General features: G+C 34.4%; 14 protein-coding genes, 1 long non-coding RNA gene and 1 pseudogene across 28 annotated transcripts; 5 read left to right on the top strand and 11 right to left on the bottom strand.

The window, feature by feature from the left end:
• Positions 1-122: 122 nt before the first annotated feature.
• LOC140981364 (uncharacterized) lies at positions 123-2275 on the bottom strand. The gene is made up of 2 exons (XM_073447748.1): positions 1067-2275; positions 123-752 (listed from the first exon to the last, which is right to left on the bottom strand). Exons 1-2 carry the CDS (start codon positions 1545-1547, stop codon positions 718-720), a joined length of 516 nt encoding a protein of 171 aa, XP_073303849.1. The 5' UTR covers positions 1548-2275; the 3' UTR covers positions 123-717.
• Positions 1670-2149, bottom strand: LOC140980813 (uncharacterized). Its single transcript, XM_073446868.1, has one exon. The coding sequence runs from the start codon at positions 2147-2149 to the stop codon at positions 1670-1672; it is 480 nt and encodes a 159-aa protein (XP_073302969.1).
• Positions 2276-2660: 385 nt separating the features above from the next.
• On the bottom strand, positions 2661-3502 carry LOC140981343 (thaumatin-like protein). Its single transcript, XM_073447715.1, has one exon. It carries the CDS (start codon positions 3469-3471, stop codon positions 2779-2781), a length of 693 nt encoding a protein of 230 aa, XP_073303816.1. The 5' UTR covers positions 3472-3502; the 3' UTR covers positions 2661-2778.
• An 8296-nt stretch (positions 3503-11798) lies between these two features.
• On the top strand, positions 11799-18554 carry LOC140981755 (uncharacterized). 4 transcript variants are annotated; one of them, XM_073448182.1, is made up of 10 exons: positions 11799-11986; positions 12792-12944; positions 13921-14062; positions 14460-14517; positions 14962-15056; positions 15176-15279; positions 15913-16041; positions 16704-17888; positions 18175-18231; positions 18319-18554. In XM_073448182.1, the coding sequence occupies exons 2-9, from the start codon at positions 12820-12822 to the stop codon at positions 18182-18184; spliced, it is 1848 nt and encodes a 615-aa protein (XP_073304283.1). In that variant the 5' UTR covers positions 11799-11986; positions 12792-12819; the 3' UTR covers positions 18185-18231; positions 18319-18554. The 4 variants fall into 4 exon arrangements, with proteins under 4 accessions (XP_073304283.1, XP_073304282.1, XP_073304285.1 ...); XM_073448181.1 differs by having other exon boundaries at positions 17987-18231; XM_073448184.1 differs by having other exon boundaries at positions 11800-11986; positions 13999-14062; positions 17987-18231.
• An 18949-nt stretch (positions 18555-37503) lies between these two features.
• LOC140980308 (uncharacterized) lies at positions 37504-38416 on the top strand. Its single transcript, XR_012175921.1, has 2 exons — positions 37504-37637; positions 38195-38416. It is a non-coding gene; the product is annotated as an uncharacterized lncRNA (long non-coding RNA).
• Positions 37599-45403, bottom strand: LOC140980307 (DEAD-box ATP-dependent RNA helicase 47A-like; annotated as a pseudogene).
• Positions 45404-47509: 2106 nt separating this feature from the next.
• LOC140980939 (pentatricopeptide repeat-containing protein At5g46580, chloroplastic-like) lies at positions 47510-49861 on the bottom strand. Its single transcript, XM_073447062.1, is given in 1 exon segment — positions 47510-49861. A coding segment is annotated over 1 exon segment (2118 nt). The 5' UTR covers positions 49767-49861; the 3' UTR covers positions 47510-47648.
• A 13969-nt stretch (positions 49862-63830) lies between these two features.
• Positions 63831-66083, top strand: LOC140980812 (uncharacterized). The gene has a single exon (XM_073446867.1). It carries the CDS (start codon positions 63831-63833, stop codon positions 66081-66083), a length of 2253 nt encoding a protein of 750 aa, XP_073302968.1.
• Positions 66084-67429: 1346 nt separating this feature from the next.
• LOC140981405 (uncharacterized) lies at positions 67430-70392 on the bottom strand. The gene is made up of 8 exons (XM_073447796.1): positions 70081-70392; positions 69831-70001; positions 69062-69749; positions 68880-68978; positions 68477-68533; positions 68243-68409; positions 67709-68163; positions 67430-67608 (listed from the first exon to the last, which is right to left on the bottom strand). Exons 1-8 carry the CDS (start codon positions 70339-70341, stop codon positions 67455-67457), a joined length of 2052 nt encoding a protein of 683 aa, XP_073303897.1. The 5' UTR covers positions 70342-70392; the 3' UTR covers positions 67430-67454.
• A 6277-nt stretch (positions 70393-76669) lies between these two features.
• LOC140980163 (heat stress transcription factor B-2b-like) lies at positions 76670-78893 on the top strand. 6 transcript variants are annotated; one of them, XM_073445864.1, is made up of 3 exons: positions 76670-76849; positions 77213-77502; positions 77876-78893. In XM_073445864.1, the coding sequence occupies exons 2-3, from the start codon at positions 77260-77262 to the stop codon at positions 78548-78550; spliced, it is 918 nt and encodes a 305-aa protein (XP_073301965.1). In that variant the 5' UTR covers positions 76670-76849; positions 77213-77259; the 3' UTR covers positions 78551-78893. The 6 variants fall into 6 exon arrangements, with proteins under 6 accessions (XP_073301965.1, XP_073301966.1, XP_073301967.1 ...); XM_073445865.1 differs by having other exon boundaries at positions 76674-76849; positions 77180-77502; XM_073445866.1 differs by having other exon boundaries at positions 76676-76873; positions 77239-77502.
• A 5358-nt stretch (positions 78894-84251) lies between these two features.
• LOC140980811 (uncharacterized) lies at positions 84252-85511 on the bottom strand. Its single transcript, XM_073446865.1, has 3 exons — positions 85454-85511; positions 85023-85307; positions 84252-84889 (listed from the first exon to the last, which is right to left on the bottom strand). The coding sequence occupies exons 1-3, from the start codon at positions 85509-85511 to the stop codon at positions 84252-84254; spliced, it is 981 nt and encodes a 326-aa protein (XP_073302966.1).
• Positions 85512-93659: 8148 nt separating this feature from the next.
• On the bottom strand, positions 93660-103024 carry LOC140980941 (phytyl ester synthase 1, chloroplastic-like). Of its 3 annotated transcripts, none has more exons than XM_073447071.1 (14): positions 102470-103024; positions 102087-102138; positions 101679-101734; positions 101381-101539; positions 101194-101298; positions 100387-100472; positions 99975-100096; positions 99673-99781; positions 98600-98730; positions 98066-98435; positions 97852-97965; positions 97261-97352; positions 96859-97191; positions 93660-93909 (listed from the first exon to the last, which is right to left on the bottom strand). In XM_073447071.1, exons 1-13 carry the CDS (start codon positions 102888-102890, stop codon positions 96891-96893), a joined length of 2118 nt encoding a protein of 705 aa, XP_073303172.1. In that variant the 5' UTR covers positions 102891-103024; the 3' UTR covers positions 93660-93909; positions 96859-96890. The 3 variants fall into 3 exon arrangements, with proteins under 3 accessions (XP_073303172.1, XP_073303171.1, XP_073303173.1); XM_073447070.1 differs by having other exon boundaries at positions 93662-93909; positions 100366-100472; positions 102470-103022; XM_073447072.1 differs by lacking the exon at positions 93660-93909 and having other exon boundaries at positions 96939-97191; positions 97266-97352; positions 100366-100472.
• Positions 103025-107372: 4348 nt separating this feature from the next.
• Positions 107373-110675, top strand: LOC140981753 (scarecrow-like protein 28). The gene has a single exon (XM_073448178.1). The coding sequence runs from the start codon at positions 108281-108283 to the stop codon at positions 110324-110326; it is 2046 nt and encodes a 681-aa protein (XP_073304279.1). The 5' UTR covers positions 107373-108280; the 3' UTR covers positions 110327-110675.
• A 1191-nt stretch (positions 110676-111866) lies between these two features.
• Positions 111867-117040, bottom strand: LOC140980294 (probable transcriptional regulator SLK3). 4 transcript variants are annotated; one of them, XM_073446037.1, is made up of 10 exons: positions 116754-117005; positions 115113-116137; positions 114794-114925; positions 114630-114678; positions 114228-114445; positions 114033-114101; positions 113466-113566; positions 113155-113248; positions 112996-113065; positions 111867-112728 (listed from the first exon to the last, which is right to left on the bottom strand). In XM_073446037.1, the coding sequence occupies exons 2-10, from the start codon at positions 115812-115814 to the stop codon at positions 112073-112075; spliced, it is 2091 nt and encodes a 696-aa protein (XP_073302138.1). In that variant the 5' UTR covers positions 115815-116137; positions 116754-117005; the 3' UTR covers positions 111867-112072. The 4 variants fall into 4 exon arrangements, with proteins under 4 accessions (XP_073302138.1, XP_073302137.1, XP_073302140.1 ...); XM_073446039.1 differs by having other exon boundaries at positions 111868-112728; positions 115113-115582; positions 116952-117040; XM_073446038.1 differs by having other exon boundaries at positions 111868-112728; positions 115113-115585; positions 116952-117030.
• An 11147-nt stretch (positions 117041-128187) lies between these two features.
• LOC140980809 (uncharacterized) lies at positions 128188-129790 on the bottom strand. Its single transcript, XM_073446860.1, has 2 exons — positions 129432-129790; positions 128188-128815 (listed from the first exon to the last, which is right to left on the bottom strand). Exons 1-2 carry the CDS (start codon positions 129788-129790, stop codon positions 128188-128190), a joined length of 987 nt encoding a protein of 328 aa, XP_073302961.1.
• A 196-nt stretch (positions 129791-129986) lies between these two features.
• LOC140981520 (uncharacterized) lies at positions 129987-133779 on the bottom strand. Its single transcript, XM_073447941.1, has 9 exons — positions 133629-133779; positions 133177-133307; positions 133019-133085; positions 131990-132042; positions 131424-131478; positions 131263-131337; positions 131021-131138; positions 130360-130406; positions 129987-130280 (listed from the first exon to the last, which is right to left on the bottom strand). Exons 1-9 carry the CDS (start codon positions 133683-133685, stop codon positions 130173-130175), a joined length of 711 nt encoding a protein of 236 aa, XP_073304042.1. The 5' UTR covers positions 133686-133779; the 3' UTR covers positions 129987-130172.
• Between the last annotated feature and the right edge of the window lie 10400 nt (positions 133780-144179).

Genomic DNA, 144179 nt, shown 5'->3' with positions numbered 1-144179 from the left:
CATAAATTGGCTTAAAACCTGTACAGAATAACATATATCCGGGCGTGTAATTGTGAGGTATAGAAGTGGAAATGAATGATCCACTTCTTGATGATCCGAGTGTGTACCATATATGGGCAAGAACTTTGGTGAATTATCCCAAAAGAGGCAAGGAAATCAGCACATTCTTTTTGGAAAAATTCTGTACCATTGTCACTACGGATCACTTTGATGACAGTAGAAAATTGGTTATGGATTAAGTGAATATAATTTTGGAGTGTATAAGGGACATCAAGCTAGGAGTGCAACAAATACACCCAAGTGGCTCTAGTATAGTCATCAACTATGGTCAAAAAATACCTTTCACCATTATATGTTGGGGTATTGAAGGGTCCCCAAACATCCACATGGACCAACTGGAAAGCAAAACTGGAAGAAGAAGAACGCTTAGAAGGAAATGACAGACGTGTTTGCTTAGATTGAGGACAAACATGACAATGCTGTAAATTAGAAGCATTTTGTAAAAAAGGAATCATTTGCATTCGCACTTGAGAAATATGGCCAAGACGTTGATGCCAAAGACTACCACAATCAGTACTGTTATTCTTATGATTGAAAGCAGAAAACAAAGCCTTACAAGAATGGGAAATAACAAAACTAGAAAACTGACTTTCCTTATTGTTTCGGTGCTCGAGTTTGAAGCTGGAGAGATCTAATCGATACAGCCCATTTTTTTCTCTACCAATCCCCAATATTGTCCCATCCAACAGGTCCTGAAATACACAGAAATGAGGATAAAATGTGACACAAGAGTGATGGTCTGGTGCGAATTTCGAAATGGACAACAAATTGAAATTGAAGTCCGGGACGAACAATACATTGTGCAGAGTTATGGAATTTGTGAGTGGTACCGAACCAATGTTCGTGAATTTGGTTGTCTTACCATTTGGCAATTGAACTGATCCAGTCAAGGAAGCAATAGAATTAGACTTAAACTGCATTACAGACTTACCAACCATATGATCATTCGCTCCGGAATCAAGTATCCATTCAACTTGTGATAAATTCGAAGAAAGTGAATGAGTACCTGCCATATTAGCTACTGGTACACTAGATTCTTGATTTATGTGATCCTTTTTAAGCATCCTCAGAATGGCAGCATACTGTTCAGGAGAAAAAAATTGTGCATCAGAGGAATGTTTCTTCTCAATTTCATCAACCTCAGCCTCATGATGCGCTGCCACATTGTTGGCTTTGCTCAATGTCCTGCCTCTATCACCCTTGTTGTCATTCCAATCCCTCTGATTCCTCTGATTTTTGGTATTTGAGCCTTTGAACAAACGATGGTGAGGAGGATATCCAACTAATTTATAGCAGTATGCCTTAATGTGTCCAGGCATATTGCAGTGATCACATTTAATATTTGTCTTCTTGCGATCTTGAGTGGAAAAAAATGCAGACGAGGAGATCTCAGGTGGAGCAAAACCTGTACTTAAAACATTCCGAGTGGACTCCTCTTGAGAAATAATAGCAAAAGCCTGGCCAACACTAGGTAAAGGACTTGTCATTAAAAGCTGACTACGAATAGCAGCATAGTTATCGTTTAACCCCAATAAGAACTGAAGTAATTTTTGCTGTTGATCAATTTCAGCATACTTCTTCGCCGAATCACATGAACATATCTGTAAAATCACCAAGACGCAAACTCATCCCACAACTGTTTGAGCTTCGAGTAATACACAGAAATTGGACTACTTCCTTGAACAAGTTTTCCGATTTCACGATGCAATGCAAATATTCTAGATCCATTCACCCTGTCAAATCTCTCCCTCAGATCTTCCCAAACCGTATAAGCATCAGTGGAATAAACAATACCTGCAAAGATCTCTTTGGAAACCGCATTCATGATCCACGAGAGAACAATCGCGTTGCATCTCTCCCATTGCATCAACTGACCAGATTCATTCTCAGGTCTTTTGCAACTTCCATCGACAAATACCAGCTTGTTTTTAGCTCGCAATGCTATGATCATTGCTCGACTCCATATTCCGTAGTTCTCTGTTCCAATTAGCTGCTCCGTAATCAGATGAACTCCCGTAGTATCGGAAGGGGAAATGTAGAGTGGATCAAACATATCAATTGTGGTTGTCGAAGAATTTACAGACGTCATTGCAGAGAAATCGAATCAAAATTGTGACCAATCGAGAAAAAAAACTCAATTAACAACACTTGAAACCTTGCTCTGATACCATGTTGAAATTTGAGAAAACAATGGAAAAGAAACAGAGCATGCGAGAATGAAATCTCATTTTCTGGAAAATAGTTCTCATTAGTAAGTTTACACAAGTGGGTTCCTATTTATATGTACCCAAGTCTAACAACTAACTAATAAGCTAAAACACGCTTTTATGGTTTCAATATGGGTCATGCATGAAAAAGTATTACTTTTTATGCTAACAATATTACTTTTTATTGTAAATATCGGTAGGGTTGACTCCTCTCACAGATAAAGATTCGTGAGACCGTCTCACAAGATACCTATTCTATCAAGTATAAGACAACCTTAGGAATGATTTGATTCGAAACATGCATGAATACAAGGAAAGAAATTTTAAAGTATGTCGGTTACTCTTGATTAAATTTTCTTTTATCGCCAAATCTATACCTTCAAACACAAGGAAAGACAATATATATCTTCGTTTCGTAAATAGGCAGCCTTTATTGATTACAAATTCTCAAGATTCCTCGAGTCCCCAAACTTATTACAAGACAAGGCAGGCTTAAAATGAAGGATCAAATTCACGAAGGGCAAAACACGACCCTATAGTTGGTTCCTCCAGGGCAAGTAAGCGTACTGGTTCCACCATCCCTCGGGTAACTATAGGCATCGGGACACTTATCACTAAATAACCTCAAGAAGCCAGTGGGAATGCATGGACCCGAATAGCAACAATATTGGTTCGTCCCGAACACCGTGCAAGGATGGTTACACCCTCCTGGCACACGCAACTCATTCGGGCACTCTCCATTGATGTCCCAGGTGCATCTAACACCTCGAGTACCACTGCAAGTTTCTGAGTTCGGAATAAGTCCCATCGGTACGTTGAAACCATCGATTAAAGATAAGTCGAAAAGGTCCATGTTATTGAATTGGTTAAGGGAGAACTCGGCTAAGGTGTTGGGAGGTGTTCCATACCCTTGGCATTGCAGGAGCCCTGTGCAGTCACCAGTCTGGCATTTACCTCGACCGGCTCCATCAAAAGAGCAACCGGTTCTGGCCCATATACGGTACACTCCTGTAGTTCCATTTCCGTCATCTAGGGTCCATGTTTGGCCACGGTCGAGCTGCCTGCCACCACCCGGCACGGCTGCAGCCCAGACCGTGTAGGAACAATTGTTTATAATGTCGAATATGGCTGCATTTGTGTAGTCCACGAAAACAGTGATGATTAAATAAATGAACAAGGAAAAGCGTTTCAAGGGTCCCATCATTTCTCTGCTGTTTACGTGTTAAATTTCTTGAAGAAATGGCAAAGTATTTATAAATTATAGACTGAAATTAGTGGCAAGATTGCAATAATGACGAAGTTAGGTTGATTTGATAGAAACAAACGGTTGGAGTTTTGGTCAATAGTTCGTGCCATTACGTGTCTAAATACGTAAACATTTCAAGTTTTGCTAGAAGTAAATTGTCTAAACTCATCGTGTGTGGAAAACTTGTTCTCTTACACAGGGTCAAGATCAGGCAATCCGCCATACTAAGAAATGTTTCGGGTAGATCAATCAGACCGGTGGATAATTTAAGAAAGTGAAGTCTAAATTTTTTGGTAATAAATATATTCTACATATTATTTTTTTTTCTTTTACCACTATTTCATATATCCATTGATTGCAAACCTGAGATGGATAAAAATCAAGGCAAAAACTTGTGTCAGACGGTCTCAAGGGTCGTATTTTTTGAGACGGATCTTTTATTTGGGTCATCCATGAAAAAGTATTACTTTTTATGCTAAGAGTATAACTTTTTATTGTGAATATTGATAGGGTTGACCCGTCTCATAGATAAAGATTCGTGAAACCGTCTCACAAGAGATTTACTCAAAAATCAAATGCTTGAGAAATTTATGATAAGCTAATTATATATGAACCACACATATAGTTGGATTAGTCCAAGTAACGAATTGTTGTTTAAAAGAATTACTTGAAAACAATCAAATAATTTTAGCTATATAATTTTTACTCCGACGACTTGTTGATTTCAATTATTATTTAATATTTGTACATTTTTAGTTTATTCATGAAACGTACCTATAATTGGATTTATACAAACTGTTGTTTTAAAAAATATAGAATCAATCTGGGCCTGATATTATTAATGAAAAAGATTTATTTTAGTAAGCCTGCCCAATATATTTAATAAAAAAATTCATTTCAATTAGCCTTATAAATTGACTGAGCTAAATATATATAACTATTAAACTCATAACCATATTATATTATACATATAAATATGTTAAGCCCAATGAACTTAAAATCCATAACTATTTATATATACATTAAGTCCGGAAACTAGAAACTCTCTCTAAGATACGCCTCTCGTGCCACATTCCATGCACCCACGTTGTAAATCTTCGATCAAAACCAAATATTTTCGAGTAAGTCTTTTGTAAGACGGTATCATAGATATTTATTCGTAAAATGAGTTAATCATGTCCATATTTACAATAAAAAATTATCAAACTCGATTTTTTTTAAAAAATAAATAAATGTAAATACCACATGTGAGCATCATTTAAAGACTACCAAATTTCATGTATATATGGAAAGAATGATTTTTTTTTAATATCAAAATTAATTTTCCGTAAATTAATATGGTAAAAACTATAGAAGACAAATGGGTAAGCTCGAATGACAAGCGTTGGTTGCTTTAGGTCGGGTATGGGAACGGGCGGTCCCTCGACAATTCGGCAATGTACGTATGTTCCCTTTGTCTTTACTCTGCACTTTAATTTCCTGTGTATCTTTGGACGACTTTTACATTACTATTTACAGTATTTAAATATGTCGGTATAAGGTTATATATTTTCAATTCAAAATCCTATATTTTTCATTATTTATTTTTCAAAATAGAGATTAATAATCTTTATTTTCAAAAATATTATCTAATTCATATCCTCTAAATATTACTAACTCCTCCATTTTTCTATTTATTCATTCTCAACCATCATATAAATATATATATATATATAATTATATGATGTATTATTAACTAAAAGTTAATTCGACGAGTGTTTGTAATAAATTGTATATAAAATGTATTAAATAATCACGTTATTTATTATTAAACTGAATGTTTAATTCATATGAAGTTAAATCAAGTCGATAATTGTCTATTTTTCTAATCCCAAGGATCTGACATGTTTAATTCACGTCGAGTTATATTAAGACGATAATAAGTGTTTGTAATAGATAGTGTAATGAATTTTTTTATGACTTTGTTCATTATTTTCATGTGGTTTTTCTTACAAATAATAAAACTACAATAAATTAATGGAAGAAAACACTTGCAAAAAATTAAAAAGGAACCAAAAAATTAGCACTAAAATTAACTAAAGGGGTTAAATATAAAAGAATAAAATGAACCAAAACATGAATTTAAAAATAAAATAGGACCATCATGCAATTTTTGAGGATGACATTTTCGTAATTTACATCATATCCAAACTCATACTTAATTGATACAATGATTCTCGAAATATGATCACTGTAGCAATATCCAAAATGGAGACCGAATAAGAAGATGAATTGGAACAAAATTTATCTTTTATTTTGAAGAAATCCTCCATAATAGAGGACGGCTGGAAATGCTTTTAGTTTCAGCTTTATAATATTTAAATATTTACATAAAATTATTTGACAATTCTTTTAGGATGAAATAAATTTAAAACTTTTAACATATTCAAATCAAATCAANTCTTTCTTTTCATAAATAATAATATAATGATATAAAAATACTCAAATATTTATCATAAAATTATTCGTCTTATATTATGTATTTTATGACATGATATTATGGAAGTCCGTGAGATTGTATTACGGATATCTGTAAGACAGATCGATTCGGTCTATATTTACATTAAAAAGTCATATTTTTAGCATAAATATAATATTTTTTATAGATCATATAAAAACATCGTCTTTCTAAAAATTAGGACGGATGGCTGCCTAATGTTAAGTGGTCCTAGATGGTGTCTTTTGAACAGTTTGAACATTGTTCTAAAGAATATATAAATCCAACCAAATAGTTCTAAATATATTATTGGGGTTGGGGAGAAAAGCATGTTGTAACACTCCGTGATAACATGCAGTAGAATAATATAATACACAAATAAATAATTTAATTAAAAATAACTCAGAGATAATTATACACAAGTGAACACACTCGTGCTATTTCTCAGAGCAAAATAATCATTAGAAAAAAAATCGAGTTTTCAAAACAAAATGCTAGTGAAGAAGCAAAAAACTATATTCTTTAAAAAGTCAAGGAAGTAAATTGTATTCTAAAATATCAATGACAAAATAACCAAAACACAATAAACCAAATAAGTGTGGCCGAAATTCGGAGCAACGAAATAATTTTTCAATCAACACATTGTACGAGTGTAGTCTTCTAATGTCTCCAACATGTTATGTCAACACATTGAAACAACTATGTTTCGTCTTTGTGAGATCTTTTGAAAATTCTTTATTTGTTCTCTCGCTTTTTTTATTTTTGAAGCAACAATTATTATTTAATATATATAGACTTGTGCCGATCTTTATAAGATTTTTTGAATAGATTTATACAGACTTTAAAAAAGTCAGTGATTACAATTCAGCGATGTATAGAATAATCTCGCAGTTAAAATTTTGTGGACATGAGGTTACAGAATCGGAAATGCTTGAAAAAACATTTTCCACGTTTCACGCATCAAATATAACACTACAGCAACAATATAGAGTGCGTGGATTTGCGAGATATTCTGAACTCATCGCCTGTCTTCTTGTGGCGGAAAAGAACAACGAGCTATTAATGAGAAATCATCAGTCCCGACCCACTGGATCAACAGCATTTCCAGAAGTAAATGCTGTAAGCAAAAATGAATTTAAACCTGGAAACCAAAATCAAAGTTACAGACAAGATTTTGGTCGAGGACAAAATCGAGGTCGTGGTCGTGGTCGTGGACGTGGACGTGGACGTGGAAGTGGTCGTGGTCGTGGACGCGGCCGTGGTTTTGAAAATAATCGAGATAGTTATTTCTATAACTCATCTCAAAAGAACGTCCCAAACCACCCACCGAAAAGGCATCAAGAGAATATGAGTGTTAATGAGAATCACTCAAAAAGATTTGAAAGTTCTTGTTTCAGATGTGGTACTCCAGGACATTGGTCCCGTATTTGTCGAGCCCCTGAGCACCTTTGTAAACTTTATAAAGAATCAATAAAGGGGAAAGAAAAGGAGACCAACTTTACTGAACACAGTGAACCTTTGAGTGGTTCAACTCATTTTGATGCTGGAGATTTTCTGATTGATTTCTCAGATAATGATCAATTTGATGGTGGAATAAATATGTAAAATATTTTATTTTTTATGTATTCGTATGATAATGTTTTATAGTGTGTTATATTGTATTGTATTTTATTGTCAATAATTTTATTTCATTGCATATTTTTTTGAAGTTCAAATATGGAAAATGCTACGAACCAAGCTGAAGTTTGCATACCTGATAGTGGTACAACGCACACTATCCTCCGAGATAAAAGATATTTCTTGGAACTAAAACCAACAAAAACAACGGTGAATACAATATCAGGTCCTGTAGACTTGATTAAAGGATGTGGTAAAGCACAATTTTTGTTACCTAATGGTACAAAATTTTTGATCAATGATGCTTTATATTCACCACAATCGAAAAGAAATTTGTTGAGTTTTAATGATATATATTCCCATGGGTATGATACTCAAACAATGAATGAAGGGAATGAGAAATATATGTGTCTTACCACATATAAATCAGGAAAGAAATATGTGATTGAAAAACTACCAATGCTCCCTACTGGATTGCATTATACACATATACGTCCCATTGAATCAAACATGGTAATTGATAATTCTTCAATATTAACCAATTGGCATGATCGATTAGGACATCCTGGTTCAACAATGATGCGAAGAATTATAGAAAATACACATGGTCATCCATTGAAAGACCAGAAGATCTTTCAGAATAATAAGTTTCAATGTAAAGCATGTTCTCTTGGAAAACTTATTATAAGACCATCACCAGCCAAAATCCAAACTGAATCACCAATGTTTCTTGAACGTATTCAGGGTGATATTTGTGGACCAATCCATCCACCATGTGGACCATTCAGATACTTTATGGTATTGATTGATGCCTCCAGCAGATGGTCACATGTATGTTTATTGTCAACTCGAAATGTTGCATTTGCAAGATTACTTGCTCAAATAATAAAATTGAGGAATCAATTTCCCGATTATACAATCAAGAAAATTAGACTTGATAATGCTGGTGAATTTACTTCCCAGACTTTCAATGATTATTGTATGTCTATGGGAATCATTGTTGAGCATCCTGTTGCTCATGTACATACTCAAAATGGATTGGCTGAATCATTGATTAAACGTCTGCAAATGATTGCTAGACCAATGATTATGAAAACAAAGCTCCCTATTTCTATATGGGGACATGCAATTTTACATGCTGCTTCATTAATTCGCATCAGACCAAGTGCATATCATAAATACTCCCCATTGCAGCTTGCATTTGGTAAAGAACCAGACATTTCTCATCTGAGAATTTTTGGATGTATGGTGTATGTGCCTATTGCACCACCTCAACGAAAGAAAATGGGACCTCAAAGAAAGATTGGAATTTATATTGGTTATGATAGTCCATCGATCATTCGATATCTTGAACCACAGACAGGCGACGTGTTCACAGCACGTTTTGCTGATTGTCATTTTAATGAGGAAATCTTCCCAATGTTAGGGGGAGAACAGAAACATACCGAAAAAGAAATTACATGGTATGTATCATCATTGTTACATCTGGATCCAAGAACAAAACAATGTGAAAAAGATGTACAGCAAATTGTGCACTTGCAAAGAATAGCAAATCAAATACCAGATGCATTTGCAGACACAAAAGGGGTAACTAAATCATATATACATGCTGCAAATGCCCCTGCTCGAATTGAAATTCCGAAGAAACAAATTGAAGATAGTCATGATGTCATTAAACGCCTGAAGCGTGGAAGGCCAGTTGGTTCCAAGGATAAAAATCCTCGAAAAAGAAAATTCATAGAGAAACACAATGATCACAAAATAGAGAATGATGTTCCTGAAGAAACACATAATGATCACAAAATAGAGAATGATGTTCCTGAAGAAACACATGATGATGAAAATGTTTTGTCAGAACCACAAACTGACGAGAATCATGAAATCTCTATCAATTATATTAATACTGGAAAAATATGGAACCGAAAAGATATAGAAGAAATTGATGATATATTTTCTTATAATGTGGCAATCGACATCATAAATGATAATGAAGATCATGAACCAAAATCTTTTGGTGAATGTAAAAATCGGCAGGATTGGATAAAATGGAAAGATGCCATCCAGGTTGAATTGGATTCGCTAAATAAACGTAATGTTTTTGGACCTATAGTCCTTACACCTGAAGGTGTAAAACCTGTTGGATACAAATGGGTTTTTATTCGAAAGCGAAATGAGAAAAATGAAATAGTAAGATATAAAGCTCGACTTGTTGCACAAGGTTTTTCTCAAAGGCCTGGAATTGATTATGAAGAAACGTATTCTCCTGTGATGGATGCAATTACGTTTCGGTATTTGATTAGCTTGGCAGTATCTGAAAATTTAGAAATGCGTCTTATGGATGTTGTTACAGCCTACTTATATGGATCACTTGATAGTAATATATATATGAAAATCCCTGAAGGATTTAAGATGCCTGAAGCACAAAGTTCAAAACCCAGAGAATGTTATTCTGTGAAATTACTAAGATCATTATATGGGTTGAAGCAATCCGGCAGAATGTGGTATAATAGGCTAAGTGATCACTTGATGAAAAAGGGATATGTAAATAATTCAATATGCCCTTGTGTTTTCATTAAGAAAACAACATCCGGATGCGTAATTATTGCTGTATATGTTGATGATTTAAACATCATTGGAACAAATAAGGAAATTCAAGAAGTTGTGTCATACTTGAAAGAAGAATTTGAAATGAAGGATCTTGGAAAAACCAAGTATTGTCTGGGTTTACAAATTGAACAAAAAGAATGTGGAATATTTGTTCACCAGACAAATTATACAGAAAAGATCCTTAAACGTTTTAATATGGACAAATCAAATCCTTTAAGTACTCCAATGGTTGTTAGATCATTAAACATAGAAAAGGATCCATTCCGTCCATGTGAAGATGATGAAGATATTCTTGGTCCAGAAGTACCATATCTAAGTGCTATCGGTGCCCTTATGTATCTTACAAATTGTACAAGGCCTGATATATCTTTTGCCGTAAATTTATTGGCAAGATTTAGCACATATCCAACAAAGAGACATTGGAACGGAATTAAACATATATTCCGTTATCTACGAGGAACGACAGACTTGGGACTTTTGTATTCAAAAGATGCTAATCCAAGTATAATTGGTTATGCCGATGCTGGATACTTATCTGATCCACACAAAGCACGTTCTCAAACTGGATATGTATTTACTCGTGGAGGCACTGCAATTTCTTGGCGTTCACAGAAACAAACACTTGTAACAACTTCATCAAATCATGCCGAGATTATTGCACTACATGAAGCAAGCCGTGAATGTGTGTGGTTAAAATCAATGACTCAACATATCCAAATCTCATGCGGATTATCATTCGACGAGAAGCCTGTGATACTATATGAAGATAATGCTGCATGTGTTGCTCAAATGAAAGAAGGATACATAAAAAGCGACAGAACTAAACATATTCCTCCTAAGTTCTTCGCATTCACCAAGGAGCTTGAGAAGAATAAATGTATTGATGTTCGTCACATTCAATCAAGTGAAAACTCATCAGATCTCTTCACAAAGGCACTTCCTACGACAATATTCAGAAAGCACATATATAATATTGGGATGCGCAATCTACGAAATTTGTGAAGAATTGTTCGTGTCAACATGAGGGGGAGTTTACGTGACTGCACTCTTTTTCCCTTACTATGGTTTTTATCCCAATGGGTTTTTCCTAGTAAGGTTTTTAACGAGGCAGTATAAAAACACGTAATGTATACAATCATTATGATCATCATCACAAGGGGGAGTGTTGAAAAATTATTTAAAAATGTGTTAAATATTTGTGTTGAAAATGTGAATGTTGAATGTTGAAAATTAGGTAAAATTAGGTGTTGAATATTGAAAATTAGTGTGTGATGATGTAGGTAATGATGTATTTTATTTTTGGATTATTTGTAAAAATTTTCTATAAATAGATCTCTCATTTGTGAAGAAAAACACAATTGAGTTGAGAGAAAAATATTATAAAGTGTGTAGTGTGATAATTTTGAGAGTTTGAGATTTTTACTTTTTTACCGTAAATTTTTACTTTTTCACAACAAAAATTATATTATTTCCTAATAATATTCACACGTGTTGCAATGTTTCGGGCTAAATATATTCACAATTTATGCGACGTTACATTAAATTATTGCTTTTAAAATCCGAAATAAATGAAAATCAGCACACGCCCGTTGCAGTATCCCACTTTATTCTTCTCTCTCTTAGCTGTCTGTTCAATCTTCGTTTCCCGCTGCTCCGTGTCACTCACTCTTTTAATTCTTCCTTTTTCGCTCTCCCTCTCCCTCTCCCTCTCCTCCGCCTGTGTGTGTATCTACTACGACGCTTCTCCTTTCGTTAAACCCTAACTCCCCGCAGGTTGGCTGTTTTCTCTCGCTCTCTCGATCTGTATGTGTGTGTTGTGTGGATTTGGAGTGGCGTTTTCCCTTTTTTTTTGTTTTGTTTTGTTTTAATTTCGGTGAACCGATGCTTTTGTTGTTATTTAATTTAATTATAATTGGCGGTTACGGATTGGAGTAAATGAATTAAAGTGGAGTGATAGCAGCAGCTCGGATTATTTATTACCAATGTGTTTGCTTCTATTGATTTATGGAATGAAAAGCTTGATTGTTTCGTTTGCTTTTGTGAATTGCGTCAACTGGCTTGTGTGAATTCGGGTGATCTGATTACGGTTGATGGATTATATTTCGGAAACTTGAATGAGACTGTCGTGGATTTTTATAAAGATTTGGCCTTTCTTTGGTTTTTGCTTGAAATGAATTGAAGAACTCGAATTTATGTTGGTTTTCTCCATTTATACTCTGATCTATCTTGTAAAATACATCTAGTTGCGGCTGATTAGGATATCTTTTGAACTTTTTTTTTCCTGGCATTCGAGAGTGATTGTTTACGTCGGCTTGTATGATAAAATGATAATATATAGGATCGAGTTGTTATTTAGGCCAAATAATATTTTCTAATGACTGAAAATTTACTCTCTGGATAACTTCATACATTTTATTATGTGATCCTTCATCAGGTAAAATATGCTTCGGTCGGTTTTATTGTTCGAAATTACTCTGATTACTTGAATGGGATCATCGAAAATAACCCATTGTTCATTACTGAACTTGGGGGATACAATTCATTTGTAGATTAATATCCTAGCATTAATTTATTGTAGATTGGTAAGCGCAATAGGATAGGAAACCATGATTCAGGTCAAGGAGGAATCATGTGTCCTGGATTCCACTAAAGAAGTCCGAATAGCCTCGTTTTCTTTGATCTCTGAGAGCAGTTGTGATACTGTTACTCCAAGATCTTCCTCTGACTCTAGGTAGGTGATTTTTAGTTATTTAAAATTTATGCGCTATTGTTCTCTCTGATGCTACAGCTATGGTAGATTAATCAAATTAATGATATGATTAGTTTTTACTCATTCACTGTTCTTATGTTGCCTTACAGGTTTGCATATAGTTTAAACTTTTTTTGGCTCGATTTTTCTTTGTAGAAATGTCTATAGCTGTTGAGCCATTGAGGTTGTTATTTATAAGGAGATGACTGAGACAGTGCAGTAATAACCTTTACAGCTATTTGTCCTTATCGAGTGTGAGTCAGTGTTGCCTGGCCAATAATTTAAATACTCAAGTCCTTGATTGTAATATGTTCAGATCACTAAACCATTTTTCAGTACCAGTGTTTTAAATAGTGGTCGAGGGCCGTCTGCCCCACTTTTGTCTAAAACGGTTTCTATAGGCGGTCCGAGGCTATCCGGCGGGCGAGTAGGAGGTAGAGGCGGCCGAGCAGGCATTCAAGGCTGTCAATCAATTGTCAAAGTCAAATAATTTTAAAAATCAGTCAAAGTCAATCAATTTAAAAAAACTTTAGGTATAATAAAAACATCTTTCACTCTCTTTTGTATGTACTTTTGGTTTCAAGTGTCCTCTATCATCAGGTCACCACCTACCTCAAACCACCTTCAACCGTCGCCGTCATCAACCCACCTTAAATATCTATTATATATTTATTTGTTCTCTGTTTAGATTGTATTAAATTCTATGAAATTTTTTTTATGCATAACATTATTTAATTACATATATTACATAAAAAATATGATTATTTGTAATTTCAGTGCATGATTATATATAATTACTTACTAAAAAAATTCAACTGCCTAGGCGGTGGGCGGTTAGGGGTAGGCGGTTGAGGCGGTAAGCGGTCCTTGACCCCCCGCCACCACCACCGCCATTTACAACATTGTGCAGTCCTCTGTAATTCTATTGATCTGGTACATGGAGAAATTGGTTGAATAGGTCAATTGCCATCAAAGTGCTGCACACCTATTGGTTGATCTTTTTGCCCCATTCTTTTTTCTTTTTCACATGGTCCAGTGGTCGAAGGAGTTCTGGTTTGACAAGACGACGTTTCTCACCTGCAGGCTGGACAACTGATGAGGTTTGCAACTAGACTCTCGAGTATCGACATTTAAATAATTTTTCCATAAGTGCCCAAATCTTTGAGTTTTAAATAGTTCTGGCTAAGGATTATTGGTTGTGGTTGTACAAAGTAAAAGTACCTGGAAGCCACTTATCATGGATCCTTGGCTAGAAGAATTGGGAAATGAACATGAACTATCTGTTTCTTCTAACCACTGTGATAAAAGTATGTGATTTTTCATTTTGTGCTGCTCTTTAAGATTGTTGATGCCACTATACAGTCTGACCCGTGAGTTTGCAGTTAAACAAGAGGAAACATCCAGAAAAAGGGATATATGCGCACAAAATAAAAAATTTGGTGCAGGTACCTAAGAATTATGCTTGCAAGCAGCTGACATGACTTCATATTTTGACAGGATAAGCTACTAGCTGAAGTGGTAAAAAAGTACAATGGAAGAAATTGGAAAAGAATCGGTGGGTGTTCATCTTTTTTTTTTTTTACTTTTTTTTCCTGCATGTATTGTGGCACTAATAAGGCCTTACACCTGGCTTTGTAATCAGGTTTGAATTTTTTGGAAGAATTATTGTCTTTTCTGCCTTTTTAATGGGGATTGGGTTTTTTTCTTAATGCTCGAAAGAAATGTATGGTTAATAATTTACTTTGTCATGATACAAGTTACTACATAATTGGCTTTTAGGGATTAAAAAATGCTATTTTCTGGGGAAATTCAGCAGCAAGTGGCTGCTCTGCTTGGACGATACCCATTTCTTGGGTATTTAATGGCACCGATTGCTATCTATTTGCCAGTAGCTAAGCCCTAATAGTATATTCATATGGTGAAGATATATCTATATGCATTCTATTCAGTTGTTGCTCCCAACATTCCTAGCTGACTGATTGGACTTTCTATTTTGCAGCTGAATGCATTTCCGGAAGGACAGATGTTCAGTGTTTGCATCGCTGGCAGAAGGTTCTTAATCCCGATCTTGTCAAAGGCACATGGACGAAGGAGGTTAAACAATTCTCTTGACTGGCTGATTATGAGTGAACTCATGAACCCTAAACCCTATGCTCATTTCAAACCTGGAATAATTTATATTTTATCATTATGTGCATTATCTGAAACTTCAGGAGGATGATCTCATTATTGAGTTAGTTGGGAAGTATGGCATTAAGAAATGGTCAGCTATTGCAAACTGTTTACCAGGTCGTATTGGAAAGCAGTGCCGGGAAAGGTGAGTGACACTCATGATTTAAAACCATTCAAAATAACTAATTAAATAGATCAATGAACAGTTAAGATCTTGTTATTTTTTGATTAATGGGAAAGCCGACGATGTCTATTATTAGCATCCTGGTGTCTTTTAAATACATCTTACGGCGTACGAGGTTTAATTTGCAAACACTTCCCAGGGCAGGTGGGTGTGCATGCTTTGAAATGTGGTGATCCAGCTTTGAGATCTTCTATTAGGCCCTCATCTAACCAAAAAATATAGCGGTTTCTTTTAAAAATCATTGACTTCCACATTGTACTAAAGATCATCGATTTTTCTGTATAGTGAATAATTGCTTGTGAATAAATGCTTGTTATTCTCGTTTTTATGCATCAGAAGTCAAAGAAACGCTTATTATTTTGGTAAAAAAGTGTGTGTTGGATTTGGAAATGGTAAATCAGTAAGCTAGCCTATGTGCACATTGTTCCGAATTTTAAACAGGTAACTGTTTGTACCTAGCGGTGCTATGATTCTTCAGGAACTAAGTTTAAGGGCCCAATTGCCATAAATAACATCTTTTTTTATTTCCTTCCATTTCTTGTCCTCTTGTTCTGCTGGCGAATGTGAAACTCATTCACTCAACTTCATTGTAAGGTGGCACAATCATCTGGACCCGGCAATAAGAAAGGATCCATGGACTGAAGAGGAGGAAGCAATTCTTGTTTGTTGCCACCGAGTGTATGGTAATAAATGGGCAGAAATTTCAAGGTTTCTACCGGGAAGGTATCTATATTTCCGTAGAACTTATTATGGAATATTTGCAACTTGCTCAGCAGATTTTGCTTCCGACATGTATACCTTGCGAAGAGAAACAATTGGGTTGAAGTATTCAATACACAATCCATAAATCTATTGAATTCTCAATAAATCACACACATAATAATAATAAGAATTGCGGAAACTTACCAGAATTCATAGTTTGTTGTCAATTTTGGGCAATGATCTTCAATTTCCGGGTTTCCTTATTAAACTAGAGAGTTTTGTTGATGGGGTACGAAACAAAAACAACCTCATGCAAACTGGTGTTTTATAACTGTATAAAATTGATTATTTCTAATTTGGCCCCTAACAAGTTAGAAAACAAATTAGAAATTGTTTACCTGATATCCACACAATAATATCATAGCAATTAAGCCCTTAAATAAATTCTTTATTTATTAATTATGTCGCATCAATTTATGACTTAATTAATTATGACAATTAAACATATATAATTACAGTTATTGCCTCAAAAATTCTAACACCTTGTGGCGCTAATCTTTCTCACATCGTGTCTTGTTCGTCATCTTAACTATATTAAGGATGTCTGCTGGTTTTTTAATTTGCTTATAGCTTTTCATTTCTTTATTCTCAATTGTTTGTTTATCAAATGTTTATCTTTGCAGGACCGATAATGCTATTAAAAATCACTGGAACTGCTCTGTCAAAAAAAGACAGGATTTAAATTTTCGTAGTTTCTCTGCCCTGGAATTTCTTGAGATTTCATCTCCTAACAACGGTAATCACGAAGAAATACCAGGATCCAAAAGTTATTCTAGAGCAGCCCAAACTCATGGTAAACATAGAAACTTTGTCCAGGGGACAGGCGCTGGATATCCTAATTTTTGCAAGGGTACATCAGATACTAGTCCCACTCTCCAGGGACATTGCAAATCTTCAGAGTGGTTTAGAAATGTAACACCCCTAAATTGTGTTGAATTTAGTTTGTTAACAAATGTTAAAAGTGACAAATCTGGTAAACCATGCGCTGAAAGTGTCAGTTCTGCGTGGCTATCGAGAGATTCTCTGTCAACCAACTCGTTGAACAGTATTGTGGATTCATGCCATCGAAGTGAAAAATGTCATGCTATTCTTGAGGTTGATCATGCAAACAAATCTGAAAGGATGTTTGGACCTCCTAAAAGACCCAGGTGTAGCCCATGTGTTACGGATGTGAGGTCTGAAGACTCTCCACTTGATACCATTTTAAGTCTGTCTATTGGTGCATTCGAAGAAGTCAATCGAAGGGCTGGAAAAAGAAACAAAGCCTGTGAAAGATCTCAATTAGCTGATCATGCAGTGAATAACCTGGGTTGTGAGCCATCGGAAGTGAATGATTTAGTTGTTTCAAATTCACCTGGCAAGAGCATCGGTGTAGAAAACAGCGTCCAGCATGGTCATTCCTGCCTTGCGAACCTGTCATTAAGTATCTCTAGTGGCACTAGTTGTCCAGAGTGTATGCTAATGAAGTCAGCAATTACTTATGAAGGCACTCCTTCAATCATAAGAAAGAGAATTTTTAAGGAAATTCAGTATGCAAATTGCCTCAGCACTCCAGTTCATATCATTTCAAGCGCTTCCTTCAGTAATGATGCCAATGGCACCAACTCGATTACTGAGAAGGATTTTGTGAAATCCAAGGTATCTGTATCTGGAAAATCAGTTCCCGAACAAGCTTTGGAAAGACGTCTAGAATATGCATTTGATTTGGAGTGGGATTCAACCACTGTTGGACAACGTGTCCCTGAATCTACAACTCCATCCTCGAACCAAAAATCTGGCGAGGATATTGCATTGCCTCCAGGAAATAAGTGAGTTCAAATGCTCATTTTATGTTTATCTTTCCAAAAGGAATATTACTCCATCCAACCACGATCTGTTTTGCTTACTGATTCAATTTATCCTACAGGGACAAACAAACAAACTCGGGTTCCAAATAGTTTTTAAGGGAGTACTATTATCTATGTATTCTGATGCATGGATATGTAGATTGAGCCTGTATTCTTGTTTCTTCAGTTATTGCCTCTTGTTTTTGAAGTTTCTTGTATCATTCACTTGCCCGCCACAGACCTGACCTCTGTAATTATCCTTTATCAGCAGGATATGAAAGCTTATTCATAAATGAGACGCGATTCAGCTACAGATCTACCTTCGGTAACTTCACTGAGGAATTATCTTATCTGCCTTGATTTAGTTCATTACTGCTCCGTTTTAATTCTTCTATTATATAATATTTTTCAGCCTCATAATGGAAACAATGATACAAAGCCAGAGACTTCACCTGTTCGTTGCCAGTATTTTCAACAGCTGAACTTATAGGGTCAAGTACTAGAATTTTCGTGTCTGCCTATATTTCATTAAGATCCTTGTGGGAAGCATGTTGATATTTGGAGTCTGTGTAAATAACAAATAATTTCTGGCTCGAGATGGTGTGCTAATGATCAATAGAAGGTGAGATCAAAAGATTTTGGAGGAAAGTTGTTTGAAGATATAAACAGATTTGTTTGAAGAAAGTTGATAAAATTTTACCCGACGCTGATTGCTAAATCAAATATATCGTACAACGCTGCTCGAGGAAAAGTTTTTGTTTTATGTATTTGCGCCTACAGAGAAATTAACTTTTGAATAAAGAAAAGCCAATGATTTGTAGCATAGTAAAGAAAAATCAATTATTTATAGTTCATTTGGCGCTCGTGTATCAAATTTGGATGAGATTTTTTGGTTCAATAATCAATTATGACAATTTCAACTATAACATAAATTCCTATCCAGCTCAAAAAAATAAAAAATCACTTAGTTTGGATTCCAATTTATAAATATAAATTTTAGTTTAATTTTCATCTTTCCTTATTAAAATTCTAATTCATTCTCTTTTTACTCAGATTTGAATATTAGTCAAGCTAAGGTGAACTTGAGATGTATGATTTCATAAAAATTAGATGATTGAATTTGTTGGAAAAATCGAATTATTAAGAGCATAAGTACCGTTTGAGTGATGCACATGTTTCTATCAGAGTTGTTGTTGTTTTTTTTTTAATATATAAAGAATATTTTAAAGGAAAAAAATATTATAGATAAATTCTCTTTGAAATATATTCCAAATTATAGATTTATATGTTTATGGGCATCGTTTATTTTAATGACTTGATTACGTGTCTCGCCGACCACTTTAGACTTATCGACAGTTCATTTGATTTGGAGGATCCCATTATTTCTTCGATTAAAGTATACTTTGAAATGAAAAAGATTAAGATACTAATATAATAAAATTTAGTATTTTTATGCCATTACAAGATGAAGACATATTTAAGAAAATAAAAAATATAAATTAAATAGATAAAAAAGTTAGAAAAATCGATCAATCAATACATCATGTGAAGAAAATATATTTTACCAAGCTTAACTTTTTACCGGAGAGCGCAAGTAATCTATAGGAAACTGGCGTTGATATTTTGTAGTAACTTGGCCACGGTTTTATAAAAACCGCATGCAAATTACTACGGTTATTTATTTAGTCGCTAAAAAAAAAACATCATTAAATTATATTTAAAAATTGTGGGCAAATTAGCGACAGTTTATTTTGAAACTATCACTAATTTAGCGACGAGATTATAAAAAATGTCGCTACAATTTGCGACGGATCTAACATTCCGTAGCAACATTAGCGACAAAATATCAAACCCGGCACATTATTTATATAACGACGGTTTTGCCAATAATTCTGTCGTTAATTACAACGAAATTATTTAATCTATATTCCGTCACAATTTTGAAATTTGAAAATCATATTCAAATTAGCGACGGTAATCGTCTATATATACCCCTCATTTTCACTTCAGTGTTTTCAGCGGTTTTCGCATATTCTCTCTAGTATGAACGATTTTTTTTTACTTTTTCCCCTCAAATATCTTGATTTTTAATTACTATAACTTGTTTTTTTGTTTAATTTTGCAAATCTGGTTCTTGGCTTCAACTTTCTAAGTCATGAGTCAAACATGTTTTCTTTCATATATATATATGTTCGTAAATATATAGATGCATATGCTTTGGAAATATATAGATAGATATATGTATTTATTAGATGTATATATGTAGTATAAAAATTTTATAATTGTGTGAGATGTGCACACACCGTATAAATCTTTCATGTCTAATATATATATATATATATATATATATTAACAGTATAAATCTTTCATGTCATATATATATATTTTATTGTTAAGATGCAAGTGAAATTCTATCACTTTATATTAGATTATTTAATTTATGTAGTATTTAATTGTAATTAGATTTAACTAGTCTATATAGATAGATACATGTATTATAGTGTATTTATTTACGTATGTATTTAATTAAATTAATAATAATAATAATTAATAATGTACTTAATATATATTATTTGTAACAATTTTCAACAAAAAAATTTTAATAACAGTCAAAAAATAATTTTTATATATTTTGATCAAACTATTAAATGGCAAAGTGTGTTGCTCGTTCAACAGCAAAAATTGTCAAAACAAAACTTATTTACATGACAATACAGTTAAAGTATACTCAAGACGATATGTTCGTTGATGAGGGATCACGACGTGTGAATTTAAGTTTCATTTTCAAAATTTATTGAAGTAATTTTATGTAATAATTCTTAAAATAATTATATTTCAAATAAGTAATATAAAGTATATTCTTCCTCACAGTAAGTTATGTAGACATATATAGCTGAGTCGTTGATGTCGTACGAAGATGAGACGATTCTGGAGGCTCCTAGTATACATGATGTCAACACAATGTTCAAGTTGGTGACCGGTGGGCCAAAAAAGGACTGATGTATGATTGTGGATCCATGACTTCCACGATTTATACTGAAGATATGACTCCACGTCAACGTTGTGGTTTTAATAGCGCTGAGAGTTTAATGGCAGCTATGAGTGAGGAGACCCATAAATTGAGAGAGGATTTAGCAGCAACAAATGCACGATATGATGTTCTAGAGATGGAGTTTCATGAGTCCAAGAAAGAGAACGAGTTGTTGAGGGCTCGAATGTCCTCTTTAGAAGAGTAAGTACGTCTACTGGTCGATGGTATGTCTCAAGAAGCACCTATGCAGCCACCCTTGCAGTCATACGATAGTGCCTTCCACCCACGCAGCTCCTCCTACAGTGGACGCTTCACAGTAGGAGGATCACACAGCAGCTGCTTCGTCACTAGACCATCTCACAAACGTAGATCCTTACATGGACACGGTTATTCACAACAGTATATCGTGTCATTACATGGCTTGGGCCATGACGATGACGTTGATGATGGACATGAGGATGGCGATGGTGACGACCACGATGATTATTATGACGACGGGGCCGAGGCAACGTATGATTTTATTATATTTGTTAATGATATTTATTGCACATTTTAGTTTAAATATCAGTCGAATTTGAATTTTTTTATGTACAATATCAGTCGGATTCAGTTTGATATATATTAGTTTAATATTCTTTTTTAGATTAATTTTAATTTAATTTATTATGTATGAAAATATTCACATACAGTATAAAAAAGTTTCAAATAAAAAATCATATTGATATATAAAATTCTATATATGAAAAAAGTATTATTTATACAAAATTTAAATATTATAATTTCATTAAAAAAATAAAAAGTTTAGCGACGTTTGTTAAAAAATTGTCACTACTTTTATTAATTATAAAAAATTGAAATAATATTATTTCATTAAAAAAAACTTAAAATAAATACTTTAGTGTCCAAAACCGTCGCTAAAAATGGTGATGGTTTTTCAAAAACCGTCGCTAACTGTAGCGACGATCAATGAATCTGTCGCTAATTTTACCGATGCAACGGTTTTTAAAAAAACCATCACCACTTTTAGCAACAATTTGTGACAATTCGTCGTTAACTTTACGACGGTTTTTTTAAAAAGTTAGCAACGATTTTTAGAAATTCGTCACTAAAATTAATGATAGAATTATTAACTATTGTTATAACTACGATTTTGCAAAAACCATCGTTAATGGTCCGTAGCTATCTTTTTTTTTAGTGTGTGGATTATTGGAGGGTGCAACTGGGGCAATAGTTAACGTTTTCTGGATCGCAATTGCTCGAATTTTCAACAGCCACACCTAATATTCTTAGCATTTTTATTGTGGGGCCCTTAGCTCCTAATCGTTATTACAATGCAATTTGATTAGCGTTAATTAATCACAGCGGAAAACGGGTTTAAAATTTCTTTACAATGAGCCCAAAATATATTATTTGAATACTAAAAATAGTATTTCATCTCACAACATAAAACATGCCCACACATAATCAAAACAACTCATACAACAACAAATCGTATCCTCGTGACATACCTCGGTATATAGATACATATACATATATACTGGGAAACAACCACTAAACCTCAAATCAGACTATGACTCCTCCAGAAGCACCCTCTCCGGTCTCCTGATATCCTGGAGTACCTGTCATTGTCAACATACAAAGACAACAACAGCCCCATCTGGGATGAGCAAAGCTCAGTCTGAAACAACCACAATATATACCACAGATATCTAAACAATGATATACGATATGCAATGCATGTATGTCGTGGAGGTATCAGGTCAAATGCCCATCCACTGAGCACATGTCAGAATCAAACGAATCGCTATCAAATCAATGCTCGAGCTGGCACACCGGTCTCAATTAGGGATAATCGTATGATAGCGTCGACAAAGCGCCATCAAATCCCAAATCTCAATCAAATCAGCGGGGCCACTAATGTCTATGCTTTAAGGGCCACATAATGCCAAACATAGCATCGTGTTCACAAACCTCAGAATCAAATCAAATCATATCAGGGTATCCAAAGATCATAGCTCAACGTGCATGTCATGTATGCCAAATCAACTAACACACAAGGCATATAGACATGTAATCTCAATCCAATCAATCAAACATGTATCATATAATACAGATACCTGTCGTATGTTACCCGATCGCAACATGCCTCAATTCTTCGTTTCCAATTGATGTAGCTTGAAGATTTCGGTATAATAATCTATCTACATCAATAACATATTCATTTCAATCAATAACATCATTCAAAATCAACAATATAAGTGTCAAATATCTTTTGAAACTTTGAAATTTCATATCAAATTGAAATCATAACATAATTCACTTCCGACTTCGAATACGAGTTTCTTGTCGGTTATTCTATCGCATATACTGAAATCGCCTTCAAATACATGCTATTCCAGCACTTTAATATTTAGAGCTGATGAAACCAAAAGAATCTTACCTCAAAAGGAAGCTCTCGACGCGAGGATTCCGAATATATAATTTGTTTCGTGTTTGGATAACGTTTCGAGGTGCTTTCGTACGATAGAAATCGAATTCCCAACTTTTTCTCTCAAACCGTCGAAGGAAGAAGAAGATATATACTGAAAATCTGATCTTTATCATTGCTTAAATAATATTCCAGAGAAACTCGTGCATATGCGCGCTGTGTGCTGCCCGTGCGCGCAGGTCTGCGCAGATGCGCATCTTGTTCTGTCCAAAACGCTATTATAGGTTCCGAATTTGCAAAAGCGGTCAACATAAAAGTTGTAGCTCTATGTCTTGGCTTTCATTTGCCACCAACCTCACTCAATTTGGATATTGTATGCGAGAGTTATGCTCATTCCCCCAAAATGTGTCATTGGAGGAACTGCAACGCACATGATACACTTCGGGGTGATTTTGCCCAAAATTTTCAAATGGATTTAGACAAAACTCAAAACATGAAAGTTTTAGTACTATGTCTTAGCTTTCTAATGAAATTGGCCCCATGTCATTTGGACCAATACTCAGGTAATTATGCTAAAAACCGTAACATGTGTCATTTTTCTGTTGCGGTTCAGCACACGTTTCAAACACAAATCAATTTCTAATACAATCTTTCATCCTCACCATCTATTTTCTCACTCTCATTGTCATGATATACATCATATACATAATCACATGACAATTTCATGCATTATCGATAATCAACATAAGATTTACGATAATACGATACACGGTCCTTACATTTCTCTCCCACTTAAAAGATTTCGTCCTCGAAATCTCAAATGTCCATATATACAAAACATTGGTAAACATATCATACGTCACCAGTTATAGTACATATCAAAACTAAAATCAGTAAATGGATCATTATACATTGAATACAATGGAACAGGAGGAATAGAATCAAACAAGTGCGGATATGATTCTCGCATCTTGCTTTCCAATTCCCACGTTGACTCCTCCACACCATGTCGTGTCCATTGCACTCGAACCAACAGAATCGATTTGTTGTGCAATATCTTCTCCTTTCGATCCATAATGCAAACAGATTGTTCAACATAGGAAAGAGAAGGATCAAGTTCAATCTCATCAGGTGCAAGTACATGCGATGGATCTGGTTCATACTTTCTCAACATAGAAACATGAAACACATCATGAATGACAGATAAAGCTGGTGGCAATGCCAACCGATAAGCAAGATACCCAACTCGATCAAGGATCTCGTATGGACCAACATATCGAGGAGATAACTTCCCTCGCATGCCAAATCGAACGGTGCCTCGGAAGGGAGATATTTTCAGAAACACTTTATCACCTTTCTGGAATTCCAAGGGTCGTCTTCGTTTATTCGCATAACTCGTTTGACGATCCTGAGCGGCTTTCATCCGCTGTTGAATCAACTGAACCTTATCATTCATTTCTTTTATCATTTCAGGTCCAGTCAATTGTCTTTCACCTATTTCATCCCAGAATAACGGTGACCTACATCGTCTCCCGTGTAAGGCTTCAAACGGTGCCATACCAATACTCGTTTGAAAGCTATTATTATAAGAAAATTCCACCAATGGTAAAGCATCTTGCCATCCCATTCTGAAATCCATCACAATCGCACGCAACATATCCTCTAACGTTTGAATTGTACGCTCAGTCTGGCCATCAGTTTGAGGATGATAAGCAGTACTCATAGCCAAACGCGTACCCATCGCTTCCTGAAAACTACCCCAGAATTTAGAAGCAAACCTGGGATCACGATCAGATACAATTGAGACTGGCACACCGTGCAGTCTCACAACATTCTCAATGTATGAACGGGCCATTCTCTTATAAGGATAAGTCTGTTCATACGGAATAAAGTGTGTAGATTTCGAAAGCCGATCAATAATGACCCAAATAGCATCACAGCCCTTGGGCGAACGAGGTAAATAAGTCACAAAGTCCATAGCAATATGTTCTCAATTCCATTTCGGGATTTCAAGACTATGGAGTAACCCTCCAGATTTCATTCTCTCGGCTTTTACTTGCTGGCAGACAAGACATTTTGAAATAAATTCAGCGATGTCCTTCTTCATACGTCTCCACCAGAATTGGGGTCTCAATGTCAAATACATCTTTCGACCTCCAGGGTGAATACTGTATTTACTACAATGTGCTTCACGAAGAAGGGCAGATTTCAACTCAGACTCATTAGGGACTACCAGCCGACCATTAAGTCGTAAAGAACCATCAGAAGAAATCTGAAATCCAGACTGATGTCCTGCAGATACAAGTTCTTTCGACTTTTGGATCTGAGCATACCTTCGTTGGGCCTTTCGTATTTTCGATATCAAGTTTGGCTCAATTTGCAATGCTGAGACAGTGACAGAATTCCAATTCGAGTGAAAAGTCCAACCAGAAGTACATATATCCTCATGTACCTTGGCGACACTGACAGAAGCTAGCACAGAATCATGCACCTTACGACTAAGGGCATCCGCAGTAACATTCACTGATCCAGGGTGATATTGAATCTCACAATCAAAATCTTTCAGGAGATCCATCCACCTGCGTTGCCTCATGTTCAAATCCGATTGAGAAAAGAGATATTTCAGACTCTTGTGATCTGAATAAATAACAAACTTTTCTCCATACAAATAATGACGCCAAATCTTCAGAGCAAATACAATGGCGGCCAATTCAAGATCATGAACAGGATAACGTGTTTCATGAGATTTCAATTGACGAGACGCATAAGCAATCACTTTGCCATGTTGCATCAGAACACAGCCCAAACCTTTACCAGACTCATCTGTACACACTACAAATCCTCCGGTACCTGAGAGAATAGTAAGCACAGGTGCTGTGGTCAATCTCGTCTTCAATTCAAGAAAACTAGCTTCAAATTCATCTGACCAAATGAATCGCTGATTCTTCTGTGTCAGTTGAGTAATAGGTTTAGCTATTTTCGAAAATCCTTCAATAAAACGACGATAATATCCAGCTAAACCCATGAAGCTACGTATCTCAGGAACATTCGTAGGTCTCGGCCAATTCAATACAGCTTCAACCTTAACAGGATCAACGGATATGCCATGTCTCGAAATGACGTGGCCTAAAAATACTACTCTATCCATCCAGAATTCTCATTTGGACAATTTAGCATATAAATGGCCATTGCGAAGAGTTTGAAATACCAATCTCAGATGTTCAGCATGCTCCATTTTCGATTTCGAATAGACAAGTATATCATCGATAAATACAATAACGAATCGGTCAAGATAATCACGAATGACACGATTCATTAAATCCATAAAGATAGCAGGAGCATTCGTGAGACCGAAAGGCATAACCAAGAACTCATAGTGGCCATACCTGGTATGAAAAGCAGTCTTAGGCACATCTTCTTCTCGAACTCGTACTTGATGATAACCAGATCGAAGATCAATCTTAGAGTATACTGAAGTACCCTGAAGCTGATCCAATAAATCATCGATACGAGGAAGTTGATACTTGTTTTTCACAGTAGCCCGATTCAATTGCCTATAATCGATACACATTCGCATAGTACCATCTTTATTTCGAACAAATAAGACTGGAGCTCCCCAAGATGATACACTCGGTCGAATATATCCCTTGTCGAGAAGATCCTGTAATTGTTCCTTTAATTCTTTCAATTCCAGAGGTGCCATGCGATAAGGAGCTTTAGATATAGGCGCAGTTCCTGGCACAAGATCAATATTAAACTCAACTTCTCGATGAGGAGGAAAATCAGGAATCTCATCGGGAAATACATCCGGGAATTCTTTCGCAACAGGAATATCAGATAAAGATGGATCCTTCTTCGAGACATCAACAGCGTAGATAAGATAACCTTCATCTCCGCTAGTCAACAATCGGGACATTTCCAAGGAAGATACCAAAAGAATTTTGGCTTGAGAACCCTTGCCATAAAAATTTCATTTGGGTCCATCAACAGGTCGAAATCGAACCACTCCATGAAAATAATCGACAGTAGCTCGATTTGTTGTCAAGACATCCATGCCAACAATACAATCAAAGTCGTGCATTGGGAGGACAATCAAGTTCAGGAATATCACATTATCATCGTATATCAATACACAGTTATGCACAACTTGCTCAGATAGAATAATCTTTCCTGCTGGCGTGGCTATCGACAATGTATCATACAACGGAGTACACATAATAGCATGCGATGCAACAAATGCATGAGATATGAATGAGTGAGATGCTCCTGTATCAAATAAAACACGTGCAGGATAATCGCAAAGCATGCAAATACCTGCAATCACACCACCAAGAGCTTCTCTCGCCTGATCCTCAGTCATAGCATACACTCGAACTGGAGGAGGGACTTGAGCAGTCTGACCACCCGGTCCTCGATATCGCGGAACATTCGACTGCGGGAAAGAGGGAACAGGAACAACATGTCTCATCACACTGGGGCCACCTCTAAATCCAGGCTGGGGTTGGGAAGAAGTCGTACCCCTGTTCGGACATACTCGAGAGAAATGACCTTCCTGTCCACAATGATAACAAGTACCAAACATACCTCGACACTGCTCGATAGTATGTTTGCCTCCACAGTAACTACAGTAAGGATCAATCACGGGACTCCCTCTCTGGGATCCACTCGAACTCGAAGAAGACGAAGAAACAGAACCAGTCTTCTTGAACTTCTTACCCCTTGGACGCAATGCAGGCTGCTGAGCTGACACTGGTGGTGGAAGAGTATACTGTGGACCTCCTCGCCTGAGTCTAGCCTCAGCTGCCTTAGCTCGTTCAACTGCCTCTGCGTAGCTCGTAGGCAATCCAGAAACAACATAAGTATATATAGCAGGGTGTAAGCCATTCACAAACCTGTTATATTTTGCCTTTGCATTCGCAGCTACGTGAGGTGCATACTTCAACAAAGTCGAAAACTTCGAAGCATATTCTGCAACAGTCATCGTTCCCTGCTGCAGACTATTGAATTCATTCTCCTGAGCAGTATAATAAGGAGGAGAATACTGCTCCAAAAACTGGGCCTTGAAGACATCCCATGTGACTTCAATCCCGGCCTCTTTCAATCCAATCTCAGCGGCTTCCCACCAAGATTTAGCTCGGTCTTTCAACTGATACAAAGCAAGTTTCAGTCTCCGAGCATTGGAATATTCAACAATATTAAACAAGTGCTCGATATCTTTCAACCAGGCCTCTGCTCTTTCTGCACTCTCAGTGCCAAAGAACCTCGGTGGTTTTAAATCCTGAAATCGAGCCATTACCACATCCATGGACAACCCTTCAAATTGTCCAACTATTCTCTCAGTACTGCTACTCGCAGTTTCATTTGTGGGATCCATCTACAAATCAAATGATGAATATCACATTTCATATCAATTTCACATCATCACCATATCATATCATCAATCTCATCAGATACTTACTCAAATCAAATCAAGTAAGAGCAAGTAATACAAATAAATCAAACACATACGCACAATTCATTTGTGCCTATAAGTGTACACAAGACTCAATCGAGCATTCCCAGCTATGCTCTGATACCACTCCGTGTGGAGCCCTTAGCTCCTAATCGTTATTACAATGCAATTTGATTAGGGTTAATTAATCACAGCGGAAAACGGGTTTAAAATTTCTTTACAATGAGCCCAAAATATATTATTTGAATACTAAAAATAGTATTTCATCTCACAACATAAAACATGCCCACACATAATCAAAACAACTCATACAACAACAAATCATATCCTCGGGACATACCTCGGTATATAGATACATATACATATATACTGGGAAACAACCACTAAACCTCAAATCAGACTATGACTCCCTCCAGAAGCACCCTCTCAGGTCTCCTGATATCCTGGAGTACCTGTTATTGTCAACATACAAAGACAACAACAGCCCCATCTGGGGTGAGCAAAGCTCAGTCTGAAGCAACCACAGTATATACCACAGATATTTAAACAATGATATATGATATGCAATGCATGTATGTCGTGGAGGTATCAGGTCAAATGCCCATCCACTGAGCACATGTCAGAATCAAATGAATCGCTATCAAATCAATGCTCGAGCTGGCACACCGGTCTCAATCAGGGATAATCGTATGATAGCGTCGACAAATCGCCATCAAATCCCAAATCTCAATCAAATCAGCGGGGTCACTAATGTCTATGCTTTAAGGGCCACATAATGCCAAACATAGCATCGTGTTCACAAACCCCAGAATCAAATCAAATCATATCAGGGTATCAAAGGATCATAGCTCAACGTTCATGTCATGTATGCCAAATCAACTAACACACAAGGCATATAGACATGTAATCTCAATCCAATCAATCAAACATATATCATATAATACAGATACATGTCGTATGTTACCCGGTCGCAACATACCTCAATTCTTCGTTTCCAATTGATGTAGCTTAAGATTTCGGTATAATAATCTATCTACATCAATAACATGTTCATTTCAATCAATAACATCATTCAAAATCAACAATATAAGTTTCAAATATCTTTTGAAACTTTGAAATTTCATATCAAATTGAAATCATAACATAATTCAATTCCGACTTCGAATACGAGTTTCTTGTCAGTTATTCTATCGCATATATTGAAATCGCCTTCAAATACATGCTATTCCAGCACTTTAATATTTAGAGCTGCTGAAACCAAAAGAATCTTACCTCAAAAGGAAGCTCTCGACGCGAGGATTCCGAATATATAATTTGTTTCGTGTTTAGATAACGTTTCGAGGTGCTTTCGTACGATAGAAATCGAATTCCCAACTTTTTTTCTCAAACCGTCGAAGGAAGAAGAAGATATATACTGAAAATCTGATCTTTATCATTACTTAAATAATATTCCAGAGAAACTCGCGCATATGCGCACCGGAACTCGCGCATATGCGCGTCGTGTGCTGCCCGTGCTCGCAGGTCTGCGCAGATGCGCGTCTTGTTCTGTCCAAAACGCTATTTTAGGTTCCGAATTTGCGAAGGTGGTCAACATGAAAGTTGTAGCTCTATGTCTTGGCTTTCCTTTGCCATCAACCTCACTCAATTTGGATATCGTACGCGAGAGTTATGCTCATTCACCCAAAATGTGTCATTGGAGGAACTGCAACGCACATGATACACTTCGGGGTGATTTTGCCCATATTTTCAAATGGATTTAGACAAAACTCAAAACATAAAAGTTTTAGTACTATGTCTTAGATTTTCAATGAAATTGGCCCCATGTCATTTGGACCAATACTCAGGTAATTATAATAAAAACCGTAACATGTGTCATTTTTCTGTTGCGGTTCAGCACACGTTTCAAACACAAATCAATTTCTAATACAATCTTTCATCCTCACCATCTATTTTCTCACTCTCATTGTCATGATATACATCATATACATAATCACATGACAATTTCATGCATTATCGATAATCAACATAAGATTTACGATAATACGATACATGGTCCTTACATTTACAGTGTTAGCAAACCATACACAACAAATCAATAATAATATTTAAAGAAATTAAAAAATTAAATGTTTCAACATCGTTGACTGCAATCATGGAGGAAAAAAAAACATTGTTTGGCCAACCTATCCTTAAAAGATAGAGTTAATTGAACATGAAAAATTGAGAAAATTGCCTACGACCCTTCGTTGCAAGAAAAAGGTTATGTATGCTACCGAAATGAAAAAATTGGACAAAAGACACTCAGCAGTTGCAGAGAGGTAGCCAACTTACTGTGGTCTGTGGAAGAGTTATGTCTAATGCTACAGTTTCGGCCTATACATCGACATCGCCACAGCCACAGCTGCCAACACCGTCACCTTACTCATTCTCAATCGCTTCGAACAGATGGAGCTCCAGGCCTCCTATTCTGGTCATCAATCTGGTTCTTCGGTTCCTGGCACTCGTTTTGGCCTTCGGCTTCTGCGCTCTCACTAGCAGCATTATCAACGAGAAATTCCGAGCTCAAAAATCAATCCTCCAGATTCTGCAATTATCCTGAATTACGGTAAGCATCAGCAACCACTGCAAAAGCCATTAACCAGTCCACACATCACACATACAAACACAACTTGCACAAACATGCGCAAGATTCTTTTCATTATGTCAGCATTCACTACATAGATGAACATAAAATAACGTTGATATCATGATAATACTTAATTATGATCCTATTGCAAAATAGATATAATATATATAATATAGTATGTGGAGAAACCGAGTGAGACTTCAAAAAAACAAGAAACATAAAATGGATTTAGACCCAAAACGTGAACCACTCAAATAAATAAAATAGGAAGATCATAGGAAAAAACACACAATCATCAAATAGATTAATCAAAACCAAATACGACGATGAAAAGAAACATAAAAATTAGATATTATGATATGATTGCTGAATTTAATCGAAGAAAGAAGCAGGAAAAATAAAATAAAAATATGAAAAAGATATTGAAAAATTCGAAAATCATGCAAGAAAAAGATTGAAAAAACTAAACCATGGTTGTTTAAAATGATAAATAAACTGTGAAATAATATTTGTTATTGAATAATTTGTGAAAAATTATGTTTCTACTTTCATTTGTAAATATAGAATCAATATTCATAATACACTTAAGTTTGTTATCTACGTTCAATGCACGTGCTTAACTACTGGTGTATATAAATATACTAGAAATAATGCACGTGCGTTGCACGTGAGAAACATATGTTGAAGTAATTAGAATTTGAAATAAAATTAGTTAACTCAACAAAAACAATGATAATAGTATTGTAAATTTTGACGATTCGTGTTAATTAGCATATGTAACTAATTTGGAAAAAACATATTTTTTAATTTTAAAAAAAGATTTGGACTACTAAAATTTTTCTCATATCTTTTTTATCATATTGTTTTCTTTTATTATTTGTCATATTCTCTCACTAATGCATATATTTTATTATAATATTCAATTATTACAATCTTTTTTGACAATCGATGATATGCAATTTTTTATTTACAATGTTGTTTGATTTTTATTCTCTTTCATGTAAATTGACAACAATTTCTACTGGATGCTTTTACTTTCCTAGTTACCTTTAATTTATTAGACACTTATACTTGATAACATACAAACTACACATTATTATTAGAGGTTAGCAAAATTTCGGTTAAAGCGAATTAACCGACCGAACCGAGTCAATTCGGAAATTCGGTTCGGTTATTTCAGAAATTCGATTTTAAAATTAAAAAAAAAATTCGGTTATATCGGTTAATTCGATCGGTTCGGTTACGGTTTTCAAAATTTTGAAATCGGCTAACCGAATTAAATGATATAATAAATATTATTATTTAATAAATTCTTATTATTTATCAATTTTAATATATATTTTTATTTTTAATTTTAAAATCAGCCCTAATTCTAAAGAAAAATTTGTGATGTATGTGATTTTATGTTTTTATGTATTTGTGTAGATTGTAGTGTTCAAAAAAATTACATATATAATTAAAGTTAAATCACAATTTTTTTAAAAACTAATCGGTTAATTCGGTCACCAACCGAATTGACCGATTTTAATTCGGTTCGATTTTTATCGGTTATGAAAATTAATTCGGTCGGGTCGGTTATTGCTAAATATTTCGGTTCGGTTCGGTCCGGTTATGACTAATTCGGTTCGGTTCGGTCGGTAACAAAACCGATCGAATGCTCACCCTTAATTATTATAACAATCTATCATCACATAAAAAGTACTGATAGATTGATTTAAATAAATATTGATTAAATGTTATCATTTATTTGCAATTTATAATAATAATATATTTGACAATAAATCATCTTTTTACTGACTCTTATAACACTTATTTTAATATTTCATATTAACTCATAAGTATAATTAGCACAATCAAATTATTAATGTCATATCGGTATTACCTCAAGAAAAATAATATATTTAGTTTTTCTAATTGTTTAAATATCTTAACGAGAACATTTGTGTACCCTTATCTTGAGAAAAATTCATTACATTTATAAGTTTTGAACGGTAAATATAACTTTATAGTATACATTTAATTTGGAAACTGAATTCATTGTATGACAAACAATTCTTCCATTTCTATTTTTTGTGTAACCCAAAAGAATTAATAGTTTTTCTCTTTTATCTTCTCTAACTCATTGTAAAAAGTTATAAAAAATATTTATATCTAGAAAAATATTTTTATTTATTGTTTTTCTTGTCTATATATTTTGTTATATGTGAGCATATATTCTACTTCATTGTCTTAATTGTCATATATCTTTACTATATAATTTGTGTACATTGAAGATGAATAAGTTCATTTTGTAGTTTTTTATTACTTGGACTTAAGTTGATATATTAATATGTGATATACATAGATATAAGAATTTTCAAATTCAATTTATTCACAATGATTTTTCATAATTAAGGCCAACTCAAAATAATAAAAATTAGGATTCATAATTATTTTAAATATGATATAAAAATAATATGTGGTAATTTTTTTTTGACATTTTAGTTACAAAATACAGTGATAAATGAATGTTAGTGCATTATTTCATTGTGGCAATTATAACTTTATTTAAATATCTTATTTCTCACTCAAGGATCAAAATTTGTTTATTTCTTATTTTGTTATCGACAAATTCAATATTTCTTTTAAATGTTTTTGTTAATAATATTTACATGAGTTTTATTGTATATTTATCCAATTTGAAAGGGATAAATTATAATTCAATATATAATAATATTTTAAAATTGTAGAATGCTTCTAAATTTAAAAATCGAGTAACATGTAAGAGATCAATTCAAAACTAAAAGTTGATGCAACATGTTTCTTTTAGCTTTACAATCGAATAATATAGGATCGAGCTTTGCCAAAAGCAATAACTGATGGTAACTATGCAAGTCAAATCTTTAAATCATACAACAACTTAAGCGCCTACCCATAGTGGACAATTATTGTACCAAACAATCTATCTCCTAATAATTGCACCAATTGCAATCAATGAAAATCAAAGTCGCGATCTTAGCTCTGATACCAATTGTAAGCTCAAGTGTTTACTATTTTATCAAAACCTATAGATTATGGCAACAGCACAAATCAAATATTTTAAATAGTACAACAACTCAAGCACTACATTTCAATTACTCTACCAACATGATCAATTATTGTACCCAAAAATAAGTTTATGCAAATAACATTTTACTATATCATATAAATTTATAAGACATTTGAGTAGAGAAAAAAATTTATTTTTCATTTATTTGAAAATTTATATTTTAAAATAAAAGAAAAATCAGAAAAGTTGATAAAATCCCGAAACCTAAATTGAAAGTTGAATTAATACATTCATATTCATCATTAAATTTTACTATTTAATTTTAATAGATTTAACATGTTTATCCACTAAAAATATTGAAAGAATTGTTTATACAATTTAATAAAAAAGTCAAAGTACATCATTTTCTGATTCCGAATAACGATCACATTATTATTACGTTACAATGATAAATAAATTATTATTTTTAGTTTATCATCATATATAGTCTTTACCTCAATAAACACATTTTCGAATGTAGGATGCTAAATTTAATATTGACATTAGATAATTATAGTATTAATTATAACATTCTTTTTATTCTTCTCAATACATTAATTTACTATCTTCAAATATATTAATCTATTTATTATTGTATACAAAGTATAATAATTATTTGGTTAATTGATCACATTTAAGATTAGATGTTTGGAAAAAATTCTAATATATCTTTAAAGACCAATAGATGATGAAAAATTAAGAAAATGTAGAACACTACAGTGCATAAACTTTCGCTTTATACAGTGACAAAAGATAAGGTGAGACCAAGTGAGATACTTATATATATGAGTCTCATTCAACTTAGTCCATTATAATATTTTTATTAACCGACTTTATCCTTCGTTTTTACTTCACTAACTTTGCAGTGTGACTCATTCAAGCATTAACGTTTTATTTTTTTAGTACATAGTGGCCTCCACTCTCACCGACTTCAATTTTTAGAAGTCGATATTAGTAGTTTATATGTAATAGACAATTATTTTATTTTTATTTTCTGTCTTTTGATTAATTGTGTAATTTTTTATGTTCTACCTCATTCATTTTTAGAATTTTTATAATCATGATTAGAAGTATTGCACACATACAATATAAAATTAATATATTTTAAAATGTTAATATTGAAGTATCGAATAAATGTATTGAATCATTATTTAAGAACTTTTAGAAAAAAAAATATACATCATAATTCAGATTTAAAGATTAACATACAAATAAAGAATTGCGATGAATATCTTATAAAATAAATTGTGTTAGCTCAAAAAGATTAAATATGATTATTGTAAATGAATTTTTCTTAATTAATTAGAAAATTTTCAGCAAATGCGCTGAAATAATTAGAATGTTTTTAATATAGTATGTCAATAAATGTTTTTCATATGAGTTAGTGATTGAGTCATTATGAACATTTAAAAAAAATGTGTCTTTAGTTATAGTAACGGTGTCTTATAATTTAAAATATTAAATGAAACAAATTATTAAGATAAAAAATTAATTAGGAAATTCAAGAATATGTGACTACTCAATTAGTTTAATTGACACGCTATTTAGTTTGCTGATTTAATAGATGTTAAATCCACAATCTCTGAGTTTGACAAGAATTCTTGTAGAATAAAATACAATTATAATAAATTACTTGATTGTATATGTAATAAAATTTTTTATATCTCATATATGTTTGATTTATTTCATTTATAATGTTGAAATTTTATATATTATGATATAAGATTTGTTATACATCTTAACATTGATAAATTCACTAAAAATTTATATATTAATTTCCGCTACCATATAATTCTGGTTTCGCTTTGTATATTCATTTGTTTGAATTTATTATTCCTCATTTGTTATACATCTTAACATCATAATATGTCAAACATGAAAGTGAATATTAATTTAAAGAGATGATAATATTTATATATTGTAATAAATATATTTATCCCTCACAATACTGATAAAACTAACTTAAAAATAATATGTTGACGAACATTTTGCCAGGAATCCAAAAATACAACTCAAATGTCAACTTTGACACTCAATTTTGAGGGACTGCCAAAATGTCTCAACAACCCACAATTTTTGGACAAGATAGTAACATCACAATTTTGAAATCAAACTGATATTTTCCATTTTATATCAAAAATTCACGATTGAAAATTGATAATATTATGCATATAGATATTTAATATAAACTCGTGCGAGCTCATTTAGGCTCATCTTTAAATGAGTCGACAAAATTTCAACCAAACTCACATAAACTGTTTCGCGGTGTAGGCCAAACCGACAGACCCAACCCAAATTGACTGCTCAAATTACAACGATCTTTTACCGTGTTTTATTTAAATAATTTATAAATATAAACAGCAAAAAAATTTCGGTTGCAAAAAATTTTAATTTAAACACATAAATTCTAGCAAACTGTCACATGAGGACATGAAAAAAAAACAATAAGACTCCAAAGAAAATTCACAATTCGATAATGAGTTATTTCTAAACTTTAATTAATTTAATTTATATAATAAAAAGATAAATAAAAAATCTAAATCATTTGATTAAAATAACATATTATAATGTGGGTAGGCATAAAAAATCCAAATACTAATTTACATAATGAAAAGATATCATTGGATAAAAATAACATATTATAATGTAGATAAAAAAAATTAAATATTAATAATCACACATATTTAAAATATGGATAAGGAGAATGAAAAGACACATTTAAAATAAACAATTAATGTAAAGCAAACAATTAATAAGGAGACAAATGTAAATTCATATATAAAGTCACATATTTATATATATAATAGATAATAGATATTGACGTCGATATCAAAACTATGGGCTAAAATCTTTATTCATGTATTAAATGCAAGCCATTTGAATGACAGTAAAAGTAAAATAATAAAACACTAAACATACGAATATCGATAGCTTAAAATCCTACGAATCTATGATAAATAAGTTTTAACAGTTCTTTGGTTTAACTAGGTACTACTGCTTCAGTGTGAACATCTTTTCATTCCTTTACGCAGTTTATCAGCTCTTCAAATGCATTTGTGATATTGCCCATAGAGGCATTTTCATCTCAGATATGGTATCTGACTACATCAGCTTCATTTTTGATCAAGTAAGTGTACTCTCAATGAAGACCATAACTTCATTTATACAAATTCATTAGTCTCCACCTCTGCCTCTTTAATTGTACGCCTGCACGAAGAAAAGAACACATTAAATTCAAGTTTTATGTTGGGACATTTCAAACCAAAGAAATATATCAGTTGGCAACAGATATTTTCAAAATCAAAAGACTCATTTTCAGGACTAACGTAACCTAAAAATAAATACAGATAAGTACCCTCATGCTGTCCGTATTTGCCAACTTGTATGTGTCTTTTCAGAAGTTGGACTGCATGTCCTGAGTTCAATTCAACATCTTATGTTTAATCCAACTTCACATTACTAAAAGCTCAGAAGGAAAAACAATCACAGTCCATTAATCAAATCCTCTATTCACAAGAACATCTTCCACCCCAAAAAACCAATAAAATAAACATAAAAACCCACCCAATGCAAAAAATAGTTAGAAAACGAAGGCTTTATGAGAATAGAAACCACCCAAACTTGATGTTCTCTCTCTTTTTACGTGGAGTGTTCAAAATAATCATCTTATCGCCCATGTAATAGTTGGCAGGGTATCTCCTTATTTCATCGTCTTCTGTAGCCGTGCCAGCCATACAACAGATGGAAAATGGGAATTCACTTAGGAAGGCAGCTGTGGTCTATATATCCATGTCTTTCGCTTCATTCTTAATTATTGCAGCCAATGCATGCCTATCAGGGTACTAACTTTGTAAGAGGATTACATGGTGATTCTGCATTATGCAGGGAGCCAAGTACAGTTTTCTACGTCATGTATACCAATTTAAATGTTTAGTGGTTGAAATATGCAGGAAATGCGTTTCAATTCATCCCCCTTCAGATTAAGCTAAAGACATCGACGTGAAATGAAATTTACCAAGCCAAGTTTGCAAGCTGTCAGCTATAAAAAAGACTGAAACTTTTACATTAACGTTGAACTATTGGAAAAATCACGAGTCGATTAGTTGCAGAGATAATCAAACCCAAAACCGTGGTCTGGTTAGGAAGAAACTTAAAAGCCATCATATATCACAAGATTTAAACAAAATAATATCATTACCTTGAAACATCTACTGTGTTTTCAACTTCAGTAACAAGTTTTCCCTCTGTGAACTCACAAGACTGGATTGTAACCCCAAGCTGCTTCTGCGTGCTTTTCACTACAATGACTTCTCGCTCCTCACATATGGTGACTACTGTACCTTTCCTGTCTAGGCGTGCTGTTCGACCAGCTCGATGCGCATAATGAATTGAGTCAGTCGGCAAATCTAGATTACTACAAGATCACATTCTGGTAAATCTAATCCTCTAGCAGAAAGTTCATTCGTCAACAACACCCTCACATCCCCATGTCTGAACCTTTTTAAGATGGATGACCTTGCGAGCTTTCCAAGATCTCCGTGAAGCTCCGCTGCTTTCATTCCACGAGCCTCTAACTTGAACACGGCATCTTTTAGTTGTTTAGTGTGGTTCATGAAAGCAATCACACATTTCGCCTCAAGTGCATGTATACATCTTCTTAACATGTTCACCTTGTGCTGTATCCTTGTGACAGAGTAATAGTGTTTTAGTGAAGGTGGTAGACTCTGAACTGGAGCTCGAGCTTGCAAGTCAGAAACTGGACTGGAATCAGAAGGCATTCCTGACAACTCAATCGGAGCAGGACTAGGGGATGATTCAAGTGGGACTACACTTTTAGCCTGGACAAGAAGTGGATTGCATCCCCAACTTCTAGCCGCCCTAATCACTGAAAATGGTATTGTTGCAGATACCATTATAGTCTGACGCTCCACTCGCCTTGCTTCGGGACCATTCATAGCATGCAGACCTGCATTAGATCTCCGACCAACGTGTTCCAGTATATGATGCATATCCTCCCTAAAATTGAATGCAAGAAGTTCATCCACCTCGTCTAAAACTAAGTAACGGCAGTTATGTGTATGAAGCTTTCCTCCTCCGCTTACTTCCACAATCCTTCCTGGTGTCCCAACAACAATGATTGGCTTGTTCTTCTTAAGTGCCTCTTCCTGTCTCGACTTGTTTGCAACTCCTACAAGCTGTTGAACCAACCTCTTATCCGCAGGTCCAAGTAGCTTCTGAACTTCTCTTACAATGTGCATTCCAAGCTCCCTAGATGGTGCCACAATCACTGCTTCAATATTCATCTTATTCTTAGGTTCATCATCCTTCTTTGGTGCCCCCACTTTAGAAAGTATAGGAAGAAGATATGCCAGTGTTTTTCCTGAACCTGTGTAGGACTGAATCACAGCAACATGATTATCAAGGATCACGGGAATCGCTGTAGCCTGAACATCTGTAGGAACTTTATAACCTTCATTATCTAGCCTCAGCCTCTCACTAATAAAGGCGGAAGGTGAAGCTCTGAGAAAGATTTTGCAGCAAAGGGAGCCAATGCCTCTATATCAACTTTCTTTTTCATCTGCGCCGAGTTATTTTCTCTTTGACCAACTTTCTTCTCTCCTTTTGGGGACTTCAATTGTGGAAATCCCAAGACTAAGTATTGGATGTATTGGACATGAGTTGAGCGAGAGTAACTGAAAACTCTATTATTGCTCAAGTGAAGTATGAAGACTTGTTTTGTACAGATATATACATCCGCTAGTAAACTAACTAACTAAAATCAGTGAACAACTAACTGAGATACTAACTGATAATTAGCTGACTAAGCATTAATTAAAAGATAATACGCCCCCTCAAGATGGACGGTATATGTCATGAATAGCCATCTTGGACATGAGATTCGATAAGGATGAGAAGGGGAGTGGTTTTGTAAACATATCGGCGAGTTGTAGGTGTGACCGGATGGGAAGAAGCTTGATGACCCCATCAACTATCTTTTCCCGAACAAAGTGACAATCTATCTCGATGTGTTTAGTGCGTTCATGAAAAATCGGATTGTTTGCAATGTGAATGGCAGCATGATTGTCACAGAAGATGACAGCTGGAGAAGGCACAGCAACATGGAGGTCTTTTAACAGCTGCAAGATCCAGACAAGTTCACTCGTAGTTCCCGCGAGCGCTCGATATTCTGCTTCGGCAGAAGATCGAGAAGTGGTGGTTTGTTTCTTGGCTTTCCAAGATATAAGTGAATTGCCAAGAAAGACGCAGAAGCCTGTGACAGAACGACGAGTATCCGGACATGACGCCCAATCAGCATCCGAAAATGCTTTAAGTTGAAGTGATGAAGTAGCTGAAAAGAAAATGCCTTGGCCAGGTGATGATTTAAGATATCGAAGAAGATGATGAACTGCTGTCAAATGGGCGGAACGCGGTTGAGCAACGAATTGACTCAGCTTGTGGACAGCATATGTGATGTCAGGACGTGAAATGGTGAGGTACAGGAGGCGACCAATGAGACGTCTATACATAGAGGAGTCTGGGAGCAACTCTCCTTGATCAGCTGATAAATGAATAGTTGGATCCATGGGAGTGGTAGTTGGCTTTCCAGCAAGAAATCCAGTATCCTCCAAGAGTTGTAACGCATATTGACGTTGACAAAGGGAAATCCCGTCCTTTGAACGAGCAATTTCCATCCCTAGAAAGTACTTCAAGGACCCCAAATCCTTCAATTTAAAATGACTGTTGAGGAAGTTTTTGAGGGAGTCAATGGTAGGCCGAGATGGGCCAACGATGATGATATCATCAACAGACACCAACAACGCAATAAAGGATGAATATGTTCCTTTAGTAAACAAGGTGTAGTCTGATTTTGATTGAGTGAAACCAAAACTAAGAAGTGAATGAGAAAATTTGGAATACCACTGCCGAGAAGCTTGTTTGAGGCCGTATAAGGACTTATTGAGCTTACACACTAAACGATCGGAACGAGCCCTTGAACTTGATATCTTGGAATAGCCTAAAGGCAAATCCATATAAACGTCTTCGAATAAGTCTCCATTGAGAAAAGCATTGTTGACGTCCAGCTGGACTAAAACCCAATTGTTGATGGAAGCAAGGACCAATAGTATTTTGACAGTTGCAAGTTTAGCCACAGGTGAAAATGTCTCAAAGAAATCAACACCCTCTTGTTGAGTGTAGCCTTTAGCCACTAATCGAGCTTTGTAACGATCGACCGATCCATTGGAGGCATATTTGACTTTGAATACCCAGCGACATCCAATGGTATGCTTGCCCTATGGTAAAGGTACAATAGACCACGTGCAATTTTCTTCTAAGGCCGGTAGTTCATCATTCCAGCCTCATGATAGAACTTTGGCTCAAATTTGGCAGAGACATTGAGAGCAAAAGCTCTATGATGCTGTGTTAAAAGGTCATAAGAAAGATGATTGCTTAAAAGATATGGAACCGAGCAATCTGTTTGTGGTTTTTGCAGTAGCAAATTGCAATGATAGTCCCGAAGATATGACTGTGGCTGAGAAACTCTGGTAGATGTTCGAGTTGGTGCTTGGATTTGTGTGGACTGAAGATCAGATTGGATGAGTATTTCATCCACTGTAGGAGTCAATAAGCCTTCTGGAATACATGTATTGTTAGCAGCAGAATGAAAGTCTTCAAGTGCTGGTTTGGGTAGCACAACATCAGGAAACAAATCAACTAAAGGTTCTGATGTAGCACTTGAGTGAAATGGAAAAATATTCTCATGGAACACCACGTCCCGTGAAACAAACACCTCAGAATTGTGAATATCATACATTTTATACCCTTTCATTCCAGGTGGATAGCCCAGAAAAACACACGTCCTTGCTCGTGGTTGGAATTTATGTCTTGGAGCAGGAAGTGTGGAAGCAAAACCTAAACATCCAAAGACCCTGAGAGCAGAGTAGTCAAATGTATGTTTGTACAAGAGTTCATAAGGAGTCTTGTGTTGTAGCCAAGGGGAAGGAATCCTATTTATCAAAAAAGTTGCTGTCAAGACACACTCGCCCCAAAATCTGAGAGGGACTCGTGACTGAAAATACAAGGACCTGGCCACATTCAGCAAATGCTGATGTTTTCTCTCAACCACAGAATTTTGTTCTGGTCTTTGTACACAAGAGAATTGATGTATCATCCCTTTTGTGTGGACTAAATCTGTGAATGCCAATTCTCGAGCATTATCGGTTCTAATAGCTTTGATCTTACTATTGAATTGAGTCTCTACCATAGCATAGAACCGTGAAACATATTGTGGTGCATCAGATTTGCTGTGAATGAGGAATACCCAAGTAAAACGTGTACAATCATCCACAAGTGTGAGGAAGTATCTTTGATTATGTAATGTAGAAACAGTAAATGGTCCCCAAATGTCACAATGTATCAAATCAAAAGGAGATGAAGATATACGATGATTTGAAACAAATGGTAACCTTTTTTGCTTAGCCAAAGGACAGATATAGCATGGATTAGTATTGTCCAAAGGGATCCTTTGACATTTCAGCTGATCTTGTATGCGTGCCAGAATTTTGTTGGAGGGATGTCCTAGACGATTATGCCATTCTTGAACAGAGACTAAGTTTGCAGGAAGTTCAGAGGGTGTGTCCACTTCGAGAACGTAGAGATTGTCCACTCTGTTACCCTTGTCAATCGTCTTCTTGAGGTTGAGATCCTGGATCACAAACTTGTCACGGGAAAAACTTATAACCATCTTAGTATGCGCTATGAACGAACCAACAGAAAACAAATTGAACTTGAAGGCCGGGACAAACAGAACATCCCGAAGAATTAAATCATCATTGATCTTGACATCGCCACATTACTCAACATTAACATGTGTATGGTTTGGTAATGTGACAACTGAATTCCGTATGGGTTTCATGGAGATAAAGTCTTTAGAACTTGAGCATATATGTCGTGAGGCTCCAGAATCCATTATCCAACTGGAAGACGACATTAAGGAATGTGGCACATATATAGAGAGGCAAGTACCTGAAGAATGAGATGTGTTGGCTGCATCATGAGACTTATTCACAGTAGATGATAGATGGTTGGCAAACATAGTCATGAGTTGGTCATACTGATTTTTGTTCAGACCTTGAAAAAAGTGCTCACTTTTGCTGTCAAATACATCAGTTGCAGCCTCAGGAGAATTTAGTTGGCTTGAGGCTAAATTAACCGGATGAGTTTGAGGTGGAAAATGGTTTCGAGGAGGTCTTTACTTGAACCCCGGTGGATAACCATGTATCTTGTAGCATGTGTCCAGAGTATGACCATGCATATTGCACGTGGAGCAGAAAGGACGTTCTCTCGGATAATTCCTCACGTTGTAACGAGGCTTACCTCTGAATGCAGATCCCATGTTATCGTTTGAAAACCTGGTTGATTCTCCCTTGATTGGCTCTCCTTTTACCGCAAGCGTCAAGCCATCGGATGAATATGTGGGTGTACCAATCTGCCGTTGCCTTTCTTCTTGGATGATCATAGAGAACACCTTGTTAATTGGAGGCAAAGGATCAATCAACAGAACTTGGCTCCTGACCTGGGAGAATGATTCATTAAGCCCCATCAGAAAGGCTAGCACATAGTCCATCTGATGATGCAGCTCCAGTTTCTTAATTCCTTCACAACAGTTCCCACAAATGCATTGAGGTCTGAAATTGTTGAGCTCTTCCCAAATGGCCTTGAGCTTTGTGAAATATACACTTACAGACGATTCACCTTGACGATGATTGATTAATTCACGCCTTAGTTGAAATATTCTCGGACCATTGCTCTGCTGAAAACGATCTTTGAGATCTTGCCAAATATCCACAGCAGAATCTGCGAAGATGATACTTGCTGATATATCCTTTGAGACGGAATTGAGTATCCATGAAATCACAATGTTGTTATTTCGCTTCCACGAAGTCAACAAATTCGGATATGAATTATCAGGTTTTGGGATTGATCCATCCACAAACCCCAGCTTGTTCTTCACAGAGAGAGCTATGATCATAGCACGATACCAGGAGGCAAAGTTATCTCCAGTCAGTAGTTGAGAGACAAGAACAAGCCCTGGGCCATCGGAGTGATGTATATAGTAAGGATTCATGGAATCATCAAAATTAGCCATCGTTTGTGCCATTGCAGAAATAAACCGTGAAGTTGGATTAATTCAGCTTCATCGTCGGAGTATGCGGAGCGGCGAGCATCTCAACTTGATCGGAGATCGGAGATCTTCAATCGAGTGAGCAGTTATGCTCTGATACCATATTGGATGTATTGGACATGAGTTGAGCGAGAGAAACTGAAAACTCTATTATTGCTCAATTGAAGTATGAAGACTTGTTTTGTACAGATATATACATCCGCTAGTAAACTAACTAACTAAAATCAGTGAACAACTAACTGAGATACTAACTGATAATTAGCTGACTAAGCATTAATTAAAAGCTAATACTAAGTTTATTTTTCTCATTTCCCCTGGTTGTCTCCACTTTATCACTCAAACCAAGTGTTTCAAGAGTGAGAGGATCATTCCCATTACCAACCCGACAAATAAAGCGCATGCTGCTATACAACGGTGCTACTCGGGAAAATCCCGAATATTTTCCAAGAGATAAAGAATCACCACAAAAAAGAAGCACCCTCTTCGCAGATAAAGAATGCATTGTTCTTCCTGACAAATTGATCAGTAGCAACGAAATCTACTCGACGTTGGTTTCGTTGCAGTACAGGCCCAAAGATGCAACAATTCCTGAAAATTTGCACAATAAAGTTGCAAACCAATTCTTGCAGTTACCGTAGCGTTTGTATCGATTCAATCTCTGGGCATTCCTCAACTTACAATAAAAAAAGGAAAGAAAGAAACGAGCTAAACTTAAGATTGAAGCAACTACTAGGCCATGAAAAACGATTTTATGTCAAATAAATAGAATGAATGAGCTCAAAAAGATAGTGCTGGGTAAATTTTGAGAACTACTTTGATGGAATTCAAACTTCATGACAAAACAACTGAGTGATGCTATCAAACAGCTTGAATGCAATCTACAGTTCCACATATTTCAACAACATAATTCATTTGTTTGTATTCTGACGCACTCAAGCTCGCACAAATCTACGTACATGCACAACTATATGTTTGTGTGAGAGACAAATACCTAAGAAGGAAGATGATGGAGTGCAGATAACAGCAATGGTGAATGGAAGGATAGAGGTGTCAATTCACGGTGGGTTGGTTCGGGTTGATAAATAGTACTATTCAAAAATCGTTCATCTCGAACTCAACATGAACTCGAGCCAATCCGAAAACTCTCAATACGAACTCGAACTCGAACTGAAATCATCTCGATCAACCTGATTAAACCGATTTTGAATTTTTTAAAAAGAAAATTGTATAAATTTTTTTAAAAAATAATAATATTTTAATTTAATCACATAATAACAAAATCTCTCTCATATATATAATTTAAATTTGAAAGTCTAATTATAGAAAAATAAAATATATTACTAAATCAAATAAAAAATTGTTTAAAAAATAAAAAATGTTCAAAATAAATATTAAATTATGAAAATTTATGATATAAATAAACAATAAATATATTTTCAGACATACAATATATAAAAATATAGAAAATATTTATTAATTATATTTTTTAAAAAAATTGAAATTTTCGGGTCAACTCGGGAACCCAACCCAACCCAACCCAATCCGATCATTTTTTTTTCGGGTCAACTATAGGGTCCAACCCGATCTGACCCTAACCCGAAAATCCCAAACTCAAACTTGATTTTTTTCGGGTTGAACTGTGTCGGATTGATGAGTCGTGTCTGATTTTGACATTCCTACGTAAGGAAGCCCGGTAAGCTCAAGAATTCAGAATAAAGCACCAATTTTTAGCTAAAAGATAATTCTGCAGAAGGAATTTTTTTTTTTTAAAAAAATGGCCTTGTTCGAATTTTTCAAATTGAGTTTTTTTCCCTTAAAAAATTGTTTTGCTATTGACATTTTAAAAAGTACAAGAAGAAACTAAATGGAAATTCAAGTTTTTATTAAAGTTCGAATTACTTATTCTTTTTTATTAATTGGGAAATATTATTTAATTAATAAATGATAGAATCTAGTAGCAAAACAATTGAAAAAATTGTAATTCCTATAAGTTAGATATGTTTATTGTAATTTGTCAATGTTTGTTTTTATCTATTAATTTAGATTTTTTTTTTGTTTTGATAATTTTTCTGATCGTAAACATTAAATCCAGCAAATATTGTTTATTTAACACTTATGTATGTAGTCAGTATAAACTTATTTTAACATATTAAAACATATCTCAGTACAAATAAATAGAAAAACAATTTTTCTGTCATTTTTAAATATCGAGTGTTGTTTTTGCTCTTCGTTTTTCTTTTATTTTTGTTGAGGTTTATTTAAATGCATGTGATATTACGTAAGAGGCATTATTGTAAAATAAGCAAAATATTCGATTGTTTATTGGCTTCTATTGCAAAAAAAATACGAAAAAAATACAAGTCCAAACATCGACAAATTACATGACAAAAACACAAATCAAATTAACTTACGAAACTAGAATTACAATTTTCTCAAAAAAAAAAATACAAAGACCGATACTCTGGAGTGATCATGATTTCAATTTTATTAAAATAACTATATTAATCGGTTTGGTTAGCCCGGTGTAATTGTTAAGTATATCAGTTATTTTAAATTGTTCGACTAGATTTGCTCTATTTTTTTTTCAAAATCAACTTGACTAATCAGACTAAACTCAAAAGGATTTTTAAAAAAAGAATATCATTTTGGCTACTTGGGTTTTGTGAAAATTCCGTTAACTTAGTTTAACACCTAGGGTCCCAAAACTTGGACGAGAATTGAGATTCGAGACTTAATTATAACATCTCATCCGACTGAAAAAAAGTCGATTGTTGTATTATTTTAAATATTTAAGTTGATAATTAGAGAAGCCATTATTCCAATTATACTCGATGCAAAAATATAATTTGTTATAGTTTGGGTCTAACAACAGTTTACAGTATTTCAGAATAGAAATCTCAAGATACAATTGCATGTACACATATGTATTGACAGTAACAATTTATCTGCTGATGCTTAAGCTGCCGCAGAAGAAGCCTTCGATCGAACCCATTCCACCAAATCTTCTCGAGTCGCGAAAAAGAAACCAGCTTTCTCCTCACTTTCCCTAAAAGGGACTGCAAGTTTCTCCACATGAGAAGCAAAGGCACTCCCTAAACCTTGAGAAAACTTGTGAGTTCCAGCTCCCGTGTTGGCCGAGAATAAAGCGGGTAAAGTTTCTTGGTGTTCGATACTTTTAGCCAGAGTGCCCATCCATTCTTCGAATGCTGTATGAGCTGCACCAACAGAGAGAGATCGAACGTTTAGTCGCCACTCTTCTTCGGTTTTCGTATGCAGACCAGGATATAGTCCATACACAGATCCCATATACAAAAGCTCGTGTGCTCGTACATGGAGATTTCTGTTTCGACATATATCAATCAAACAGTTGCAGAATGGTCTCCTAGCTTCGACTAATGTGCTGTTTAGTATGCTTTTGAACTCTTCTCTGACAATGTCCAAGTTAGTGATCTTTTCATCTGACATTAGCCTGACTAAAGCAACCAATCTCGGGTTTGCTAGCTCTAAACAAGAAAGGACCTTGTCGGCATCGTCCCCATCGCAGTATGACACAACGGATAGCAAGCACCCACACAACCTATCATCTGGCTTTACGCCTGAGTCCACTGAGGTTTTGAACACCTTAACCAAATCATCGATCTTCTTTGCACGTCCCAAGCATTGGATCAAACAAGTGCACCCCATGACATTGAGATCCACACCAGCCTTGGACATTTCCTTGAACAAAACCATGGCCTTATCAACGTTTCCTCCACTTCCATAAATATTAAGCATGGCTGTGTAGCTCCAACAATCCGGCTTGCTTCTCTGGGAACCTTTCATGTCCTCAAACAGTCTCTCGCCCTCTTCTACCAACCCAAGATCCGCACACATACTCAACAATGTATTGTACAAAATGAAATCGACTGGCCATCCTTTCAACTTCATTAGTTCCCAAAGCTCCAATGCATCTCTAGCCCACCTAGCCCTCCCATAAATCTTTATCAATGCAGTCAACGTCTTCTCATTGGGGACGATCCCCAATTCCACCATTTCCTCAAACAAGCTTCTAGCCAAGCCGGGCTTTCCAACCTTACCCATTGCCTGCAACAATGTGTTGTACACAACCAAATTTGGTTGCACTCCAAGTGACTTCATTTCCTGCAAAACATACCGAATCCCATCATAATCCCCTGCCTCGCCAAACATCTTACCAAGAACAGAAAAAGCAATGGGATCAGGCGTCCACCCACTAGCTCTCCCTTTCTCATACAGACTCAGCACCTCCTCAACCTTACCCAATTTTGCATACACATCCAAAACAGCAGAATAAGTAACTTCATCAGGCATCAGCCCCGTCTTGTGCATCCTCTCAAACTATTCCACTGCCTTGTCGAAAATATTACATCTTTTCGCACACGTAATAATAGTGGAATAGGTAATGTTATCAAGCTCAATTCCTTTCTCGATCATTTCAAGGGCAAGATCCTCAATATGCTGAAACTGTCTGCCAAACCTCAAAGACTTCATAGTAACATTGTAAAATATTGTTTCAATGGTAAACAAATTCTGGGTTTTCACCCAATTGAAGAAAAGAAGCGACTTTTGCCATGACCTCAAGCCATTCAGCACTAAAAGCGTATTTTCCCTACTGGGTGGAGTTGGAATTCCCTCAACAACAGCCAAGAATTCAGATTCCTCGCATTCATCAAGTTTCTTGGAAAATTCTCTCAAGTCTTTGATCTGTGGATTGTACGAATAAGCAGAGCGTTTGTGGCGATGGAGAGAAAGAACGGAAGGCTTAGGCTTGGTGGGGTTAACCCAAGTGGATTTGGGCTTGGATAAAAGCAGGGTTTGGTTTGGATTATCAGAAAGAAGTGTGGTGGATAAGGGCAAAAGCTGCTCCGCCAAAGATTGATTCTTTTGCTCTTGGGCTAAGGCGGAAGGTGGCGGAGGTGCTCTCTTGCTTGAGCTGTAGAAAACTGTGAATCTTTTCTTATTGGGAAGTTGAGAAGGGGTGGTGAAGGGAGGAGGTTGACGGTGGTTGGCCGCAGAAGAGTGGTGGTAAGGTGATGTAGAAATTTTTGTGGCCATGGAATGGAAGAACAGAGGTTTTGGAAATTTGACTGGTGAGAATACCTATAATTTCCCCATGCTTATGGATATGTTTGTTGTGCGAGATATTTTATCAAGCAGATGCAAATATTGGAATGTATTCAAAAGAATTTAGAAAATTTTTAAAAAGTAAATGACAGAACAAGGTTTCCATAAAAAATTTTATTCATATATATTTTTATATAAAAATATTGTTAACTACATTATAGTTACGAATAATTACAATTTAGTCACAAAATGACCATATCACCGTCCATCTAAAAAATAATTAGGACAACACACCATAAATTTTAAGAATAACAAAAAATCCTATTTAAATATTTATTTTAATTAAATAATTAATAATAAAAAAAATCCTATGAAAATCATATTTAAGTTATTAACTAAAATATAATCTCTAAAATTTTGTAAAAACATGCTTTTTTTCCCCAATTTTTCGTAAATTTGAACCAAGGTTTTATATTGACGTTGTCAGATTTTTTCTTGCTTGGGAAAATAAATACAGATTGAATAAATCAACAAGATCATAAGAAAATTGGCGAATGAAGAGTTGTAAGAAGCTTGATCAAATCATTTATATTTTGATGTTATAAAATTTTTGCTATTCAATGGATGACAAAAACTTGTGTGAGACTGTCTCACGGGTCGTATTTTATGAGACAGATCTCTTATTTGGGTCATACATGAAAAAGTATTACTTTTTATGCTAAAAGTATTACTTTTATCCTGAATATCGATACTGAATCCAATCAAACATTATTGCAATATAGCCTGAGGAAAAAAGTGTCCATCCATACAGGTAACTTTGCATCTATATTACATGTTTCAAGATTATTAATACACTTGAAGCATACAACGTCAGAGAAAAAATAATTTACATCGACGCTCTCTAGAAAATAAATAACAAAAGCTTAATGCTCCATAAGGGAACTCACATCTAAACCCAGCTATAAATCTACAAGATTAACATAGAAGTTTCACATAAAAATTTTATTCAGAGTTAAATTTATGAATTAGTACACGATGAATATGTGATTACCTTGAGGGGGGACGTAGGATCGAGCAGTCTTCTTATCAAATTCTCGGCAGTCTTTTGAACACAAGAGTCAGGAAAATGTTGTATAACCTCGCCTGCAAATGAAAAGATGAGAGCTTTTCTTGCAATTTTTGTGTCAATTCCCCGTGCTTGGAAGTAGAAGAGCTGGTTCTCTTCCAAATCACTAATTGCTGCTCCATGGGAGCATTTGACATCATCTGCTAAGATCTGGAGATTAGGTTTGACATTAACGGTCGCACGAGGCTTCAAAAAGAGGGTCCTCGTTAGTTGTCCTTCATCTGTTTGCTGAGCTTCTCTGCACAAAACAACATCGATTATAATAGCTGCATGAATCTCATGTAATGGGATAAATAGCCAGAATCATCTCACTTATGTAAATTTGGTATGTTCTAACATATTTTTTTTGGTCGATAAATCAGAGGATATTATTATTGATTTAGTGCTTCAGTAATATCAATTAATTTGAGAGTGCAATCTTATTCTTTTAGTGGAGTAGAATAAGATTAATAAATTATTTTGATTAATCATGAGTTGATTGGATCAAATTAATTTATTGGAGCTTAATTTAATTGAATCCGACCAGGTCCCTTTGGTGGCTCTAATATAAACTCGGATAAATTATATGAGTTATAATTTATGGTATATGTGGGATAAATTTATCTGGACAATTATATTGCATGGAAGTTTATCATCTAAATCTTCTAGATATGGTATAATATATTCTGTCCATTTAAATTTATATTTTAAAAGATATTGTCATTATCTTTTACGTTACAAGATATCACAAATATATATTATATATATGTGATATTGTAACAAGTGACCACACACAATCCTACGTTAAGAGTTTGAGAGAACACCGGAGAAGGCTTGGAGGTTTGGAGCGTAGATCCAGTGCAGAGAAAGATCGAAAANAGATTGATGTGATTGTGGTTTGAATGGATTGATTTATTTAATTTTTGAACAGTTTATGGCCTTAGTTTTTGGTGAAATTGTATTTCGTATTTTCGAGTCTGTAACCAAGGGGGTGGATTACGACTCCATGTTTCCCCTTGTTTATTTTCGTGCAATTTTATTGTATTTTTTCGGATTTGGCTTTTCTATTTCTGATTCAAGAACTGGAGGGCCGGATGCAATTTCAATTAAAACTATAAGGACCAGAGTGAAATTTCGTCCAAAGGATTCCAGGGACCAGAGTGCATCTTCTTCAAATCGTCAGGGACTTGTCCTGTAATTTCGAAAACCACCATGAAAATTGCAAATCTGGATCGCACACGACGAAAGCACGCGGCCGCGAGGATGAGGAGTGTATGCGAAGGTGGTTTACAGTCCTTTTCACGCGTTGTTCTTCACGGTGGAGCGGCACGGAGGAGATGCGAAAATCATCAAATTTTTGTGCGCTGGATCTGGAAAATCGGGCATCTATTTTCGATTTTGAAATGGATATGGTGTCTCGGTGGTTTCCCGGTGACTGGCGCGGTGGAGATTTTCACGACCGCACGTTTCCGGCGACTCCAGCGGCGGCCCGACAGCGGCATTTTTTTTATAGGGTTGCAGAAGACGGGTCGCGGGCTTTGGGTCACGGTTTTCGGGTCATGGGCTTTCAGGTCGGATTCGGAAAATTTTTCATGGGCCAAACCAGATTGCTGGATAAAAAACTTGGACTGGACACATTTTTAAATTGAAGAATTGGGCCAAATTGGGTTCAATTAGATCTTTAATTTTTTTTTTTTTTTGTGTCTAGGTTGGGCCATAAATTTGTTCTTGCTTAATTATTGATTTAATTACGAAATTAATTGTCATTCATGAATCATGCCATGTAGATTGCATAAACACCGCTTTAGGTACCATATTGTCATGCATAAAATTTTATTTATTCTATTTTTAGAGAATAAATATTTTGATTAATAATTGAACTATTTTAAGAGTTAAAATAGTCATGATTTTATTAATCGGATAAAACTCAAAATTAAATTTAAAAAATTAAGTGTGAGAGGGTATATTTTAAATAAGCTCACGGTCTCCCTTATTAGTCCATTAGTAAGAATATATGTATGTCTTGTGCCAATTTTATTGGGCTCCCTATAGGAGGGCTACATTGTTTTGGTTGCTTGATTGGACCTATTATTTTATAGTAAAATTAATTGTGACCACCCTATAGGTGACATAATTAATTTGGTACTTGATAAATAATTAATTTAAGGGCATACACTTAAGTCAATGATATTGTGAGAATTTCCTATAGAATATTTTACAATATCTTTTGATGACCAAAATCAAGCAATACTAAATTAATATTGCATGAGTTGCTAGATATATTGAATTTAGTGGGAGGGTCCCAGCCTAGCTATAAATAACATGTTTTTTCCTAAAGAAAAAATTATGTATTTTGGAGTTTTAGGTAAATTGCAGTGTTGTACTAGTTTTGGGATCTACAAATGCATTTCATGCATAACACATAATTTTATTTATTGCATTGCTCGTTTAAATTTATTTTAATTTCAGAAAAATGACTGGAAATTCACTGTCTATGATATTAACCAACAACCAACTAGTCGGAGAAAATTACATTGATTGGAAACGTAATTTGTTGATTGTCTTAACTGCGGAAAAACACAAGTTTGTACTCAATGAACCCTGTCCATCGGTGCTTACGACGGAGTCCACAACAGCTCAAAGGCAGGCTTATGATAAGTGGATCAGTTCTGATGAGATGGCCCGTTGCTACATTTTGGGATCCATCTCAAATGTGCTGCAACAGAAACATCAGAACATGGACACTGCTACAAAAATCATGGATAGCCTTCAAGAAATGTTTGAGCATCAAGGACGTCAGGCACGACAAGCAGCCATTAGAACCATTATGAACATGCGCATGAAACCTAGGACGCCCGGGAGAGATCATATGCTTGCATTGATCGCTCAGTTTAACGTGGCTGAGGGGTTAGGGGCTGAAATCAAATCAGAGACTCAGGTGGACATGGCACTTGAGACTCTCCCTGAGATGTTCTTACAGTTTAAAGTTAGCTATAACATGAATAAGCTAAATATGTCCCTGACTGAGCTGATGAAGGAACTCCAAAATGCTGAAAGTGTTCTTAAGACTAAAACTGGTGATGCATTTGTTGTTGCTTCTGCTGGGCCGTCTTATTCCAAGCCGAAAGGTAAAAATGAGAATAAAAGAAAGAAGCCCAACAAGAAGGGTCCACAACAAAAAGAAAAGAAGGTCAAAGTAGATGGCAAGCCTAAGGGAAAATGTTTTCATTGTGGAGAAAAGGGTCATTGGAAGAGAAACTGCCAAGAGTATCTAGCTTCCAAGAAACAAGCTAGTGGTGAGCTATCTTTTATTGAGTCTTGTTTAGTGGTTGATTCTACTGATACTTGGATTGTAGATTCTGGAGCCACTAATCATATATGCAATACTTTGCAGGGGTTCCAAGTAACCAGAAGTCTCAATGAAGGGGAACATACTCTAAGAGTTGGCACAGGAGCTGTGGTGTCTGCAAAAGCTGTTGGAATTGTTTATCTTTATTTTTCGAATAATAAACATTTGGTTTTAAGACATTGCTATTATGTTCCGGAGATTACTAGAAATTTGATTTCTGTTGCTTTATTGTTTAGACAAAGATATTATGTCAATTTTTCACAAATGGTGGTTGATATTACCTTGAATAAAGCCCTTATTTGCAAGGGAAATTTGAATAACGATTTGTATGTCTTAAAACATGATGACAGCTCTTTGCATCACATTGAATCCAACAAACGAATTAAATTATCTCCCACTAATGAAACTTATTTGTGGCACTTGAGACTTGGTCATATCAACCTTAATAGAATTCAACTGTTGGTAAAGGATGGTCCTTTAAGTAATTTAAAGGTGGAATCCTTGCCTGTATGTGAATCCTGTTTGGAAGGTAAGATGACTAAGAGATCTTTTAAATCTAAAGGACATAGAGCCAATGAAGTTTTGGAATTAGTGCACACTGATGTATGTGGACCAATTAGTGTACAAGCTAAAGGTGGATTTGAGTATTTCATCACCTTCACTGATGATTACTCTAGATACGGTTATGTTTACTTAATGTACAACAAATCTGAATCTTTTGAAAAGTTCAAGGAATTCAGAAATGAAGTGGAAAAACAATTAGGTAAGAGCATAAAAACACTTCGATCAGACAGAGGTGGCGAGTATCTATCCAATGACTTTAGAACATACTTATCAGATAATGGGATCATATCCCAATTGAGTGCACCAGCTACACCTCAGCAGAATGGTGTCTTTGAAAGGAGAAATAGGACTTTGTTGGACATTGGTTAGATCCATGCTAAGTTTCTCTAAGCTCAATACATCTTTTTGGGGATATGCTATCCAAACTGCAATGTACTTATTGAACATGGTTCCTTCTAAGTCTGTCTCTAAGACACCTCTTGAATTATGGAATAGGCGCGTGCCTAATCTAAGACATATTCGGATATGGGGATGTCATGCTTATGTGCTAAAGAGAAAGATGGATAAAATGGAACCTAGATCAGAATTATGCATGTTTGTTGGATATCCTAAGGGAACAAGAGGATATTACTTCTATAGTCCTCAAGACAAGAAGGTATTTGTAAGTACAAATGCAACCTTCTTAGAGGACAAGCACATAGAAGAGAGTGAATCAAAGAATAAGGTTCTTTTGGAAGAGATTACTGAATCATCTACTCCAGAGATCCGCACTAAACCTTCTCAGTTTGAATTCACATTTCTACCACCATTAACCACTGGTTTCCAAACAAATGAAGTGGTAGAAGACATTGGTTCCAATGATCGGTCACCCCATCATATCCAAATGGAGAATGAAGGAAATGATCAAAAAGAGAACTTAAGACAACGACAATCAATACCAATCAACCAAGAACCTCCACAACTTAGACGTAGTGGGAGGGTCATTCGACCACCTTCTAGATACTTGCTCTATGGAGAATCGTTTGATGCGGTTTCCATTGAACAAGAGGAGGATCCCATCACGTACAAAGAAGCTATGAAGGATGTTGATGCTGACCAATGGAGGAGTGCCATGGAATCAGAAATGAGATCCATGTACACTAACTCCGTCTGGGTTCTTGTAAACATTCCTGAAGGTGTGAGACCTATAGGGTGTAAGTGGGTCTACAAGAGAAAGAGAGGAGTAGACGGAAAAATAGAGACCTTTAAGGCTAGATTGGTAGCCAAAGGTTTTAGCCAAAGAGAAGGAATCGATTACGATGAAACCTTCTCACCTGTGGCTATGATAAAGTCTATTCGGATCCTCTTATCCATTGCAGTTCATTTTGATTATGAGGTGTGGCAAATGGATGTCAAGACAGCATTTCTTAATGGAAATCTTGACGAAACCATTTATATGGTACAACCAGACGGTTTTATTCACAACGGTCAAGAGCATAAAGTATGCAAACTGAAAAAGTCTATTTATGGACTTAAGCAGGCTTCTAGGTCTTGGAACATCAAATTTGATCAATCTGTGAAAGATTATGGTTTCGATCAAAATCTTGATGAACCTTGTGTCTATAAGAAAATTATGGATGACAAGGTGATTTTTCTTGTGCTATATGTGGATGACATACTACTTATTGAGAATAATGTAGGGGTGATGATATCTGCCAAAAATTGGTTGTCTCAACAGTTTGACATGAAAGACTTGGGAGAAGCAAGTTATGTTCTAGGTATCCAAATCCTTCGGGATAGGAAGAACAAACGGATTGCTTTATCTCAATCTTCATATATTGATAAAATATTGGTGAGGTATGCAATGCAAAATTCCAAGAAAGGTCAAACACCTTTTAGACATGGAATTCACTTGTCAAAGGATCACAATCCCAAGAATCCAAGTGAAGTGGAATACATGAAAAGAGTTCCCTATGCTTCGGCTGTAGGAAGTCTTATGTATGCTATGCTATGCACTCGACCAGATATTTGTTATGATGTTGGGATTGTTAGTAGATATCAGTCAAACCCAGGACCAGAGCACTGGATTGCTGTAAAGCATATTCTCAAGTATCTTCGCAGAACTAGAGGGTATATGTTGGTTTATTCGGCTTCAGAGTTGGCACCTGTGGGTTATACTGATTCTGATTTTCAAGCTGATAGAGATTCTCGTAAATCCACATCAGGATCTGTGTTCACATTGGGTGGTGGTGCCGTTGTTTGGAGGAGTATCAAGCAATCATGTATTGCTGATTCCACAATGGAAGCGGAGTATGTAGCGGCTTGTGAAGCAGCAAAAGAAGCCGTTTGGCTGAAAAAGTTTTTGCTAAGCCTTGAGGTTGTTCCTGCTGCATCAAATGCCATTACTTTATATTGTGATAACAGTGGTGCAGTGGCAAATGCAAAAGAACCAAGAAACCATCAGCGTGGAAAACACATTGAACGAAAATATCACCTAGTGAGGGATATTGTTCAACGAAGAGACATGACAGTGTGCAAGATAGCATCTGCTGAAATTCTTGCTGATCCTTTCACCAAAAGCTTAACTGCTAGAGCTTTTGAGGAACATATTCACAATATGGGTGTACTAGACATGACTCATTTACTCTCGGGCAAGTGGGAGGATAATGAAATAATGTTCGATAGTATGATGCCCATCGAGTACTTTTGTTATATGTTGATGACATTTTGAAATTAAAATAATGTTCATTTATTTGTTTAAATAAATTTATTTTGAGCAATGCATATGTCCATTGGATTGTTGTATTATTATAAATTGAGTGTTTAAGTCGTTAAACACAGAAAGATTCAATTTGTAATTCAATCCAAAGTTTTATTGTCCACGATCGGTAAATAAATAAGGACAAATTATTTTGATAAGATTGTCTCAATTTTATTGAAGCCTATCTTTGGTTTGGTAATAAAATTGGGGATACATTTTGTTGTATTGGATTGGACCACGTGAGATTTGAATTTGATTTGACCATACTAATTCAAAATCACTAGATTGTTGTACATAACACCTTAATCCTGAGCGGACAATGAACTTTGATTACTAACTTGAAGTTCTTTGATACATCAATGAGTGAAACCAAACTATTGGTCAATATCTCGATGTTTTGGGAATCAAAGTGAAATAACAAAGAACATATGTTCGTAATATGGAATCTGTCACCTAGTCAATATGTATGATCATAAACTCACAAGTTCTTCTAGAAGACAGTAAAATCTGAGCTCAGTAATTCAACATTCTTGTTGAATTAATTATGTGATGTGATCACATGGGACTGTCAAAGAGAAGATGAGGGTTGAGAAGCTATGAATATCTAATATGGGTCATATGGTCATGATACCCTGTTTTAGATGTTCTAATTGATCGACAGGGGTGATATGTTGGGTCGATAAATCAGAGAATATTATTATTGATTTTGTGCTTCAGTAATATCAATTAATTTGAGAGTGCAATCTTATTCTTTTAGTGGAGTAGAATAAGATTAATAAATTATTTTGATTAATCATGAGTTGATTGGATCAAATTAATTTATTGGAGCTTAATTTAATTGAATCCGACCAGGTCCCTTTGGTGGCTCTAATATAAACTCGGATAAATTATATGAGTTATAATTTATGGTATATGTGGGATAAATTTATCTGGACAATTATATTGCATGGAAGTTTATCATCTAAATCTTCTAGATATGGTATAATATATTCTGTCCATTTAAATTTATATTTTAAAAGATATTGTCATTATCTTTTACGTTACAAGATATCACAAATATATATTATATATATGTGATATTGTAACAAGTGACCACATACAATCCTACGTTAAGAGTTTGAGAGAACACCGGAGAAGGCTTGGAGGTTTGGAGTGTAGATCTAGCGTAGAGAAAGATCGAAAACACGCTTCAAGGGTAATCTCTAATTTCTGTGTGTTGTAATTAATTAATTTGTGTTAAATACGTAGAACAATCGATCCTGTGAAATAGGAGATGATTGAAATCACAAGAAATTAATTTTTGTGATCCGATCTTCTCGATCTTGGCTAACAATTTTAGCATCTTTCACTTTTCTATTTCACGTATTCGACAAAAGCGCAAACAAACCAAGCCGCTTCTTAATTTTTTTGAGCCAACTCTAATACTTTCTTACCAAACTCAAATCAGTCATATATGTCTAAAACTATCACAAATATTTTTATTCCAATGCTAAAGATGATGTAAAACGAGTAAAAATTTTCTTTCCAATGAGTCCAAATATGTCAATTATAATTATAAAATAAGCCCACATGACTGACATCAACTACATATAATCAACTCATATTCTCGGGACATGCCTCGCTATATAGATACATATATATACTGAGATAGACCACTCAACCTCAACTCAGATGTAACTCCCTCCAGAAGTACCTTCTCCTGTCTCCTGATAGCCTGGAGTACCTGCCATTGTCCACACACAAAGACAACAACAGCCTCAATTGGGGGTTAGCAAAAGCTCCACATGGAACAACCATAATATATACAACATGTATCTACACAATGATATATGATATGCAACGCATGCATGTCGTGAAGATATCATGTCAAATGCTCATCCACTGAGCAAGTATCGGAACCAATCGAATCGCTATGAACACCGGCCTCAGTCAAGTATAAGGGATGATCCGAATGATAGCGTTGACAAAGCGCCATCAAATCTCAAATCTCAACCAATCAATCAGAGGGGCCACGAATGACTATGTTTTATGGGCCACATAATGTCAAACATAGTATCGTGCTCAAAACCCCAGAATCAAAATCTAATGATATCAAGATATCCAAAGATCATAGCTCAATGTGCATGTCATGTATTGATGTATGTATAAAATGATCTGTGTTAACAAAATATTTATTTTATACATCGATCTACCAATCATGAATGTCGTGTATGCCATATCAACTCAACAAATAAGGCATATAGACACATATTTTCAGTCAAATCAATAAAGCATATATCATGTGACACAGATACATGTCGTAAGTTACTCGGTCGCAACATACCTCAATTCTTCATTTCCAACTCAATGTAGCTTTAGGATTTCAGTACAGAAAATCTATCTGCATAATAAAAATATTTATCCCAATCAATTAATTCATTCAAATGCAACACTAATAGCGTATTTGAATGTATCAATTCGTTCTACCCTATTCAGTTTAACATTAATTTCATTATTAAGATAATTATATCGCATTATAAATCCTAATAACTCGTTATTATACAATTATTCTTATACATCTATTCATTTATAATCAAAATCCAAGTTTCAAAAATCGTTTTGAACCTTTGAAAATTCATATAAAATTGAAATCATAACATAATTCAATTTCAATTTTGAAAGTTAGTTTTTTGTTGGTTATTTTATTGCATATATTGATCTCGAATTCAAACACATGTTATTCCAGTTCAATAAATAAAAGTTCTGAATCGAAAAAAAAATTACTTCAAAGGAACGCTCTCAACATAAGGATTCCAAATATATAATTTGTTTTGAGTCCGACAACATTTCGAGGTAGATTCGAACGATAGAACGTGAATTCCAACTTTCTCCTTCAAAAATTCAGAGGAAATTAGAAGAAGCTTATCGGCAAACTCATTCTTATCAACATTAAATGTTGTGCAACCAAGGTATGCGCGCAGGGGTGCGAGAATTGGCACAGCCGCGCGCCTGGTTCTGTCCGAAAGTAGTTTTACAAAGCTGCATGCGCGGGTGTGCCGGATCCTGCGCCAGTAGGTGCGCGCTTCGTTCTGTCAGAAACACTATCTTAGTTTTCGAATTAGCAAAAGTGTTCAACATAAAATTGTAGACATATGTCTTGGCTTTCATTTGCCACCAACCTCACTTAATTTGGATATCGGACGCGAGAGTTATGCTCATTCTCTCAAAATGTGTCAGTGTAGGAACTTCAATACACACGGTACACTTTGGGATGATTTTGCCTCTATTTCCAAATGGATATGGACAAAACTCAAAGCATAAAAATTTTAATACTATGTATTAGCTTTCTAATGAAATTGATTTCATTTTATTTGAAATAATACTCAGATAATTATGCTGAAAATCGTAACACGTGTCACTTCTCTATTGCAGTTCAGCACACCATTCAAACACAAATCAGTTACTACTACAATCTTTCGTTATCACGAAATATTTTTTCATTTTCATTGTCAATTATATACTTCATACGTAATAATATGACAATTTCAGGAATTATCGAGAATCAAAATATGATTTATGATAATACGATGCGAGGTTCTTATAGATGAACTCACCTCAAGTGATAGAACCTGTATACGAGGTTCCAATAATTGTCACCCCAGATAATTTTGTCGCATCCAAATTATCAAAAGCAAATGAAAAGAAGTTTCGATACCTATTGACCTGAACATTGCCATAAAAAAAGTCTGCCCTAGTGAATGTGCTACAATACACTTGTGAAGTTGCCTAGAAAAACCAAGTGGATAGTCTAACACCAGTTTACTATGCAAATCTTGTAACTGATCGCACTGATCGCCAATGAACAAATGAAATGTTGATAACCTTGTTGTGGTATCCGTGCCGACCTGCTGCACGTGGACATTATGCCTGCTTAATTTTCCATCATTGCTGACTTCTGTATGCTCATAAACACTTGTTGATTCCTGTACATTAGATCCCACTTTAGAAAGCTCAAGTGATCAGAAACTTTATAACAAAAATAATAGATTCAAATACAAAATCATCACCAAGAGTGTTAATCTCTTCCAGAGAGCAAAATGGTTAAAAAAATTAGCATCTAGCATGAGTCAGTTTAGCTGGCTGTTGGGTTGTGAACATGACTTGTGTTTTGTCGCATAACTTAAGGATTCTTACGAAGAAAGAATTCGATTTAAATATATTGTTCCATCCAGTAGATTATGCAAAAACTCGAAAGTCTCAAATTGAAGGCTTCAAAATAGCTTTTAATATCAAGGTTAAAGTCTTTCATGGTTATGTGAAGCTTGTATGCAAGACAAAATATTTCCATTTTTCGGCACAAAAGTACAAACAAAATGAACTAAAGATAATATAATTTTTCCAGAAAGTAGTGAATTCCAGTGTAGGTGACCCACTGGTGAACAAAAGAGCAATAAAAAAGACAGTTTTTGAAGGTTTTATAAAATTAAAAAAACCGTTTGATGTAAGAGCATATCAACGTCTCCACATCAAGTTTTGGGCATGCTTGCATTCTTTGTTAGCAAGAAGGTAAGGCCCCAAATCACTTGCTTTTCAGATCTCGTAAGACGTAGGTTCAAGGAACCAATCTTTTTTGATGTGCTGATCCTTAAGAATTCTAGAAGCTCTAGTCTCCTTATAAATAATGTATCGTGATCTTATTTTTCAAATGAAGCCCACCAAAACCTTGAATAAGAAACATTGAGTTGGAGCATATACAAAGTTAGAACTATATGGGGCAGTTGATCTCCATACTTTTGTTGGCACAGTAACTGGTCGTGATGAGTAAAGTCTTATGATTTTCGATAACCAAGTTTTAATTTATACAAAAGGAGTTGTTGGTCCAGTAACTAGGCATTATGAATAAAGTCATCGTATTTCCAATATCCAGTGTACAATCTTTACAAAACAAGTGAAATAATCTCTCTCTGATGGAGTTAAGCAGTAGAACATGAAAAACCACTCTGCTTACTCCAAGAAAAGACTTAGTATTACTCAATCATACAAAATGGAATGAATCCATGCGGCCATAAGGGTATTCAATTGTAAACACTGTACACAAAGTATCATGCAGTTCATATGTACCAACTTTTTTTGTCACCGGGACGGTAACTGGTCATCAAAGACCGATATAAATCGAGTACAACATAATTTTGGCCCCAAACTAGAGGGTGAAAATTCAAACCTTGCGAACTGAGGTCCATTTCACATGCACAGCTTCCATGGACTGTCTTTGAATGTAAGAGTGGGTAACCTTGCCCCCATCCCCAATGACAACTTCCATAACTGAATTGGTCCAATAACACTATTATCCCCATTTGCACCCATAGACTCCTCAACTATACTGATCTCTCCCCCATTCTCTAACCAAAACCAGCACCCTTGGATTCGAAATAGGCAGCATTTTCGAATCACTCTTGTCCCCTTTCAATGAAAAAAACCTCAAACGCAATGTACTCTCAACCTTGCACCCTTCAGGTACATAGAAAAAAATAATATTTGGAGCACCCACACCAATAAGTGACCAAAACAAATCTGGGACAATTAAAAAAATAGGATTAATACAGAAAAGATTTAAAAAAAAAGGACTCTAACTTTGTTTTTTAAAAAAGAAGGAGTTGACTCTTAATTATTATATTAAACCTTAATTGAACTGTAAAACCTGTAAACTTAATAAATTAATTGTTATGTTGTCGTTTTTTCTCTTTATTCTCAGTCTACGGATGTAAAAACCTCATCTACCACATCAACGGCTGCAGCATTACATTAAAGAGAAGTTGACAAGCTCATTCTTCAGATTTAGATCTACATCTATTGCCCGATTCTTCTGTATTTGAAGACCAAGTCCTCTCCTTTTGAAGAAAAAACGAGCACGGTAAGTTTTCTCCATTTCCATTGAACCCAATTCATTGTTTTCTTCGTCTAGTCATCTACGAAAATTAATGTCGCCGAAATAGCCATCCACGAAAATTAACCTCGCCGAAAATTAAGTCTGTAGTTGGAGAAGAATTTTTTTTCCTGAACTTGGTCGACCAATAAGAATCCTGTCTTGGTCGATCTTCTTGGTCGACCAAGAATGGTCTTCTTGGTCGACCAAAATCCCTTCTTGGTCGACCAAGAAAGGATTCTTATTGGTCGACCAAGAAAGAATACTTCTTGGTCGACCGAACAAATTGCGGGTGGACATAATGTAGGAATTCTTATTGGTCGACTAGTGTGGCATTCTAATTATTATATGTTTTGTTGAATAATTATCATATGTTTTTGATGAATTTTGTAGATATGCCGACAGTTATTGTTGTTCATTTCGATGGGAAATGGGAAAATGAAGAGCTGATATATAAATGGAATGCAGGGCCAAATGCAAAGTTTGTTGCTATTCCAGTGGACGATGATATTTGTGATTTTGAAAATTTAAAAAGTGAACTATATAGAGCTGGAAAATTAGAAGACAGTGCCATGTTGAGGATGAGTTATCTTCTAGATTTGCCGTGCAACATTCAACCGATTTACGTAGAGAATGACCATGATTTGAAAGCATATTTTTATCTTGGTTGTCCGAGAAGTAGGCCAGTGCTTCAAGTTGAAATTGAACGTGCTGTTTCTGTTGATGTTTTTGATAATGTGCACGAAAACAATTGCAATTTTATCGAACAGAGACATTTTGATGATTATTTTCACTTGAATATTGTTTCTGTGGATTGTAATAACATCACTGACTTTTTCGACGAAGCACATAACGTGGATGCCATGCATGTGGATCGTAGTAACACAGACGAGTTATATGATGAAGCACGTAATGACGCAAACGATGGCGAGGCAAATCTTGTCGCAAGTGTTGACGCAAATTTGGTTGCGGATGTGAATATTGATAATGACACATTTTCATTCACTGATGGTTCAAACTTGTTTGTTGGTCAAGAATTTCCAAACCGAGAAGCAGTGAAAAAAGAGATAATTAGAATAAGTTTGGAAGCTTGCTTTGAATTTGAGACGGTTAAAAGTAGCCAAAAAGTGTACGCCGTAAAATGTGTAGTGTCTGATTGTAAGTGGAGAATCTGGACCTCAAAGATTAGGAATGATTCACATGCATTTTCTGTTCGGACCTATTGCAATACACACACATGTGGTTTGACTGGGAGACGAAAAAAAATCCGTGGAGCGAGTTCTGCTGTTGTTCGTGATATGTTGGTGGATAATTTCCAAGGTCATCCAGTGCCAATTGTACCAAAAGCGGTGATGGCGATGATGCGCAATAGTATGAATGCTGATATATCATACTACAAGGCTTGGAAAGGGAAAGAACTAGCAGACAATATGTTGAAAGGTGATCCTACGAAGAGTTTTGCTTTATTGACTTGTTATTTGCACATGGTTGAGCAGATGAATCGAGGAAGCATAACAGACATTTTTGTCGACGAGGAAAATCGATTCAAGTATATGTTTCTTGCCTTTGGTGCATGCGTCAGAGGATATCGAAGTATGCGGAAAGTTGTATCAATTGATGGTACGTGGTTGAAGGGCAAGTATAATGGTGTTTTACTGGTGGCATCGGCACAAGATGGAAATTATCACCAATATCCTTTGGCGTGGGGAATCGTAGATGTCGAGTGTACTTCTTCGTGGAGTTGGTTTTTGACGAAGTTGTTAGAAGTAGTACCAGACGAGGATGAATTGGTGATAATTTCAGACAGGCATCAAGGAATCATAAATGCGGTTTCTACTGTATATAGAAATGCGCATCATGGTCATTGTGCGTGGCATTTATCCCAAAACCTGAAAACTAGATGCAAAAAGAAGGGTGCAACCGAAATGTTTTTGCACATTGCAAAAATTTATAAGCCATTCGAGTTTGATAATGCATACAATGAATTTAGGAATAGATATCCTGAGGCAGCGCAATTCTTGGACGAGAGAGATTCACTTGATAGATGGACTCGATCATATTGTCCAAAGACCCGTTACAATATTATGACGACAAACGGGGTTGAGTCGATCAATGCTAGATTACTTGAAGAAAGGAAGCTGCCAATCATTGCACTTTTAGATTCTTTGCAGAAACTGGCCTCATGTTGGTTTGCCCGATATCGCCACGCATCAATTGCAAGTAACACTAATCTGACCCCTGCCATCGAGGGGATTCTTCGTAGTCGATTCACTGATGCCCAGGGAATGCAAGTTTTTGAATTAGGTCGTCTGGAGTTTGATGTTAGGGACCGTGGACATTCGGCCATAGTGGACCTGGAATCAAAAAGATGCACATGTCGAGTATTTGATATTGATAGAATTCCATGTGCTCATGCCATTGCAGCCAGTTGGTTAGCGAAGATTGATATATATGATCTGTGTTCAGAGTACTATTCTACGATGTCATGGTGCATGGCTTACTCAGAGACTGTTTACCCTGTTCCTGAAGAAAATGAATGGCCACGCAACATTAATTTTCCATTGGTCTTGCCTCCTTTGGTAGAGAAGAGGGTTGGTAGAAGAAAACAAAACAGAATTCCTTCCATCGGCGAATTCAGCAAAAGATAGAATCATATGCTGCTGGATGGTCGACCATTAGCTTGAGGGTCGACCAAAGTTTTATTTTTGGTCGACCATTAGACCGATGGTCGACCATTGGATTGATGGTCGACCAATCTTTTATTTTTGGTCGACCATAAGCCCATTGGTCGACCATTAGCCCGATGGTCGACCATTACATTTATGGTCGACTATTAGCCTGTTTATTATGTAAATTATTTCCCGATTCAAAAATTTTGAGATTGATTCAAATTTAAATTATAACATATGGCATAATTTTGCAGATCGTGACACCTGTAAATTATATCTTACAACGTAATTGTGATTTCACGATTCAAATTTTTTGAAATGTAACGTCATTTTGAGATTGATTCAAATTTAAATTATAACATATGACATAATTTTCATATTGTGACACCCGTAAACTATATCTTACAACATAATTGTGATTTCACGATTCAAATTTTTTGAAATGTAACGTCATTTTGAGATTGATTCAAATTTAAATTATAACATATGACATAATTTTCATATCGTGACACCTGTAAATTTTATCTTACAACGTAATTGTGATTTCACGATTCAAATTTTTTGAAATGTAACGTCATTTTGAGATTGATTCAAATTTAAATTATAACATATGACATAATTTTGCAGATCGTAACACCTGTAAATTATATCTTACAACATAATTGTGATTTCACGATTCAAACTTTTTGAAATGTAACGTAATTTTTATATTGATTCAAATTTAAATTATAACATATGACATAATTTTGCAGATCGTGACACCTGTAAATTATATCTTACAACGTAATTGTGATTTCACGATTCAAACTTTTTGAAATGTAACGTAATTTTTATATTGATTCAAATTTAAATTATAACATATGACATAATTTTGCAGATCGTGACACCTGTAAATTATATCTTACAACGTAATTGTGATTTCACGATTCAAACTTTTTGAAATGTAACGTAATTTTTATATTGATTCAAATTTAAATCATAACATATGACATAAACCCTAAACCCTAAACCCTAAACCTAAAGCACTGTGGTCGACCATAGTTGTATTGGTCGACCATAAAAAAGAGGGATCGACCATAAAAAAGAGTGGTCGACCATAAAAGAGAGTGGTCGACCATATTTGTATGGTCGACCAAAAAGCAAAGTGTCATGTTTCATGGGGTCGACCAAAAAACACAGTGGTCGACCAAAATAGTAGAATGGTAGACCACAAAACACAGTGGTCGACCAAAAAGATTGGTCGACGAAAAAACTATAGTGGTCGAACAAAAAAATATTATGAATTACATAACAAAACAAACAAATAACAAACAATGTGTGTCCAATAATTGCATAAAATTGTCCTATACATCACAACAATGACCAATCATTAAGGAACATATTACAAGCTAAAAAATATCTGAACTCAGATACTAATTTTTCATCCAAAGTTAGTACTAATTGCGCACTCTTCGTAGACAAAGAGTATCCAGCAACGGCTAATACAAATGCTCCAGAGTCTTCGCTGAGAAAAAAGAAAATAAAATAAAAAGTTATTATTTACTTTATAATATCATAAAATATAATGAACTTTTTATATTTTAATTAAAAAGTTGACAACTTACTGTATAATCTTGGCACTGTATTCATCATGAAGCTTTATATTCCATGGCCTCTCGGGGTGTGGGTTGTTCCCGACAATGGATAGCAGACGAGCAGCGTTTATAAGTATAGGCTCTATTTCCTCATTCAGATCTTTGAAGTTGGGATCGTGCCTTCGCTGCAAGTCATATATAATGCACTTATTCACCCCTGTAACAAGTTTAAGCAAAAACCAGCGCCTATCTCTATAGACAGGGATGAGAATTCTTCGTGCCTTCTCCCACGAGATACAAGGCCATTTTGGATCACTGCTTTTCACTTTCCCCACTAGATCTGTGTTGACAACATTATCTCTATCTTCGACCAATATTGACATCGAACTGTAGAAATCTATGTCCATCAACGACACATCTGGCGACATCACTTCAGGATGTCGGAGCTGCATCTCAAGCAATCCACGGAGAGCTTCGCCGAAGTGCTGAATACAACAAAACAAAAGTTTTTCAATGTTTTAAAATAAGTTCTCTAACAAATTTAAAAGCATTGTAAATGCTTACAGAGAAAGTGACACGCGAGTTTGCGATCGCCATGGGCCCGTAGTACGACTTTTCATATTCAGCATAAAAACCTCGAATCATACTTGGCGAACGGTCGAGCATCGATGCCCTAACTCGCGCCAGCGAGGTTTTTACTTTCAGTGTCACGGTCTCCGCAAGTGGCCTCACTGCATAAATAGATCAATTAAAACAACTTTAATGAAATTATGAATAGACAAGGTGTAGTGTAATAACCTCTCGACGTGGTCGCCTCGCGACCTGACATACACGCATCGGGAGTCACTTGAATATCTGACAACAAAAAGTATATTGTTTAATATACTATACATAAATATAAAATCAAAAAAGTGTCTTACCTTACCTTCCAAGGACTCCTCTGTAATGCCTGGAAGGATAGGCTCGAATATCTGTTGGGTAGCCAGATTATCATCCACACCTAACAGCGTACATTAAACAAATTAAAATAATAACAACTTCAATGCAAATATGAATAGATAAGGTGCAGTGTAATAACCTCTCGACGTGGTCGCCTCGCCAACTGGATTACGCGCATCCGGAGTCGCTTGAATATCTAAAAAAAAGTTTATTGTTAAATAAACTGTACATAAATATAAAATAAAAAAGTGCATTAGCTCACCTTCTGAGGACTCCTCTGTAATGACCGGAAGGTTAGGCTCAAATATATGTTGTGTTTGGCTACTACTGCCAATTTCCCTAGCCAGATTATCATCCACACCTAACAACGTAAATTAAACAAATTAAAATAATAATGACAATTCTATCACATAAAAATAATTATAATTAATATAATTAACTCACCAAAATCGGCCTCGGATGATTTCCTCTTCCGCCCTCTGCTATAGGCTACGCTATAATCTTTGTCTTGATGCACTAGAATGGTAGACCTCATCTCATCAAAACCAGCTCTGATCTGTTCAGTCAAACTCGATCTCAACTCATCGAGACCAAGATTGAAACTCGATTTCAAGTCATCTAAAGCCATATTTATATTCCGGATAGACGCCCTGGTCTCAATAAATTCTGCTGACATCTTAACATGCATAGACGCAACGGAATCCTCCAAGGCAGTCAACCGCCTCTCGAAACGATGCTCCAACGGTGACGGGTGGCGGGAAGGATTGAGTCCAAAGTGTACTCTAGGACCCGTACGCATTGGAGAACTAGTGCTAGAGCTGGATCTATTGAGATCACCAGAACGGGTGCCGGAAACGTCCTCAGATGCATTTGCAGAAAGGGTGTGCTGGACTGATCTACTCATATCACCATAAAAGTTGCCGGAAAAAACAGGACTTGAATGTGCAGAAGGCGTGTGCTGGACTGAGGGAGACTCTAAAGGGTGCTCGCTACATATGACTGTTTCACCTTGCCTCCAGAGCTCGAGCACCCGAGTGATGACCGAATCAGGTGCAGAATCAACAAAAATCCCGGTCGTGTAATAAGGTGAAACTAGCTCCTCAGGAGTAGGAGTCAAAAAACCAAGACAATCCTGCATATAATTAATAACACATCATATTAATAAAAAATTAATGTCCACAGTTATTATATTAAATCAATTCATATTACTTACATCTATAGGAGAACCACCAAAGGCTGCAGCGATATCAGCGCCAGTTGGGGCACGGTTTGACGACCATGTGTTAGTCACCCACTGAAACATCCTCGGCAACATCAAACCTTCCACATCTCTTCTCCTTGCTATCTTTTGTGCCACGCTCGGATAACATTCATAAGCAAGGATCTGTAACATAAATTTCAAACAATGTTACTAGTAGAAATAAAGATATCAAATCCACTTTAACATTCAAAAAACAATATACCTGCAGAGGTAGAACAAAACCGCCGACAAGGAAGCTGCCGTCAACTTCTTTCCGACCTTGTGCCTCGGTGAGATAATTATATCGCCCTAAAAGGTCCTTCTTCAAACATCGGACAGCATCCCGATAGGCTACTCTACCCCAGGGATAATGGTTGAACCTATCCAAATCATCTACAAGCCTCAAAAATTTAGGGTCGATCTTCATCGTCTTTTTCCTCGTCGCCTCACCAAATACGGCACAACAAAAGTATAGACTAGCCATCTTTATCTTCTCCACATCTATACCATTCTCATTATGCTCTTCGACATTAATCTTTCCCTCCAAATCACTCAAAGCAATCTCAGACTTACCGGGAAAGTGTGTGGTGCCAAATACATCTCTATCTGATAAATCTTCGGGCTCTATAGCGCAATCGAGATCCGTTATTAAACAATATTCTAACAAAAAAAATCTAACCGGCCTTTTGCGCACCACCATCCACAAATCATCACTACTACTATCAACAATCTGATTACTCATTAAATACCATATAATTTGACTGGAAATGTTAAAATCTCTATAATACCTAAGCAAATTACCAAAAGCCGACTGCTCGAAAAAATGGGTTCTCTCGTCGTTGTTCAAATAGCGATGAATTTTCTCAGAAACCTCTTTGTATCTCGATTGAATTGTCAATTTGCATCGAAATACTGCATCTCTGCCAAGTTTTCTCGGCAAATAAACCTGTGACACAAAAAAAAATTAGTACTGGTCAAATGGTCGACCATAAAAAACAAGGTGGTCGACCATAAGATATTGTCTTTTTGACTTTCATGGTCGACCATGTGAGGTCGACCATACGTTATGGTAGACTTCTTTTTCATCGTCGACCATCAAAGTAAAAAAACAAACGCCCATTCACACGCACACAGCATACATAAATCACGAAAATGGACAAAAACACAGAAGCAAAAAATCGAAATAAACGCGAATCTTACCACATTTTCGTTTGCCATTCCTTCGATTGAGTAAGCGTCGCCTTGAAGGGAAGGGTTTTTCGAGGGTTTTACTGGAACGGTCGGAGGTTTTTTAAATTTCTTTTGAAAAGATGCTATGAATGTATAATTTGGGACAATTAACTAAAAAGGGTGTGTTTAAACAATTTAAACTTAAAACGTAAGGACATAAAAGTAATTTTAACCATGAATCCTTTTTTTTAAAAAAAAATGCAATAGACTCCCTTTTTCCTAATTTTCCCAACAAATCTCCCTGAAAACTGGACTCACATTTAGACACCCTATTCATAATCATTTGAGAATTCACACTCGACAAAGCACCAACAAACACCCCATCAGGCAATTCAGAAAAGTGTGACAAAGAATCTACCAAATAACCATCAACTATAGCCAAATTGGGCAAAAGGGTATCCCCCAAAACGTTCGAGTAATCCAAGGATTGCAATGACGAAGGCTGCACCGGTTGAACATCAGAATTCTTGATAAACGAAGTGTCAGTGAATCTAAAAGCCTCGTCCCCCCGAGAAGGCCAGGCGGTAGAAAGAAGGGACTCGGACGAAATGTCTCTGAGCTTCTGCAGAGGCGGCGGGGAAGTGGAAGAACTTGAAGAAATGGAGTCTTCTAGAGTCTCCGCCAGCCGCAGAACATGTGGGTCTGAGAGAATTGCAAGTGTTCGAGGCTGAGTACAGACTCTACATCTAGTGGGTCGCGATGGCAATGATAATTTGGGAAGGTAAGAGCCCAGGCTTGATATAGACATTGAAAGGATAGTTAACATCGTTTGAGTTCGTATGATTTGATCACACTCACCGCAAAAACGAAGTCCGCCACCGTGGGAAGAGATCAAGCCACCGGTAATGTTTGGCGAAGCTCGCCCATCAGCTCTCAGAAGAACTGTAAGTTGAATCGAAAAGAGAAGATAGTCAATTGAAAAGACATGGAATAAATAAAGATTGTGTTTTTTCTCCTTTAAATTCGTAAAAAAAAATTGTCTATGTACACACTTCAATAAAAATTGATTAAGCACTGTAATGGATTTGAAATGGTTTGGTCTCAACAGTCAAGAATCTTGAAGACATAACTGTGAACCTCTTACAACTCACCAGCGAATGCCTTCAAGTAACGAGTCACGTCCTCGCATAAACTCCTCTGGATTGTGTCCCGGATTTGCCTTCAGAGATGTACCTGGTCAGAAATATTTCTTGTCATAAAGTTGCCATGCAAGAGAGTTTGGATTGGTGACAACTCGTCAAAGCGAATGAAATAGATTAAATCGCGAAAAGCCACACTTCTTTAGGACGACATAGAAAATCTCATTTTCTCTAATGTATTCGCTTTTCGTCACCCGTCCCACCCCACCAGAAATTAACAATCCAACATGTGGCAAAGATTGTATGGTAACTGAAATATGCTCATGATATATTGAGTTGATGAATGCAATACGAGGTTGAGATTGGAACAAAGTAAACAATACACTTAGGGAAGTGGATAGGGGCAGAAGTGAATAGAATTCCAATTGGTTTTTCCCTAAGAGACGATAAACTGATACGACACTAGTGAGTACACGATTATTACATAGCACATGCTAGTGATGTTTCTACGAGCACTGTCTCATTAGGTGGCTACGCTAAGGGGTGGGGGGACTCAAGATTCCAAAAAAACTTAAAATTCATCTTTGGAGTACAATTTTCAATGTCTTACAGTACGTGTAAATCTTATGTGAAGAGGAGTCATAGTTGACATGAACTGCCCAAGATGTGACACACCCAGAGGATATTACACATGCCTTCTGGTCCTGCAAATATGCCCACCAAATTTGGAAGAAGACATATTTATGATCGAGTTTATGCGATTTCCATTTGGGATCTTTTGGGGACTTATTCAACTAGATCGAGAATGGCACGGGGTGTGATTTGAAGAAGTTTCTATTGATATGTTGGAGCTTGTGGTTTGCATTTATTCCGAGCTTATTTTCGTCACCGGAGGATGTCCATGCCCGAGCAGATAGGACATGGAAATATTCCAACCATGACTCATAGTTCCATCCCAACAGAGCTAAGGAAACCCGATTGTTACCTCGACAACCGCCTCCGATAGGTGTTTTGAAAGTGAATGTGGATCTTGCAGTTTTTTTAGTCTCGTGATCATTTTGGTATTGGTATAGTTAGCAAAGATAACTAAGGACATCTACTTTTTGAAGAAATCAAAAGCATTCTTCCTTAATTCTATTTAAAAATAAATCATTATTTATAAAATATCGTACCAAGCTCTTAGGAAATAAAGGAAATTATACATAATCTAGGCTATGTATTGATATTACATAATTATTGGAAATAAAATAAACAATATCCGTATAATTTCTCCAAGTAATCTTCTATTAACAGCTCACATCAACAACACCTGTCAAGTTGGTGTCAGATGTCTTTTATGCCCAACTTGTTCAGTGAGTTGTAAAATACGTTGCTTGAAACAAACTTTATAAAAATGTGTACAAAATGTCGAGTATTTTGTTCGATCATGTTGAACTGGATTGTGTGTAATATCTATTTCCGCTTTATTATCACAAAACATTTTCATTACTAAACCAGATAAACAGCCAATTTTATCAAGTAACATCTTTAGCCAAATAAGCTCGCAAAGTCCTTTAGCCGTACTCCAAGTGACTAGATTGCCTCCTACAAAAGTGAGGTTTCTCGATGCATGTAGACTTTTTATCAACAAAACTTCCAGCTTAGTAAGCATCTGCGTAACCATAAGCACGTTCAAGTGATTATGTTTTCTGAACACGAGTCCTTTTTCCGGGAAAGTCTTTAAATACCGTAGAAACCGGAGTACATTCATGCGATTCTCATGCGATTCTCACTAGTATTATGCATGAATTGACCCAATAAACTCACAGTGTATGCAATATCTGGTCGAGTATAAGATAAGTAAATCAATTTTCCCACAAGACGATACATTTCTCTATTCATGAGTGTTTGATTTGAGTGTGCACCCAATCCATGCTTCTTAACCATCGATGTGCCTCTGTTGGCTTACAATCCAGCAATCGTGTTTTCCTTTGTGACGACTTGACCTAGCTACTTCAATATCTAGAAAGTATTTTAATTTTCTCAAGATTTTTCATTTCAAATTCTACTGACAGATGTTGCAGAAATTTATAAATCTCTTCGTCATTACCTGTAATTATCATATCATCCAAATAAATAATTAAAGTTGTTGCCAACCTTTTTCAATGCTTTAAAAACATAGTGTTATTTGAATCCATGTTTCATCATAGCCATGCTAAATCGGCCAAACCATGCTCTAGGTGATTGCTTTGGACCGTATAATGCCATATGTAATTCACAAACAATTCCTGTTTACGACGAGGCTTTAAAACCCGATGGAACATCTCTGTATACCTTTTTCTGCAAGATTCCCATGTAGAAATGCATTTTTTTTTACATCAAATTGGTGTAATAGCCAATCTAAGTTTGTAGCAAGAGACAATAACAATCTGATGGTATTCAACTTTGCTAGGTGAGAACGTCTTCTAATAGTTTACGCCATATGTTTAGGTGTATCTTTTAGCTATACAAGTCTCGCTTTGTATCTTTCTGTTGATTCATATGCCTTGTGTTTAACATAGAACACCCATCTACAACCCAGTATTGTCTTCCCTTTGAGTAGAGGCATAAGCTGCCATGTATAATTTTTTTTCAATGTTGTCGTCTCTTCATTTATTGCTTCAATCCACTTGAGGCCAGTCAAAGCCTCTTCCATTGTAGTTGGAACGTGATCAGAAGCCAACTTATAAGCAAAAGCTTTGCGAGATTCTGATAATTTCTTGGCGGAAACATGGTGGGCAATTGGATATTTAGAATTTTTTTCCCCATGATCTTGTGAGTATCGATTTGGTTGCTTTCCTCGATTATGTCTGAAAGGTAATAATTTATAACAAGAGAAACAGTAAAAATATAATGGTGAGAGGAGTTGAGAAATTGTACGTACAGTTTGTTTCGCTATATTATTTATCCAATCTAATCTTATGTTTGGTGCACCATATTATTTATCCATCTATCAATCATTTATCTTACATTAATCAAATCATCGATCATTTATCTCACATCAATTAAATCATTGAATTGAAATTATAATATTATCCTTAATAAATAATTGAGTAGGTCTCTTGTGAGACGCTATCACGAATCTTTATCTGTGAGACGGGTTAACCCTACCGATATTCGCAACAAAGTAATATTCTTAGCATAAAAAGTAATACTTTTTCATGGATGACCCAATTAAGAGATCCGTTTCACAAAATATGACCCGTGAGACCGTCTCATACAAATTTTTGCCTAAATAATATTATAAATATTTTATTAATATTTTCAAAAAAACAAAACGATAATATTACATTATCTCAAATTTAATCAAATCAAACATTATATTAACTATCATTTTTATTTATTTTATTATTAAAAAATATTATTTATCTCTACACTATTTGTCTCATACCACGAACCAAACGGTTAGAATATTCTCAAGAGAGTATGTCCTTATTTACAATCCTTACAAGAGATCTATTATTGTACCCTATTTCTTATTGATTTTTATTTGTGAGATGTGTCAACCATGTTCATATTTTTAATAATAAATAATATTTTTTCGTGTATGATTCAAATATCAGTTTAAAAAAATCGACTTATGAAATCATCTAACAAAATTTTTTGTATTTTATTATAATTGAGATGTATAAATTGTTCTCAAATTAATTGGTAAAGATTTGATTAATATTACCAATATACCCTTAAAATCTCTCTTTAAATTAAATAATTGTGACATTTAAAGATCGTTGGAATTAGAATAAACATATTAATCCAGTTGATGTGACGTCCTTTAAATTAAAAGTATTTGTCACTCACGTAAATAGGTGTTATATTCAAATAATCCTATGACTCATTATTTTGTACAGTAAATATCATAATAATTAAGATCAATTTTAAAAAAAAAAATTATACACACGTATAAAATACAATATATTTATTTATTACATCACACGCGAGTCGTGTGCTTTGCCTCTAATATTAATTAATATTTACAAGAAATTTTTATATCATTTATTAATAAATTTTATGAGACGAATCTTCTATCTAATTCAATTTATTGAAAAAATTATTTTTAAATAATTATAAATTATATCAAACCAAATAAAAATTCATGAAATCGAACGTACTCCCTCATTGTTATTATCATTATTACTAATTCTGGTCATCATCCTTATCTGTGTACGTAAGCCAGCGGACACGTACCATTTAAATTCCATTTACCCGGACAGAATCCGCTGTCCCTACACCCATACTCCGCCTTCTTTATATATTGTACAAAAGGTCAAATTTAGACTTAAGTTGCCTCAGTCCAGCTGTCCAATACCATTTCCAGAATAGGTTGCAGCTACGAGATTCGAAGTCGGCTCCACTCGAAAATTTCTCTAGAGAGAGGAGAGAAGAAACTTCTGGAAAATGAGATATTTAGAGTTTTTAATCCTGTGGGGCCCCCTGATGGCTTTCCACTTTCTCGAAGCATCCGATAAATTTTTTTTAATTATTAATTTTATCTATGTCCCTAATAATATCCTCGCCTTTCTCTACCAGGAACCTTCTAGAAAGAAGATAAAAGAACCACCTCCGGTGTGATTCTCTCTTTGTTGTTAATTTGTAGTCTGCGTATCTGAAAAGTGTTCTGGATTTGAAGCTGCAAAAGTTTGGAGGCTTTTTCAAATCTTTTTCCAGGTCATGTGAATTACTATTGTTATTGTTTCTGCGTATTTGTTCTTTTATTTGTGGATAGAATAATTTGCTGCTATAATCGAGATATTAGATGCTTTTGTTTATATGATCTATGATTTTGAAGATACTAATTATGGGGAAAATGTCTCATTTTTTTTGGATCTATAGAGATCTTGAATTTATCAGGCTTTACGTGTTTATTCGTAAATAAATCACAATATATATTTTTCTAAGCTTTTGCTGAGTTTTCTTTGTTTTCTATTTTTTATTTTGCTTGGATCTGATATTTTGCTGGCTGATTAACGTTGTCGAATGTGAAAAAATTTGTTGCAGTTCCGTATGCATTTGAAAATTTGTTTCCCTTAGGTTTTCTGAATATTCGGCGCTTGGAGGATATCGAATTTGAATGCGCAATGAGTGGGGAGTCTACGGCAGGAGGCAGCGGCGGAGGAGAGTCGCAGAGGTCCGTTCCGACGCCGTTTTTGACGAAAACATACCAGTTGGTGGACGATCCATACACCGATGATTTGATTTCTTGGAATGAAGATGGAACGGCGTTTATTGTGTGGCGTCCAGCTGAATTTGCCAGGGATTTGCTGCCTAAATGTTTCAAACACAACAATTTCTCTAGCTTTGTTCGTCAGCTCAACACCTACGTAAGTTTTCTACAATAAAATACCGAAGTGAAGTTGTTTTTCGATTGCTTAAATCCCACTCTTTTTGCATTTGGAGTAATTGTTTCTTGTTTAATTAAAATTTTGAATTCATTCGTAAAAAGAAAACAAAAAAATGAAGCTGTGCTATTTTATTTTCTGTTTTTGGGCAAAATTCACCAATGATACTGTTTGAACTATTTTTTGTTTTCCCCCTATGTAATAAGCAATGCTTATCCATGCATAATCATGCTATTCATGTATTGTTTTATCGAGATTCAATACAATCTTTTTAAATTAAATCGATATTTTGATTTCTGCCATTTTTTTTTCCTTTTTTTCTGATTTCAATTACCTTTTTTTTTTGAATTTGCAGGGGTTCAGAAAACTTGTTCCCGATAGATGGGAATTTGCAAATGATTGCTTCAAAAGAGGTGAAAAGGCGTTGCTTAGAGACATTCAGCGCCGGAGAATGTCGACTGCCGTGGCGACATCACCGATGCCAACGACGGCGGTAGAAGTAAATGCTCGTACAGTAACCGTCGCAGCATCCCCGGTAGCTTTTATCCAAGTCTCACCCACAAATTCGGCAGAGGAGCAGGTTTTCTCCTCCAACTCGTCTCCGGGGGTCAATACCGCCGCTCCGACAGCGATGCTGCTAGCTTGCACGTCAACTTCAGACATATTCGAAGAAAATGAAAAGTTAAGAAAAGAGAATTCGCAGTTAAGCCAAGAGCTGAATCGATTGAAGGGTTTGTTTAGTAAAGTTTGTAGTATAATGTCAAGTTATGCAACAAATCAAGACGATATGGGTTTTCTGGAGGGGAGAGGAATGGATGCAATGGAGGCGGATGAAGGCGGCGCCGCCGTGAGTGATAGCGGAGAGAAGGCGGTAGATGACAAGGATAAGACTTTCCCCAGAATTTTTGGGGTTTCGTTAGCGGCCAAGAGATTGAAGATGAACGAGGAGGATGAGACGCGGTGTTGTGGACCACAGATCAAATCAGAGCCTCAGAATTCTGGGACTATCGCAAATCACGACCCTCCATAACAATGCCCTTTTTTACGGTAATGAAAATCTAATTTTAGTGTGGATAAATAAATTATTGGGTACTAATAATGGAAAGTGAGACACGTGTGTGCACATTATGATATTTTGAGAGATGGGCTTGTTGGGCTTGCCTGAAAAGAGGAATGATGGGCTTGGTTCTAAACGAAGGTCTAACTTAAACAATGGAATGCTTTTGAATTTGATTCCTTTACACTTTATGACTCAGAATTTCCAAGGAAAACCCAACCATAGTTTTAGAAAAAAAATGTCACAGGTCCCTTATTTGAATTTTTGTAAATAATCGAAGAGAAATAAAAATAGACCGCTGGGTCTTACGTTGTCATATTTACTTTCTCGTCTTGGTTAAAGGTCAAGCATCCTCTGTAGGCTGCAAACCTTTGAAATGGGAAAAAAAAGAGGAAGTGTAAATCCCACATGGGGTTACATGTTTCGGATACGCTTATAGGCTAGATAACACGTGTTTCAGCCAAAGATACCCTGGGATATAGGTCAAACTATATAGTTAAATATCCTTTTATGAGGAAGACTCAACTGGGGTGATGTCTGATTCCTATACCCGATGTAATGGGTATTCCCCACTGCGGTCGACTCGGTTCTTGATCTATCAGTTAAGGGATAGAGATGGTTGACGGAGAACTGGGATTGTTAGTGTGGCTTCCAAGTTTAAAGGTTCATTTGGCATGCCATATTCTGCAAGAGTATTCATATCCAATGCGACGCCTTTTCCGGAAGCGAACAGGAATGATTGGAATCCCCCGCTGCAGATAGATGAGTTGAAGAAATCACAAAACACGTGAATACGCACGTAAGTGTACTAGGGAAGTACATCACAAGTACCATGTATGATTGGAGCCAACAGTTCAATTTATAGTTTTCAAGATTGAGCTGTTACCAATTGATTTCACAATGTCGCATCAATATTCCAACGCTTATTGCGCTTGTGTTACTCTCTTCGAACCACATCGCAACATAATCATGCAAATCTTAGTTTTTATACAGTTGAGATGGACTGCTGCCACTGATATTAATTTCCATCGTATCTGATTATCACCTGAATTACGCTTTATTACTTTTTGTGATGAATCTCAAATACTCGCATGAGATTCTGATCAACGACGAGGCATAAGTCTATAAACATCTTAAAATTCCCAGTCCTGATCTTATATGTAATTATTACCACCAAACGTTCTTTGATGGCTTAATTTCATCTGATCGATTCTTTACAAGATATTTGACCATTTTGCTCTAAATTTAAAGCAGCAAAATCTACAATATCCAATATGGTGAAAATGGGCTCTTTTAAAATTTGAAAATCTATCCTGAGAGAAATATGAAGAAGAAAATGCTTTTGCAGCCACCAATTCACATCAGCTGGACTAAGAGTTTCAGATTCTCAAATCAAACGTTGGAATCAAGGACACCGAATATAATATAATACATTATGATGCTTTTATCTAAGCTTTTTTCTGAATGGGGTACAAGATATGTCAAAAATATTAGTTCATCTCCAACCACAAAATCTATTTTGATGCAAGTTTTACACTAAAATAGTGCGATTTCTGTACCAAATACAACATCCATCTTCAATCCATATACCTCAAATCTTACACCAAAAAGAATATTTCTCGAAATATTTTTTTTATTTTACATATATTAATTATTATATTTTATTTAATATATTTTTAATTATGACTAATGTTTTAATATTAATAAATTTAAATAATAATATTTAAGTTTATAATTTAATTCATATTGTGCATTATGGTACATGATTTCATTATGTCATGTAAATGACGTTTCTTCCAACCACGTGCTGGAGATGTCACAATTGCAAATCGTGATTGAAGAATGCCAAATGTGTGTTCCACGTCTTTTTTACAGAATTCTTGTTTAATTGCAAAATATTTCTTTTTCGGACCCCTTGGATCATGAATACTTTGCACAATAGTTGACCATTTCGGATAAATACCATCAACTAAATAATATCCCATATCATATTTTTTTTGTCCAATTCTATAATGAGCAGTAGGAGCAATACCTTGTGCAAGGTTGGAGAATAGATCAGACGCCTCCAAAACATTTATGTCATTATTAGATCCGGGCATACCAAAATATTCATGCCATATCCAAAAATCGTAATCAGCTACTGCTTCTAAAATGATTGTTGGAGAACCACTATGACCTGCATATTGACCCATCCAAGCCGTGGGGCAATTTTTCCACTTTCAGTGCATACAGTCGAGACTTCCCAACATCCCCGGGAATCCTCGTTGTTCACCAATAAACAGTAGTCTGGCAACATCATTGGATGTAGGTGATCTCAAGTATCGTTCCCCAAAAACTTCCACTATAGCCCAACAAAATCGTTGCATACACTCAATTGCAGTAGATTCTCCAATTTTGATATATTCGTCAGTAGCATTCGGGGTAAAGCAAACGCTAGAATTCGCAACGCGGCTTTCGTTTTTTGAATTGTCGATAGACCAAGCCGCCCCACACCATCATTTTGTTGTGTGAAATAAGCATCATGATTCTTTACCGCAGAAACGATACGAAGGAACACATTTTGAGACATTCGAAATCATCTTCGAAACATTGCTTCATTATATGTTGGATTCTCAGCAAAGTAATCATTGAACAAATTACGATCGGCGATTTCCCGATCACGATGGATGACTAAGTGACCTGGAATTGAACCCTTGTGTGTTCCTTGCTCTTGTTGGATGATGTACGCAACAACCAACTCTTGCTCTTGAGCTATAACATTTAAAATTGCTTTTCTTTTGTTTTCAAAATGCTCAACAACATTCATACAATCGTTTTGTGTTTCATCTTCATTTTCCGATAATGAAGATGAGCTAGAAGACGATACATGAGATTGGAAATGAGAATTCATTTTCAAGATAGTGAGAATGTAAAATGTGTGGTGTGGGAAAATAAGATAATTCGATCACATTATATAATAGTTGTTAAGGATATGACATTTAGATGGATTACATTCCTATCTACATCAGAACCGTTGGATTAGATTTCCTAACTAGATCATGGTCGTTGGATGGATTTTATTCCTATCTACATCAGGACCATTGGATTAGATTTCCTATCTAAATCATATCCGTTGGATGGATTACATTCATATCTACATCAGGACTGTAGGATTAGATTTCATATCTAGATCATGAATGTTTAATTAGATTCCAATACTATCTACAAAAGGACCGTTAAATCAGATTACATGTAATCTTAACCCTTTGATGAGATTACAATCTTATCGTCTTTTCAGTAAAAATAAACTATATCCGGATCTTAAAATCATGACACCTACAATCTCAATCTTATTTCATTTTCCAAGCAAGCTAATGACATCCAATGCTAGAACTGCTTGTTACAGCGTTGAAGAAGACATGATTCTATGTCATGTATATCTTGACATAACACAAAATCCTATCATAGGTATCAACCAATCCAAAGGTCAGTTTTGGACTCGTGTCGAAGAAGCTTACAACATCACCAAACCAAACTCTCTACAACTACGTAACAAAAGATCACTGCAGTGTCGCATGAAAGTTGTACTCCATCACATTGGAAGATTAAGAGGATGCATTCGTCAAATTGAAACTCTCAAACTCAGTGGTGCATCTGAAGAAGATATTGTAAATATTTTTTTATATATACTAGATAAATGCATAGGCGTTGCACGTTGAGAAATAGAGATAATTTGTATATTGTAACCTTATTTATATATGTTTAAATTATTTTTGAAATAAGAAGAACTTTTAATAGATAAATAATTAATTATTTGGTTACAAATGAAATCATCACATTTTCTTGTCTTTGATTTGAAGATCTCCTGAAATCTTTTTGTACCCGTCGGTTTTTATCTTCTTATCTCTTTTTTGTACTCAGCAATTGGTTCGTCATCTCGAATCTCTATTTCATCTTCGTCTTCATGGATCTTCATGTTTATGTTGATGTTTAACTCATTTGATTTTTCTACCTTTGTTGGTACATTGCTTTGTTTAGTTGGCTTGATAATTTTCCGAGATCTCCGTTTCCTGATATTGAAATTTATTGTTGGATAATTGTCATGTATCTCAATAGCTTCTGCCACAATCTTTAACACTCCATCATGTTTTTCCACTGAATTATCCAACTTGAACAAGAATGTGTGGAGCTTGGAGCTTGGTTGATTTAGCAAATCTTTATATGGGTTATTTGGTAAAAAAAATTTATTGTTAGATGCAAAATCTAAATATTCTATTTATGTAGATATAAAATAATTTGTTTGTTTTATCTTATACCTGGTCACGAATTTGAATGAAATCTTCAATAGGACATCTAACAAAAGATGTTGAAACTTTTCCAAATAATGTTATTCTTGACGTCTCATTCACCTCTTCAATTTTGATTATTATTCTATACCTGTAACATAAAGAAGTAAAGTAGTGATCATCTCTTTTTTTTTTTGTGTGATTTAAAACTTGGGTTGGATATTGGTATTTTTTATTACCTTGGAATGATCGTAATTGGATAGTTGATGCAATTGGCACAACTTGCTTTGTTGTTTGTTTTTGTAGCAGCTTGGAAACAATGATAACATGCTTCATACCATGGAGTAGCTTTGTTTTCGATTTACTTTATCTTGCTCCGTATCAAATAGTAGTTGTTCTGTGTAAAAAAAAGAAGCATTTCGAATCTTGGTTTACTTTGAATGTTAGTTGTTAAAATTTTTAATATTTAGCATGGGCAAATTATTTTGTTTTTGTTTTGTATCATTTTAGTAACTAAAACCATTAAGATTCATAAATATTAAATGCAGTACCTCCATCAACATAGCTCGTTTCTTTGTTATATAATCTAATGTCACTTGTTTGGCGTATGTGAGTGCCTTCGTAACCCAAAATTCATTTAACTTATCTTGTTTTTGTTCTGCATCCAATCTACAAATTTATTATAAATAATAGTCTTTAAGCATTCCTATCCCAAACATAATACTGTGGGAACTCTGAATACGATAATTCTCTAGCTCCAACATCAATTGAGCATGTCACAAAATAGTCAGTTAGCATAGTTTTGCCAACATTACCCGAGTCCAACACCTTTTTCAAGTTTTGATGATTCCAAAAGGTAATACATTGTTTATTAGGTAAATGTAAGAGCAAATTAATAACCGGAAGAGATATCTCATTCAAATCGAATTCAAAAATTCTCGACATTGCTTTCGGAGCAGAAATCCAACGAGCATCTTGGAATGCTTTTATCTCGTCGATGAAGGTGTCTGAACCGTGTTATGAGAGATGGACATATATCTTATCATGACCTTTATATATATATTTATATAGATATTTTACCGTTGTGAGCCTTGAACAGATCTCAGCATTAATATGGCAATCATACCTATACAACAAGTATGGATTATAAGAACAACCCACTGTGAATTTAACGTACAGTTTCGGACTGTGATAGTTCGGCCATCATTTCTCCGTCTATACATGGGATATCCTTCTCGACCTCGCGTTGAATTCTCTAAAAACAAACGAGGATAATGATTTTTGCCTCGAACATCAACCATACAAGGACATTTTCTATTCAACATACCACAGTGACTGTCCATCATGTGTCTGGAAACTAAATGAAACAACTTAGGGAATTTAGCTGGATTTGGGATCTCTGCAACAACTTAATAATCAAACATATCGGGTGAATTAATTTTGCTATCGGTAGCCAAAATAATAAGCATATGACAATGTGGCAAGCCTCGTTTCTGGAACTCAATAACATAGACATAGACAGCAACACGACCAAATATAGACTTTTTAAGAATTTGATCCTTCAAATCAATTAACTTCGCATGAAATACGCGTGAAACTAAATCTGGGCGATCTTGAGCAACTTGACCAACAAAAAGATTGTCCTTAATTTCTTTTCCTTTTGGATTACAACTCATTGTAATAAACAAGTCTGGTTTCCCAAACGCTCTTACCAAAGCAATCGCATCAAGATATCTCTTATGCATATCTCTAGGCCCTCCAATAAATGATGCAGGAAGAACAACACGGTGTCCGATTTCACTTCCACGAGTTTCCCCATTAACAACACTATCAACTATTCCTTGATACATTTCGGATCGGATCTCTGATTGATTTCGTCGATAGTAGTCAAGTCGTGTTGTTTCCAACTTGATGTACATATCAACAACAAACTGTTGCAACAATCTTCTACCACACAACAAAACCGACATATCAGTATCTCGAATCTGCAACTTATAACAGTAATACTTCCTACACGACACCATTCTATCATTTTTTCCATGGACGGCTGCAATGCAAAGTGGGGAAAATATCAATATCCTATTAAAAAATAACAGAGAAACAAACTATATTAAAATATTGTAAGATGAAAATAAAGATAAAAATATATCTCAAGAAAAGCAAAAGCAAAGAAATCTCACCGCGTGTTTCACCAACGACAACCTCAGAAAAAGAAGAAACATTTGAATTGGGCATAACATCAATGACAACATCTCCAGAGGCTAGATCATTACTGATTTTAGGGATATGCTGATGCCAACCACTATCACCATACGGGAAAAACAACGGATACTGCAATGGATCATAACATCTAAAATAATACATTATTTGATGCATTAGCCCATCATTTCCGTGCACGACTATATCTCGATCGTAAGGAATATTCACACTGTCATTACCTTCAAACCAAATAGCTGCAACTTGATCTGCAGATGGAGAATTATAACACCTCTGATCAACAAGCACGTTCTTACAAATATGCAACCTTAGGCCTCTAATCGTAGGATATTAATTTATCCTTTTTAGAAGATGAGCATACGGGTTAACTTTTAACAAATCCATTAACAACAACATGGTGCCTTTATCGACATCTGAATCATCAACAACAGACAATCTGTTATGCAACTCATTATCGCTATCCCAGAAATAGAGTTGGAAATATCTGGGTCCGTTCTTTTAGGGGACAAGATGAGGCAATGAATGAAACACTTGGCCCGATACACGAAATGTGTACACGCCGTGATTCGACAAAGCAAAATTCTTATCAAGTCGAACGCCGAAAGAAGTGAACGCATAGACTGTTATAAAGCCGGATTTTTCGACGGAACAAAAGAGCAAAAGGAGACGATACGTCTTTAAACAAGTTGATAAGAATTGTCGGGGTAACCGGTAAAGCCAGCCTAATCTTGCCAGAAGCACAACAGAACGATGGAGGTTCGTAAGAAAACCTCTGAGCACCACAAAAAAAACAACATGACATGGGCGCAAGTACATGTAAGTAGTCCAAGTCCACCTCATTGACTGTCGAGAAGAAGATAATTTAATCAAGAGTCGAAGAATATGTAGAATTGATATGCATGCATATTTTACATTGGTTCAATCCCTGATTTTCATTAAATAAAAATCTAACAAATTCAGTTTGCATTTTTCAAATTGTCTTATTCACTTATATTTTTTTATCTAATAATTAAGTTTTAAATCTCGACAGATAAATTTATAATTTTTTATTTTCTATTTTGTTAAATATAAACATTTTTGTATTATTTGTAAAAAACTAAGATTATGAAAAATATAATTAATACATAAATTGTAAAAATAAGTTCAAAAACTCTGTTAGCATAATTTTTTGTATTATTTGTTTTAATAAAAGAATGTATAACACTATTACTATTATTCGTAAGGTATTTTCACATAACCAATTAATTTAATAATTAATATTATTATATATTGATTCGAATCATTAGTTGTTGAACAAATATTTTGATATATTGCAAAATAAATATTTCATATCTCGGCTATTGAATTTAAAAGTTTAGTAATTAGTAATTATGTGTTTATATAGATGCAGCCATTTTTTCTATTTCAATTCAAAATTGATAAAATTATGGAATAAATGAATTCTAAAATTTTCATTTTACAATTTACAAAATCCAAAAGTTTTTTTTTAATAATTATTATTTTAATAATTAATATTATTATATATTGATTCGAATCATTAATTGTTGAAGAAATATTTTGATATATTGCAAAATTAATATTTCATATATCGGCTGTTGAATTTAAAAGTTTAGTAATTAGTAATTATGTCTTTCTGTAAATGCGGCCATTTTTTTCATTTCAATTTAAAATTGATAAAATTATGGAATAAATGAATTCTAAATTTTTCATTTCACATTTAACAAAATCCAAAAGTTTTTTTATCTGGTATTTTTATGAATATAATATTTTTTTTGCAGGAAAAATAAGTGTGTGCAAATAAAGATAACCAATGAATAAAACTTAGAAGTCACACGAAGCACAACGAAAAGAGCGAATGAAATAAACAACATTAATAGATGAGGAACAAGAGTGAACTCATATTGGGGCAGACAACCGAAACCAAGTTGCGGTCGAAGATGTGGATGGGCTGCAAGGAGAAAAAATCAAACAGAGAAAGAAACATCTGCCATGCAACAAATAGAAGACCGAACATCCACAAGAGGAAAAAGAAACAAAGAAACGAGAGACGGAGCAGGAATTAAAGATTCTCACTCGAAGGAGATGTAACTGGAGCGCGAAAAAGCTCATGCTCGTGCGTATTCCTAGGAGAAGTGGAAAACATAACTGCAGCAAACAACAGAAAAACCCGTATAGACAAGCATAGACACAGAAGGAAATTAACTCGTGACAACCCGAGACAAGACTCAATCTCCTTCCACGAGCCATCAAAATTACAGAGAGAAAATGGTAGCAAAATAGAACACCAAAGAGTGGGCAAAATGAGGTGGCCAAATATGAATGCATGAAAGTGAGTGAAGAGGCAGTAGCCAAACATGCATGAAAGTGAGTGAAAGAGTCAATAAGTACAATTTTAATAAAGACAATAGAGTAAAATCACAATTCAATCCGTATATTTATATAGACTAGAAATAATGGACGTTGCACGTGGGAAATATATGTTGAAGTAATTAGAATTTGAAATAAAATTGGTTAACTTAACAAAAGATAATGATAATAGTATTGTAAATTTTGACAATTAGTGTTAATTAGAATATGTAACTAATTTGAAAAAAAACATATTTTTTTAATTTTAAAAAAAGATTTGGACTCCTAAAATTTTTCTCATATCTTTTTTATCATATTGTTTTCTTTTGTTATTTGTCATATTCTCTCAATAATGCATATATTTTATTATAATATTCAATTATTACGATTTTTTTTGACAATCAATGATATGCAATTTTTTATTTTCATTGTTGTTTGATTATTATTCTCTTTCATGTAAATTGACAACAATTTCTACTGGATGCTTTTACTTTCCTAGTCACTTTTAATTTATTAAACACTTATACTTGATAACATATAAACTACATATTATTAATATTAGGGGTGAGCAAAATTTCGGTTAAACCAAATTAACCGACCGAATCGAGTCCATTCGGAAATTTGGTTCGGTTATTTCGGAAATTCGGTTTTCAAATTAAAAAAAATCGGTTATATCGGTTAATTCGGTTAATTTTAATATATTTAACATGTTTATCCACTAAAAATATTGAAAGAATTGTTTATACAATTTAATAAAAAAAAATCAAAGTACATCATTTTCTGATTCCGAATAACGATCACATTATTATTACGTTACAATGATAAATAAATTATTATTTTTAGTTTATCATCATAGTCTTTACCTCGATAAACACATTTTCGAATGTAGATGTTAAATTTAATATTGACATTAGATAATTATAGTATTAATTCTAACATTCTTTTTTTTATTCTTCTCAATACATTACTTTTTCTATCTTCAAATATATTAATATATTTATTATTGTATACAAAATATAATAATTATTTGGTTAATTGATCACATTTAAGATTAGATGTTTAGAAAAAATTATAATATATCTTTAAAGACCAATAGATGATGAAATTTAATTTGAAATCAAGAGAAAAATTAAGAAAATGTAGAACACTACAGTGCATAAACTTTCGCTTTGTACAGTGACAAAACATAAGGTGAGACCAAGTGAGATACTTATATATATGAGTCTCATTCAACTTAGCCCATTATAATATTTTTATTAACCCACTTTGTCTTTCATTTTTTACTTCACTAACTTTGCAGTGTGACTCATTCAAGCATTAACTTTTTAGAAGTCCGTATTAGTATTTTATAGGTAATTGACAATTATTTAGTTTGTATTTTCTGTCTTTTGATTAATTGTGTAATTTTTTATGTTCTACCTAATTCATTTTTAGAATTTTTATTGAATTTTTATAATCATGATTAGAAGTGTTGCACGTATACAATATAAAATTAATATATTTTAAAATGTTAATATTGAAGTGTCGAATAAATGTGTTAAATCATTATTTAAGAACTTTTAGAAAAACAATATACATCATAATTCAGATTTAAAGATTAACATACAAAAAAAGAATTGCGATGAATATCTTATAAAATAAATGGTGTTAGCCCAAAAAGATTAAATATGATTATTGTAAATGAATTTTTCTTAATTAATTGGAAAATTTTCAACAAATGCGCTGAATTAATTAGAATGTTTTCAATATAGTATGTCGATGAATGTTTTTCCATATGAGCTAGTGATTGAGTCCTTATGAATATTTAAAAAAAATGTGTCTTTAGTTATAGTAACGGTGTCTTATAATTTAAAATATTAAATGAAACAAATTATCAAGATAAAAATTAATTAGAAAATTCAAAAATATGTGATTACTCAATTAGTTTAATTAACACGCTCTTTAGTTTGCTGATTTAATAGATGTTAAATCAACAATAACTGAGTTTGACAAGAATTCTTGTAGAATAAAATACAATTATAATAAATTACTTGATTGTATATGTAATAAAATTTTGTATATTTCATATATGTTTGATTTATTTCATTTATAAGGTTAAAATTTTATATATTATGATATAAGATTTGTTATACATCTTAACATCGATAAACTACTAAAAATTTATCTATTAATTTCCGCTACCATATAATTCTGGTTTCGCCTCAGACATTTGTGTATTCGTTTGTTTGAATTTATTATTCCTCATTTTACCAAGACCCATAATATGTCAAACATGAAAGTGAATATTAATTTAAAGAGATTATAATATTTATATATTGTAATAAACATATTTACCCCTCACGAAACTGATAAAACTAACTTAAAAATAATATGCTGACGAACATATTGTCAGGAATCCAAAAATACAACTCAAATGTCAACTTTGACACTCAATTTTGAGTGACTGCCAAAATGTCTCAACAACCCACAATTTTTGGACAAGACAGTAACATCACAATTTTGAAATCAAACTGATATTTTTCATTTTATATCAAGAATTCATGATTGAAAATCGATAATATTAGATATATAGATATTTAATATAAACTCGTGCGAGCTCATTTAGGCTCGCCTTTAAATGAGTCGACAAAATTTCAACCCAATTCACTTAAACTGTTTGGCAGTGCAGGCCAAACCGATAGACCCAACCCAAATTGACGGCTCAAATCACAACGATCTTTTACCGTGTTTTATTTAAATAATTTATAAATATAAACCGCAAAAAAATTTCAGTTGCAAAAAACTTTAATTTAAACACAAAAATTCTAGCAAACTGTCACATAAGGACATGAAAAAAAATTAATAAGACACCAAAGAAAATTCACAATTCTATAATGAGTTATTTCTAAACTTTAATTAATTTAATTTACATAATGAAAAGATAAATAAAAAATCTAAATCATTAGATTAAAAATAACATATTATAATGTAGGTAGACATAAAAAAACAAAATACTAATTTACATAATGAAAAGATATCATTGGATAAAAATAACATATTATAATGTGGGTAGATATAAAAAAATAAATACTAATAATCAAACATATTTAAAATATCAATAAGGAGAAAGAAAAGACACATTTAAAGTAAGCAATTAATAAGGAGATAAATGGAAATTCACATATAAAGTCACATATTTATATATATAATAGATATAGATTATTTTCTTTACTAGTTTAAACTCTTATACGAGTTGTATTTTTGTTCATTCAATAGAGCAAAAGATCTGTTCATGCAAGATTCTAATTATAGTAAAGGATTCAAATTTGATCATGTGTGGCATATTATGAAAGATATTGAAAAATTCTTCAGTGACATCAATCCATCGAGTCCAGTACCTAAAATTCATGTCATAAACTTGGATTCGTCACAGTCAGAAATTCAGACACTAGAGACTCCAATATCAGGTTCTTCTGGATTGCATTCCTTTTCAATTAATTTAAACAGCGATGAAAATGCATGTGGCACTTCAACCGAGCGACCTATTGGAGTTAAAAAAATCTAAATTAAAGAAGAAGAAAAAAAGATGACAAAATTTCAGAATTATTATCTACGATGAAACAAGGACATCACAATCTTATGAATATATTATAAAAGGGCTCTACTGAACTTCAACAACATCATGATATTCAAATGCTAAAAATGCAAAATGATAAATTGAAATTGGAAAAGCAACAAAAGAAAATTGAAACTCGACAACAAGAAATGACATCGGCTGTCTTTCAAGAGGAGAATATAGTTCTGAACATGGATTTAAGCATAATTGTTGATCCAGAAATGCGTGAAATAATTCGAATTGAACGTGCAAAAATTATTCAAAAAAGAGAAAGACACGAACAATAAGATGTTGACACGTTTAGAAAATATATTTGGGTGATTTTGGAGGAGTCAGATCAAATTTACCAGATTATTGATTATCTAGTTTGTTTGTCTACTAAATGTATTTTCCTTTCGATTATTGACTTTGTATGTGCATTTGTATTTGAATTATGTGTTTCAAGTTGCATTTGTATTTCAATTATCTTTTTCAATTTATTTATGAATTGTATTGTTATATTAATATTTTGCATTTGTATTAAATTATAGTAATTATAAATTATTAAATCAAATTAGTCCTTAATTATTAATAATTAACATAAATAAATAAATATTTTAAAAATCAACAATTATTATTTTTTAATTTTTACGATTAAATATCTAATTATTAAAATAATAAAATAAATATTATACTATTATTTAAATAATATTTATAATTTTTAATATAAATATTTATAATAAATACAATAAAAAAATTTTTAAAAAAATCTCTGCGCCAAATTGACGCAAAGGTGGCGTAGAGGAATGCAAAATAGCGCAGCCCCCATTGGAGGAAGATTCACTGCACCAAAACACCATTTTGGTGCAGCCTTGGAGATGGCCTTAGAAAGCGTCTGAGAACTAAAATGTTTTCATGTTGCCCTAATCAATTGCCTAAGAAACTACATATCATGAAAAAATTTACGAGAGTTCGAGGTCAAAATTCAAGTTCGAATTTTTTTTTGCCAAAACGTATCCCTGGCGTGTTCATGGCGTATATTAGCTGTGTCCAAAATGTATCGGGCTAGTCAAACCTACAAAAAGCCAACGACACGAGTTTTATCGTGTCCGACACGCATATCGGGGTGTCATATCTGTATCTGTATCCGATACCTAAAAAAAATTAGGAGTATTTGTGCACCATAGGTAATAACCAACATTATTAAAATCACATCACAACATAACAAAGGTAAACCATAGAACAGAAACAATGACAACGATAAGAATGTCAAATGCAACTATTCAAGTTAATTTTATTTGGCTCAACCACAAGGAAACGTAACAATTTATGATCAAATGTCATTTGGAAATCCAATTACACATAACAAGCTAGAGATAAATAAGTAAACTATAAGAAAGCATTGGAGACCTCCAATGCATAAATTAACTTTGTCACAAATTGTATTACAAATTTTGTGACAAAAAAACAATCTGAAAAGGACCAATTCTTCAACAAAGAAATAATGCTTACCAGAAGATGGAGGAAGTTGATAATGCCTCTTTAAGAACTTTGAGGCTTGCCCATCTTTCTTGTGGCATAATATCCATATTAATGATTGGCATCACCCAAGTATCATCGAGCATATCTAGGACTGGTACTATGTAGCACGGACACCTTAATTTTTTTTTTAAGTATCGGCTACGGATACGACACGCGGATACGTGTGTCGGATACTGCAAAATTCGTATCGTTGACTTTTTTTAGGCTTGACCAGTCGAATACGTTTGGGTAAAATTGTAAATATTTAAAGTTTTAAGGGTTAATTGAAAATTTTTGAAATTTCTAAGGACTAAATGGAAAATAATGTAAAAGGAATTGGGCTTTGTGCTTTAAAATCCCTAAATAAATTACAGTTTTTGCATTCTATCAGTATATATGATGATTGATGCAGTACGTTAGACCCAGTCTATTTTAAAATTAAAATTCTTATATTGAATTTTAAAATTAAAATTCTTATAAGAAGAAGAAAGGCTGCCCAATTTTTGTTTTTTATTTTGATTATTTATATTGAATGATGTTTGATGAATTTGAATGACACAGTGTATTCTATGGCTGACTTTATGTTTCTTGCTTGTCATAACTTCAAACAACCTATTTGCAATAGAAATTTTCAAAAAGAGCAAGAGGATGTAAATGATTATTCTCATTTGTAGAAATTTGTAACGAATATTGAAAAAAGAACTTGTGGAAGAAATGTTACTTGGTCGTGTAACATATGTACTAAGGGATTTGGAATTGCTGGTTGCGTAGCTGTTTCAATAGATCAAACAAAACATGTGCAACAACTTGGGGATGACGCATAATCGAAAAAGAAAAATGCTAAACCGAAAGAAGTTCAATTGCCTTCATCATCAAACATGGCTTCAAAATCCTCATACAGTGGTCATTTATCTTCGCAAAGTGATTTTTTAAAATTTCGAATTTAAAATCTGACATTTGAATTTCTTGAAATAATGATATACCTAACTCATGAAAAAATATTTTTTTTAACTCATTTATCAAATCTAACTCATGAAAAAATATTTTTTTTAATATAAAAAATATCACTTTTCATTGCGTATATAGATTGTAAGATAAAACAGATATATATTCGTAAAACCACATAAGACCTACTCTAAGAAGTGGATGCTTTGAAATCACTTTCATACTACATCAAAGACGCATCAATGAGAATGGCAAGGGTGAGTAGCCAGCCTCCTTTGCTAAAAATCTTTAAAATTAGTGTTTAATTTTTTTAAAATAGAAGTTTTTTTTTACAAATATACAAATTATCCCCTGAACAATCTTGAATTTGCAGTTGCATTTGATGGGCTCCAAGCACGAGGATCATGGCAATAAGAGGTTCCACATATCACTGGACTCACTCTCAAGGTGCCACTGTAATTAATCTATTACCTATATAAAAGAGCCAATCTTTTTTGAATTGTGAATTGACTTTTAAGTCTTTCATTAATTAATAGAATTAATTAATTATTAATGCTAATTCAAGAATATATAATCTCCAAACAAATGTATACATGATTATTTTCTGGAATAATTTAACCACTCACTTTAAAAAATCAATTTAATAGTATTATTATTTTAAATTTTAAAAATTAACAACAACGAAATTTAACAGATAAAATGGTTTTTCATCTTCATGATTACACTAAGTGCTTTAATTTAACACATATAAATATGCCCAGTGCAAAATAGATTATTATAAATATTTCACTATATTCAAATATTCATAAACAAATCAAAACATATTCAATTATCATAAGTTTTGTAACGTGTAATTAATAAACAACCATTATATATCAAATTATATATCACATAATTAGTCTAACGAAGATAATCTATTAATATAATCTCCAAACAAATGTATACTTGATTATTTTCAGAAATAATTTAACCACTCACTTTAAAAAAATCAATTTAATAGAATTATTATTTTAAAAATTAACAACAACGAAATTTAACAGATAAAATCGTTTTTCATCTTCATGATTACACCAAGTGCTTTAATTTAACACATATAAATATGTCCGGTGCTAAATAGATTATTATAAATATTTCACTATATTCAAATATTCATAAAAAATCAAAACATATTCAATATCATAAGTTTCGTAACGTATAATTAATAAATAACCATTATATATTTAATTATATATAGCATAATTAGTCTAACGAAGATAATAATTAGGGTAGCTAAAAAGAAAAATAGCTAATATTAATGAAATAAATGGAAATTACTTCAAAGCCAATATTTAATATCATTTGTCACGATGGTTATTAACAATTTTAAATAAGATTCAATCATATACGGCAGACCATGCACCCACTTCACTAGCCAAAAAAATGTTTTACACGTCCGTAATAAAGACATACTAATAATGAAAAATTTTGATGTGATGCTGATTGATATGTTCCAACTTGATCAAAAAAATATAGTAATCAAAGTATTTATTATTCGACAAAGATATCAAATTTCAACAAGACGTAACTCAAAAACTATTCGAAAGTTAACTTTCATAAATGTACAAGTGACTACTTTTTAAATGATATATTTCTTTAAAACAAATAATAGCATTATTTTCGGACCACCAGTTATGTACTAACAAAATAAATGAAAATTACTTCAAAGCCAATATTTAATATTATTTGTCACGATGGTTATTAACAATTTTAAATAAGATTCAATCATATACGACAGACCATGCACCCACTTCACTAGCCAAAGAAAAGTTTTACACGTCCGTAATAAAGACATACTAATAATGAAAAATCTTGATGTGATGCTGATTGATATGTTCCAACTTGATCAAAAAAATATAGTAGTCAAAGTATTTATTATTCGACAAAGATATCAAATTTCAACAAGACGTAACTCAAAAACTATTCGAAAGTTAACTTTCATAAATGTACAAGTCACTACTTTTTAAATGCCATATTTCTTTAAAACAAATAATAGCATTATTTTCGGACCTCCGGTTATGTACTAACAATATAAATATGGTATTGCAAGAAACTATGGTACATGGCTTGATTTTTTCAAATGTTATTCAACAATTTGAGTAGCTTTTAAAGTGTAACAAAAGTTATTTTATATGAAATTCAATCGTTAAGGAAATTAAATAAATTCTTGTTATCCAAAGATAAACTCGAATATTGAGTTGATAATGTGAAAAGAAACTTTAGTCACCGAGTTGCAAGAAGCCAAATTTAGGCAAACTTAATTTTCGCTTCAGAGAATTTGATCATTTAGAAAGTAATTCAAATTACACTAATGACCAAAGCATGTTTCCATTTTATTTATTTTGATTTTTACGTATATTTTTTTAATCGAATAATATAATTATGCACATATATCATTGACATCATCAAGAAGATTCGATCATTAAATAATTTTCAAAAACAAGATGACATTGCTATTCACCGGAGGGAAGTAGTTTTGTTCAACACTTTGTGAAGCTGAATATCGAGATCGTCCCAATATAATGTAACTATAATTAACTTTACATGCTTAAAAATATTTAATTATTTTGTATACTTTCTCACAATTAATTTTCCAAGCACCAGATAATAATGCTGGTTCAAGATGAAAATGAAATAGCTAGAGTGACGTTGTTCGAAGAGGTTACTGAAACATTTATTGATTTCTCTATCAAAAAATAATTGACGTGCATACTAAGGTGAATTAAAATATTTATTTGAATAATATTATAATAATCCAATACATATTGCCAATAACTACAAATTTTATATTGCATAAAAAAAAGTAATTTGGAGCATTTAACAATACTTGATCAACCAAGAAAATAAGATCATAATTCTCTTTTCTAATTAGACAAGTCTATCTCGACTAAAAATGGAATAACAACAATAATTGTAGATGGATTTGAGAAACCACAACTCAAGAGAAATACTGATAAGAAAACAAAGAACTGAAACATCAATGAAATACAAAATGAAGATAAGAAAAGAACGAACGTAAAAGAAAGAGCAAAACAAGTACAACATGAAGATAAGAAGACAACAAACACTAAGGAAATGACAAAACCACAGAAAAAGAAACAAAATTCATCATGTTTCAAAGAAGAAACCATAAAAATTCAAGATAATGAAAAAATAGATGATTTCAGTAAAATGATGAGGAAACTTTGACAAAACAGTCATACAGAGATGACCCAAAAACTGAAAATTAAATAAGAAAAAATTCGATAATGCTTTTTTATATTATGAATTTTCAATAGAAAATGGTTCTTTCGATTTCATTTAATATAAGTGTTTTATATTCACTTACTCTTTACAACGTTTATTCACCACGTGCAACGCACGTGTTACTTGCTAGTATTTAAAAAAGAACTAATAGTTAATGTTCCATTCATGGCTCAAAAGATGGAACCTGATCCATATATGCATACAGTGCTCGGTACATGGTCCTGTCGAATATACCCCTGTAAGGATCTTCCTTTCTTTTTTCTAGCAGATATGTTATGTTCGCTTCGATTTCAGATTTTATCTGCAAGTACAGTTCTCTGGCTCTTTCTTTGTCCTTCAACATGTCTTTCCTTCCCTTTGTATGGATAGGCTTCCCAAACAAGTAGTACAATCGTCCTGGAACTTTTGGAAGAAGTCCAGGAAAATATAAATCTTGATTTGCAACCTCACCGTTCATTCCAGCCCTGTCAGGTGTATCAAAAAGCTTTGAGCATGTATTGTGATGTAAGAAGTGTCTAGTATACGTATGTTACCTCACATTAAATGATTTGTATCTTTCGTTATCTCTTCTTATTCGGTCACTCAAGAAAGGGATCTTCATCAAGTCATCATAGTCCAACACTAGCTGCCAGTTTGAAGAATTTAGAATGTAAGGGCATCAAGAAACATCAGGAGTTGCATCTTGATTTCGAGACATGGAGCTTATCATCAAAAGCACAATAACTTTGGATAATTCAAAAGTTTCCAAAGAAGGGTAGAAGAAAATGGATCGATAATAATTTTGGGGCCAGATCTCCTCCACTGCATCTTCTCTGCTGTGCTCTGTTTAAGTTTAACCCCTCAATAAGTCACAAAATCATTTAAATCATGCTTAATAACTTCAAACCACTTAATGCCGACTCCTACTCCTTTCCTTTGAGCCAACTATTAACATCTACTTGTAGTTGGTTAGAGATGCCTCGAGTGATAAAGATGAACACACCAAAACCATTGTATGTCGTTCCACTCAAATTCTATCCATTGCCAAAAAGTGAAAATTTGATGCAGGAATAGTATAAGGCAAGAAATAATGGAATCAGTTCATCGTAAACCAAGTTTGGCTAATCTTATGAATAAAACATTACCTCTGCTATGTCTTCTTCTCCAACTACTCCAAAAGGTACAATTGTGGCTCCAAATCTTGCAGCCATCCTAACAAACTCGGGCTGGTCAGGCCAAAACAATTTATACTCTTCACCCTGTATAAATTAAAGGCCCAAATACATCAAATTACGATCCCGTTTCTCACAAGAAAGGAAAGAAAAAGGCAGTTGGTTTAAAAAGAAAAAAATGGCAAACCTTACGGTGTAGAAACTCACGAGCACCACCAGGATAAAGTAGCACATGAGATTTTGTCGAGAACAACTTGAAAAGGCTGCTTGGACTTACAGGCAGTGCACCATATATTCTAAGATGGTCGGTGAAAGAAAATTCCTTGTTTTCACCTTCCATAAGATGCGAAAACAATGATGGATGTGCTATCCCACGAACCATTATCTTTTTTGCCCGGAGAAACTCTTCGACTAATGGGATAACTTCTAGCCCCATAAGCATGTGATAACCAACTAACAAGACTGGACCTTCATCTGGAACTCCAGATAGTCCTCTCACTATCTTTCCATCTTCCATGGTTGATAATATTACAGGGCCAGTATAATTACGTAGCCATCTGTATTGAATAACGCTTGATATTAGCTTCTAGAAAACATCTAAAAAACAAATGAAGTATGAAACTCGAATGTCATTTGATTGGGAATTTGTTTCAATATCCAAGAACTAGACCGAATTAAATATCAAGAAAACTCTAAAGGGCAAGGACCTGTGTCCAATGACCTATTTTCCACAACTGTTTGCTTAAACTCAGACATACTGGGAGGCAGAAAATCCATCACATAGTCATGTTTTCGTGATCGACGGTAGGTGCAAGTAGCTTTGATAATTGTCAATAAATTAATGCCATCTTCCTGCATCAATATAAATTGCAATGGATCAATACCACTGTGGAATACACAGTTGTAAAATAACCATATCACAGCAAGTGTTGCTGAATCCAACCATTTGATCAAAGGATTTTGACAAGTGGTTTGCATAAAATAAATCTCTGGGATGATTTAAAAGCACAAAAAACAAAATATACTTTACGAACATATTCTGATTAAAAACAGCCAAGTAATAGTACGAACAGGATGATATGAAGCACTTTTCAGCAAATTTTAAATCAACAAATTCAACTTCACAGAATTTTTCACATGCGATGTACTTTCTTGCAGTTAATCAAGTTTCTGCCTTAAAAAAAGGTAGATACTATATCTCATTTGAAATTTTAGGTAGTATTGATTTGGAAAACGCTTCCTTTAAACTCCATAATTTTAGGAAGAGTTATAAGGTATTTCAGAAGTTCTTGAACCACACTAACATTTCTAGTGCCCCCATGGTGAGTGTCTTTACCTCAAATTAGTTCCTACTACCTGTGGCTACCCTAAAACTCCATCACTATAAGGAGTGCTAGAGAAAATAAAAGTAGGCTTTTCCATCTGCTAGCATTGTGATATGGAGTCGATTCTTTTTCAATAGCCCACCCTTTCCTTGAACTTTTCTAGATAGGACTTAAATAGAAGAATTGAGTTTCATTGAATGAGTAACTGAGAACGAAGGAGAGGGAGATGGAAAGAATGAAATAATGAAAGTGGAAGCCATTGCTAGTCGGAACAACATCTCATGATCCATTGATTAATACAGAATCCATGTCCTAGGTATATCAAAAAGCATCTATTGGCTAAGCATATAAAATTAATCATTTTTCATAAGAAAATGTACTATCTACATTTCTTAAAGCAAATGTATTGTCGGAGATTACAGAACTCGTATGCATTTCTGAAAGAAACTGGGGTGAAATTCTCACCTACCAATAATATGGTATGCCCGTTGTCTTTGAAGTATTTTATTTTGCAATTTTGTATTGATCTCAAAAGCCTCCGAGCTTCGTCTTCACTGGGAAGCATATTATCTTTGCCACTGAGATCCAAATGCATCATCACAATCACAAATTTAAATCATGGCTTTGCAGCTTGACTCACGCATCAAGAGCAGAGTGATGAAATGGTAAAACGAAGATAGGAGTGACTTTTGCTTGAATCCTTTTAACTTTATACATCAACAAAGTCAACATAGCACAATATTCTGAATGAATCAAAGGTAGAGAATAAACCTAGCGATAACAAGTACTTCAGCTCTAATGGCATGAAGACGAGAAATGGTGTAAGCAGCAGCAGTTTTGAGCAGCTTCAATTTCCAAATTAGAGTTGCTTTAGGTATGATATTCGCCAAGCCCTGTGCATATTCAAATTTGAATAGAAAAATCATTATTTCACAAAGATTGATCATGCATAGTTTCATCCCCACAAAATTGTTTAACATTGAAAGATACATAAAGATATGTAACATGTATTAATTTTGTTCCAGGTTTTTATTTTTTAACTAGTCCATGTCACAAATTCGTTTCCTTTTTTTTATACCAGTAACAGGAGGATAAAAAACCCATTTGACTGCGAAAAAAAAATCAAAGACAATAAATGTAAGCAATGCAAAAATGTACTTACAGAAAGGAGCGGTAGCAGTACAGTAAGGTTGCCAGCAAGTTGTTCAAAATATTGTGTCGGAGATAGCATCGTGTTAATGTTTACTGCAGCCATCTTCACTGGATCACCTGGAGTGAACATAAAATAATTTTCTGAACAAGTTACTCAGAAGGCTCGACAACAGTAACAACAAATAACCAAAATTAATGGGTAAAAGAATAGGTAAAGCAACGATCTCCAAAGACAATATGTAAAGGCAAGATTGAACGTTAAGTTGCAGCACAGCAGAAACTTAGAAACGCAAAGACAGTAAAACAAGTCAAGCATTACAGTGGCTGATTTTGGTTCTGACTAAAATCACAAACCAGGACAATTACTTATTTTTTATTTTGGCATCAACTTTGAACCTTAGGAGCTAATATAAATGAAATGAACTCCCAGCACCATTTCCTTAAATATCCTTGAACTTGTAATTATATAAAAGCACAAGAAAATTGATACAAACTTGTTACCGGCATCGAAAATGCTCAAATAAGTAATAATTGTTAAAATTACCGCTAGGAGTGGAACCTGACCGTACACGACAGTAAAAAAGTTAAATACATCATTATTTCTTATTTGTGAGCATACTAGGAGAGAAAAAATAAAGATGTGTGGATAACAAATGTATAGAGTAGTACTAGAGTAGTCGTGCTCAAAGGCCACCCCTAATTTCATTTCAATGCCTGAGACTGATTCGTGAAATGGATATCTCAATGTTTAAAGCTATTCACAGATTTCATGTGTTAAACAAATATAATCTTTTGAGATCGAACAAACTAACTAACTATGAAAGCAGTGTGTACATACCCATAACAAAGCTTAGGAGATAAGGAACTGTAATATGCAGTTCATTAGGTAAAGCTTCCAACAGTGGAAAGAAAGGCTGCAGTTGTGACCTGCCAAATGAAGTTGCTGAAAAATTGAATTATCAGTAAAGCCATTCAGCTCATGTAAGAAACTAAGAACAACTGTATTGCATGTGTTGTAAACTTACCTGGATTAGCTAACACGACTAAGAGGTCAATTTTAGGATAACGTGCTGCCACTGCGAGAGCCAAGCACCCACCAAAAGAATCTCCAACTAGATAAATAGGTTTTTTGGGGGATAAGTTGTGTTCGGCCCTCACACAGTCTCCAACCCATTCCACCAACTCTGGAAATTTAAAGAATAAAACTATCATTCGTATAAAGCAATGTAAAATCTATGCTTTAAAAATAAGCATGAATTCTCAATGTCATTGAAACACATGTAAATACCACACAGTAAAAGTAAAGCAGTAAGAAGTTACGACCTACAAATGGCGTACGGTCATGGACTGGGATATGCATGCAACGAACATCAAATACCCTGGGACCAAGAAAAACGTCACATTCTAATTGACCATGAAACACAATACAACAAATTAAGCAGCAAGATTGTCAGACAGGTGTCTAGCATCATCATACAGTTTAGGCACATAAATAGAATCTTAATCCATGCAGATCAACTAAAGCCTTCTGATTACTCGTTTTGATTTCTGCACAAGAACGTGTACGTACTGTTTGGTTCAAAGAATCGAGAGAATCGGGGGCGTCCATTTCATATCTTAATACATACGGCAAAACTATTAACTTTTCTACAATTCATGGACAGTACCGCACACGCACGAAAGACAAGTATAACATAGTTCATGTTCATATCAACTCTATTGATGACTTACTTTCCAAGAGACTTGTGATGCAGAGTGAGACCGAGACCAAGTCCATCCATTCCTGCATCAGCAAGCAAACTATAAGCATACACCTTTCCGATTAAAGCACTAGCAATCATCATACAGGAACTCATTAATCAAACAGAATTAAGAAATGATAAATATTTGGCGGGCCAAGGAACATCTGAACGGGGTAATCACCCCCAGAACCTGTCGCATCACCCCCTACAGGCATTGGGGATCCAGGATTCTGGATGATGTGGATAATTGAATATCCTTTGGGAAGGGAAACTTGCATATTTCGAAAATATATCTAAGAATGCATATGTCCATGGCTGGATTCACCCTGGCATGGCCTTTCTTGGTTGTGGGACTAAGCATCAATTGTTTACCGGGTAAGAACAGAAGTACAGGTGAATTTCTTAAATGAGGGCCGCATGAAATTGGAGTAAACCACCGAGGTGGCCCACCATCAGGCCTAATTATTTCTTTCGCATGATCAAAATAATCCTTCACGGTTTGAGTTCCATATCCATCATCCCACAAAGCCTCTAGCTTTTCCTCTTCAAAATCATTCTCATTTTTTAGCTCCTCAACAGTTGAACTTCCCTTCTCGTTCTCAAAATCAACCGAATCCATTTTATTTCCCTTCTCCACTGCAGAAGGCACCCCATTTACTTTAACAGAGTCATAAGATACAACAGATGAATCGCGGCTGCCTACACACTGTACATGAAATCTAGTACAAAATGGTTTCCCTAAATTCAAAGTGAAATGATTAGATATCCCAAAAGTTTTAACAACTGAAGCCATGAGAGCTGCGCCAATGGCTTCTTCGACCCCTCGAACATTGACGAAAGTCCGAAAAATGGCCTAAAGATGAAAGACTCTCGAGGCACACAGCACTTGTATTCCTCTTTTGTATTCTTGGGTGATGGAATTTTGAAAAAATAAATAAAATGATAAATTTTCTTGGAAATAAATAAAATAACGTTACAAGATTACAACCACAAAAACATTTTGTGGCTGTGCGCGAACTAGGGCGGGTAAAAATCAGAAAATTCCCTACCTTTCTCGACTTCCGACCTGTTCCCGACCCGAAATTTTCCCAAACCCGAAATTTTCCCGACCCGAGTTCCCGACCCGCTCAGAATCGGGAGAGGGATCGGGAATATAAGATATACCCGACGGGATTCCCGACCCGACCCGACCCGAATATATTAATAAATTTAAAGATTTAATTTTATTTGAAAAATAGACTAAAATACTAATTTTATTTACTAAATTAAAATATATTTTTTAAATTTAATCTAACAACTTTAAAAATCTAATATATAGACATATAAGTCCAAAACCCACCCCATAACCCTAAATCCTAATCTACGGTTCTCCCCTCTCGCTGCTTACAGTTCCTTCCAATTACTTCCTTCACTTTCAGCCTCGATTTTCCTTGGTATCTGGTTGGTTTTGTTGGGATTTCAAACAACCCAGGTTTTATTTGAAGCGTGTATTAACTATTCGATATATGGTTATATTTAATTGCTCGATTTTGTATATGTGGTCATTTAGTGTTTTTATTTAGATGTAATTTTCTCTTATATTCGATTCTATTTTGGCTAAACTTGTTGGATATTGTTTAGTGTTGAAATTTCATATTTATGATAGCAGATTAATTGTACTTGTTTTATATGAAGTGAGTGTTGAGTTACTAGGGCTCTCTGAGGGATATCAGATATGTGCAGATTGAAAGTTGATTAAATGAAGATTTCTATAACTTAATAAACTAGTATAAAAACTATGTTCTATGTTAACCTTGTTAGCATTCGATATATTAAAATCAATTCAATCTCCAAGGATTATTCTGTACTTGCAAAATGTGCCTTTGTGTGGAGGCCTTAAACCTGAACATTTCATTCGCGTCTATCTTATCCTCAAGTATCAAAGTTTTCTAAAGACTGCTAGCTGAACAACTTGCACACAATAAAGACTGTTAATTGTTCAAATATTTGTTTTTTAATGCACTAAAAATTATGAATACATTTATAGACAACTCATCTTTTTCTTTTATTATTGATTAGGTGAATTAAAAAATATTTATCGGGATTTTGTCTCCCTTCCCGACCCAATCCCGAACATTCGGGTCCCGATATTTGTCGGGTACGGGATCGGAAATCTTTTTTTATTCCCAATTCTTATCGGGACGGGGATCGGGTTTGGGGGTTACGGGACGGGTCCCTACCCGATCCCAGCCCTAGCGCGAACGGTGTATGTTCTTGCATGAAAATTAAAAATATAAGTAAACAGATGCTCGATAATAAAAAAGAGTAATATATAATTTTAAATTCATTTGATTGCTTTATTTTTTGTTACACTCAACAATAATTTTTAATTTTAATAATATTTAAAAAATAGCAATAAATGAGAAATGATAACCTAACTATTTAGATATTCCTACCTTTATTTTTGAATTCGTGTTGTCAAGTTCAACTTAAAAGATAGGTCTTTCATAAGATGATCGGTCTCACAGATTTTTATTCGTGAGATGGATCAATCATTCCATATTTACAATAAAAAATAATATATTTGACATAAAAAGTAATATTTTTTCGTGGGTGACCGACTCATATAGAATATTCTTTTCACAAAATTGACTCGTGAGACCATCTCACATGAGTTTTTGTGCAACTTAAAATGGTTTAACATGTAAAATATTTGATAAATTACGGTTTTACATATGTATCTGTCACTTTGATTTTTATATTACCGATCGGATTACTGTGACTAAAATATTATTTTTCTTCATGTTTTGCAAATTTGATCGTTGCGAAATAATTTCTGGACGATGGATGGATGCATTGTAAACTTTGGTTTTATATCTTGTTATCCTGTTTCTAGGTAATTTATTATAAAAGTATTTTTTTATCGTACTGCATGAAAAATATTTCTTATAATAATATATGTGCAATTATAATTGTAGTTGTTGTTTTGTGCTTACATTTTAATTATTACATATAGATTTAATTTTTTTATAATTGATAATTTTTTTAAAAAAAATTATGTCCATCCCCTAATTAAATTTTATAGCTCCGTTCCTGAATTTTCGTGCCTCGAACTCCAAAATATATTTCAAGAAATTAAGAGTGTGTTTGGTTGGAAAAATCGATAGAAAAAAAATACTTTTTTAAAAAAATCAAAAATATATTATTTGATTATAAAAGTTGTTTTAAAAAATATACTTAAAAAATGTTTTTTTAGAAGCATAATTTTTGTCTTTTGGATTTCTGCTTCTACTTATATTTAAATATTAAAATACAGATGGATAAATATATTTACCATACTTCTTGTTCGTGTTGATTGGTTTCATCTATCAGTTAAATCTTTGAGCTCAAACCTCTTTTAGGCCAGTGTTATCCAGGATGAAAAATTACAACTTTCTTAAAACTCACGGGTGAGAAATAACCATTTTAACAAACATTTTGTCAACTTACTATCCACTAATTTAGACCCTTTTTTTTTTGCGATTTTACTTTTTTTTCCTCATCAGAGTGTTGATATAACACAAAAAATAACGAGGTTACATTAGAAAATTTTGACGTGACATCACGACTGTTCATATTCGCTAGTTTAATACATCATAATATAGCTTGATTTTGTCTCATGACATGATAAACCTACAAATTATTTATGACCGTTCATGAATTTTCTCTTCTAAATTATGTCCCAAAATATTTTCTTAATGTAGTTCATTCTTATAAGGGAAAAACTTGTGTGAGACGGTTTCATGGATCGTATTTTGTGAGACGGATATCTTATTTGGATCATCCATGAAAAATTATTACTTTTTATGCTAAGAGTATTACTTTTTATTGTGAATATCGGTAGGGTTGACTCGTCTCACAGATAAAGATTCGTGAGACCATCTCACAAGAGACCTACTCTTCTTACAAATGTTTCTAAGTTCATGCCTATTTCTGTCTATTACCCGAAATTCAATTTCAATTTTGAAAAGTTACTTTTTTCTTTTTCTTTTTCCTTTTTTTTTAAAGATAATTTTGAAAGTAGGAACCAACAATTTGGAGTGATAAAATAGTTATATATTTTAATATTGGAATTATTTGGCTCCCATTATAATTTTATGTGCCATATAAATCGTGTGGAACAATTAATGCCCTCTTTTCAAAAATAAAAAATTTCTTTAAATAGAATACAATTTATAAGGTATAAAGATTAGCAAATATTGGATATTTTCAAGTAGGGGATTTTGAGACATACATCTATCTATCTACTTGTAAATATAACAAGAAATGTCAAATATACAAATAAGATGATAACTAGGACAAATTTTTTAATCACAATGTTATCTAATATCATAAACAACATTTTTTTTTAATAAAATGGAGTCTACTTTTTCCTTATAATAAAACATAAGATAAATAAATGTCAAATAAATTAAATATAGAGGACGTGAATGTAAAATTCAATTTAGTAAAAGTCAGAACATCCACTCGAAGCACTGCATCTCAACATATGATCCCATAGTTTTCCAATCATAGAAATCTCGGTTTGGCAGATGAAAAAAATGAAGACAATAATTTTGGATTAGGAAAAAAAAAACCAAGGGAGATGACCAGGGGCGGAGGTACAGCCTCATGTAGCTCGGGAGGTCCAAAATTTTTTAAAAAAATTTATATGTAAATTTTTGTATAATTTTAGATAAATTTGATATTAGCCCGGGTAGATCAATTTAAAATATTAAAGGATGTTAGCGTTTAAAATTCTAGCCCGGATAACGTCAAATTCCTGGCTCCGCCACTGGAGATGACTCAAGCTAACAATTGATGTTTTGTTGAGATTTTAATCCAAACTTCAAGAAACTATTTGAAGTATGAGTATTGTATCCGAATTGTGTATTGACACTTGTTCGTTGTCGAGGCCAACACGATTTTAAAACCCTTTTTAAGACCAATAATCTTACCTTTTTTTATATTACAGTGAATAGATATAAACAGTAGTGAGTAACCTGTAGTGAAAGTAAAGGAGGCAATGTTGGAAGAAGGAACTGAGAAGGAGGTATCAACAATAACTGATTTTAGAGGTAAATTTTAAAAAAAACTAACGGTCGAATTTGCAGGTGAAAATGAAAAATTAGAGTTCAGGCACGTGCATACCACGTGTCTGATTACAAAACTATAATTTTGTCGTACGACTAAACGGTCACATTTCACCGACAAGATCCAACAACGGTCATATACTCCTCCATTCTCCACCCTCCGATTTTAACCCGACGCTCACGATCTCAAATGTAGATCCATATTCTCTTTTTACCGAGCCATCATTTTCCCTCGGTAGAATCAGATTATATACGATGAAACAAGGCTACAACAAGGAGTTGCTTATTTAATAATAAAAACTCAGCTTCTTACTGTTTTTTGGGTTTTTGGGTCGTGGGGTTCTTGATAGGTGACTAAGTGACGGAGATTTAGGACGGATAATGATTATTTTGTTATTTTCTTGCTTGTTTAATGGGGTCTTGATCTGGGTTTACCGGGTGGGATTTGTTTTTGAATTGAGAGAATAGCATGGATATGTTGGAGTTAATGTATGTTTGTTTTGATCAATCACGCCCCATGTTTTTGTGCTACTATCGTGAACATAGGTGCATCTGCAGAGTATTATTCCGTAGTGTGATGACATATCAGATTTCTTCCAAATGATTTCACTTTGAAAGTTACGGAGTCCGATGATCTGTTTTAGGTAGGTGTTCCTTGATTTTGTTAATGTTTGATTAATTCTTTGTTTTGTAATTTATAGTGTATTTAACGATTCTTTGCTGCATATAAGTGGTCGGATACTCGGATTGATTCTTCATATAGGACACAGAAAAGCATATACAACAGAGGGATTGATTATTTTCGGTTGTGATATTTCATTGATTTTGACATCGGATTCCAATTTTGTTTCTTGGTCTTTTCATTCTTGGAACTCACACACTCACAATAGAAAACATTGGTCTATGTCTCTTGATTTCTCCTCATAAAGTTATTTGCTCGCAACCTTTATCAATTCTACTATAAATTTGCATAGTTTGAACAGTGTATAAATATAAGTAAGACGTGCACACAGAGAGCGAGCGAGAGTAGAAGTGGGTGGGAGAGCTTATTTTTGTTGAAGAAAAGGAAAAAAAATAGGTAAACGTCTGAAGCATGTTGGCTGGGTGTTCATCTACATTGTTGTCTCCAAGGCATAGATTGAGAAGTGAAGCATCTGCTCAGTTTCAAGCTTGCCATTTTCCTACAATGAGCACCCAAAGATTGGATTTGCCTTGTACTTATGTGCGAAAAGAAGCCACTCGATCCCAACCCATTAGACCTGTTGGTCTTTCAATCGAGGTACCAATTGAAGCCAAGACTACAGGTCGTTCGCTTAGGCAGTGTATCAAGCTTCCTCCTGCCGCAACCACAGAGGGCAGGAGGGAGAAGAAAGTGGAGTTTTGGGAGAAAGGTAAGGTTCTGAAAAAGAAAAAGAGGTATGCGGAAGAAATATCGTACGATGAGGATATTTTTATCAGTCCAATGAAGAGAAAAAGGGGTAACGGAGAGTCGGATGGTATGCCAGAAGAAGAAGGAAACTTGAGCTTAAGACAATTGGGTGGTGAAAGTTTTTGGTTTCAGCCAGGTTTCAACGTTCCACTGTCCATTCCTCTCAGCGCAGGCCTCGATACACCTCAAGTGACTTTTCCTATATCATGCTCACGAGATGAAGAACAGGTGTGTTTCATGCCTAGTGACATATCAGTGCTTCCATTGCCACCTTTGTCAAATATTCCCTGGTTTGATTCTGTTGTGATTACGGACCTAGGGGACAAGAATATCGAGGCAAGATGTGGTCCTGAGAAGGAAGCCTCAGAATCATCAAGTACCTCATCTGACAGTCATGGTTTAGTTCTCAGGCTGAGTGATAATCCGGTGGAGAGTGAAATTGGCAACGGCTCAAGTCCGCCTAATCCAAGTGAAAGTGCTGAGGTTATCGTTTCGAGGAATAATGGGAAAAATAGTCACCAGGAGCGTGAATGTATCGAACTTGTGAGCTTACTAATAGCTTGTGTTGAACAAATAGGCTCAAAGAATATTGCTGCGATTAACCATTGTCTTGCCAGACTAGGGGAGCTTGCTTCTCCGATAGGCGGCTCCCCTATACACCGCCTCGTGGCATATTTTACCGAGGCTCTAGCTTTGCGTGTTGCAAGGCTGTGGCCACAAACCTTCCACATTGCAACATTCCTTCGAGAGTTTGATCGTGCTGATGATAATAGTGGTGGCACCGCATTGAGGCTTTTGAACCACGTGTGCCCAATTCCAATGTTCATTCATTTCACGTCCAATGAGATTCTGTTGAGAACTTTTGAAGGGAAGGACAGGGTTCACATAATAGATTTCGATATAAAGCAAGGGCTGCAGTGGCCCGGTTTGTTTGACAGTTTGGCTACAAGGGCTAATCCACCTAGCCACATCAGAATCACTGGTATTGGCGAGTCGAAACAAGAACTGATTGAAACAGGTGATAGACTTGCTGAATTTGCTGCAGCACTGGATCTGGATTTTGAATTCCATCCAGTCGTTGATAGGTTGGAAGACGTGCGGTTATGGATGCTTCATGTTAAGGAGAAAGAAAGCGTGGCTATAAATTGTGTATTTCAGTTCCATAAGGTGCTATATGATAGCACTGGAGGAACACTGCGGGACTTCTTGGATTTGATCCGGAGCACAAAAGCTGAAGCGATTATAATGGCAGAGCAAGAAGCAGCACATAATGAACTCAACTTGGATTCTAGGCTATCCAATTCAATGAAATACTATTCTGCCATTTTTGACTCTATTGATTCGAGCCTTCCACTAGACAGTCCAATGAGAATCAAGATAGAGGAAATGTTTGGGTCTGAAATCAAGAATATTGTGGCTTGTGAAGGACGAGACAGATTTGAAAGGCACGAGACGTTTGGTAAGTGGCAACAGTTGATGGAGCATGGGGGTTTCCGGTGCATGGGAATGAGTGAAAGGGAACTACTTCAGAGCCAAATGCTGTTAAAGATGTATTCGAACAAGAGTTATAGAGTCGAGAAGAATGGTCGAGATGGGGTCGCCTCATGTCTGACTTTGAGTTGGTTGGATCAACCTCTTTACTCAGTCTCAGCATGGACAGCCGCAGCAGACTTGGTGGGAAGCTCTACATCATTTCCTCAGCCAAGTTGAAAATGAAAAGTCTTTTTATTATTTCTCATTCACACATACGATTTCTGTTCTACTCTGGTATACTATGATAGGGAGCTGCAGTTTATTCTTTGTAGGTAGAGAAATCTTGTTATTCTTTCATTCTTTTTTCCAGACAAGGTTATTGAGATAGGTAAAGACAGGCTACTATAGACTTCAACTTCAGGTTATTTTTTATTTTTGGGTTGTTTGGTTTTCTTTCTTTGATTCTTAATGTAACCTAGAGTTTTTTTAATCGTCTATGCATATTCTTTGTAGTCAGGATTATCTAATTGAGTCATATACTTTGAAAGATATGCATACTTTGTAATGAAGTGATTTTTGTTCTCCTAATAAATTTGTGTTTCATTATTTTAATATAACGGGATATTCATTTAAATCAAATGCATTTGGATAGAATAGAAATAGAATTTGCACCCCAAACGGAGTTCTCTACTGGAAACAGCTAGGGGGTTTGCACACCGTGTGCGCAAGTACTTCCAGTTATAGCTGTATTCTTCTTCAGTCCATGCAAGCGATGTTCCTTTGAGTCCCATCTAGGAACTGAGATAGATAGATTAAGGAATGAATATGTCTACCAGAAAAGATTCTATCTTTTGTTTTGAAAATTTCTGCGGCGGCCACGGGGGATGCGGCATTGAATAGGTGTCGAGATGAAAAGTCTTTTTATTATTTCTCATTCACACATACGATTTCTGTTCTATTCTGGTATACTTATGATAGGGAGCTTCAGTCCATTCTTGTCATCTTTGACACTAAGCGACAATGAGGTATAGTTCCTATGCGAGCAAGTGTTTCCAAGAATAAGATATGGAGTATGCCTAGTGGAAGTATTTGAAACGAATGTCTTTATATGCTTGAAAATTGTGAAGAGAATAGGAAAAATATGAGCTAAATTCAGTTTCAGCATTTTCAAAACTAATTTATCATTGTAATTTATTCAAATACAATATAATATATGTTTCAATTTTAAAATAATCATATATTTGTTTCAATATAAAAAAAAAGTAATCAACGTATTTTGATGCAACATTTACAGTAAAAAGTTTCTTCGTAAAAACTTAACCAAACATACGCAACATGAACTTAGAATGGGCAATATTTCTTTTCAAAAACATTTGGAGGGCTTTAACTTTTTAAAAATTTCCTTTCAGACTTTCAGTCACCCAATTAATTATATATCATTCTGAAAAGCAAATTGATTGTTTAGGCTCATGTTTGGTTTGTTGAAAATTGTTGAAATCTAGCTATATAAAGAAATTCAATTCAATCCGTAACACGCAGTCAAATATAGAATTCAGTTTAATTTACATCAAAACGACGCTACCTCTCAATATATTAGTTATAACTTATAACACCAATGGGTGGCGTAGAGTTTTGTGCATTGCTTCATATCTTGAACAAAAATAAGCGTCCAAGTTATTGTATATCTATTTTGCATATGGATATTTATCTTGATTATTTTACCAAATTACAAGGAGAAAAAAAAAAGTAATTAAATGAATAACGAGATACTTCCATCCTAAGGAGATGTGCACCACGATAAATTTAGTTAAAAAGTTCACACTTTGTGAAACCTGATGGATCCCATATTCTTGAACTACTCGAGAAAGAGCTATTACTTACATTTTTCACCTGTTTTCCCTGCCAGAAATATGCTCCTAACTGTCGTAAAACATCTATGAAAATAACCACTAAATCTACAAAAATTCCGAAAGCTCAAAGAAGTCAAACCGGGGAGTGTGGTTCTGTTTTGACATTGGTGCCACCGCTAAAAGTCTGCAGACTGCCATGAGGAATAGTCTTTCTCGATGCATTAGCCAAATTAGTCTGATCCGATGCCACATTAGATCTTTCAGTAGAATGAAGCCTGTTGTTTTTTGCGCTTTTATCTGAAGGCCGTGAAGGGGCAGTTTCGTTATTTATCTTTTCATTTGCATATTGCAAGCTCCTTCCCTTGTTGGCAGCTACCATTTCCTGAAGCATTTTGTCGATCAAATGTTGATGATAGTTTTTACCAAGTTCAGAAGGTGATCTTGGCAAGTTACATGGAGGTTGATCAGCATGAAGCCTAGGGATGAGGGGTAGAGAATCATAACATGTGGACCTAATGGAAGGATCAGCAAAGTAGGAATCCACCCCTTTCCTTCTCATGGAGGCGATAGAAGCATTTCTCCTGAATAACCGATGGTTAACATCAGCCAAATCCAAAGTCGACTTTTCCGGGCCGGATACTAATTCATTGTCTGTCACTCTACGACCATATTCATTCGCATGATGTTCATGACCAATTGGTTGATTCTGAGGACCTGCAAACAGTTTCATTCCTTGTTTCTCCGACTGATCCATTGTTTTGCAGCTTTGAACGTAAGTGTTCAAACTCTCTACAAAAGGAAGTTATATGATTCAAGATTAAGAAGGTTTCAACTTTCAGAGGCCGATGGGTGAAAAACAAGCTGACTGCATTATCAAGTAAATATACTTGCAAAAAAGACACAATTTGTATGTCAATGTATAGCTACCTTGATGCAATCGTCAAGAATAAAAGCAAAGAAACTAGCACTCCAAGCCTAACATTTCAAATAGTTGTGGAACTTTAAAAGAAGATGAATACCAATGTCATTTTTCCATAAGAGTTTTTTATTACATACCAATTGGTCCCATTTTTCTTTCGGTGCTGAATGCCATGAGGTCTTTCATGGAATTGAGAACTTCAGCAATCTGCAGTGTATAAATTGGAACTTTCAGCCATAGAACATGGAAATTTCATAAAATAGCGTCAAAGTGTCCAATTCCCTGGAAGATTTTACCTGTAAGAGCCTGGTATATGTTTTGGGGTATCCCAAGGAATTCACCACTGATAAATCCATACTTCTGGCAAGTTGATGCCCCGCCACAACAAACCTATACCAGATAGAGATAGCTAGAAGGCATTAATTCCGGCTTTAGTGCTCTCAATATCATTTGTAGGAAGTCAATTTTCAGCTTCATAAAAAAAATATTATCCACTTATTCATACAGTGCAGATGAAAGTTGGATAAAAGCCTAGCCTCGACGGGTATCAAAATGCTGCTCTCAAACAACTTGGGAAAAAGGAAAAAGGGTGGGTCTAGTCACTTACCTATCACAATTTGCACGGAAATCCTCGGAAGAGACACTCATAGATACCCCATTCTGAATGCCATTTTGATATTTCTCCGCTGAACAAGCCAATTGATCAACCTGTGAGGAAAATTATTTTATTTACTTAATTGAAGAACGGACCAAGACCATCCATTCATTCCTATTGGAACATCAGCTGGCTTCACTCACACTAATAATATTGAAATTCTTGGATTTTTCTGAAAACTTGACAGAGATAATGTGCACCCTTTGGACATTCTCATATTTATGACATCACTCAAGAATATAAATACTCCAATCTAATAAATAAAAGATCATTTGACTGCAAAACGGAGTAACTAAACAATTTTATTGGTGTTAGATGCTTAATAGATTGTGACCGGGTAGAGTACTGCAGAGCCAATCCTCAGATTAGAGAAGAATGAGTGTTTATTTCATGAATAGTGAGAATTTACCAAGTGAAAGGCACTAGATTAACTCATATATCAAATGCATTTACCATCTCAAAAAATAAAATATATATATCAAAATTGCAATTACAAGCTCAAAAAATAAAATTTAATACCTGAGGAGCAACCAAACTACGGAGCAGGTATTCCTCGTGATTTTGTACACAAAATTCCCAGGACAGTATCTAGCAAAATTTGAAAATCAAACTGTAGTAATGAATAAAACTAAAATGGGGAGTTTTTATCCAGTTAAATAAACAACATTAATGATACGAAAAAATAAAGAAGCTTTAAAGAATGAAAAATAGTACCTTCAAGTCCCATCTGAAAATAATTTGCATCTTACCCTCACGAACAACACGAAAATTTTCATAAATGCTCTCTTGAGTGGCTTTCCTATACTCCAGCACCAGTAATCCAGAGGGAACTTTTAAATATGCCCGAGGTAAATCCAGGAACAGAATCTCATCCAGTACACCACTATCAAATTTTGTTTTAAATAGTCTAGGCAATGCCTCAAAAACCGCCTCTGTAAAATCACGAAAGAAATGTGCAGATAAAATTTTAAACGCGAAGTACAATAAGACCAAATAACCAAACAAGGGGACAAAACTCATCATTGGATCCATAATTCACAATGCAAAACATGTATAAAAAAAGGAAATATTTGAGAAAGTAAACTCAGGAAGACAGAAAACAGAAGTAGGGATTACCCAGTCCATTTCCTGATCTCGAACTGCATATGTCACAACACCATGGCTCCTGAAAAAATAATAAATAACTGAAATGAACTCATGAAAAAATAAGATGATCTAAATAGCCAAAAAAAAGGAGATGATCTGATTTTGGTCCAGTAGGTTTTGGGTAGAAAACTCACCATAGGTTTTGGGTAGAAAACTCCCGCAGCATGTCTCTTATCATCACTATATGTTGAGAAACACCATCTTTTACATGAGTCGGGGGCATAATACTCTGATACAAATTTCTTCCAATAAACTATATTGTTGTCCTGCGAGGGGAGAGAAAAGGATATGGGAGACGAAAGAAAATGTGTTGGATCTTTCTGTCCTGGAGCTATAAAATCATGGATTTTGTGAAAGATTGAAATAGAAAGAGAAGTCCGTGAAATTAATATAAAGCAAAAATGTCATATGTAAGACAAACATGCATTTCAAGCCAAGAAAAGAATAACTAACACGTGGTCGATTCCGTAGATGATACAGATACTGCATTAGTCGTCGAGAACAAAGACTGCTGTCAATTAAAGTTCCAAAAGAAACTTTATTGCCCAGGTCTCGCTGCATATTTCTCATCTGCTGTTCCGGAACCTGCATTTGAACCCCCCTACGATGTGGAACTGAAGGCAAAATTAGTCGATGCTGCTGATTTTGTTCCCTTTGCTGATCAATCATTTCTTTAAGTTGTGGGTTGCAAAACAATAATTCCTGAACTGTTTGCTGATGTGGAATGTTCTCTCGGTTGACATCAATTCTTGGTTTTTTCAGCATTTGTACAGGAGTGCCTGTTTCCTTCTTTATTCTAACTGGAAGCGATTCTAGACAAGCATGTAACTCTGGCCTAGACAAATTTGTAGAAGCTGTTGAATTTTCCATTTGCTGCCTCTTTCTCCCTGGTCCACCTTGATCTAAGGGAGAAAATGTTTTATCTGCTGATGAAACATTCATGGGTTTGTTGCTTGAGAAAGGTATGTATGAAGAGGGTAAAGTAGTACAAGGCTCCAAATCATTGATTCCATTACTAGGCATATAAGCACAAATAGGCAAGTTGTTGATAGAAACAACAGCTTCATGGCCTACAGAAGATCTAAGGTTTGAAGATTTCCCCACATCAGTAGCATTCATAAAACCGGATGCCGAGTTTTTATTCGGTTGTGCCATCTTAAGAATAGTTACAAGAAGCTTGACAACTTGGAAGAAAATTCACAAAATAAAATTCCTAAGAAATGGATTGGACACAAAATAAATCGTGAGTATAGTGAACAAACCAGTTTTGCTCAACAAATGTTAAGAAACATATATATTCCCCTAAGATGGATACGTATATCCCACAAGTTCAACATACTCTATAGAAAACTAACATGGGAAATGCAAGCATTTAACCGAAAATAATGATCAGAATGGATGAAGAGTGTCAAATACCTAATTATATCAATAAACGCCCCCAGCTTTGAGAAAATAAGTGGTTTGTTTTGCATTATTGTCTGAATGATATATATCCAATAAAGTTCAACGGTGAGATAAACGTGACAATGAGTGTGGATATTGGCAATTGTGAATATAAAATCTGCGGTCGAAGCCTTGAAGACTGGTTCACACACAGAATCCTGAAATTCCACCTTCCCCGACAAATAAAAATATACCTCTCATTATTCTAAAACAGAAAACAAAACCCGCGGTACATTTACTGCATTTAAATGTTTTCCAACGGAGATAGCAGCATCGGAGTTACCCCAAACCAAGCTATCAAAGAAGACATAAAACAGCCATGTTTGTCTTTAAATTTAACAATAAGGATCACGATAATAAAGTTAATCCAAGAATACAAATAAAAAAGAGTCAAATTTGTGAACCATCGGTTTATGATCTATTTTTCTTCAGCAAACTAACAAATCACACATGCAAGCCTAGAGTCATACACACTCAACCTCGCCCAAGCAAGTAAGAAGAAGAAACATTAGAAAGAGCGAAAAAACACCAGAAGAGAGTCAAAACAAGCGCTCATACCCAAAACTCATAAAAAAAACCTCAAAAATCAACCTTATACCGCAGTTTTATACGTGAGGCAAAACGAGAAAACAGCATTAACATAAAACTCACAATTTTATTCTGAAAGATCAACTATTACTCTTATTCCCAATTTTTTCGTCTCTTTTCTCCGCGCTTTCACTCACGCACGGTGTAAAACAAAGCATCATTCAACCAAAAACAAAATTACATGAGAACCCCAAAAACCAATACTTTAACAAAAACATCAAGGAACAAACAAACAGAACGGGGTTGAATTTTCTCATATACCTTGGGAATCAAAGCCTCGAAAAGCCATTCCTCTATTCGTACACTGCGCGTTTGTGTGTGAGAATATGGAACATTCTTGGTTATGTATAACCAGCTCGCGGGAAGTAATAATGTGGAGCGATAACGGGTTGATGCCGGTACATAGGCCCACGTTTTACAGGCCATTGCCGGTCGAGTATGACAACGACACGTTTCATGCGAATAGGTGCGACAAAATTTATGACAGGTCGGAAAAATATTGTAACCTTATTTTTTTATTCAATTAATAAAGGTTTGCAATCTTATGATTAAATATTACACGATGCGTATCTTATTAATTTCTTAATTTGATAATTTTTATATAAATAAAAGTATTTATTATTTTATTAAGCTATGATGTATTAGTGATTATATAAGATTTACTGAAATAGTTTGAATTTTTAGATAAATTAAAAATAAGTTGAGAGAAAAAATCAGAAAAAGATAGAAAAATGTACAAAAATTATTAATAAACACACACCAACAAAGTTAACTAACAAATATTATGAAGTGCAAAACTGTAAAAAAAAAAAAAAAAAAAAAACTATAGTGTCACATTGATATATAAAATCTTCAGTTTAATAATAAAGTAAATATTTAGTGAGTAGTATTTTGTTGTTAAATTCAAATGATATTTGTTGTTCTTATACTTGTTAAAAAGGGGTTGGCCATGTGTGTTTGGTAGGCCTTGGAAAGGATTATCAAGGAGAGGGAACAAAAAACATAACGAGAATATCCATTCTCAATTGATTGCTAACGGTTTTTTAAATCAGCTTTCATGTATATATAAGAAAGTCACACTTGTATATATAAGGGATAGTGAGGGTCCATAGAGGATAATTCATTCTGTAAAACGCTTCCTGACTTTCATGGTGGAATTCTTATTGTTTCTGGCTGCCGTGGATGTAGGTTGAAAAACCGAACCACGTAAATTCTTGACTCGATTATTTCGTGAATGATTCTTGTTGCTTGCTTGATGTGAATGATTTCATCAAGTGTTTAAAACAAAGTGCCGAATAGATTGAGATAAAAGCTTCTATGCAATTTTTTATTTACAATTTTGTTTAATTATTATTCTCTTTCATGTAAATTAACAACAATTTCTACTGGATGTTTTTACTTTTCTAGTCACCTTTAATTTATTAGACACTTATACTTGATAACATATAAACTACACATTATTATTAGGGGTGAGCAAAATTTCGGTTAAACCGAATTAACCGATCGAACCGAGTCAATTCGGAAATTCGGTTCGATTATTTCGGAAATTCAGTTTTCAAATTTAAAAAATTCGGTTATATCAGTTAATTCGGTTCGGTTACGGTTTTCAAATTTTCGAAATCGGCTAATCGATATAATAAATATTATTTTTTAATAAATTTTTATTATTTATCGATTTTAATATATTTTTTAATTTTTAATTTTAAAATCAGTCCTAATTCTAAAGAAAAATTTGTGATGTATGTGATTTTATGTTTTTATGCATTTGTGTAGACTGTAGTGTTCAAGAAATTACATATATAATTAAAGTTAAATCACAAATATTTTTAAAAAAAACTAATCGGTTAATTCAGTTCGATTTTCATCGGTTTTGAAAATTAATTCTGTCGGTTCGGTTATTGCTAAATATTTCGGTTCGATCCGGTTATGACTAATTCGGTTCGGTCGATAACAGAACCGACTGAATGTTCACCCCTAATTATTATAACAATCTATCATCACATAAAAGTACTGATGGATTGATTTAAAAAAATATTGATTAAAAGTTGTCATTTATTTACAATTTATAATAATAATATTTTTGACAATAAATCATCTTTTTACTGACTTTTATGACACTTATTTTAATATTTCATATTAACTCATAAGTATAATTAGCACAATCAAATTACTAATGTCATATTGGTATTACCTCCAGAAAAATAATATATTTAATTTTTTTAATGGTTTAAATATCTTAACAGGAACATTTGTGTACCCTTATCTTGAGAAAAATTCATTGCATTTATAAAGTTTGAACGGCAAATATAACTTTATAGTATACATTTAATTTGGAAACTGAATTCATTGTATGACAAACAGTTCTTCCATTTCTATTTTTTTGTAACCCAAAAGAATTAATATTTTTTCTCTTTTATCTTCTCCAACTCACTGTAAAAAGTTATAAAAAATATTTATATCTAGAAATATATTTTTATTTATTGTTTTTCTTGTCTATATATTTTGTTATATGTGAACATATATTCTACTTCATTGTCTTAATTGACATATATCTTTACTATATAATTTGTGTACATTGAAGATGAATAAGTTCATTTTGTAGTTTTTTTATTACCTGGACTTATGTTGATATATTAATATGTGATATACATAGATATAAGAATTTTCAAATTCAATTTTTTCACAATGATTTTTCATAACAAAGGCCAATTCAAAATAATAAAAATTAGGATTCATAATTATTTTAAATATGATATAAAAATAATATTTGGAAACTTTTTTTGACATTTTAGTTGCAAAATACAGTGATAAATGCATGTAGATGCACTATTTCATTGTGGTAATTATAAATTTATTTAAATATCTTATTTCTCACTCAAGGATCAAAATTTCTTTATTTCTTATTTTGATTATCGACAAATCCAATATTTCATTTAAATATTTTTGTTAATAATATTTACATGAGTTTTATTGTATATTTATCCAATTTGAAAGGGATAAATTATAATTCAATATATAATAATATTTGAAAACTGTAGAATGCTTCTAAATTTAAAAATCGAGTAACATATAAGGGATCAATTCAAAACTAAAAGTTGATGCAACCTATTTCTTCTAGCTTTACAATCGAATAATATAGGTTCGAACGTTTGTCGCTTTACCAAAAGCTATAACTGATGGTAACTATGCAAGTCAAATCTTTAAATCATATAACAGCTCAAGCGCATACCCATCGTGGACAATTATTGTACCAAATAATCTATCTTCTAATAATTGCACCAATTGCAATCAATGAAAATCAAAGTCGCGATCTTGGCTCTGATACCAATTGTAGGCTCAAACGTTTACTGTTTTATCAAAACCTGTAGATTATGGTAACGGTGCAAATCAAATATTTTAAATAGTACAACAGCTCAAGCACAACATTTCAATTAATCTACCCAACATGATCAATTATTGTACCCAACAAATAAATTTATGCAAATAACCTTTTACTATATCATATGAATTAATACATTCATATTCATCATTAAAATTTACTATTTAATTTTAATAGATTTAGCATGTTTATCCACTAAAAATATTGAAAGAATTGTTTATACAATTTAATAAAAAAATCAAATTACATCATTTTCTGATTCCAAATAACGATCACATTATTATTATGTTACAATGATAAATAAATTATTATTTTTAGTTTATCATCATAGTCTTTACCTCAATAAACACATTTTCGAATGTAGGATGTTAAATTTAATATTGACATTAGATAATTATAGTATTAATTCTAACATTCTTTTGTCATTCTTCTCAATACATTATTTTTTTTATCCTCAAATATATTAATCTAGTTTTTATTGTATACAAAGTATAATAATTATTTGGTTAATTGATTACATTTAAGATTAGATGTTTAGAAAAAATTCTAATATATTTTTAAAAACCAATAAATGGTGAAATTAAATTTGAAATCAAGAGAAAAATTAAGAAAATATAGAACACTACATTGCATAAAATTTCGCTTTGTACAGTGACAAAACATAAGGTGAGACCAAGTGAGATACTTATATATATATATAAGTCTCATTCAACTTAGCCCATTATAATATTTTTATTAACTCATTTTGTCCTTCGTTTTTACTTCACTAACTTTATAGTGTGACTCATTCAAGCATTAACTTTTATTTTTTTAGTGTCTAGTGGCCTCCACTCTCACCGACTTCAATCTTTAGAAGTCGGTATTAGTATTTTATAGGTAATAGACAATTATTTAGTTTTTATTTTCTGTCTTTTGATTAATTGTATAATTTTTTTATGTCCTACCTAATTCATTTTTAGAATTTTTATTGAATTTTTATAATCATGATTAGAAGTGTTGCACGCATACAATATAAAATTAATAAATTTTAAAATGTTAATATTGGAGTGTCGAATAAATGTATTAAATCATTATTTAAGAAATTTTAGAAATACAATAAATATCATAATTCAGATTTAAAGATTAACATACAAATAAAAAATTGCGATGAATATCTTATAAAATAAATGGTATTAACCCAAAAAGATTAAATATGATCATTGTAAATGAATTTTTCTTAAATAATTAGAAAATTTTCAGCAGATGCGCTGAATTAATTAGAACGTTTTCAATATAGTATGTCGATAAATGTTTTTCTATATGAATTAGTGATTGAGTCCTTATGAACATTTAAAAAAATGTGTCTTTAGTTATAGTAACGGTGTCTTATAATTTAAAATATTAAATGAAACAAATTATCAAGATAAAAAATTAATTAGAAAATTCAAAATATGTGATTACTCAATTAGTTTAATTGACACGCTCTTTAGTTTGCTGATTTAACAAATGTTAAATCCACAATCATTGAGTTTGACAAGAATTCTTATAGAATAAAATGCAATTATAATAAATTACTTGATTGTATATGTAATAGAATTTTGTATATTTCATATATGTTTGATTTATTTCATTTATAAGATTGTAATTTTATATATTATGATATAAGATTTGTTATATATCTTAACATCGATAAATTCATTAAAAATTTATATATTAATTTCTGCTACTATATAATTCTGGTTTCGCCCTAAACTTTTGTGTATTCGTTTGTTTGAATTTATTATTCCTCATTTTACCAAGACTCGTAATATGTCAAACATGAAAGTGAATATTAATTTAAAGAGATGATAATATTTATATATTGTAATAAACATATTTACCCCTCACGATAATGATAAAACTAACTTAAAAATAATATGTTGATGAACATATTGTCAGGAATCCAAAAATACAACTCACATGTCAACTTTGACACTCGATTTTGAGTGACTGCCAAAATGTCTCAACAACCCACAATTTTTGGACAACTCCAGACAAGGGTTCTGGAAAAGACAATATAGTTCAATTATAATAAATTACTTGATTGTATATGTAATAGGCTCACCTTTAAATGAGTCAACAAAATTTCAACCCAACTCACTTAAACTGTTTGGCGGTGCAGGTCAAACATATAGACCCAACCTAAATTGACGGCTCAAATCACAACGATATTTTATCGTGTTTTATTTAAATAATTTATAATTTATAAATATAAACCGCAAAAAAATTTCGGTTGCATAAAATTTTAATTTAAACACATAAATTCTAGCAAACTATCATATGAGGACATGAAAAAAAATTAATAATGTTGGGGATCGATGTAGAGTTTAGAGGGAGGTGAATAAATTCTTTCCTTTGACGATAGTTTTTACAAAGGGTGCTAGAATCCTGTTAGAGACTGTAGCTGTTATTGTTCAAGCGTAAGTCCAGAAAATCACAATAATAAGTGGGGAAACGATCCGATGGAGTAAGGTGAAAACAATAATAACAGTAGGCAGTAGAACAGTAGTTGTTTCTGGAAGTTTGAAGATAAAATCTTCTACGTCTTCCTTTCTTCTATTTCCAGAAAGTATCACTAAAAGACTTTCGATTTTACAGTACACACTTGTACACACCCACTTCAGCAGGACTTAATTTTTGCCTACTGAAACTCTTAGTAACTCAACACAATATAGTTCAATACAGCAAGGTTCTGGAAAAGACTCTTTTCCATATTACAAACTCTTCTTCAAAAGTATAGTAAAGTTTTTTGCTTGAAAAGGTGAAGAAACAGTAGTACAAAATGATCTCCAAAGATCATATGTAAGATATGAAGCGTGTACTGCTTTTCTTGCAAGTTGAGCTTGGAAGATAACGATTGGTTCGCGGTCGCTCAATGTAACGTTGGATAGATAATAAGTTCTTTTTGAAAATGATCAGCGTTGTTCTCCAAATGGGTTTGATCCATATATATAGAGATAACTTGAGTCCAACGTCTATAATTGAAAACGGCTCCTTGACTTCTGATGGAAACAGCTTTATTTCCAAAAAAGGATCCTGCATAAAGCTTTTAACACAATCAGTCTTGTTTTATACCAAAAATGGTAAAACGAATTAAATGACTTCGTACAGCATTAATGGTGCAGTTAATGCTTAGTACTAGGTAAAGTAACGGTAACGTTTAAGATTGAAACGATCGAGTAAAAGTCGTTAAGTACTGATCTAGTGAAGCCAAGTTCTGCCTAATTCTGCTTCTGTTTTTCTAAGCCGTTGAGTATTAACTAAAGTACTGCTTTTGTTAAAGCGAATCGATAGCTTCTGCTTTGTATTGACTTCTGATAATTGCTATTCCTATTGGTTTTGATTCTCATCACCACAACTAAATTAAGTATATCAACTTCCCCTTTTGCGGTGATGCCAAAACCTAGAAGTTAGAAGCGATGAATAATAAAGTAAATAGCAATTAACACCAGATGATTAATGAGTAAATAAACAGTTGAACACGGTTCATAAAGCAGTAAGAAATCTTAGTCATCTGTTCCAATATCTCGGAACAAAGGTTCCTCATCCTGAGGATCTTGATTTCTGAAGGATGATTCTACAGCATGTCCTTCAGTTCTTCCTTCTTCTGTCCTTCTTTCTTCTGTTTCCGGTCTGCCTTCTGTTTCCCCCTTTTTGGCATCAAGCGCCTGAACATGAGTAAGTAAGAGATCCACTCGTCCAGCAAGGGTAATAAGACCAGTATGCAGTATCTCCAGAATTGGCGTTTGACTCGAAACTTGGTAATTTAGAGCTTGAATTGATTGAGATTGAGACTCAATCCTGTTGTTGATAGTTTCGTGTCTAGAGTCCATAGATTCAACTTTGGTAGAGACGGAGTGAAGAGATGCGTCATGAGTAGAGATTCTTCAAAGAACATCAGATTGGCCAAGCACGAGGTCAGCGTGGCTTTTAAGGACATTTGTTATAAAGAGGTCGGATCCAACCTCAAGTTTAGCCAATGATTATGTTGTTTTAATGACATACTGCGTGACTCAATCTCTGAAACTTGTGGTGGCATAGACCTCACCAGCATGTGCATGAGATAACTGCTTGACGATCTCTGAGATTTTTTCAATATTCCGTCTGAGCGTGTCAATTTCAAACTCAAGATTGAATTGATCTTCTTCTGGGGATGGGCTTCTGGAAAGCATTCGTCCTTTGATTTCAGCAACATGCGCAATATGAGCAATTTGAGAGGGTGATTCAGTAGGAAGGACAACTAATGCAGTATAAGAAACATGATCTGCTGGAGCAGTAATGATAGCAGTAGACTGTTCAGCAGAAGATCTTTCAGCAGCAGAAGCTTCAGGAAGAGTTCTCTCTTCTGGTTGCTAGGCTTCCATGGCCTCCAACTGTTCAACGGCTGGAGTTTGATCATTCTGGATAGCTACCATTTCTGCTTGATGTTCAGTGGAGAATATCTCCAAATTCGGCAGTGATGGAGAGTTGGCAGCATATGATTCTTCCATTGGTTGGTCCGCTGGTTGGATTAATTCATCAGTTTGGGCTGTTTCTGGTGCAACAGAGATATCAATAGCAATAGATTGAACGACTTCATCCACTGAAGCCATTTCACGGACAGAGATGAGAGGAAAGGATTGAGTAGGAAACTTGCGAGAGACAGGAGTACTAGAAACCTTAGCTTCTGGAGGAGCTATGGATCTTTCCTCAACTAGCTTAGTCTGAGCAAATTCTGGAATGAAGCCTACTGAATACTTTTCAGAATCTCCAAATATCTATTTCTGAGCAAGAAGTTGCTCATTCATCATCTTCAAACGGTCAGTAAGAATAAGGATCACATTCTGATCTTGAGCAACAGTGGGAATCAAGGAATCAAAATTTAATTGGAGAGTCTTCAACACTGATTATTCCAGCTTCTGACATTTAAGCTGCTCAAAAATGAAGCTTCGGCGTTTCATAGCTTCAATCACACTCTCTGTCTTGGCAAGATTAAAAACCTTTTCCTCATTCTTCACCATTTTTCCAAAAACACCTGGGTTTCTGAAGAATGTGAGAGGATGGAATACGCGAACCTTGTGTCAATCATCAAAGAAAGTCATTTCTTCATTGGCAGAATTCTCAATTTCTTCCAAATAAAGATCAATACCAGATAGAACAGATGATTTGGCGGCGTTGAATGGTGGTTCTTCAATGAGTTTCCCTTTACCTTTATCCGAAGATAAAGCAGGCATCACGGGTCTAAAAGCAGAAGACCCTGCAGTAGGTTCACGAATAACAACTCCAGACAAGGGTCTGGAAGTTGGAACAGAAGATGTTGTAGCAACAGAGACAACAGCTGGTTTAGAGACAGAGGTGGTTTCTGGTACAGAAGAAACGGTTTCTGGAAACACTTGTCTCAACGGGACAGTGTATAAATCAGCAATTGCTGTTGTTTTCTTGATGCGAAGCAGAGTGCGAGCTTTCTTCTTGCTGGGAGTAGGTGGCAAAGATGGTTGAATAAGAGCAGCAGATTCTTCAGACACTGTTTTATCAGAGTTCGTGGAGATAACCACTCTTTTTCTTTTAATCTTCTTCTGAGGTCCTAGAGCCTCAGTTTGCGCATCTCCCACTTCTTTCTTCATAGAAATGAATTCAGTCACAGTTGGCTTAGGCCTTAGCGCAAGCACATTGTCAGCATCAGCCATTGTGACGTAAGAGGCGTCATATTCAGTAGTAAAGGCAAAACCAGCATTTTTGAGCATTGTGCTGATCTGAACAGCAAAACCAGAACTTTTCCTCATCACCATATCCTTCATAATTTTGAAAAAAAAAATCGACTCCAGTCCACCTTATACCCAGAAGTGATGGCAATCATCACCTGAACTTTTTCCTTGGTCAGACGATCAAACGTTCCAGCTTTTACCAACAGTGCATTAGCAACAATATCAGCGAGCACTTGAAATTCCATCTTCAAAAGCTTCTTGAAACAGGATGGAGAGAGTTCCTCTCCAGAAGCTTAGAAACTGAGTAGGGCAGTAGACATTTCTTACTTTGAAATGCCAGAAAATTCAGAGAAACCAGAACAAGGCAGAAAGAAAGTGGATCCCAATAAGGCACCGTCGATGGAAATAGATGCGTTCCCTTGAGAATAGATGATTTTTCCTTCGTGTACAGTTGCCTTGGCATAGAAATCCAGAAGAGCAGTTTTGTAGATAACGGCAGATGCTTCCAAAAATTTTCTGAGACCGGATTTCTCAATAGCTTGAAACATCTTGACAAGATGTTCATCCATGATAGTTAGGATGGAAGCGAAGTTAACTTGATAAGCGTTCAAAGTGTAAGCTCCGGCCATTTCTGTAAACAAGATAAATTTGACGTAATTTCTGTAAGAGAAATGTGAGCAAGAGAAATCAGTAGCTGGTAGGCAAAAATCTGGAAGCGTAAAATTAAAAGGAAATGAAAGAGGCAGTTAATATTCAAAAATGTACAGCGAAACATAAGGACACGTGTCAATATGTTTGCGGTTGAGTATTTGAAAAGTTAAACAGAGGGTGTCAGAAAGACTAATGATTTAAAAACTTTGAAAAGAGCGGGCTGTCCAATTGGTTACTGAAAATAACCAGAAAGAGATTTGTCGTTTTATGATAATATCTACTGAAAGTTATAAGGTACTGAAATATTTCCAGCACTTGATAAAAACCAGTAGACACATTGTTTTATCGAAAAGACAAACATCCTTTCTGCTTCTGACAAAACACGAAAGTATAAGTCTGAAAAAGATATTGTTCCCCCTAAATCAATGCAACTAATAAATGCGAAGATACGAAATCTGAGGGAATGAAAGATGATTCTCAGTATTCGTGTACGCAGATGGACGTCTCTTCAGCTTCCTGAGACTCTATATAAATGTCTGCAAGTTCACAAACTAAGTTCATTTACACTTTTATCAAATCAGAACAAATGAGTAGTTCAAGCGACCTCTCGGAGTCTTCTCCGGAGTCTGAATCAGCAGAGGAATTTCAAAAACAACTTCGAGCCTCTCGTAAGCAGATGTTTGAAGACATCCTTTTTCAAGATATGAAGACTTGGAAGAAATTTCTTGTTATATAATATGAACAATCAGTTAGATTGTTCAACATTATTAGGGCTAAGCTGAGGGATCATCTCTTCCACAACCACAATCATTCGAAGAGAGGGGTTCCTGCTGAAGTACTTCATACTGCTGATATCAACAAATGTAGTAGATAAATATATTGTAAAGCATCTGGTTTTATGAATAAAAAACTCATTTCGTCATGTCTTGTTTATCTACTACTTTTATTGATTGCGAATAAGTGAATAAACAAGTAACACGAAACAAACAGAAGAAAGAGTGAGAAAAACTTAGTCCGAATAATTTAATGATCGATGACTCGTCTTCCTCCAGTCTTGTCTATAAAAGACGATAATTTCTGCTCATAATAACAGTTATATTCTAATGGATTGTGAAAGCAGCACTCATGTTCCTCATCCTTTCTGGACACCTCAACTTCTGTAAGAATTAAAACATGGTGCAGAAGACTTCACTTTTTACGAGGTCATGTCCATTTGGACTACTGCCCATGACCTTCAAGAGATCAACACCGGAGAATTTCCTGCTTCTGCTGGACAGAGGTCACTTGCAAGACGGTTCAAGAGGCTTGCTCGAGTTGATCACATATCCGAGCTGGTCAAGGATGATGTGCTGAACCACATGCTGCTGTCAAGAGAGTGGGAGTGGCTCGACCTAATTATCAATTCTGAAAACCTTCGGAATATTAAGAGTCGTGATTTAAACAACTGGTTTAGAATGTGGCAAGATGCTGTAGAAATAAGTTTGAATCAAGTTGTAAGGCGTCGATTTCATTCTTAATAAAACATCAGTAGTTACCACAAATTGTTTCCTTTTCTTATGAACTTACTGAAATTTTAAGAGTAAAATGTAACTGATAATAATTAGCAAACTGTCAACAACAATATACTCAAGTTAAATCAATTAAGCCAAGAACATTTCGAAAATAAGAAAACTTATTCTCAGGCAGAGGCTTTGTAAAGATGTCTGCTGCTTGTTGATCAGTAGAAATGTATTTCAGACGAATGTCCTTCTTCTGCACATGATCTCTAATAAAATGATGTCTGATGTCGATGTGCTTTGTTCTGGAATGATGTACTGGATTTTGCGTGATTGTAATGGCACTGGTATTGTACAGAAGATAGGTGAATCAGAAGCTTGAACTCCATAGTCTTTAAGTTATTGTTGCATCTTAGTATTTGAGAACAGCAGCTTCCAGCAGCGAGGTATTCTGCTTCTACAGTAGATGTAGCTATGGAAGTCTGCTTTTTACTAAACCAGGAGATCAGCCTATCACCAAGGAATTGACAAAAACCATTTGTGCTTTTTCTGTCTAGTTTGCAACCAACATAATCAGTATCTGAATATCCAATCAGATTGAAAGATGAATCATTGGGATACCATAAGCCGATATTTTGAGTTCTCTTTAAGTACTTCAGTATACGTTTCCCAGCAATATAATGTGATTGCTTGGGGTTAGATTGAAATCTTGCACAAATGCAAACAGCAAATAAAATATCAAGTCTACTGACAGTAAGATACAATAGTGAGCCAATAAGACCACGATACTGAGTTACCTCTACTGGAATCCCACTTTTATCCTTATCAAGCTTGGTATGGCTGCTTCCACTCCAATGAGGTAGAGCTGCTTCCACTCCAATGAGGTCATCTACCAAGCTTGATAAGGATGAAAGTGGAATTTCAGTAGAGGTAACTCAGTATCGTGTAGATGAGCTCATTGGAGCTAAACTTTTTCAGAAGCTCCTTGGTATACTTAGCTTGATTTATGAAAATTCCAGTATCAAGTTGTTTGATCTGTAGTCCTAGGAAGAATGTTAATTCTCCCATCATGCTCATTTCGAATTGATTCTGCATCAATTTAGCAAACTTTACACATAGTTTGCAGTTAACCCAAAGATAATGTCATCAACATAAATCTGCACTAATAGTCTTGATTAAAGTGAACAAAGTCTTGTCTACTGTGTCAATTGTAAAATCATGATCGACAAAAAATTGTGAGAGGGTGTCATACCACGCTCTAGGTGCTTGTTTTAAACCATACAGGGCTTTGTGTAATTTGAATACATGATGTGAGAAATGATCAATAAAACCTGGAGGTTGTTCGACGTAGACTCTTCTTGTAGTAGACGATTTAGGATGGCACTCTTCACATCCATTTGATAAACTTTGAAATTCTTAAAAGCAGCAAAGGTAAAAAATATTTTGATAGCTTCAAGCCTTGCTACTGGTGCATAGGTTTCATCATAGTCTATTAATTCCTCTTGTCGGAAACCTTGGGCCACCAATTGTGCTTTTATTTCTAATCACAGTGCCTTCGTCATTTAGTTTGTTTCTAAATACCCACCGGGTTCCAATTACAGCTTGGTGAGATGGTCTAGGTACTAGAAACCAAACTTCATTCCTTTTAAATTGATTGAGTTCTTCTTGCATAGCTTCAATCCAGCTTGGATCCAGAAGAGTTTCTTCAATTTTCTTCGGTTCATCCTGAGAAATGAATGCAGCATGCATATATTCATTAATCATTTGCCTTCTGGTTCTCAAAGGAGTTGCTGGATTTCCAATAACCAAAGATGGATTATGTGATTTTCTCAAAATAAAAGAGTTTAAAGGGATTTCTTCCTGGTTTGACATATTTGGGTTAAGCTCAACTAAACCAGTAGCAGGTTCGAGTATGTCAGCTGTTGGTACTGGTATATCTGACGTATGTAATTCTCATCTAATAATCACACATATTTAAAATATGAATAAGGAGAAAAAAAGACACATTTAAATTAAGCAATTAATGTAAAACAAGAAATTAATAAGGAGATAAATGAAAATTCACATATAAAGTCAATAGATAATAGATATATATGAATCGAAAAAAATAGTTTAGCCAATAAGCCAGTCATCTCCCTACATCACAGGGCATGCTTGCCGCAAACCAAATAATCAACCCTTATCTACCATGTTCGTGTTGCAATTGTCGCAGAAGGGCAATTCAAAATTGACAAGTAGATTAAAACCAGTGATGCTACTCCACTTCTTGCCCAGTGGGACGTCGATATGGCATATATCTACGGTCTTTCGCAGCATTTTTCCTCCTCTTTCTCTCGATAAAAGCCTCAAGTTTGCCAGATTCCTGTTGCGTGTAATAAAATAATTATTTAATCTACATTAACAGCATAGACGGAACATTGCGACAATTACTTGCCCTTTACCTTGAGTTCCTTGTATTTTTCCATCAGCTTTTGCTTCTGAATTTCAGCTGCGAGGAAAGACATCAGTTAAATTTTTGAAGCACTGGTATGCATTTTAATATTAACTTCTTTCTAATTTCTTTTCCTCTATATTACAGCTTCTTCATAACATTTATGTATAATTATATGAATTTTAAAAATAAGGTAACACTCAATCTCAGACACCAATATAGAAGTCCTAACCTGAGTTTTTTCTGTGTCTAAACCTTTCTTAATTCCTTGCCATGCAAGAGAATGCAAGTGTATTCTCTTTTCACTATTCAACAGCCCCCAAAAAATTGCTAATGATAAAATAATCCGCTTTTTTGTTCTTATTTTATTCTTTTCATTCTTATCATGTGACTAGCGGTTCAAAAAGTTAAAACTAGATCCCCTTGTTAGCTTGTCATCAGCTAACCCAAAAACCGAAATCAACAAAAGAAAATAATCACAATTTTTCTCACCAATCTCCAGATTGGAGAACTGACACAACCGATCATTCTTCCCTCTCAACCACAAAACGAGAGAACTATTAATTGCGTTGAGAAGGTATACAGCAAGTGTTCAAGGTTATACTGGCGCATATCTGTGGTTAATGGAGGAACATAGGAAGGGATCGAGGGAGAGCAAAAAAGAAAGTTACATTTTTTCAGATAGTAAGGTTGTTTCCCTTTCTTTGCAGCTTCCCTCTCTTTCTGCTTGTGTGTGGCCAAAATATCGTTCTCGGTACACTTTTTTGCAGCAAACTTCAATTCTTTATCCTAGCATGGACAAAATAAAAATAATGTAGCTCAAACACACATGACATCTTGCAGTAACATACATAATTGACGAATGAACTAGTACAGCCAAACAATATCAAGTTTTACTTGAATAGGAACTTACAATCTGAGCAATGTGATCCTTTAGTTCAGTTTTAACTTCTGGGTTCTTTGCTTTCTCCATCTGTATCTTCAGTTTCTAAAATTCCAAAACCAGAATCAATTTGACTACAAGATTACAAAAGAGCAACAACATTAAGAAAACATTTGAATAGAAAATGGTACCTCTTTCTCAGCCTGAAGTTCATTCTCATAGAGAAAGTTATATCTCTTCTTGAACCTGCACATCAAGAATAAGTGTTTAAAATCAACCACACGAAAGTGTTCCATGAAAGACTGAAAATATGATACGCGATGTTGTATTACTTCATAATGCATCCCCAAAGTTCGCAGACCACAGATAACAGCAGGTACCATATTTTCAAGAAATATGTTTACCTATCAACTAAAACACACACAATAATAGTTACTCAGAGATGCAAGCCTGTTGTGTTTCAAATGAAACCACGAGAAAGTGTTCCGTGAAAGACTGTGAAAATAGGACACACTCTTGTATTACTTCCTAACGCATCCCCTAAGTTTGCAGACCACATCGGAAACATGTTCCCCTCTCAACTAAAGCACACACAATATTAGTTACTCAGAGATGATAGAGTGAAATTTTAAAGGCGGTGGAAATAATAGGCCCAAGCATTCCCAGGTTTCTTCATCAATAGCCAAAAATTGTTACAGGAGAAACCATCATATCGAAAATAAAAGAAATAGGAGGCTGGCTGAAGAAAGAATCTTACCCTTTCACATCCAAGTTTCCATATAATGACTCAAAACGAGGGTCACACACCACCTGCACATAATCAGGCACTAACTTAACCATACATAAATTGGAGAGAGAGTCCTATGTTAGATTGCTTGGGCCTTGGGCTAAGATAAATCAATAAGAATGAAATAAATACCAAAACCAACATCTTACCAAAAAAAAAAAAACATACGTTGCCTAGATAATATTTACCCAAGTAAGAATGGGCGATATGCTGCTGTTTTCGGATGAATGATTTAGGTTGAAATAAAAACCTCCATAATCAAAATTTAGAAAGAAAAATTCAAGCCTCGCTCGAAAAGCCTAGGTAATATTTACCCAATCAACAGTCTCATACAAATCTACCGCCACCCTGCACAAAGATATTAAACCATCATCCAAGGTTCACAGAAATGCATAAAGCCTCTGGCCCACTTTTACATCTACTTATTTTAGAAACCCTTAGAAAGATGGTTGTGGTTTCAGACAGAGTGGAATTCTTAGAAAGATGGTTGTGGTTTCAGACAGAATGGAAGCATTCTCGAGTTGATGCTTACCAAGTTGCCATCCCATTTTTCTTTCCTAATTGAAAATATCATGACTGCCCACAAATGATCACTAATTCAAATTTTCAAAAGTACGAGAAGACTCAAACTCGATCCCCAATGTTCATGACAAAACTCCTGGAACATGCAAGAGTCAAATTCATCAAGAAAATAAGCAGGAGGATTGTAGCTCAATCCAAGCTAGATTTACATAAAATGGCCCCAGTCTCCATGTATAGGGTAAACATAAGGTTATAGCATGCCAATGCTCAATAGCCACGACAGATGGATTTTTGAATTTGTCTCTAATGATAGGCAACAATATTAAATCTTCACCAGCTAGTAGCTTCTGGGTCCTCAATAAAACAATACTTCAGAAACTTTATATTTATGAAGTGGGGTATAAAAAAATTTCTTTTTGGTTAGAATATTTTTCACATGAAATACAACACAAGGCGAGCAAATATAAGTAAAACCACCTTCTTCGGAACTTGAACTACTTCTCTGAATCTACCAACAGGCTTCTTGCTACTCATCTCCATTGGCCTAAATGATAGCACAAAATTAGAGTAAAAGATAGCAGAACCAAAAAAAACTCAAAAAAATGTAAGAACACGCACACAGATAAGGAATAAACCTATTCTTATTTGCTCGACCTCCCTTTTTCTCTGCATTGGGCTTCCTGTAGACCATCTCTGACCCATCAGACCTTGCTCTCTGCAACTCCTCAAATGTCACCTCCGCAAGTTCCCGCTCTATCTCACTCTCCTGAATTGTCAAGTTAAAGCAATACATTATAACACCTTTGAATTCTCGTGTGATTATAGACCCACAGGCGGCGGCGGCAACGTAATTGGGGAAGATAGGAACAATTCAATGTTTGGGATGAAAATCGCAACTTCCGACAAATTACAAGCAAATTTTTATTTTATTAGATTTGGGGGAATCAAAACGGTAGAAATAATTCCGATGCATAGTTTTGTAATACATTTGATAGAAAACTAACAAGTTAAAAGACCAAATTGAGCAAATAGAACTTCCCGTAATCCAAATAAGAGAAAATACACTTCCTTGGAGCAGATATCTTACATCATCAGATTCAAAGTCATCATTATCGCCGAACGTGATTTTACTTGAAGTTTCCATGGCTGATTCGAGCAGCTTCTTTCTATCAATTTCGGATAAACACAAAAGATTTCAGTCGGAAAACCAGAGAAGAAAGGCGAAAATCGCTGAAGAAAATGTTCACGAAGGAATATATCGAATCACAGCGACGGTTTGTGCAAAACCCGTCGTCATTAGCGACAGGTTTGAGTTAAACCGTCGCCAATAGCGACGACTTTTGTAAACCGTCGCCGATTCACAACCGTCGCTCTTTGCGACGGTTTTACAACAACCACAACCATCTTTCTAAGCATTCCACTCTGTCTGAAACCACAACCATCTTTCCAAGGGTTTCTAAAATAAGTAGATGTAAAAATGGGCCAGAGGCTTTATGCATTTCTGTGAAGCTTGGATGATGGTTTAATATCTTTGTGCAGGGTGGCGGTAGATTTGTATGAGGCTGTTGATTGGGTAAATATTACCTATGCTTTTCGAGCGAGGCTTGAATTTTTCTTACTAAACATTAAATGATTTTTCTGGACTTTAAAAATATATTTATATTTAATCTAGATTTCTATATATTCTATAAAAATTTATTTTATTCAATGTAATTTTTTGCAAATTTTTAAAAAGTCGTGTGTTATTTAAACTTGATTTTTAAAAAATCGGCATTACTTGAACCACAACAACATAAATGTTCATTAGTCTTGCATTTTACATTTAAGGTGCCTTGAACCTTTTTTAAGACGCAAGGTTCAAGACGACGCTTGTGGCTTATCAAACTGAGCCACGCTAAGGCATAATGTAAGAGAGTGTAAAATATACGAAAGATTTATGTCATATAGAATCCAATATGATCTGTGCTTCCTTAGCTCTATTTTCAGCCTAGGAGCATGTTTTGTGGAGTTTTTCATCAGACATTTATAACCAGTTCAAATTCCTCACTTCTAGTTTTTTCGTTTGACGAAAAGTTATCTGCAGATGGTAGCAGACCGTGCTAGAGGCTCTATTAAAGGACATCCTCATAGTGATGGACTTATCTTGCGCGCTTCTTGCTCGGAACTACTGAGCTGTTGGTTTCATGGTTAGCTCATATATTCTTCTGTTGAAAATCGATGATCTTTTACTGTAAACAGGTAAAAAGCCTGGTGTTGAAAGCGTTAACCTCATATTGGAAGGTCCAAAGATTAGAAAGATGAGTGAGATTTGAGCTGCCTCATCACATTTGTTCCACAGTATTGGATGAGTCTAGTGGATGGTTTCTTTTAGTTTCTTCTAGCTTGCAACATTGTAATTACAAATTAAGACAAGTGCATGTCTGATATATCGAATTTGTATTGTCATAACATAATGAAACAGTGGGGGTGAACCGAACTGTGTTTTTGGTTTGTGTTGCTGTGTTAGCACATAGTTTTTGGTTATTTTGAAAACTTAACGGACCAACACCCAAAATTAGAAAAGTTAGTCGACCCAAAAGATTATTTTCTCATTATATCCGGGGTTTGGTTCATATAAGATGAATAAGGGTGCATTTCTTTTCTCTTTTTAGATAGTTTACTGTTTGTACATACATGAAACACATGGATTGAACTCGATCATTCGAAATTTTACTGCGTTTCGCAAGAACAAAATTAAAGAGAGAGAAAATTTCTTGAAATTTCTAGCGACTAAGAATTCAAAATTTCATCAACAATAATAGTCCCTAATTGTCTGAAAACTATGTATCAAAATGAATGGAGCGCAGTAGGTTTTTAGCTGTCTCTTTAAACATATGCTCGAGGAAATGCAGCTGGATAGCTTGCTCGGCTCCCATTTCTCCATCCAATGTGGACCACCAATTGTGCAAATACCCAAAGAGTACAATGTGTTTGTGGAGCTGATACATTGCTCATGCATGTGCCCCCGGATTATTGTGCCGTTCTCATGCATCTGGATAGCTTGCTCGGCTCCCATTTCTCCATCACAAAAATTTTTTGTTTCTAAAAAATTCCTATTTGTTAAGTGGAAGTATATTTTTTAGCCATCAGCTTAAATAATCCATTATTATTAATTAGTGAAGGAATATATACTTTTCTTTTCAAGTATAAAGGGGAGGGGGATTTACAACGGATGAGATCAATTGGATTACAAGTCCGATCTCAGTATATACATTTCTTGATAAAACCTTATTCAAGCACATTTGAAACTTCTTCGTGAAAGGATCAAAAGAAAATATATTGGTAATTACATTTTTTCCGATCAAATCGCACTAAATTTTAACCTTGATTCATTATTATTGGTAATATTAATATGGTGTAAATAAATAAATAAATAAATAAATAATAATAATAATGGCATTGTTTGGAAAGATTTAATTCCCAAAGACTATCCAAGAAACACACACATGAAACCTCCATCACTCATTATTGGGGTGGACACGAGTAAAAGTGTAAGGTCTCTTTTTCTTTTTTCTTTTTTTTTTATTTTAAAATTGATGCAGTCATAAATTTTTCCATGTGTTTTTTTGAAAGTAAAAAGAAAATAATCAAAATGAAAATGAATAAGTTTAAATGGTATCACACTTCAAATTAACGAGTTTTTATTTCTCGAATACTCAAACCATCGATTAATTCTTTATAATACCATATGTTCTTTTTTGACAAATAAGCCAACAGCCATTGATGTTTTCCCAAAAAATTTCGCAAACCTCTCTAATATGAAGAGTCCTTTTTGTGCAATTCCAAATGGGAAGTAAGTCTCTTTATTTTAGTTATGAAACTGAATACTTGAAATTCAATAGACTCTCTATTTTCTTCATTTTCACTTTGAAAAATAATCGAAATGAATGAAATTTTTACCATAAAAATGCCTTTACTCTTCTTCTTCTTCTTCTTTTTACAGATATGGATTTTACTGATCAATAATAATTATGCCATTCATTTTAATGTGATATATACAATAATAAATTTTATGAACTCCTAATTTATGATGTCAAATCGATCAATCCAATTTTAAATTGGATTTAGATAAAGGATAGAAAAGGGTTGGTATTTTTCATTTCGAATAATTTAGACCGAAAATGAAGCAAGTTATGTTGATTTGATATAATTGAGACAAATTTCGTATTGATTATTCTAATAAAATGTAAGACATGTGGTGTGTTTTTTTGGTTGCTTTCATATGCCTCATATACCCTATAAGTATATAGTAAGCATATAGTGAAAAAATGTTTTATTCACGAATTTTTGATATTGATACTTCCCATAACAATTCACTTGTGATGTTTCAATGCAAAATTGTTTATAAATGTTTTTTATACCTAAATGTTGTTACTATTATTATTATAGGTTTCTTTTCGTTTTGTGGACATTTTCCTTCACACTAGCCATTATCCGACATTACATCATTATTTTTCGATAGAGTGGGTCTCATATGAGACCGTCTCACGGATCCTAATTTGTGAGACGGGTCAACCCTATCGATATTCACAATAAAAGTAATATTCTTAGCATAAAAAATAATACTTTTTCATGGATGACCTAAACAAAAATCTGTCTTACAAAATACGACCCGTGAGACCGTCTCACACAAGTTTTTGTTTTTTCGATATCATGTGAATATTTTCAGATAAAAATTAATGAAAAAATTGAAAAAAAAAAACCAAAATTGAAAAAATACAAGTTATCATATAAAAATATTATTATGTCGGCTTATGAATGTTATGATTGACAAGCAATAAGATGATTAGTGTTTTACCCCGTCTAGGATGGGCGTTGAAGAGGACAAATTCGGCGGCTTAGATTGCCACCACATATGCAAGCCAGCCCATTCCTTGGAACCTCTTTTGTCCTTTCTTGGAGGCAATCGTAACTTCATTTAATGTGCATTTTCCTTACCTTTTTTTATATATATATATATAAAAATTATCTCTAGTAATAAACCAGAAGTGCCTTGATTCATATGAAAAGATAAATTGAGAGATGTAAACGAGTAAACAAATATTACAAAGATCGGAATGAGAGGACAACAAACTATGAGCAACTACTTGAGAATAATCACTTTTATAGGTTTTAATTTTTTTTATTAATTTAAAATATACTTATAATTTTAATATAAAGAATAAAAATATATTTTCTTTCTACTTTAGAAAATTGTTTTAATTTTCTAGTCATGTTCCGGAGCTGATAAAATCTTGTAAGTATGGTTTATCCAAGTGCCAATTTACTATTACTCGACTGTTTTGTCTCCGATAACAAGTGTTGGATTCAAATTAAAGAAAGAAAGTAAATGGCTAATCCAATAATAGAACTATAAATGACAAAAAAAAATTATCTGCAAAAAAATTATTTCTTTTTTATAACTTTTTTTGCATTTTGATAATTCCCCACTCACTCATGGAAAGGGATGGGTGAATCACCAAACACACTCAATTCAACCAACAAAAAAGTTACAGTTGCTTCAAAAAATTGATTCTTTGCTGATTGCTGAACAATTTTCACTTTTCATTTAAATATGTATCAGGTTGATCCGTCTCACGAAAAATATGTTGTGTGCAATAATTGTCCCTGCTTGGTAGAGCGATCCAACCGTGGTGCTTGAGCTGCTGTGCGATTTAAAATATTTGAGTTGCACCATTACCACTAGCTATAGCTTTTGGTAAAGCGGTAAACACTCGGTCCTACAATTGGTATAAGAGACAAGGTCACGGGTTCGATTCCCATTGATTGCAAGGATTGCAATTATTGGGAGAGAGATTGTTGGGTGCAATAATTGTCCCTGCTTGGTAGAGCGATCGAACCGTGGTGTTTGATCTGCTGTGCGGTTTAAAAGATTTGAGTTGCACCATTACCACTAGCTATAGCTTTTCGTAAAGCGGTAAGCACTCGGTCCTACAAATAGATATATGAGATCGTCTAATATTTATAAGGTTTATTAAATGATATCCTTTCATTAAACTTTCCAAGTGAACTGAACACAGGTTATAATATGCAAGGAAACCTCGTTTTCTTTAATGGGTTTTCATTAGTTTTTACAATTTGTATTCACAAATAAAGACCATATTTTTGTTGTTGGCCTGACAAAGTGTGGGGCAGAATTTGGTTCTTTCTTTATACGTGGTATGTTCTTAGCTTAGCAGACAAGCACTTCTAAATTTTTTTCCATTATTTTTTGGTATCAATGTGTTGCTTGATGCATACAAAAATTCAAGCTTTCTCTATACATTGTGCAATGAATCTTCGATACATGCTCCTACAATTCAATTAGATGAGAAAACTAGAAAGCCCATTTTCATGGTTGTAGAAAAGGTTCGAATCCTTTCATTTGTTGGAATTGGTTGGTCGTACAGTAATAAGTATTATAATAGACAGTTTTCGATGAAAGAAAGAGAACAAACAATAAAAGAATTGGAACAATCAAGATTCGTGATGCAAGTATTATATTATTAGATCCAAAAGTTTTTTCTTAACCTAGCTACAACAAGGATGAGACTCTATAAATTGAAAGATAAAATGTAGAACCTAAAAGGAAAAGAACATAGGAATCTCTAGTCTTAGAATCGAGTTGGACCTTTGATTAATTAATATCTCTTTTTTTATTTATTGACTTTCTCCTTTCTTTAATCCTCAGGAGGTCATGCTCTTCAAGTTAGTGAAGTTATTTCATTGTAATTAGACCTAACAAGAATGGAATCACGCCCCCAAGGCTCTCCTCTCTCCCCCCCCCCCCCTTTTAGCTAACCATCATCAACCCCATTTTTAACCAGGTCCAAAAATATGATGAAAAAAGGAGATCAGAAAGATACGCGAACGAATAATAGAAGGTAGGTGCAAGTGAATCGGACTAGGAGCGGATGGTTTCATGGTATGGTTTTTTGGTTTCAGTAGCTAAGATGAAGAGGATCCTTCTTTTTCACTTGACAACGAAACCTTATTTATTTAAAGTATATTAGGGTTCTATCCAACCAGACTATTTCATGAAAGGATCGAACCAGATCCGAGGTCTCTCGAGCCTTGTTAACTTCCAATTCCTTCTCAAATCCTTAATCAGTAGTGGACTACTAGTTAATGCACTACTAAAGCGGAGTACCCAGCTGCTTTTCACATCCTCCAGCAGCTAACAGTCTCCTATGTCATTTCGTGAATTTTATCAATCCATACAAGAAATTCAAATAGTATTTTATTACACTATTAAGTGTGAGGGCATACACCACATCCAGCGGAACAACAGGACAGTTGTTGAATCGGTTGTATCAAAAGATTGAACGAACAACCCAGCAAGAACCCCATACAGGGTTAATGATAGCATCACATCACTTCATTGAGCCATACCCTCTTGTTAACGAGATTGACCTACTCAGTAGTGCAATCATGGATCGGCATTTTTGAACCACGAAACGCTCGGTTTCCATTTGGGCCTAATTTTTGGCCTAATTATTCTTCTGATGATCGATTCAACCTCTNGTTATGGAATTCTCTTCATTAGGCTCACCAGTGTGAGAGGTGTGCGAGAGCACATCATGAAAATGCGGGACATAGCGGCTCGGCTCAAAACACTTGAAGTGGAAATGTCTGAGATTTTTCTTGTGCACTACATTCTATGCACTCTTCTACAACAATATGGACTTTTTAAAATTTCCTACAACACGCATAAGGATAAATGGTCAATTAATGAATTAATGACCATGTGTGTTCAAGAGGAAAGAAGGTTGTTAATGGAAACGAGTGATAATATTTTTATGACTACACAAGGAAAGTACAAGAAACAAGCCAAAGTCAAGGGAAAAGGAAAAGGAATAATTCCACCTCAACCTGACATTAAGAAAGAATCCAAGTGTTTCTTCAGTAAAAAGACGGGACACATGAAGAAGGATTGCAATAAATTTAAGGACTGGCTTGAAAAGAAAGGTATTCCTACTTCATTTGTCTGTTATGAATCTAATATGATTAATATGATTTATAACACATGGTGGATTGATTCTGGTTCTACAATCCATGTTACAAATACCTTGCAGGGTATGCAAAACCTAAGGAAGCCAATAGAAAATGAGCGGAGCATCTATTCAGGAAACAAGATGTCTTCGCATGTGGAGGCTATTGGGACTTGCTGCCTAGTGTTGAATAGTGGTTATATTTTAAAATTGGAAAAGACATTTTATGTTCCTAGTTTTTCTAGGAATTTAATTTCGGTTTCAAAACTTGTACCCCTTGGTTATTCATTTCAGTTTTTGGATAAATCAATAAATTTGTTTTATAAATCAAATCTTATTGGAAATGGTACAATGGTTGATGGTCTTTTCTCTATTTATTTACAAAATAATAACACCACTATGCATGTTCAAGGAGGTATTAAAAGATGTGTTATAAATGAAGATTCCTCTATATTATGGCATCGGAGATTGGGACACATCTCCATAGAGAGGATTAAAAGATTAGTAAATGATGGAGTACTCAGTACTTTAGATTTTACTGATTTTGAGACTTGTGTGGATTGCATTAAGGGAAAGCAGACTAATAAGTCTAAAAAGGGTGCCAAGAGGAGTACAGAAATATTAGAAATCATACATTCAGATATTTGTTGTCCAGATATGGACATGCGAAGTCCGAAATACTTCATCTCCTTCAGTGATGATTATTCACGATACATGTATATCTACATGCTTCATAATAAANGGTTTCAAAACTTGTACCCCTTGATTATTCATTTCAGTTTTTGGATAAATCAATAAATTTGTTTTATAAATCAAATCTTATTGGAAATGGTACAATGGTTGATGGTCTTTTCTCTATTTATTTACAAAATAATAACACCACTATGCATGTTCAAGGAGGTATTAAAAGATGTGTTATAAATGAAGATTCCTCTATATTATGGCATCGGAGATTGGGACACATNTATTTGTTGTCCAGATATGGACATGCAAAGTCCGAAATACTTCATCTTCTTCATTGATGATTATTCACGATACATGTATATCTACATACTTATAATAAAAACGAAGCACTAGAAGCCTTTAAGGTTTTTAAGGCTGAAATAGAGAAACAATGTGGAAAACATATTAAGATCGTGAGAACTGATAGAGGTGGAGAATATTACGGTAGATACACTGAGAATGGACAAGCACCTGGTCCGTTTGCNATGGAAAGAAAGAATTCTTCTTCAATTAGGGTGGATGGATATTGATTATGCTATACGGAAAGACGAACCATCTGCTATTACTGAAAACAGCATTCCGGATGATGTTGATCTTTATGAAAAATGGGAGCGATCTAATCGACTCTGCGTAATGTTCATAAAGACCAAAATCTCTGCTGGTATGTGTGGTTCGTCGATCAGCATAATAATGTCAGAGACTTACTGAAGGCTATTGATGAACAGTTTCAGTCTTCAGATAAGGCACTAGCAAGCACCCTAATTATGGAATTCTCTTCATTAAGGCTCATCAGTGTGAGAGGTGTGCGAGAGCACATCATGAAAATGCGGGACATAGCGGCTCGGCTCAAAACACTTGAAGTGGAAATGTCTGAGACTTTTCTTGTGCACTACATTCTATGCACTCTTCCACAACAATATGGACCTTTTAAAATTTCCTACAACACGCATAAGGATAAATGGTCAATTAATGAATTAATGACCATGTGTGTTCAAGAGGAAGGAAGGTTGTTAATGGAAACGAGTGATAATATTTTTATGACTACACAAGGAAAGTACAAGAAACAAGCCAAAATCAAGGAAAAGGAAAAGGAATAATTCCACCTCAACCTGACATTAAGAAAGAATCCAAGTGTTTATTCTGTAAAAAGACGGGACACATGAAGAATGATTGCAATAAATTTAAGGACTGGCTTGAAAAAAAAAGGTATTCCTACTTCATTTGTCTGTTATGAATCTAATATGGTTAATATGATTTATAACACATGGTGGATTGATTCTGGTTCTACAATCCATGTTACAAATACCTTGCAGGGTATGCAAAACCTAAGGAAGCCAATAGAAAATGAGCGGAGCATCTATTCAGGAAACAAGATGTCTTCGCATGTGGAGGCTATTGGGACTTGCTGCCTAGTGTTGAATAATGGTTATATTTTAAAATTGGAAAAGACATTTTATGTTCCTAGTTTTTCTAGGAATTTAATTTCGGTTTCAAAAGTTGTACCCCTTGATTATTCATTTCAGTTTTTGGATAAATCAATAAATTTGTTTTATAAATCAAATCTTATTGAAATGGTACAATGGTTGATGGTATTTTCTCTATTTATTTACAAAATAATAACACTACTATGCATGTTCAAGGAGGTATTAAAAGATGTGTTATAAATGAAGATTCCTCTATATTATGGCATCGGAGATTGGGACACATCTCCATAGAGAGGATTAAAAGATTAGTAAATGATGGAGTACTCAGTACTTTAGATTTTACTGATTTTGAGACTTGTGTGGATTGCATTANAAGACAGAATTCGATGTATTATAGGTCTGTCTGAAGAAACCTATATCAACAAAGTTTTAGAGAGATATCGGATGAAAGATTGTTCACCAAGTATAGCTCTCATTGTGAAAGGTGATAAATTCAATTTGAGCCAATGCCCAAAGAATGATCTAGAGCGGGAACAAATGAAAAACATTCCTTATGCTTCTGCTGTTGGAAGCTTAATGTATGCTCAGGTTTGCACTAGACCTGACATTGCATTTGTTGTTGGGATGTTGGGAAGATATCAGAATAATCCAGGTTTAGATCACTGGAAAGCTGCAAAGAAAGTAATGAGGTACCTTCAAGGGACCAAAGATTATATGCTTATGTTCAGACGAACTGAGAATTTGGAAGTAATTGGCTACTCTGATTCAGACTACGCTGGCTGCATTGATTCAAAAAAATCAACTTCAGGATATATTTTCATGATAGCTGGTGGAGCTGTATCTTGGAGGAGTGCAAAACAGACATTGACTGCTACTTCCACTATGGAAGCTGAGTTCGTAGCTTGTTTTGAGGCAACTTCACATGGTGTATGGTTGAAGAGTTTCATTTCAGGGCTTAGAATTATGGATTCTATATCTAGGCCATTAAGAATATATTGTGACAATTCAGCTGCTGTTTTTATGACTACAAATAACAAAAGTGGTAGTCGAAGCAAGCACATCGACATTAAGTATTTAGCCATACGAGAACGTGTTAAAGATAAGAAGTTACTTATCGAGCACATTAGCACTGAATTGATGATTGCGGATCCTTTGACTAAGGACATGCCACCATTGAAATTTAAGGATCATACAGAAAGAATGAGACTTGGTTCCTTTATGTAATTTTATTGTAAGTACAAATTTAATGAAACTATGATGTGATATTTTCTCATATTTATTGTGTACACATTCATTGATTTGAGAAATATCAATAAAGTTTGACCTCGAATAAACATTGGGTTTATTCATTAAGTTATACAGATTTGAGAAACATAATGCATTGTAATACATGGAAGATAATATTCGTTCTAAGATGACTTATCGCCATGATTCATGTATTTTGTTTTCTCCTATGGTAAAAGAGATATATGTGTCAAGTGG

The sequence above is a fragment of the Primulina huaijiensis genome, chromosome 7 (genome assembly GCF_012295235.1).
Source record: "Primulina huaijiensis isolate GDHJ02 chromosome 7, ASM1229523v2, whole genome shotgun sequence".
In the NCBI taxonomy this organism is placed as follows: Eukaryota; Viridiplantae; Streptophyta; class Magnoliopsida; order Lamiales; family Gesneriaceae; genus Primulina; species Primulina huaijiensis.
The sequence above is the reverse complement of the archived record's forward strand: the minus strand, read 5'-3'. Positions and strand labels throughout refer to the sequence as shown.

What these genes read in the sequence shown, in the direction of transcription:
- LOC140980809 (XM_073446860.1), bottom strand. Translation starts at nt 129,790, where the DNA reads ATGTCAAACCAGGAAGAAATCCCTTTAAACTCTTTTATTTTGAGAAAA. An exon ending in AGCACAATTGGTGGCCCAAG is followed by an intron (nt 128,816 to 129,431) that starts GTTTCCGACAAG and finishes ATCCTTATCAAG; the next exon opens with CTTGGTAGATGACCTCATTG.
- LOC140980163 (XM_073445864.1), top strand. Translation starts at nt 77,260, where the DNA reads ATGAGTGGGGAGTCTACGGCAGGAGGCAGCGGCGGAGGAGAGTCGCAG. An exon ending in TTCGTCAGCTCAACACCTAC is followed by an intron (nt 77,503 to 77,875) that starts GTAAGTTTTCTA and finishes TTGAATTTGCAG; the next exon opens with GGGTTCAGAAAACTTGTTCC.
- LOC140981405 (XM_073447796.1), bottom strand. Translation starts at nt 70,341, where the DNA reads ATGGCTAGTCTATACTTTTGTTGTGCCGTATTTGGTGAGGCGACGAGG. An exon ending in TTGGTGGTTCTCCTATAGAT is followed by an intron (nt 69,750 to 69,830) that starts GTAAGTAATATG and finishes AATTATATGCAG; the next exon opens with GATTGTCTTGGTTTTTTGAC. An exon ending in ACTCGCGTGTCACTTTCTCT is followed by an intron (nt 68,164 to 68,242) that starts GTAAGCATTTAC and finishes TGTTGTATTCAG; the next exon opens with CACTTCGGCGAAGCTCTCCG.
- LOC140980812 (XM_073446867.1), top strand. Translation starts at nt 63,831, where the DNA reads ATGCCGACAGTTATTGTTGTTCATTTCGATGGGAAATGGGAAAATGAA.
- LOC140981520 (XM_073447941.1), bottom strand. Translation starts at nt 133,685, where the DNA reads ATGGAAACTTCAAGTAAAATCACGTTCGGCGATAATGATGACTTTGAA. An exon ending in TAGTTCAAGTTCCGAAGAAG is followed by an intron (nt 132,043 to 133,018) that starts GTGGTTTTACTT and finishes GATTATGTGCAG; the next exon opens with GTGGTGTGTGACCCTCGTTT. An exon ending in GGAAACTTGGATGTGAAAGG is followed by an intron (nt 131,479 to 131,989) that starts GTAAGATTCTTT and finishes CTTGATGTGCAG; the next exon opens with GTTCAAGAAGAGATATAACT.
- LOC140981753 (XM_073448178.1), top strand. Translation starts at nt 108,281, where the DNA reads ATGTTGGCTGGGTGTTCATCTACATTGTTGTCTCCAAGGCATAGATTG.
- LOC140980811 (XM_073446865.1), bottom strand. Translation starts at nt 85,511, where the DNA reads ATGAGTTGCATAACAGATTGTCTGTTGTTGATGATTCAGATGTCGATA. An exon ending in GATGTCGATAAAGGCACCAT is followed by an intron (nt 85,308 to 85,453) that starts GTTGTTGTTAAT and finishes CTCCATCTGCAG; the next exon opens with ATCAAGTTGCAGCTATTTGG. An exon ending in TGTCGTTGGTGAAACACGCG is followed by an intron (nt 84,890 to 85,022) that starts GTGAGATTTCTT and finishes TTTGCATTGCAG; the next exon opens with CCGTCCATGGAAAAAATGAT.
- LOC140981755 (XM_073448181.1), top strand. Translation starts at nt 12,820, where the DNA reads ATGATTCAGGTCAAGGAGGAATCATGTGTCCTGGATTCCACTAAAGAA. An exon ending in TCAAGGTTTCTACCGGGAAG is followed by an intron (nt 16,042 to 16,703) that starts GTATCTATATTT and finishes TTATCTTTGCAG; the next exon opens with GACCGATAATGCTATTAAAA. An exon ending in GCATTGCCTCCAGGAAATAA is followed by an intron (nt 17,889 to 17,986) that starts GTGAGTTCAAAT and finishes TTTATCCTACAG; the next exon opens with GGACAAACAAACAAACTCGG.
- LOC140980294 (XM_073446036.1), bottom strand. Translation starts at nt 115,814, where the DNA reads ATGGCACAACCGAATAAAAACTCGGCATCCGGTTTTATGAATGCTACT. An exon ending in ATCTACGGAATCGACCACGT is followed by an intron (nt 114,926 to 115,112) that starts GTTAGTTATTCT and finishes CTCCCCTCGCAG; the next exon opens with GACAACAATATAGTTTATTG. An exon ending in TTCCGTGCAAATTGTGATAG is followed by an intron (nt 113,249 to 113,465) that starts GTAAGTGACTAG and finishes TATCTGGTATAG; the next exon opens with GTTTGTTGTGGCGGGGCATC.
- LOC140981343 (XM_073447715.1), bottom strand. Translation starts at nt 3,471, where the DNA reads ATGATGGGACCCTTGAAACGCTTTTCCTTGTTCATTTATTTAATCATC.
- LOC140980941 (XM_073447070.1), bottom strand. Translation starts at nt 102,890, where the DNA reads ATGGCTTCAGTTGTTAAAACTTTTGGGATATCTAATCATTTCACTTTG. An exon ending in CATCACAAGTCTCTTGGAAA is followed by an intron (nt 101,735 to 102,086) that starts GTAAGTCATCAA and finishes TCTTGGTCCCAG; the next exon opens with GGTATTTGATGTTCGTTGCA. An exon ending in TACAAATCATTTAATGTGAG is followed by an intron (nt 97,192 to 97,260) that starts GTAACATACGTA and finishes TACACCTGACAG; the next exon opens with GGCTGGAATGAACGGTGAGG.
- LOC140981364 (XM_073447748.1), bottom strand. Translation starts at nt 1,547, where the DNA reads ATGACAAGTCCTTTACCTAGTGTTGGCCAGGCTTTTGCTATTATTTCT. An exon ending in ACCAGTAGCTAATATGGCAG is followed by an intron (nt 753 to 1,066) that starts GTACTCATTCAC and finishes TGTGTATTTCAG; the next exon opens with GACCTGTTGGATGGGACAAT.
- LOC140980813 (XM_073446868.1), bottom strand. Translation starts at nt 2,149, where the DNA reads ATGACGTCTGTAAATTCTTCGACAACCACAATTGATATGTTTGATCCA.